At 41.9% G+C, this 144,179-nt stretch overlaps 2 protein-coding genes across 6 annotated transcripts in view; one reads left to right on the forward strand and one right to left on the reverse strand.

The window, feature by feature from the left end:
* Positions 1 to 7,181: 7,181 nt before the first annotated feature.
* On the forward strand, positions 7,182 to 75,212 carry PIK3R4 (phosphoinositide-3-kinase regulatory subunit 4). 4 transcript variants are annotated; one of them, XM_027872301.1, is made up of 21 exons: positions 7,192 to 7,239; positions 8,052 to 8,195; positions 10,346 to 11,118; positions 14,113 to 14,246; positions 15,459 to 16,041; positions 19,193 to 19,327; positions 22,411 to 22,632; positions 31,525 to 31,698; positions 34,249 to 34,394; positions 43,012 to 43,215; positions 46,574 to 46,775; positions 49,795 to 49,994; positions 51,952 to 52,162; positions 57,521 to 57,686; positions 62,204 to 62,368; positions 63,786 to 63,997; positions 68,880 to 69,011; positions 71,433 to 71,533; positions 72,271 to 72,359; positions 72,707 to 72,815; positions 74,575 to 75,212. In XM_027872301.1, the coding sequence occupies exons 3-21, from the start codon at positions 10,383 to 10,385 to the stop codon at positions 74,743 to 74,745; spliced, it is 4,092 nt and encodes a 1,363-aa protein (XP_027728102.1). In that variant the 5' UTR covers positions 7,192 to 7,239; positions 8,052 to 8,195; positions 10,346 to 10,382; the 3' UTR covers positions 74,746 to 75,212. The 4 variants fall into 4 exon arrangements, with proteins under 4 accessions (XP_027728104.1, XP_027728102.1, XP_027728103.1 ...); XM_027872302.1 differs by having other exon boundaries at positions 8,055 to 8,195; XM_027872303.1 differs by lacking the exon at positions 8,052 to 8,195 and having other exon boundaries at positions 7,182 to 7,239.
* Positions 75,213 to 77,795: 2,583 nt separating this feature from the next.
* Positions 77,796 to 144,179, reverse strand: part of COL6A6 (collagen type VI alpha 6 chain) — a 135,112-nt gene continuing 68,728 nt past the window's right edge. For both annotated transcript variants that reach the window (XM_027872426.1, XM_027872427.1), the window contains exons 19-37: positions 142,334 to 142,399; positions 141,130 to 141,183; positions 136,013 to 136,048; positions 132,354 to 132,416; positions 129,666 to 129,728; positions 122,035 to 122,097; positions 120,076 to 120,138; positions 119,121 to 119,171; positions 117,645 to 117,680; positions 116,792 to 116,854; positions 113,074 to 113,136; positions 110,799 to 110,834; positions 110,662 to 110,698; positions 108,579 to 108,590; positions 102,573 to 103,066; positions 93,150 to 93,246; positions 87,707 to 88,378; positions 82,524 to 82,620; positions 77,796 to 79,337 (exon numbers count right to left, since the gene is read on the reverse strand). In XM_027872426.1, coding sequence (XP_027728227.1) covers positions 79,169 to 79,337; positions 82,524 to 82,620; positions 87,707 to 88,378; positions 93,150 to 93,246; positions 102,573 to 103,066; positions 108,579 to 108,590; positions 110,662 to 110,698; positions 110,799 to 110,834; positions 113,074 to 113,136; positions 116,792 to 116,854; positions 117,645 to 117,680; positions 119,121 to 119,171; positions 120,076 to 120,138; positions 122,035 to 122,097; positions 129,666 to 129,728; positions 132,354 to 132,416; positions 136,013 to 136,048; positions 141,130 to 141,183; positions 142,334 to 142,399 — 2,235 coding nt within the window. In that variant the 3' untranslated portion in view covers positions 77,796 to 79,168. The remainder of the gene's footprint in view (positions 79,338 to 82,523; positions 82,621 to 87,706; positions 88,379 to 93,149; positions 93,247 to 102,572; positions 103,067 to 108,578; positions 108,591 to 110,661; positions 110,699 to 110,798; positions 110,835 to 113,073; positions 113,137 to 116,791; positions 116,855 to 117,644; positions 117,681 to 119,120; positions 119,172 to 120,075; positions 120,139 to 122,034; positions 122,098 to 129,665; positions 129,729 to 132,353; positions 132,417 to 136,012; positions 136,049 to 141,129; positions 141,184 to 142,333; positions 142,400 to 144,179) is intronic.

A 144,179-nucleotide genomic window follows, 5' to 3' on the forward strand; every position in this document is an offset into this window, starting at 1 on the left:
TTTGTTCTTTAGCCGTAAGGAAGCCCCTTTCATCTTAGACCTCTAAGTCATTGACCAGGACTAGCACTAGGATCCCTGGGAGCCACACCTTTGTGGGAAAGACTACTTGCCCTCACTCAGCAAGGGCTGAGGGTCTAAACCCCATGACTCAGAGAGAGGGAACACCTTCCTGTTCCTTTGTTCAATGAGCTGCTGACTAGGGCTAAGAGCAGGACCCTTGGGTCTGATGCCTGAGCCAAGTAGAAGGGAGCCTTTTTGACCACAACAAAGGTGGAGTGTGGCTTGTACCACCCAGTGATACATATTTACTAGCTGTGTGACCCTGGGCAAGTCACCTGACCTCTCTCTGCCTCAGTTTCCTTGTCAGTAAAATGGGTATAATAATCACTGGGCTGTTGTGAAGATCAACTCAAATGAGATAATATATGGAAAACATTTTGCCAACCTTAAAATACTACATTAAATTCTAGTCATTATTATTGTTATTTATTTATTTGCTTGTTTATTATCATATCCACATCAATGACATTACAGATTCAGCTGAATAGGCTATTATTAAGTAGTAATTTCTCCTTAGGATATTAATTATATCAGGCACATACTAAGAATTTGCTTATCATGCTAATTGTACATGGGTATTTGTAAACATTTACTGCAGACTTTTAAAAAGAAAGTTTTATTGATTTTTTTTTAATAAACACAGGTTACTCCCACTTCGTGGGACGTCTCCTGTTAATTTTCTTTTTTTGCAGTTTAATTATTTCTAATGTAATTTCTCACTATTTTCCAGAATCCAAGTGCTACATTTTACCAATGTAAGAAATAAAGTCCATAGAGGGAAAGTCAGTTGGCCAAAGCACACAGTTGGTCAGTGTAGTAAGGACTTGAACCCAGGTCCCTTAATCTCTTGACTGGTTCTTCTTCAAAGTGTCTTTAAAATTTTTTTTGTTCATTGGCATTTGCAGAAAACTCATAAATGTCTGTCTTTAATTAGTGCAGATGAACAACAATCCACTTCTATCCCTGGAAAGCCAGAAATTATCAGTGCTTTGGAAGATTTGATTTTCATAGCTCAAAAAATAGTCAATTTATAGTTTTGAGAAAGTAGATCTCAGATTCATTCTATTACCAAGATAAAAAAAAAAAAAGATGAATTGGGGAGATCTCTTGTTACAAAGTAAAATGGTTAAGAAAAACTAAAAATAAAGTAACCTCATCTGAAAGTACATGCAACATTTCACATTTTAGCCCAACCCCTACCCCTATTTTTTTAAAATAGAAATCTATTTTTCTCTTCCTCATATCCCACTGTAAATTAAAAAAAAAGGAAAGAAAAACAAACACACATAGTCAAGCAAAAGAAATTCCCTCAATGGCTATTACTCTATTTATATATCTTTCTGTACTCTCAATCTGTCATGTTTCATCCTGGATAGCATGTTGCATCAGGGGTGCTCTGGAATCATGAACGGTCATTGTTTTGACCAGAGTTCTTTTGTTGTTGTTCAGTCATTTCAGTCCATCTGACTCTTTGTGACCCCATTTGGGGTTTTCTTGGCAAAGACAGTGGAATGATTTGCCATTTCCACCTTCAGTTGATTTTACAGATGAGGAAACTGAGGCAAACAGGATTAAATGACTTGCCCAGGGTCACACAGCTGGTAAGTGTCTGAGGCTGCATGTGAACTTGGGAAGATGAGTCTTCCTGTCTCCAGGTCTAGTACTCCTGCAACACCTAGCTTTTCAAGTTGTTTTTATAGTGTTGTTGTTATGGTATAAACTGTTCTTCTGGTTATGCTCCCTTCACTCTGCATCAGTTCGTCTATATCTTTCCATGTCTTTTTTTTTTAAGTTTATAGAATTTATTGTATATTTAAACAAAAAGCAATATGAAATGAAGATTCACATTTTGATGTAGAATTTTTTCGTGTTCTATGTATAGGGATCCACGTCTTTTTGAAATCATCTACTTCCTCACTGCTTTACAGTACAGTTGTACTCCATCATATTAACACAAATGATTCAGTCACTCCTCAATTTTTGGATATCCTCTTAGTTTCCAGTTTCCCGCTACCACAAAAAGAGCTGCTATAACTGTTTTTGTATGTTAAGGGCTTTTTTCTCTTTCTTTGACCTTTTTTGGATATAGGTCTAGCAGTAATATTGCTGAGTCAAAGGGCATGTACTGTTTGTAACTTTCGTGTATAATTAAAAATTGCTTTCCAGAAGGGTACTCATTCACAGGTCCACCAATGGTGCATCAATATGCTTACTTTCACACAGGCCTTCCAACATTTTTTGTTTTCCTTTTTTTTGTCATCTTTACCACTGATGGGTGTGAAATGAAATTTCAGAATTGCTTCAATTTGCATTTCTCAAATTAGAAGAGATTTGGAGCATTTTTTTTTCACATGGCTCTAGACAACTTGGGTCTCTTCCCTTGAGAACTATCTGTTCACATCTCTAGACCATTTCTCAAATGGGAAATGCCTCTTTTTCTTATAAATCTGAATCAGCTCTTCACATATTTTCTAAATTGGACTTTTATCAGAGAAACTTGCTACAAAGATATTTTCCCAGTTGTTTTCCTTTTAATTTTAGCTTTATTAGACTTGTTTCATTTTATCTTCTATGATTCTCCCTATTTCTTATTTGGACATGAACTTTTCTCTTAACCATAGATGTGACAGGTAATATTCCCCCATGTTCTCTAATTTGTTTGTGATATGACATTTTATATCTAGGTCATGTATGGATTTGGAGCTTGTCTTTGTAGAAAGTGTGAGGTGCTGGCCTAAGTCGAATTTCTTCCACACTGCTATCCTATTTTCCCAGCAGTTTTAGTCCAATAATGAATAGTCCTTATCCCAGTAGCTGAAGTCTTTGTTGATCAAATTCTAGGATATTATTAGATGCATTTTCATGTATATGTTGTATACCTAATTGGTTCCACTGAATCTTTTTTTTAACCAGTACCAAATTGTTTTTAATAATTACTGCTTTTCACTGTAGTTTGAAATTTTGTACTGCTAAGTCCCCACTGTCCCCATTCTTTTAGTTATTTCTCTTTAGATTCTTGATCTTTTTTCCTCCATAGGAATTTTGTTATTATTTTTTCTAGTTTAGTAAAGTAGTACTGGTGTGGCATGGAATAGGTAAATTAATTTAGGTAGTATTGCCATTTTTATTATATTGGCTCTTCCTACCCATGGTGTTCAGATGTTTCAGTCATGTCTGATTCTTTGTGACCCCGTTCGAGGTTTTCTTGGCAAAGATACTGGCCATTTCCCATTTGCCATTTCCTTCTCTAGTTCATTTTATAAATGAGGAAACTGAGATAAACAGGGTTAAGGGACTTGCACAGGGTCACACAGATAGTATGTAAGTGTCTGAGGCTGGATTTGAACTCAGGTCTTCCTGACCCCAGGCCAAGCACCCTATCTACTGCACCATCTAGCTGCCCTCTTCCTACCCATGAACGATCAATATTAGGTTTTTATATATGTGTTTGTAGCTATATCTATATGGTTCTTGTGAGTCTCTTGGAAGGTAGACTTCCAAATACTTTACACATTCTATATTTCTCTTTCTTTGTTTTCTTGATGTGTTATGGTTAGGCTTAGAGAAAGGTGAAATATGGCTGGGTATGCCTGAAATAGAAGTCCAGGTGAGGCACACTCTAATCAGGACAGCAGACTGGAGGGTAGAAGTTACAGAGATTGAAGGGTTAAAACCTCTAAAGTATGGTCTCTGGTCTGGTGGCAAGGCAGCTAGTAAGAAGATATACTTACTTTCTCATTTTTATAAAAGTTCTGTGAGAATGATTTCTCTATATGAACATCAAGGCTTTTCTTCATAAAAATAAGAGAAAAAAACAGGGATGCTTCCATAATGATTCTCTATGGCATACTACATCCTTATGGCCATACAAGTGACTAGAAGGTAGACGGGACAAGATTCTGCTGTTTATTGTTTGTTGATGAAAAAAAAAAAGCTCATTTGATTTGGTAGAGCACAATACAGCCTGAATAACGGCTCTCTTCTAATAAGGAGTTTCTTATGTACGTGTTAAGACTATACAAGATTCCTTGACAAATGCACCAACTGAGATTAACTCGACCCAATGACTTTCATTATTGACTTTGGGTGAGGTATAAAATAGCAATATGTATGCTCTTCAAAGGTGTATGCCACTGTCACAGAGGGTCATTAAATGGAAGAGCCCATAGACATGATGATGTATTCTAGAAACTCTTGTTTGTAGGTACTGTTATTCGGACTATATCAAGCCCCTAGAACATTATAGGGTGTCCTCAATGAAGTTCATGTTTATGCAAAAGGCATCAGTTTTACAATCCAATGTGAAAACTAAGTGTTTGAAAAGTGACTATTGTTTAATCAATCAACAAGCATTTATTAAGCTCCTAATATGCAAAAGGTACTGAGGAAAACAACAACAAAGTAGGGCACTGGCACTTGAGGGGATCGGGAAAGGCTTCATGTAGAAGGTGGCCCAGTGAGCTGCGTCTTAAAACACTAGAGAGATGATGCGAGGTGGAGGTGAGGAGGAAATACACTCCGTGCCAGGCAAGGGGAATGGCTAGTGCAGAGGCAAGAGATGGAGGCAGATGGTGTGTGGTTTGTAAAGTGCAGAGACAGGGCTGGTTTGGCTGGATTGGCAGAGTGTGGGGGGGAAATAATGTCCAATGAGGCTAGAGAGAGGGGTTGGGACCAGGGTGTGAGGGGCTTTAAAACTTAAACAAAGGGCTTTATATTTGATCTTCGAAGCATTACAAGAGAGCCATTGGAGATCAGCGAGTAGGGAAGCGACACGGCCAGATCTGCACTTGAGCAAAAAGCATTTTGGTGGCAGTGTGGAGGACAGACTAGAATGACGATGGACTTGGGACTGCCTGAGTGCCGAGAAGTAAGGGATCTTTTGTTTTTTTTCTAGAGGCCTAGACTCAAAATATATTCTGAATGATGTTCCAAGGAAAGGCCATGGCTGGGAACATGAACCAAAGAAAGAGGTTTTGAAAGGTTTTTCTCTCCCCCACCAAGATGGAACCAGGATCCTGTAAACCCGTAGCTGGGGCTCTTGGCCATGTGTTATTCCCTCAAAATGTGAAAAAAAACCCTAGAATAAGGGTTCTAGCACACTGAGCTCAATATTCTATTGGATAGGACAAGAAGACATGGATGAGTGGTGACTTGGATATTATTCATGTATCACTGGTGGTTTGCATGTTATTAATAAACCCTGTCAAGCTAGATTTAAGGAGTATACAGCCATGTTTGTTATCACCGAGATTTAGAACTCAGAAGACCTGTGGCGTACAGGTGAAAGAGTGCTGAACTTGGAATGTTAACACCTTGGTTTGAATCTGGCTCTGCTATTTACTACCCAAGTGACCTCGGACAAGTCACTGAAATCTTTTTGGGCCTCAGTTTCCTGGGATGTAGGCATCTCAAACCCATCATGTCCAAAACAGTCATTATCTTTCCCTTTAAACCCACCCTCTTCAGAAATTCTCTATTTTTGTCAATGGCACTACCAACATTTCAAGACAAGTCAACAAGCACTTGTTAAGTACCTACTATATGTCAGGCATGGTCTTAAGTACTGGGGATTTAAAAAAAGGTAAAAAACCAGTCCCTGATCTCAAGGAGCTCACAGTATAATGGGGGATAATATGCAAACAACTACATACAAGATTAACTATGTACCAACAAGCTACATACAGGATAAACTGGAGATAATCTCAGAGACAATATATTAAGATTAAGAAGAACTGGGAAAGATGGGACTTTGGCTGAGACATGAAAGAAACCAGGAAAGCCAGTCACCCAAGTTCTAAATGTAGGTGTCATCCTCCACTCTAGACTCTCATTTATCACCTCCCCCCATCCAATCAGTTGCTAAATTTTATCTTTCTTTCTCCATAACATCTTTCCCATCTCTCTCTCTTTCTTTTTCTTTTTGCTTTTTGGCGAGGCAATTGGGGTTAAGTGACTTGCCCAGGGTCACACAGCTAGTTAAGTGTCAAAGGCCAGATTTGAACTCAGGTCCTCCTGACTCCCAGGCTGGAGCTCTATGCATCGCACCACCTAACTGCTCCTCTCTCTTTCTCTCTACTCAGACACCCACCACCCTAGTTGAGACAGCTAGGAGGTACAAGGGAAAACATGTTGGACTTGGGATCAGGTAGACCTGAATTCAAATCCTGTCTCAGACACTTACCAGCTATTGGATAAAGCACTTAACCTCTATCTGCCTCAGTTTCCTAGTCTGTAAGATGGGGATAATAACATACCTTACAGGGTTATTGTGAGGATCAAACGAGATATTTGTAGAGAGTTTGGCAAACCTTTATAAATGCTAACTATAATTATTACTAGGTCTTCATCACTCCACTAACCTGGACCATCACAATGGCCTCCTAACTGGTCTCCCTGCCTCCAGTTTCTTCCTTCTCCCATCCATCTTTCACAAAGCTGCCAAAGGGATTTTTCAAACTAAGGTTCAGGTTTGATCATGTCTTCCCCCCTTCTCAATAAACTCCAGTGGATTCCTGTTACCTCTAGGATTAAATTTAAATTCTGTTTGGCATCTCGAGCCCCCTCACAACCTGACTCTAACCTCTCTCTCTTCTTCATCACCCTACGGTCCAGGCCGATTGCTTGGCACTCCATCTGCCCCCTACCTGGACAGCCTGCCTCTCAGAAGCCCTGGCTCCCTCTGAGTACCACATTCTGAGATTTTCCTGACATCACCCCCCCCATAACCCCCCCCCAAGATCCCCCGAGGAGCTAGCGCCCTTCTCCCCAATTACTACCTTGTATCTATAGGATATCTACCTGCTTATGTAAATGTTGTCTCAAGAGGTTGGAATGTAAGCTCCTTGAGGGCAGGGATTGTTTGTCTTAGTCCCAGTAAGGCCGGCTCAGGAGGCATTTCATAAACGCGCTGCTTGGTGGATGGTCCCGAGCTCTCAGCGTCTTCCGCCTTCCTCGTCTCCTAGCAACCGAGGCACCTCGGAGCGCTTCCGCCTTTCCCTGACGTCACTTCCGCAGCGTCCCGGAAGTGAGGTCTAACCGGTCGATTTCCCCGCGGGCTGCGGGTCTTGGCGCAGCCGCTGGGGAGCCGGGGGTGGGAGGTGCCGGGGCGTCCGTGGGCCGGACCCCGCGACTGTCCGTCCGTCCGTCCCGCCGCCCGGGGCTCCGGCCGCACGCAGCGAGGTGGGCTTGGTGGAGGCCGGTCCGGGGGCGAGATGGGGCGGGTGGGCTGGGCCGGGCCCGGGGCAGGGGGGATGGTCCCTCTGTCCCCCTCCCCAACTCCCTCCTCCGGGCCCCCCCCCGGGGTAAAGACTCCCCTCGTTCTCGACAGCCCCTCACCCAGGCCTCCGCGCCTCAGGGCAGGTCCTACCCTCCCCCCCCAACTTCCAGGACAGGTTCTTACTGCTGTCCTCTTCCCCCCAAGCTAGGCTATCACCTAGCTGGTTCGTCCCCGCCCCCACTGGTTTCCTCCCTCCAGCCCCCCCGACCCGCTTCTCGCGCCACTCGCTAGGATTTTCCCCCCGGGGCTGCCCCCCCCTCCTCCTCCCCCCCCCCCCATTCTCCCCCGCCCCCACCTTTCAGGGCTCTTCCTCTTCCCCCTCAACTCTGGTCCTGGAGGATGGTCTCCCGGCAGGGATGGGGAACCTGCGGCCTCGAGGCCACCTGTGGTCCTCTGGGTCCTCAGGTGCGTCCCTTTGAATCCAAACTTCACAGAACGAATCCCCTTAATAAACGACCACAGGTGACCTCCAGGCTGCAGGTCCCCACCCCTGCCCTAGCCCTTGATACACTGGCCTCTTAATTTCCTGAGAATCTGCTCGTTTTTTTCTGCTCTTCAAAACTGGGGAGTTTAGCTCAGTTGAGAACCTGAGTCTTGTTTTGGTTTTCTTTCTCTTTTTTGGGGGGGGGGGGCAAGTCAACCACAGCAGAGTCTGGCAGCAGCTGCCATCGTGGTTTACTAGTTTCCTTTTGTTTTATTTTTGCTTTAATTTTAGCAGCTTTGGCCAAGATTCTTCTCTGCTTCCCCCTTCTCTCCCCATTGTGGAATGGAAGCCTCATGACCTTTTATAGAGGACTTTATGGTTTACAAAGCACTTTACAAAGCTTATCTCATTTGATCCTCACAACAGCCCTGTGAGGTAGGTATTGCAGCTATTATTTATCCCCATTTTATGGTCGAAGGAAATGAAACTTGGGTTAGGCTGGTCATCAGGCTTTTATCGTGCTTTCTCTGTGTCAGGGACTGTGCTAAGCACTAGGGATACGAAGAAAGGCAAAGACAGGCCCTGCTCTCCAAGAGCTTACAATCTAATGGAGGAGATAACATGCAAGCAACTATGTACAAGCTACAGGGTAAATACGTAATAATCAGTCAACAGAGGCACGGAACTAAGATTAAGGGGGATTGAGAAAGGCTTCTTGTAGAAAGTAGGATTTTATTTGGGACTCAAGGGAAGCCAGGAAGCAAAGCTGAGGAGGGAAAGCATTCCAGGCATCAGGACAGCCAGTGAAAATGCACAGACTGGAGAGATGGAGTCTTGTGTGAGGAACATTGAGGAGCCAGGGTCTTTGGATTGCAGATGGGAGGGAGCAGGGTGTGAGAAGACTGGAAACCTAGGAATGGCCAGGTTAAGGGCTTTGAATTGCAAAGGGAGGATTTTGTATTTAATACTGGAGTCATTAAGCATTTATTAAGCACCTACTATGTGCCAGGCACTGTGCTAAGCACTGGGGATACAAAAAGACAATCCATGCTCTCTCAAAGAGCTCACAGTCTGATGGGGAACCAGCATTCAAACAACAAGATGTACAAACAAGATAGATACAGGACAAATTGGAGATAATCCTGGAGGTAATGGGGGGCCTCAGAATTGATTGAATGGTAGTGTTCGGGGTGTGTGGCATGGTCAGAGCTGTACTTTAGGAAGATCAGTTTGACAGCTCAGTGGAGGGTGGACCAGAGTTGGGAGAGACTTGTGACAGAGGCCAGTGAGCAGACTATAGCTTCGGTGAGATGGTGGGGGTCTGCATCAGGTGGTCTCACCAGGGGCACATGAGAAATGTCACAAAGGTGAAATCACCAGGACCTGGTCACATAGTAGATGTAGGCAAGGAGTCAGGAGTGACGTCCAGGTTTCGAGCCAGGATGATTGAGTGGCTGGTGGTGCCCTTGACAGTAATAGGGGAGTTTGGAGGGTGGGGGAGGTTATGGGGAAGAAGAATGAGTTCACTTCTGGAGTTTAAGAAGTCTGTGTGGCATCCAGTTCCAGACATTGGCTATATCTTAGCCTCTGAGGTCCAGTTGTTGCTGATTTAGTTGGCTGCCACTGGCTGTTAAGTAACAGAACTCAGGTGTTCTGAATCCAAATCCAGCACATTCTCTTAATACACCAAGTGTTTTGATGCACATTTAAGAAGAGCTATGTGAGAATGTAATTCAAGTTCTGTAGTTAGGTCTAGCACAGGGGTGGGGAACCTATGGCCTCCAGGCCACATATGGCCCTCTAGGTCCTCAAGTTTGGCCTCTTGAGTGAATCCAAACTTCACAGAACAAATACCCTTAATAAAAGAATTTGTTATATAAAACTTGGACTAAGTCAAAAGGCTGCACCCAAGGACCTAGAAGGCCACATATGACCTCAGGTTCCCCACCCCTGGTCTAGTATAACAGATAGGATTGTAGATGTAGTGCTAGGAGAAACTTAGAGGTCTAGTTCAACCCCTTCATTTGTACAGGTGAAGAAACTGAGAGCGGAAGTGATTTACCCATGGTCATGTAGGCATTTAGTGAATTGAAACCAGATTTTGTGACTCCCAATCTTCTCACTGTGTTGGGCTAAGATGGCTAGCCTTTTTTGTCCTGCCTTTGTGGCAGTTCAGCTGACTACTTGCATAAAATGAGAAAGTGTGTTAGTGTTGTGTGTTTTTCTTTTTTTTCCTCTAGGGTAGGGTGATGCTTCTTTTTTATGCCTGGCCACAGCAATGAGCTTATGATAGATGCTAAGTAAATATTTTTTGAATTGAGTTTTTTTTAAATCAAGAAATGTAAATTCTTAATATTTTCAGCTTACTGCTTAAAATGGCTTTATTTCACTTTATTTTCCCAGATGGCTAGATCTTCGTGATGGACCATTTTCAGATAAGAGCATCTTGAACATAGAGAATAACTTGAGGTTCTGCCAATCTCAGTGAAAGCATTTAGTCCATTTATTTCTTAAAAAACAGGAGGGACACGTAAAGGAATGTAATTACCTCCTCTGCCATCTTTTTCATCTGTCTTTTTTTGTAGGTATCATCTGGACGATATTGACGGAGATTCTGTCATTATGGGAAACCAGCTGGCTGGCATCGCCCCCTCCCAGATCCTTTCTGTGGACAGCTATTTTTCAGACATTCATGATTTTGAATATGACAAAAGCCTTGGGAGTACTCGGTTTTTTAAAGTTGCTCGAGCCAAGCACAGAGAAGGTTTGGTGGTGGTGAAGGTATTTGCAATTCAGGATCCAACATTACCTTTAACTAGCTATAAACAGGAGCTGGAAGAGCTGAAAATAAGGCTTAATTCAGCCCAGAACTGTTTGCCGTTCCAGAGGGCCACAGAAAAAACATCTGAAAAAGCAGCTCTGCTCTTCAGGCAGTACGTCCGAGACAACCTCTATGATCGAATCAGTACCCGTCCATTCTTAAATAATATTGAAAAGCGGTGGATTGCTTTCCAAATCTTGACTGCTGTGGACCAAGCTCACAAATCTGGGGTCCGTCATGGGGACATCAAAACTGAAAATGTCATGGTAACCAGTTGGAATTGGGTTCTTCTAACAGACTTTGCCAGTTTTAAACCTACTTATCTTCCAGAAGACAACCCTGCTGATTTCAACTATTTTTTTGACACATCGCGGAGGAGAACTTGCTATATAGCTCCTGAGCGCTTTGTGGATGGCGGCATGTTTGCCACAGAGTTAGAATGCATGAAAGATCCTTCCACCCCCTTAGTGGACTTGACGAACAGCAACCAGAGGACAAGAGGGGAGCTGAAGCGTGCAATGGACATCTTTTCAGCAGGTATGTATTTGAGTTGCTGAAATATGCTAAGTGAACGATACTTCTCCTGTTCTCCCACCTCCCATTGCAGTGATGACTTGCATTGCTTTAATTGGTTAGATCTTGAGAAATTAATTGGCATGACAACACTCTTGCCAATAGATGCCACTGGCATTAATAGCTTGCATTTCTATGGCACTTTAAGGTTTGCCAAGAGCTTTACACGAGTTATTTCATTGGTCCTCGCAACAACCCGGGGAGGAGGTGGTATTGTCCCCATTTTATAAGTGAGGAAACTGAGACAAAGAGAAGTTAAATGACTTTGCAAGAGTCACACGACTAGTAAATATCTGATGCAGGATTTGAACTCTGGTCTTTTTGACTCCAAATCCAGCACTCGATGCACTTATATGAAGTCACTATATTTTTACCAAAAGTCCACTGTTGCAGACACACTGTAAATTGAGTATTGGTTGTTTTAGACAAAAATGCCCATATTTGTTTGTTTTTTGTTTTATTTAGGTCTTTCCATAAGTTTACATATTATATATGAGTTTAATCTATTTGAGTTCTTTTTCCTAAAGAAGTTGAAGCCAGTTTTAAACTAGTTAGGAAATTTATTAAGATTGTAGTGCATTTGTGCATCCCACAAATATATTTGTAGAGCTCATGCCCACAGCTCCTTTGGTATGGAATGATTTAAATATTGTTATTCTGGATCCTTCTTATGCTTGGTCCAGCCCACTCTTCTGTCCCTGATAGTGACACCGAAGGATATTTAGGAAGGTTATACACTATCATATTAATTTCATAAGTGTGTCTGTCTTGTGGTAACATTCTGGTTTTTCTTAATCTTCTGTGGATTTCTGACCAGTGTATTTATGTGAATTCTTTTTGAACCTGTCTCATTTCTCTCACTTCTTGGGGGAGGGGTAGCGACATAATGGCTTCCACTTGTAGAAATAATACCTTTCAAAATTCTTTCCAAAATTAATCATTTTTAATCTTCAAGAGGTCCTTCCTAAATCTAGCATTCCATTATCTTGTAGACTTCTTTTTGTAGACATTATCGATGGGGTATGGGCCCAAGCCGAGACCTTTACCCCTTACCCCTAAAAGAATTTGGGTCCCATTTGTCTAAGGGATTCTTCTTGAGTTCTCCCACTTGATCAGGGAGGTCTCTGGAGTTCTCCTGAGGCCATAATTCCATCAATTGGCCTTTCCTTGTGGCAAGCCCAATCTCCCAAGTCTGTTACCCTTAACCTAGTCTAGCCCTCCATTATTTTACCTCCCTATGGCCCCAGTCCACTTCCCACCCTTGGTCCTATCTAGGCTCCATTCTCCCTAGGCCAGGTGATCCAGGTCCCTGGAATTCTGTTACCTCATAGACTACTTGGCCACTCCTAGATCTCTCCCATAGTCTTTCTGTATATAAGGTCCATCTTGTCTCCATTAAGATGCTCTGATTCTTATAATCTAGCCACTGCTCAGATTTTTACAATCTAGCCAATAGCTCACAGGTGCTCAGATTCCTTAAGAGTCTGCCCAATATGACGGATGTTCTAATAAACCTTGTCTTTGGCTGAAAGAAATCTTGAGTTGATTTCTTTCGGGCAAGACCTGTGTGTTGTGATTTTGGGGTCCCAGCACCCCTAAACCTCTAGACCTCATCAATTATTTCATAGTCACCTCCTCTCCTAGGCTTCCATTTTCTTTCCTGCTGTATGGGCCTACATTGTTTGGCTTGTGTCATGCAGCATTCCTGCCGTCTTCGTGAAAGAGATCAGTAATTCAGATGTTTTGGATGTGGCCTCTCTAAATACTTCAGCATTTTGGAAGTTGAGTGCCGTTTTTCTAGGTCGTCAGTCCATTTTAATGGCTCCTCTCTGCCGATTTGAGGCAGATATTTGTATCCTTCAGGCTGTCATCCAAGACACATAAGTCCCAAACTTTGTGAGTGGCTGGCAATCTTGAAAGAGCATAGAGAGCACTGATGGATTCCATAAAGTGAATATAAATTCCTTCCGCAGACTTCTCCCTTTGCACACAACCACAAAACTCTCCAGTAAACCAACCCCTCAAAACCTACACTGCGTAGATGGGAACAAAGCAGTTGTGGGCTTCCGTTCTGTGAATGAAAGCCACTAAATAGAATTGGAAAGCTATTTTTAAGGCCTTCTTTAAGCCTGTTTGAGTGCATATTGTGATTCAAGGAAACATCCTTGCCTGCTTGGGAACATGGGTCACTTGGCAGTTCTTGGGTTGTTGGGTCTTGCACAAGTTTGAGGTGAGTAGCACGTGCTGCCTTATCAGCAGTGTTTCCTTGATGGAAGGTCGCCTGTGACCTTTAATTGATTAACCTCAGACAGTTTTTTTTTTTTAGTGTAATGGTAGGAAAATAGTTTTCCTAGATTCCTGTCTCCTTCCTTACAGTGGGAGAAAGGATTAATGAGACTTTGTGCGTTTGGGGTCCTAGGTTGAGGATTGTGAGATCTTAGATCATCTTAGCCACTCGCCTTATTTTATAAATGAACAAATTGCCCAATTCAGCGAATTAATATTTACACAGGGACTGGGTGTACCAGAATTGGGTTCTGAACTCAGGTTCTTTGGCTTCAAATGTAAGGTTCTTTTCACTGTACTACACTGCCTATGAACCTTTGAAAATCAGATTTCTCTCCATTTGATCAACACTGTATGGTTCGGTGTTACTTGTGGACCTTGGGACAGTTGCAGACCCTCTTGGAGCTTCAGTTTACTTATCTGTAAAATGGGGACAATAGTACCTATAGTACCTATTTGTGTCTTTTTGTGACCCTGAAATAGAATAATGGATGTAAGATGCCATCTCTGTAAACCGCAGCTCTTAATATTATCAGTAGTAATTCATTTTACTTACTTTGTATTTGAGTTCTAGGAATTTGTTGAAATGTTTACTCTGTGTGGATAAAATGTGTTGGATTTAGTTTCTGTTGTATCTCCTTCGCTGTAGAGGTTACGTCTTATGTTTCCCAGGTTGTGTGATAGCTGAGCTATTTACCGAAGGGGTCCCACTGTTCGACTTATCCCAGCTTTTGGCTTATAGAAATGGACATTTTTTCCCTGAACAAGTGCTAAACAAAATTGAAGACCGTAGCATCAGAGATTTGGTAAGTGTGGTTAGCTGGAAATTGGAAGTCTGTGATAAGTATGTTTTAGAAAGACATCTTAAAATTCTTGTTATAGTGATAGCACTTTAACCTGGTCATCAAACACCTGGTGTTGTCATTTATCTGGAACGGTCTAAATCTGGAATTGGGTACAAAAGCCTCTGAGCCACAGAGAGTTGGCGTTTACTGTGCGGAAACTGACTGAAGCCTTCTCCTTCTCATCTTAGGCCCCGAGCCTGTTTGACTGAATTTCTCACACAGTGCTCTTTTACCTGAATTTTCTTGGTGTCCTTCAGTTCCTCCCTGAGTTACAATCAGTGAGGAAAAGGAGAGAAGAAACGTAGGAAATGAGGCACAGACACAGACACCACCCCTTGTTGCTTAGTCTTAAAAGCTAGGGGAGGGGGCAGTTAGGTGGCGCAGTGGATAGAGCACCGGCCCTGGAGTCAGGAGGACCTGAGTTCAAATCCGGCCTCAGACACGTAACACTCATTAGCTGTGTGACTCTGGGCAAGTCACTTAACCCCAATTGCCTTACCAAAAAAAACAAAAACTAGGGGAGAGCAGAGGTAGGCATGAGAGGACACCAGTTAACAGAATACAGCTTCTCCTCATTCTGGGATCGTCCAGTGGGTTGAGGAGACAGAACCACTAACCATATCACAGCCTAGGGAATTTAGTCAAAAGAGAAGTCACTACTTCATTCAGCCTGAGGGAATGATAATAACAGTGTAGTGGCATGCATTTCTGTGCCACCTAACTTGTGCCAGGCGCTTTACAAATACTGGTTCATTTCATCCTCACAAGAACCTGAGAGGTAGGTGCTGTTATTATCCCCATTTTCATCTTGCTGAGTTTTTGACCTCCCAGTTATCTATGGCTGGTCCAGTGAGATCCAGGTGGCAATTTGGATGACTCATTTATCATTGATGTATATATATATTGATCAGTGTACTGTCCAGTGCAGTGACTCAAGGTCGCTGTGGTATCACTTGCACTGTTCTCTGGGCCTGTGGTATGCTCAGGCCTGTTGATGTGGGCAGGGGCACATTAACTTAGACTTCCCCTCAGCTGCTGCATTGCTCTGAGGATTCTCGGTTATGAATTTCCATCATAAAATTGCAAAGTTGCTCATGCTATTTTTATCTTAGTTTTATTAGGACTTCTAACCTCCTGTCTCCATGGCCTTTGATTCATTCATGCTCGGTGCAGGTGACCCAGATGATCCATCGTGAGCCTGATAAACGTTTAGAGGCAGAAGATTACTTAAAGCAGCAGCGCGGCAGTGCTTTCCCTGAAATATTTTACACGTTCCTCCAGCCTTACATGGCCCAGTTTGCCAAGGAGACGTTCCTCTCTGCCGATGAGCGTATTCTGGTCATAAGGAAGGATCTGGATAACATTGTCCACAATCTCTGTGGTCACGATCAAACAGAAAAAGCCGAGGGCGAGACGAAGGAGAACGGGCTGGTGATTTTGGTGTCTGTCATAACTTCCTGTCTTCAGACCCTCAAGTCCTGTGACTCCAAGCTGGCTGCTTTGGAGCTCATCCTCCACTTGGCCCCAAGGTTAAGTGTGGAAATTCTTCTGGATCGCATCACGCCGTATCTTCTGCATTTGAGCAATGACTCTGTGCCTAGGGTGAGGGCAGAAGCTGTGCGGACACTCACCAAGGTTCTGGCTCTTGTCAAAGAGGTGCCCCGCAATGATATCAATATCTATCCAGAGTACATTTTGCCAGGAATAGCCCATTTGGCTCAAGATGAAGCGACCATTGTCAGGCTTGCGTATGCTGGTAAGTTTATCCTCCGACTAATGATTTTAAAAGCATTTTTGTGAGTTCGTGACTGTGACTCTTACATAAGTCTCTTCAATTTTAGTGGGAATTTAATTTTGACATATAACATTAGTGTCACGTATATTGAAAAGGAGTTTTGAGATTACGTTATTAGGTTACAACTCTAATGACTTCTGTGTACCTTTATACTCTTAACATTTTTCAGAAGTAGCCAGTGATGATTGCATAGAACAGATTCTTAAAATTTCATAGGGATTACAAATGAAAATCTGACAACTGGATTTGAGTAACTTGAAATGAGAATTAATGGTTCCCCATTAACATGCAGTAACATTTTACTGAAATGCATCAGAATGGTATAGAGGTGAGCTGGAGTTCACTGAGGCCCTTCTCGTGGAGTGTCCATCCTAGCAGGTCCTGCCAAGCTGGAAGGCTTTGACCACGTGGACCTTTGGGTGTGGAGAGGCCTAGCGAAGTATGGAGGAGTGCATTAACAGGGTGACTGCACAGTGATGAGTTTATCAGTCGTAGCATCTCGACATAGACCATCTGCTGATTGGTAGAGGGGTTGGGATGTGGCCTAGAGGGAGCTGTAGAAGCTCCCTGTGGAACCTTTGGAGTTTTGAAGTAGAGAACCCTTGGGAACCCCCTTGTGTCTTGAAGTTCTCAGTGTCCCTACTAGAGTAACTTAGCTTGACTAAGATTGGAGCTCCTGGACATGGCTTCTTTTTTCTGTCTGTTTGATGATGAGTAAATGCACTTTATTGGTTTCCTGGCCTCAGTGGAGGCTCACTTAGCCCCACCTTGAGTTGAATGATTAACTGTTCATCTCACCCCAAAAACAGACTTACATGAATTCTGGAAACATTCATTTCAGCATGAAGGATTTCTTAGCAATACAAAACTAATCATATGTGTCTGTGTGATAATCTAGTGGATGTAAGAGAGTGTGTTTAATTCTCTGGTTAGTATGTACACAATAAGTGTGGTATTGTCATTGAAAAGGATTTGCCAATGTGAATTGTGCTGTGTTACTTGTTGCCGCTGTGTGAGATTCTGGGGCATGCTCCCCAACAAGGGCTTTTTGAGGTTTTTTCTTGCCAATGGTGAGTTGACCACCTGTGACTGCTGCCAGATAAATGGCAGTGCTGCTTTCTGTGTGTGAAGCCCAGCAGATACTGTGTTGTGGGGTGAATGGCATTAGGACCGAAATAAGAACCCACAGATATACCAACTAATCTTTATCAGTTACATATTTATATAATACAGGATTAGTTGAAGTAGATAAATAAATTAACTGATTTACTTATCAAACATAACTTATGTTATGGTAAACCAAACAACACCAAGTAGAGGGCAAAGACAAATCCCCCAAGGTCAGTGTCAAAGACATCAGGCCACACCTAGAAGACCCAAGAAACAGAACAAGTGTAATCATTCTAGTGTGCACACAGGAGCCAGCATTACTGACCATGTGGCATTGGCCCCAAAAAGTCCATTGGCCCTGCCAAGACCTACTGGCTGTGGGACGGCTTTGAAGACTTAGGATTGTACAGTTAAGACGTGTTCCACGTGTTAATTGGGCCAACAGTGCTTCATCCTGTTATGTAGCACGGTGCAATAGTTGATACTCATTACAACCCTTGGCCTTTAACACAAAAATATATACACGGTATTCAGTATTTGCTGTTTACTAAGTCATGGAAATGTATAGTACTTTTTAGTCTTATCAGGAGGCTAAAATGGAAGTGCTAAACCTCAAGTGAGCCTGGAAAATGCATCCTTCTCCAGCGATGCCAAGTCAGTGAGGTCTGTCAGGTGTTGGTTAAAGTGGGAAGCAAGTAAAGTGTAAACGGCTAATTTAGTAATACCATCTTTAATAATCTAGTGACTCTGTATTTAATCAAGATATTGTTCATCAGGTAAGCCCATGCAAAGAGGATGCTCTTAGGCAAGAAAAAGCATTACCTTTACCTAATATCATTAATTTGTTTTTTTGTTTGTTTGTTTGTTTTTTTGGCTAGGCAGTGGGGTTAAGTGACTTGCCCAGGTTCACACAGCTAGTGAGTATTATGTGTCTGAGGCCGGATTTGAATTCAGGTCCTCCTGACTCCAGGCCCAGTGTTCTATCCACTGTGCCACCTAGCTGCCCCCATTAATTTGTTTTGAGAAAACATGACTTTGGGTGAAAAGCCATGGCAAGGGGCAGCTATTCCCTGTTTGTCCCTCATAATCGAAAAGGACCATGACATCAGGGAGGTGAAGTGTAAGTGAATTGGATTTAAGTGAGGGAAGCCTGTGTAAAGTCACAGCCTCACTTTCTCCTCCAGAGCCATCTGGGTCCAGTGGCCAGATACACTAGATACATATGGCAGTGGTATCATAAATGGAAGAGACATGTCCGGGCACCTCTGTCTAGATGATGGTGCTGACATTCGTGGGGCTGGAGTGGGCGGGGCGGAGCTGGTACACTAACAGGCCTTTGGGGAGGAGAACTGCCAAGTCCTTGTGTGACCTCTGACATTTCTAATCCATGAAATGAGGTGGGGGTAGATAAGGGTCACAGAGTCCCCTGATTGCTGGGAGGAGAGATAAGCAGCTGTAGCTCTTTCCTCCCTACTTCTCTTCTTAGCTAAGATCTAACCAGAGATGGTGGTTCTCCTTGGAGAGTCTGTGAAGATACTTAACAAGCCTGCTGAGGAATAGATTGGGTACCAGGGCTGAGCTGTCCTAGTCAGAGGGACTGGTTGGTGGGCCCTGTGTGGAGCAGAGCAGATTTTAGGGTGGCACCCAGAATGATGTGTTAATGCAAGCTTTATCGATAACGTTGTTTGTGGTAGCTTTTTGGAGTATGTACATGTAGCAGTGGGGGTTAGGTTAAGAAAGGATATTGCATTCTAAGGTTCATAGTTTTGAAAATAACTAAATTGTATATTATGAGGTTGGTAATTGGAAGTTTGACTAACTCAGTTACTTTGAGAATGCATTACAAAACTTGAACATTTTTCTTAGTTATAAGACTTAGGATTTTTTGGAAGGGATGATGGGGTGGTCAGAATGAAAAGTATTCAGATGTAAGCACATGTTAATAAGGATCATTGTTTTAATAAGGATTATTGTTTTCTCATTGTTCTTCTTCATCTTATAGAAAACATAGCATTACTGGCAGAAACAGCTCTGAGATTCCTGGAGTTGGTACAGCTGAAAAATCTCAATATGGAAAATGACCCAAATAGTGAAGAATTAGATGAAGTTACACATCCCAGTGAAAATTATGACACAGGTAACATGGCTTTCACTTTCTCATTGCCGTTCCTTTTGGAGTGGTCAACCAAGTCAGGCCTGGCCAGGATGAGGAAAGTCAGAAACAAAGCTGGGAAGTGAACACACTCTCTCCTTTGCTCTCTTGCCAGTTACACTGTGACCAAACTTTGACTATGCTCGGTAATCTGACGTTCAGATTCCAATTTTTACATATTTTCAATATATGTCTGTATGTGTATATGTTCACACACACACACATTTTTCCCTCTGTGGAAATTTTAATTGTATCAACATTTCTTTTGTCTTTAAACCTGCATGATTTAATAGTAGCTGAAAAATCTTAACTTTGGTCCCCTTACTTAAGTGTATTGTGATGGTCTTAAATTGTAAATAATGAAGCCTTCCTCTTATGGCTTCTCGGGGAACTTCCTTTTCAGAATTGGTCCCTTTTCTCTGTGCAGTAACTATTGTAAGGCTCCCTGTGGTCCAGGATCCTGCTTTTTCCTCCTAGCACCCATCATAGCACTTAAGTGTCGTGGGTAGAGTAGATGCTCTCCAAATATCAAATGAATGAAAGGATTCAGAATCACCCGAAGAAGTGTAGACTTCTAGAGTGTGGAGCTCGAGAGGACTTTAGAGGTCACCTGATCGTTTTACAGATGAGGAAACTGAGGAAACTCGACTAACCCAGTCGAGGTTATATGATGTATACAAGGCCATACAGACAGTAAATAGAGCCACCAGTTAATGACCAGAAGTGATCATTGTAACTCCAGGTCCAGTGATCTTTGAACTAGATTAAGGGCTGGATGAATAAGAGAGTCCTGAATTGTATGACTGCATAAGGCTTTTTTATGAGACAGTGTGGAAATACTATTATTTTGGGAATAAATGAAAAGCTCTAGGTAGAAAATTGATGAATCAGCAAGCATCTATGAAGTGTTGATTAAGTGCCAAGCACTGTGCTGGGAACTGAGAATACAAAGAATGAGACAGTTTACCCTTCTGATAGAGCTTACATTCTATTGAGGATGACATGTACATATATAAATAGATGTGGAATGAATATATACAGAATATACTATCATAGATGTACTGTCACATACAATAGTTGGGAGAGAGTTGTAGTAGTGGAGGATGGGATCAGGAAAGGCTTTCAGTAGAAGGGAGGACTTAAGCTGCGTGTTGAAGGAAGAGAGGAATTTGGTGAAGCCAAGCTGAGAGGAGCAGACATTGCAGCCACGAGGGAAAGAAGCTTGGAGATAGAGAGGGTGAGAGTGTGAGTGTGTCTGAGTGAGTGTATGTCTTTGTGTGTGGCCAGCAGAAAAGATTGGTTGGGGCCAGGTTGTGAAGGGCTTTAGATGCTAAATGGAGGAGTTTAAATGCATTTGATTCCAGGGCCATGGGTATTTACTGGAATTGATTGAGACGGGAGTAGCACGGTCAGATCTGCACTTCAGACAAATCCCTTTGGCTGCTCGGTGGAGGACAGATTGAATTGTGGGGGGACTTGCAGCAGAGAGATTGATTAGTCTGGGCAAGAGGAATTGAAGGCCCAGACTGACGTGGTAGAGGGCTGTCCCGGGCGTAGGGATGGCGAGACTGGGCAATCGTTTTGATGGGTGGAGAGTGCTTGAGGGTCAGAGTGCTGAGGATTGAAGCTGAGATTGGTAACCTGGGTGACTGCAGCGGTTCAGAAGAGGGGTGGGTTTGGAAGAAGAGAGAATGAGTTCTGTTTTAAGCATGTTGCTTGGAGAGGTCTCTGGGATATCTGGTGTGAAAGGTCGAATAGACAGTTGATGATACAGAAGTAAAGGTCAGGGGAGATATTAGGGATGGATGTACAGGTCTGTGAATTATCTACGTAGAGATGATTATTAAATCCATGGGAGCTGATGGAGGTCATAGAGGAAGAGTATAGAGAGAGAAGAGGGCCTAGGACACAATTTTAGGGAATACCCAGAGTTACAGAGCATGAAGTGGAGGCTAAGCTGGTAATGGAAAGGTCAGACAGAACCTGAAAGCAGAGAGAGAAATTTGGAGAGCAGAAAATGTCTAGGAGAAGAAAGTGGTCATCAGTGTCAAATGCAGTACATGGGTCAAGAAGGATGAGCACTCATAGAAGACTGTTGGATTTGGCAGTGAAGAAATGATTGTTGAGTGATGAGGTCAGAATCCTGGTTGCAGAGAGTTGAGGAATGAGTGAAAGAGGAGGAGGTGGAGGCAAGCATAGGCAGCTTTTTCTAGGAATGGCTGAGAATTAAGGAGTGATGTAGGATGATAGATTGAGGAGATAGTATGGTCTAGTGAAGATTTTTTTAAGAACAGGGAAGATTTGGGCACAGTTGGGGTAGTTAGGGAGGAATTAGTTAATAGGGAGACATTGATTGTAATAGCTAAAGTTGGGAGGATTGAGGGTGTAGTTGCTGGAGAAGTCGTGAGAGAATGGGATTGATTGCACACGTAGAAGAGAAGGGTCAGCGACTGGGGGGAAAGGAGGAGGGAGTAAGAGATGATGTCAGGGGGTTAAGATGAAGAGAGTGGGAATCTTTTTTGTTTTTGTTTTGTTTTTTGGGTTTTTTTGGTGAGATAATTGGGGTTAAGTGACTTGCCCAGGGTCGCACAGCTATTAAGTGTCAGGTATCTGAGGCCAGATTTGAACTCAGGTCCTCTTGACTCCAAGGCAGGAGCTCTATCCACTGCATCACCTAGCTGCCCCAGTTTTTTTTTTTTTAATTGAACTTGAACATCAAATTATTCCCCAAATTAAGCCAATATTTCATTAATTTCCTGATTGAATTATCATATGCAAATATCCTTACCTGTATTTTCCCTTTGTTTCCTGATCCTTATAAATGGACGTTTGTCAGTTGGGATAATGATTATGTTTGCAATATTTGTTAAGTAGGATATTTTTTCATTTATCTTTTGATCACATTTCTGCCAACTCAGAGCTTGGGATTCTGAGAAACATTTATTATCAGAAATCAGTTGGGGAGCCAGCTGCTGGCAGTGTTGTAGTTTAATTTACTCTTGTGAGGTAGCAAGAAGAAGGGTTTTTATGATCCCACAAATACTGACTCCTTTTTAATCCTTTTGCAGAACTCCAGGCTTTACATGAAATGGTCCAGCAGAAAGTTGTCACCTTGCTGAGCGACCCAGAAAATATTGTGAAGCAAACCCTGATGGAAAATGGAATCACACGTCTGTGTGTGTTCTTTGGACGGCAGAAGGCTAACGACGTCTTACTGTCTCACATGATCACTTTCCTCAATGATAAGAACGATTGGCATCTCCGGGGCGCTTTTTTTGACAGCATTGTTGGTATGTTTTTGACTCTGCTTTTATAATTCATCTTTAAAATGTAATTTAATCTGTGATATTGCAGGATCAGCACTTTAGAGCTGGAAGGGACCTTAGAACCCAACCAGTCCTGTCCCCCTATTGTGCAGATGAGGAAGCTGAGGCCTGGAGAGCTTACAGAGGTTGCCCAAGGTCAGCTGGCTGCTAAGGGGCAGAGCCAGGATTTCCCAGTTCTGGCTCCCTGGCCAGCCGCAGCTTCTTGAAATGTGGTAATGCCCATCTGGAATCTTTTACCATCATACTTGAGGTCTGTGTGCTCATGTGGACATTTTCATCCATGTAATTCTTATTTTAAGTATGTGATGATAAAACATGTTAAAAACTGTTTTGAGGAGCACTGTGGTTTTAAAGAATCAGGGGGCCAGAGTCTCAGGAGACTTTCAGGAAGACTTTCAGACTTTCATTAAGTCTCAGGAGCCTCAAACCGGGGTCCTGGGACTTGATTAACTTTTCAGTATAGTTGATTTCCTTTGCAATTTCATGCACTTTATTTTGTGTTCGAAAGCTTGATTTTAAGAAGAGGTCTCCCTCGGCTTCACCAGCCTGCCAGAGGGTCCAATGACACAAAATGTGCTCAGGACTCCTGGACTAGCCCCCCTTGTGCTGGATACACTTGCAGTTCTGCTTTTGGATAGCTCTGATTACTAAGGCTTTTTCGCGTAAGTCTCCCTTGTTTCCAGCTCTGGCCTCTGGGGCTAGGCCGGAACTGTCCCTCCACTGCGTGACCTCCAGATAAGCAAAGGCCGCTGTCTTCCTGTTTTCTCCTGTACTTACGTCACTCCACCCTTAGCAGTGTGACTTAGTGAGCAGTAATTTTTCTCTTTCACAGTAGTTATGGCTTCAGTTAAGTTTCAGAAAAGCCATTTCTGAAATGGTGAGTGGCTGCCTTGGTCTTTGTGCCTAATCATTGAAAAGAGTACGTGCACTTTTTGTCTCTGAGTATTTGGGTTTGAATTAACCTGTGTCAGAATTCCAGAAGTGCACTTGCAGATTTCTCTGCAGGAGGCACATTCTTCGTTTCTCTATTTCCCAGCTGTGGTTGAGTTGATAAAGCCTCCTCTATGATTTTTTCTGCTGGATTAGGCTTCTCTGGCCTTGAGTTCCCTCTTTGCTACTTAGTATCATGTATCTGTAGCCACTAATTTTTTTGAATAATTTTTTTCCCCAATTACATATAAAACAATTTTTAACATTCATTTTTAAAAATTTTGAGTTCCAGATTCTCTCCTTTGCTTCCCTCCTTGCCTCCTCCCTGAGAAAGTAAGCAAATTGATATAGGTTTTACATGTGCAGTCATGCAAAACATATTTCCATATTAGTCATGTTGTGAAAGAAGACAGACCAAAAAAACCCCCATCAAAAAAATGAAAGATAGTATCCTTTGATCTGCATTCAGACTCCATCAGTTCTTTCTCTGGAGATGGACAGCATTTTTCATCACGAGTCCTTAAGAATTGAGTTGGATCATTGTATTGCTGAGAATAGCTAAGTCATTCACAGTTGGTCATCATACAGTATTGCTGTTACTGTGTACAATGTTCTTCTGGTTCTGTTCACTTTACTCTGTATCAGTTTGTATAAGTCTTTTCCAGGTTTTTCTGAAATCTTTCTACTCGTCATTTCATAATAGCACGATCGTGTTTCATTACCATCATGTACCACAGGTTGTTCAGCCTCCCCAGTTGATGGCCATCACTTCAATTTCCACTTCTTCACCCCTACAGAAAGAGCTGCTATAAATATTTTTGTACAATTAGGTCTTTTCCCCTTTTTTGGGATATCTCTGGAATACAGATCTAGTAGTGGTATAGCTGAATCAAAGGGTATGCACAGTTTTATAGCCCTTTGTACATAGTTCCAAATTGCTCTCCAGAAAGGTTGGATCAGTTCACAACTCTACCAACAGTGCATCAGTGTCCCAATTTTCCCACATCCCCTCCAACATTTATGACTTTCTTATTCTGTCTTATTAGCTCATCTGATAGGTATGAGGTGGTACCTCACAGTTGTTTTAATTTGCATTCCTCTAATCAGTAGTGACTTAAAGCATTTTGTTTTTTAGGCAATTGGGGTTAAGTAAGTTGCCCAGAGTCACACAGCTAGTAAGTGTCAGGTGTTTGGTCTGAGGCCAGATTTGAACTCAGGTCCTCCTGACTTCAGGGCCGATGCTCTATCCTTTGCACCACCTACCTGCCCCACTTAAAGCATTTTTATCATGTGACTATATGTAGCTTTGATTTCTTCCTCTGAAAACTGCCTATTCAAATCCTTTGACCATTTATCAATTGAGGAATGACTTGTATTCTTATAAATTTGACTCCATTCTTTATATATTTGAGAAATGAGACCTTTATCAGAGATACTTGCTGTAAAAATTTTATCCCAGCTTTCTGCTTTCCTTCTAATCTTGGTTGTATTGGTTTTGTTTGTACAAAACTTTTTAATTTAATATAGTCAAAATTATCCATTTTGCTTCTTGTAATGCTATCTTGTTTGGTCATAAATTCTTCCTTTTTCATAGATTTGACAGGTGAACTATTCCTTGCTATTCTCATTTTTTTATAGTATCACCCTTTAAGTTTAAGTCATGTACCCATTTTGACCTTATCTTGGTATATGGTGTAAGATGTTGTCTATACCTAGTTTCTCCCACATTGTTTTCCAGTTTTCTCAGCAGTTTTTGTCACGTGGTGAGTTCTTGGCCCAAAAGCTTGTGTCTTTGGATTTATCAAACTCTGGTTTGTTATGGTCATTTACTACTGTGTATTGTGTACCTGATTTATTCCATTGATTCACCACTCTATTTCTTAGCCAGTACCTAGTTGTTTTCATGAGTATACCACTTTATAGTACAGTTTGAGATCTGGTATGGCTAGGCCATGTTCCTTCACATGTTTTTTCATTAATTCCCTTGATATTCTTGACCTTTTGTTCTTCTAGATGAATTGTGTTATTTTTTCTAGTAGTTTGATTGGTATGGCACTGAATAAGTAAATTAATTTAGGTAGAATTTTCATCTTTATTATATTGGCTCAGCCTGCCCGTGAGCAACTGATATTTTTCCAGTTGTCAAAAATTCCCTGGTTGGAATTGATTTCTTTCCTTTTCGTTGCCTGGTGAGGTGTGCTAGTAATAGTAAGCAGAATGAAGTCAGTCAGGCAACCAAAGATTTATTGAGGGATTATAAGGGATGAATGATTTAAATGATTTAAAACTGGTGTTATGTGGGGGCCACTTTGAAAGCTCTGTGATTTGCCTGCAGAGCTTTATTAGAGGGTCATGGTGAATTGTCATCATTCCCTGGTTGCCAGCTTTCTTGAGACTGGCCACTCACAAGTTAGCTAGACGGTCCTCAGATGAAAGATGTGACTGGTCCTTAGCTCAGGGTCTATCCAGCTTAATTGGGTGTCTGACCTTGTGCTTCCCTGGCATAACCCTTGAGAAGCTTCAGTTTCCTCATTTGGGAAGAACAAAAAAGGGAAACTATGTGCCCTGTGATTATAATAACCAAGGCTGACTTTGGAGAAGAGTTAAGAGTGAATGGAAGAAGCCAACGGATTCCCTTCTCTTGTGTGCAGAGGCAGGGTTCTAAGAGTGTGGAATATCATGTGTGTTGTCAGGTGTGGCTTGTGTTGGTCTTAATGAACAGCCATTTTCTCTTTTGTACCCTTCAGTATTAAGGGATAACTACTGGGTACAACGGGAAGGTACCTGCAGAAATGAAGGTGAGAGAAATACAAGATACTCGTTTAAAAACTACCATGAGCAGGTTGGGCTGGGTGACCTTTCAGGTCTTTTCTAGCCCTACATCTGTGGTGCTCTGGGAACCCAAAGTCACCTCCGTGCTAGTAAAAAACATCGATGGAAAACTTTCCTGAAAGACATTGATCTTACTACAAGGGTTAACTGACTTGGCTTAAATGAGAGCTGACTTTGATTACGTGTATGTGTATGTTTATGTGTGTGTGTATATGTGTGTGTACACGCACACACATATATGAATGGCTTAGAATTGGTGACTGTAGCTAGGTGGAAGTCTAAAGTCTCAGTTTCCTTCTGCCTTTGTCCTCAGTGCTGGCTTCCTCCCTGCCCAGCACTGTGTGCTCTTGACCACGGGCTAGCCCTCTGCTTCCCTTCTGGGCCCCCTTTTTGTCCATCTCCTATTGACAGTCTGGATTGTATACAGAATTGAAGTGACATTGGCCCTTTGTGTAAGGCTTCAGTGAATGCAGTAAGAACAGGCAGATGTTCATAAAGCCTCCATCTAGGGTGGGATTTAGCCAGAGGCCCTCATGGGTAAGGTTAGAAAATGTCTCTTTTAACTTTGAACTGTTTTCTGGCTTCTTTTACTTCTCATCTGACGCCAGGAGGTGTCCCTGCATTTCTAGAGCTAAGGGTAGATATATAGATTTGTTGTCTAGTCTAAAGCCTCCTTTTTATAGATGAGGAGAATGAGGAACAGAGAGGTGCAGTGACTTGCCTTTGGTTATACAGCTGGTTAGTGTTGCTTACTGGACTGGAAGAAAATACTGCTGATGGTCATTTCGTTCTTCCTTCTGCTCCCTCTTAATGAGTGGGAAACAGTTTGGGGCCATTCTCCTGTAGTCAGAGTGCACAACAGAAGCAGCTGCTGGTGACTTAGGAGTTATTTTTCATTGTTGAAGAAGGAAGACACCCCCTCTTCCATACTTTATTTAAAACGATGGCCTCTCCCTCATTCAGGCTGCAGACTTGGAATCATCTTTGAATTTTCCCTCTTGGGTTCTCCCTGTCCAGTTGGTTATCCATATTGATTCTGTGGTTCCTTGCACCTGATCAGTGCTTGATACGTTCTTGGTGATTCATTCCCTTGAAAGTGCCTCATCTGCTGCCCCCTCTTCCAGACCCTTTTTGTGACTATTTCATGGTGGTGTTCTCTCCGTTGATATGATTGTAGTCCTTGGGTGTGTACTTTGATTTCTTGGCTCTATTTACTTCCCTTCAAATTCAGTGACATAAGTTTTTTCATGCTTCTCTGTATTGATTATATCCGTCACTTCCTGCAGCACCGTGATATTCCCTTACCGTCAAGCTTTCTCCAGGCAAAGGGTATCTGCTTTTCCAGTTCTTTGTTACTTTACAGAGTGCTGCTGGAAATATTGGGTGTATATGCGGACTACTGTGATAGACTTGTAGTGAAACCTTTGGGTTGGAGAGTAGGGACAGTTTAATCACTTTAGTTGCATTATTCCAAATTGCTTTCCAGCATGGTTGTACTGATTCATAGCTTCACCAGCAACGCGTTCTGGTACCTATCTTTGCAGCCCTGTTTCCTTCCCCCAACACTGACATTTCCATGTTTCTTTATCTTTGCCATTTTTCTGTGTGTGAGGTGAGATCTCAGGGTTGTTTTCATTTGTTTTTCTCTTATTAGTGATATGGAATATTTTTTCATGTAGTTAATAGTTTAAATTCTTTGAGAACAGTTTGTTTATATCTTTTTTTCTCCTATCTATTGGGAAATGGCTTTTGGTTTTATATGTTTGTTATGGTTGTCTAGATAACTTGGAAATTTAAACCCTTGTCTGAGAAATTTGATGCAAAGATTTTTCCCCCCGTTTAACTGCTTCCCTTATCCCGGATGCATTAGTTTTCTTTGTGCAGAAGCTTTTCAGTTTTATGTAATCAAAATGATCAGTTTTATCTTTTAAAATTCCCTCTGTCCCTTGTTTGCTTAAGAATGTATCTCCTGTCCATAGCTGTGAGAGATGTGTGATCTCATCTCTTTGAGTGTTGGTACCCCCGGTTTTAATGCTCTCATCTTTCTCAGATGGCCTTTGGTTTGATAACCCGTGCACGTGTGTTCCCTGATAGAACGTGGACTTCTCACTTTTGTGTTGGTATCCTCAGCACCTAGTGCAATGCCCCACACATAGTAGGGCCTTACTAAGCACTTGTGAAGTGGAATTCTGCTAGGCCATCGTTATTTGTCTTTTGTATAGAAGTGAAACTGAAGAATTTGCCCAATTCTATAGGACGAATCATTGTTCTCAGAGTAAAAATAAAGGAGCCGACATTTGTTGGTTCCCTGTTGACTTTCAGCTCACTTTTCATTTTCTGTTTGGATCTGATTGGCCACATGCTTTGAAATTGGAGATTCATAGATAAGTTCATGTTGGCATCACTATACTGTACTTGGAAAGAAAATGGAAGCCTTTTTTGAACTTTTCCTCGGGGGAAGGAACGGACATATGATTTCATAGTTAGGAAACATTCCCTATAAGGCGATTGGCCTCGCTCTGCGGGTGATGGTCCTGGCGAGTGCACAGGCGGGTGAGAGGTTGTCAGCAGGTGTCAGAGCTGTTTGATCTGCTCCGCCATCCATGCCGCCGGCTGTGTGTGCACAGATGGGAAACTGTAGGGTTTTGTCTGAACGAAGATTTGTGTAGTTTAGTGGCTGAGGGGCTGTGAACTCTTCCCCACAGCAGGTGGACGTTTCCTTATCCCCACTGTAAGATTTGTTGGCATTACTTTATGATTTTAAACTGCAGTGCACTGCTGTGGACTTTGATTTACTCTCCATTTTAGCGTAGTGCATAGCGTCTACATTTCAGCCGTAAAGGGAAGTGCCAGTGTCCTGGATTTTAGATGGAACAGATACACAAGTATTGGATGCTGGGGGGGGCCGGTGGGAAGGGTAGACAGCTTGGGCGCCATCGTGCAGAGTGACAGGCCTGGAATCAGGAAGATCTGAGTTCAAATGTGTCCTGACACTTGCTAGTTGTGTGATCCTGGGCAAGTCACTTGGCCTCTATTTGCCTTTGTTTCCCCATTTGTTAAATAGGTATAATAGTAGCTCCCTCCTCCCTGGGCTGTTGTTAGGATCCAGTGAGAGAATGAATGATTGTAAAGCGCTTAGCGCAGTGCCCAGCACCGAGTGAGTGCTGCGCTATGTACATGGTGGCTAGCAGCATTATTATCTTTTATTACAGTTGCCGCATCATATTAATGGCGTGTGCTTTTAAAACTGAAAAGTTTAAAAATATTTTTTATGCCGATCAGAAATCCAGCTGGACTGGATTATAAACGTTGTTGTCAGGTCATGGAAAACTGTGAAGCTTCACATTTTAGCTCCTGATAGTCTAGGAAAATAAATAATGTTAAAGTTTCTGTGAGACTTATGGTGAAGTAGACAGGAGAGAAATAATAATTGCTGACATTTACATTGCACTTTTAAATTTCTCAAAGTGAGTTATAGACATTTATTTATCTTCAGCAACTGTATGAGTGTATGAGTGAGGTAGAAATTCTGGTCATGTCCCCACTTTACAGGTAAGGAAACTGAGGCCCTACCTGGATAGAATGACAGTCCATGGGGGCAGCTAGGTGGCACAGTGGATAGAGCACCGGCCCTGAAGTCAGGAGGACCTGAGTTCAAAGCCGGGCTCAGACCAAACACTTGACACTTAACTGGCTGTGTGACCCTGGGCAAGTCACTTAATCCCAATTGCCTACAAAAAGCAAAACAAACAGACAGTCCGAGGCATAGGCAACATTTAAGCCATGATGATGTCATGAGATTACATTAGTCTGACCTTTATCCCTTAGGCATGGCTTCTAAGGTGATGTAGAACCTCCTCCCTTTCTACCCTAGCTATATCCTGTCTGATATCACACGAACCCTACTTTCCCACTCTCTTTCTCACACTGGCTCTTCATCTCCTGTCCCTGTCGCTTTGCATTGGCCATTCCCCATGCCTGGAGGGCAGGCCCTCCTCACCTCTGTGGCATTTCTCTCTTCCTTTCAGATGTAAGTTAAGTACCACCTTTCCTGACCTCCTCAGCCCCAGCCTTCCGTCTCAAACCTCATGTTGAACTCCTTTTTTTTTCATCTGAATGTATTCTTTTTGTGGTGGCAGCATGATGTAGTAGAGAGAGAGCAAGCCTCAGAGCCAAAGAGGCCTGGGTCAAGTCCTGTCTAGGACATGTTGGTCGAGTGATTCTGGGGAAACCTCCCTGGGCGACTCTTACAGACTGAAGACAATCTGAGGGATGCCCCCAGCTGGGAGTTCACCAAACCATGATGTCACAGGTCCAGTTTCTAGCTTCATTCTGATTCTGCTCATTTTCTGTATATGCTTATATACACTTATTGTCCTTGCTGTTAAAATGTGAGCTCTGTAAGAGTGGGCTTTATTGTGTTCTCTGTACTTGTATCTTCAACGCTTATCTAATACCACAGTATTAGGACCTTAATGAACACTGGTTGATTAAGATTCATCATGGGCCTGAGTTAAGAAACAAACCCTTTCAGATTGGAAAGTTGGCATTGCAGACTTCTGTTCTGACTGCTCATTAGTGATCCCTTACATTTATGTTTTGTTGAGGCTTCTTCTCACATCCAAGGCTTATTTCCTACCCATAGAATTCTTCATTTCTTATACTGCTATACTTGTTGCAATTTCCTTCTAAGTTGTCCTAATCTGAATTCTTAGGCTTTGTTTTCCTTAGGAATGGCCCTAGAGTTTCTCCAGCTATTGACTTAATCAGCCACACTAAATTCTCATGTCCCATCGACAGAATTCGTGTTTTTACAGCAAGTATTCAAGAACAATTTGAAATTTGGGCAATATATTAATGCACATTTGATATTTGAATTTTTTTGCCTCCAGCTCATGGTAATCAAGTTTTGTATTGATTTCCTTGTTGTAGGAGAAAAACATAGAATCATTTGTTAAAGTAGCTTCTTTTGTCTGGTTTCATTGGGCAATATGATTGCCGTTCTTAATTTTATTGTTGTTTTTTTTAATGGTACATAAAATGATTCCTCTCCTGAGATCTGCATTCTCATTAAACATTGGTTTTGTTTTTCAGGTGTTGCTGCCTATGTTGGGTGGCAGAGCTCTTCTATCCTAAAGCCTCTGCTACAGCAAGGCCTCAGTGATGCTGAAGAATTTGTCATTTTTAAGGCTCTCAACGCCCTTACCTGTATGTGCCAGTTAGGGCTGTTACAAAAACCTCATATCTACGAATTTGCTTGTGATATTGGTGAGTACTGACTGCTCACTGTCCTTTTGTGTGGACTTGAAGGACACCTGCTAGAGATCTGTAGAAATTCCTTGGCATTTGGAAGGATTAGCCTCACATGCAGTTTTAAATTGTCGTATGGGAGAATTCTGTTTTTCCCACCTTAGCAGAGGACTGATTTCTTTGTTCTCAACTCTTAAAGTCATCTGAGTTAGTTTCACATATGAAATCTCCTATGTTCTGAATTGTAAGCAAATCTGGCTTACTTAATATTGTTTATACACTGTAACAGGCTTTTGGGCTACCTTTTAAATTTATCGTACTTGGAAGTTAGTAAAATTGAACTTCTAGGACTTATTGTTTCAAACAATTAAATGAGTTAATTTTATGGCCCATAAACCCATTGATCCATTTATTTCCAGCCGTTAATATTAATTTAAAACATTGATAGAATTAACACTGAATCAATAAATTTTATAAATATGTTAAACATAAAAGCATCTGAACATTTTTAGTCCTATGATCAATCACTGTTTTCAGATGGCAAGCAATAGAGAAGTGCCAACTGCCTTTATACTGAGTGGAAAAAAAAGCAAATTGGAAAAATTGTCTAGTCAGTAAAACATTGAACTGCTCTTCCCTATTTCCTTAAGGAAAATTAATAGCCCAAATCAGAGGTGGGAATCTGCGCCCTCGAGGCTACACGTGGTCTTCTAGAGCCTCAAGTGTGATCCTTTGACTGAATCCAAACTTCCCAGAAGGATTCAGTCAGAGGGCCACACTTGAGGCCCTAGAGGACCACGTGTGGCCTCAAGGCTGCAGCTTCCCCACCTCTGGCCCAAACCATTAGACTTAGAGGATGAGTGTTCACCCATGGCAGTCATTGAAGAGAAGAGAGAAGGAGCTGTGGATGTCAGTTGTTTGAGAAGTTCGTAAGCAAACAGACTGTCTCAGATATGTCATATTTAAACTATTTAGGAGAACAGACTTTTGTAGAATTTTAGGATTACCTAATTTACACATATACAACTGAGATTTGGCCTCGCTGGAGCTATTAGAAGAAGCTGCCTGAGTTTTAGGATTTGGATTTCGTGTTTACAGATTTTGTGATTGTGTGAGTGTTTATGGTGTTTGCCAATTCATTATAGATTTAGCAGTCTCCATACCACCTCAACCCCACCCTGTCTCCTGTTTGTTGCTGTTGCTAAAGGAGCTCTGAGTCTGTTATTACAATAAGGTATTTGTGGATTTATCTATTCAAAGGAATCCTTAGCCCTGATTTATAAGTGATAAGGGTTTTCTATACATACTTAAGAGAATAAAATTGCATTTTTAGAAAAAAGTTTGAAGTAGTACCCCAAAGGCACTTTCTTTGTCAGCAACATTAAATATAACATCTCTTTAATATTGACAGAAGGTGAGCTTTCACTTGTGAAACTAACAGTCTGATACAGCATTGGATTTGGAATTAGAGAAGTTAGGTTTAAGTCACTTCACTACCATTTATTACTACCATAATGATAATGGACATATCACTTAATCTTTCTAGGTCTCATTTTCCTCGTCTGTAAAATGAAGGAATTGAAGGAGATGACTTCTAAGGTCCCTTCCAGCTCTAAATTAGAATCCTATGACTTCCCCTCCCCAGTTAGTCCAAATTAGTAAGGTTTACTCTGTTTTAGTTTTTATATAACTATATCTTTAGGTTAAGTTGGAAGGAAATTACGTTTTCTCTTAATTAATTCTATGCATTTTTCTTGGTTGATTCTGATATTTCACTTTTTATATGTTAATTTGTATTTATTCCCCCATTAGATTATAAACTCATTGGGAGAAAGAGATGTAGAATAAAGTATACTTTACTTCATCCGTGTCATAATTACTTGGTATGGTGCCTTGCACATAGTAGAGACTTAAGAATTATTGGGTGAATTTATTGTAAGAGTAGATTTTAAATTCCTGAAGGACAGGATTTGTTTGACGGTATCTATTAATCTGAGATTTATTGTACTATAAACTTGATATACCAAAGCCCACTAAAAAAAATGAGTCAAGTAAACAGATGGTGAAATTGTTCCTTTGATTTTAAGTGACTTAGAGAATGAGAGAATGCTTATTCTCCTACTTGCTGAATGACATAAGTGACCCTGAGCTAGTGAAGACTTACCATTGTGACATTTTGTGTGTATATCAACATATCTTATATGTAAAGTAGTTTTTTAATTTCACTATTATAAATAAATAGTTCACCAGCTAAAACTTTTGGATTGTTAAAGATTTGGCCTGTCAGCTGTAAAGTCTTATTTAACTTGTCTGTATTAGTCGAGGATTATATTTCCTCTTTTATATTATTTGAACATGTCCCTACAGAAAGAAATATAATTAGCTTCATCTTGATGGCGTGTATGCCTAAGGGTAATTTAGTATGTAGAAGGGTCTTAATGAATCAATCCATGATGTACCATTATTGTGAAGTTGGCATTGTCGTGAAAGATACTGATAAATTTTTATTTTGGGCAGATGTGTGTTGAAACTATTCCTGAAACTGCTTTCATTCTTCTTTTCTTTTAGCACCCTTTCTGTGCCATCCCAATCTTTGGATACGCTATGGGGCAGTGGGATTTATAACAGTGGTAGCTCATCATTTGAACATTGCCGATGTCTACTGCAAGCTAATGCCTTACCTCCATCCATTTATTACTCAGCCAATAATACAGGTATAATTTGTATGCCTTGGAACTCTTTCTTCATGTTTAGAGATTGTTTGTTGGAAAGAGAATTTTAAAATTAAATTGTTTCCATGGGTATTAGTATTCTTATAATTCCTTTCAAGACAGTATTACTTTTAGAGACCTGATAACTTTGATGGTAATCAAAATTAAACTGCATCTTATATGACTTTATATGTATTACATTTAGTGGAGCAGTGTTTTTCAGTCTTCATTTTCATTATGTAATACAGTAAAACATCTGTTGTTCGATGATATACGGCTTAGCAAGAAAGCATATGTTGATGAACCACATGCTAGTCTTCCGAGTGTTCATTGCAAGAAATGTAATTGATTTTGGTTGAAATCGGCATTTATGATTAGTTGGGGAAAGTTTTTTTTTTTTTTCAGAAGTTTAGTGTATAGAGGCAGAGTTAAGATGGTGGAGTGAGAAGAAGCATTTTTGCCAAACTCACGCAGTATACCTCCTTCACAGTGATCTAGAAAATGTGCCAAACTGAATTCTGATTGGGAAATCCAAGAAAAAAGTCGCAGTGAGTCTTTTTTCCAACCTAGCAAGATAGCCAGAGAGATCCTGAGGGCCCTGGGGGCCACTGAAGTTGGGGCAGTGACTGTGGTGGGGAACACTGTTATGCCCAGGGAGAGGAAGAGGAATGAGACAGAACACTAGGGCAGAAAGCCTTGGGGCAGAAGGAGAACCCAGAGGATTCTTGAATTGAGGCAGAGTACAGGACCAGGTCTGGCAGCTCTGGCCCATTGCCCCATTCCAGGTCACAGTTTCAGGGTGGGGAAGAGCATTTGTCAGGTACTGTAGGCTTACCCTAACTCTGCTCTGATCAAGGAACAAATTCCAGAAATGTAGATATGCATCTCCGAGTCCAGGTACAGAGCAGCAGGGACTTGGTTTTACCCTCTAACCCAGTGTCAGAGCCTGCAGTAGAATAACCAGGGCAGGAGTCCTTGCCCAAAGGGGAACCCACAGTTCAATCACTGACGCTGCAGACCTTCCCAGGGGGCCAACGGTGACTAAGTGCAGCAGCAGTCAACTAAAACTCAGCCATGCACAAGCCAACAGACCTAGGTCAGAAACTTGCAGAGCTCAGACGTGTAAGGCAGTAAACAGACCTCCCTCCAGATCATCCTGATTTGGGAGCACTGGAAACTTTTAGGCCTTCAGGCTGACCTGTGAAAGCAGCTAAAGGACATAAAAGGACAAAATCTTGGGACAGATATCACCTGTCTCCTCACTCCCCTAGGCCATGCAGAACTTGGGACTAACATAAAGTCCAAAGACCTGATAGTAAAGAGTTATTGTGGTGACAGGGAAGCCCAGGACACAGTCACAGAAGAGAATCATTTGAAGCACCTACAAGCAAAGCCTCAAAGAAAAGTGCAGATTGGACATAAGCCTAAAAGAATTCCTACAAGGGTTAAAGAAAGGGTTTTTTAAAAAAAATTTAAAAATAAAACAAGAGCTATAGAAGAAAGATATGAAAAGAGAGTTATACAGTTTGGTAAAAGAGGTATAAAATCTTACTGAAGAAAATAAGTCCTTGAAAATTAGAATTGGCGAAGCGAACTAATGACTTCACAAGACAATAGGAAATACTAAAAGTCAAAATGCTGAAAAAAAATAGAAGAAAATGTGGGCTATCTTATAAGAAGTTTGACTTGGAAAACAGGGGAGAGATAATTTAAGAATCATTGGACTACCTGAAAACCATGAATAAAAGAAGAGCTTAGACTTCATATTTCAAGAAGTCATAAAACTGCCCAGATCTCTTAGATCCAGAAGGCAAAGTAGAAATTGAAAGAATCCATTGGTCACCTTCTTAAAGAAATCCCAAAATGAAAACTCCCAGAAATATTGTAGCCAAATTCCAAAACTCCCAGGTCAAGTAAAACATACTGCAAGCAGCCCGAAAGAACACATTGAAATACCGTGGAATCATAGTCATCGTAACACATTTAGCAGCCACCACTTTAAAATAATGGAGAGCTTGGAATGTGATTTTCTGAAAGGCAAAAGATCTAGGATAACAACTAAGAATAACCTACCCAGCAGAACTAGTATATTTCTACAGAGAAGAAAATGGGATTTTAGTGAAAAAGGACTTTTAGGAATTGCTGATGAAAAAACCAGTGATAAGAGAAAATCTGACATACAAAGGACTCGAGGAGCATAAAAAGGTAAATATGAGGGAGACAGCGTGAGGGACTGACTGAGCAAGGTTAAAGTATTTACATTCTTATATGGGGAGATAATACATGTAACCCCTTTATCTCAATAAGGGTCATAGAGGGAATCTAATTAGAGGTCCTGAGTGTGATTCTATTATGTTTGGATGATCGCAGAAGAAGAATAGAAGGCTAGTGAAGAAGAATGCACTGGGAAAGTGGGGAAGAGAGACAAGTAATAGAGTGTGCAAGGAACAGTTTATACAGCACAGGGGACAGGGATGGCAGGGTACCACTGGAATCTCATGCTCATTTGAACTGGTTAAAGGAGGGGAGAAAGCGTGTGTGTGTACACACACAGTTGAGTACAGAAATTGTTACCAGCAGGGAAGTAGGAGGGAAAAGAGGAGGGGTGTGGAATAAAAGGACAGGTAGGTTAAGGGAGGTATTAGACTCTGAAAGAGGGGACAGGGCAAAAAAAGAGAAGGAAAAGTATAAAACAATAAGATGGAGAGAAATGCCCAGTAGTTACAGCTGTGAATGTGACTGAGGTGGATTCACCCACCAAATGGAAGAGGATAGCAGAATAGATAAGAAACTAGAATTAAACAGTATGTTATTTACAGGAAACACATTTGAAACAGAAAGACATATACAGAATTAAAATAAGGGGATGGAGTAGGGTCTATTATGCTTCTGCCAAAGTGAAAAGGGCAGGGGTAGCAGTAATGATTTTAGAAAAAGAAAAAGGAAAAATAAATGTAATTAAAAGAGATAAACAGGGAAACTACATTTTGCTAAAAGGTATCATACACAGTGAATTAATATCAGTGCTGAGCATACATGCACCAAATGGCATAGCATCTAAATTCTTAAAGGAAAAGATGAGTTACAAGAGGAAACAGTAAAACTATAATAGTGGGGGACCTCACTTTACCCTCAAACCTAGATAAATCTAACCATAAAATAAGCAAGAAAGAAGTTAAACAGATGAATGTAATTTTAGAAAAGTTAGATCTGGTACACTGGGAGAATAATGAATGAGAAGGGAATATATCTCTTCCTCAGCTGTGCATAGCCCTTTCACAAAAATTGATCCTGTAACAGGGCATAAAACTTCACAAACAAATGCAGAAAACTAGAAATATCAAATCCAGCATTTTCTGACCGTAATGAAATAAAAAAAAAGTACATTCAATAAAGAGCCTTTGAAGTATAGATTAAAAATTAATTGGAAACTAAAGAAGTTAATCCTAAGAAATGGGTGGATAAAAGAACAGATCATAGAGACTGTCAATAATTTCATTAAAGTTAATGCAACAATGAGAGAGCAAACCAAAATTTGTGGGACTCAGCCAAAGCAGTACTTGGGGAAAACATATATCTCTGAACTTTTTCATCAGTAAAAGAGAGAACAGATTAGTGAATTGGACATATAACTAAAAAACTAGAAAACCAACAAATTAAAAACTTCAAGTTAAATAACAAAATAGAAATGCTAAGAATCAAAGGAGAGAGATTAACATGATTGATAATTAATAGTTGAATTAATAAATAAAACTAGGAGGGGTTTTTTTGGGGGGGGGGGATATTGACTAATTTGATTAAAAAAAAGAAAACCAAATTACCAGTATCAAAAATGAAAAAGTTCACAACTAATGAAGAAAAAGTAAAAGCAATTTTAGGAGCTATCACCCAACTCTATGTCAATAAAACTGAGTCTAAATCAAATGGATGAATATTTACAAAAATATAAATTGCCTGGATCAACAGAACAGGAAATAAAATACTTAAATAGGTCTGTCTTAGAAAAAAAGAAATTGAATAAGCCATGAATTAACTTCCAAAGGTAAAAGCCCAGGATCAGTTAGATTTACAAGTAAATTCTACCAAACATTGGAAGAACAATTCCAATACTATAGAAACTGTTTGGTAAGATCCCTTCTTTATTTTCTCAAACTACTTCCGTGACACAAATACAGTCTTGATACACAAGCAACAGAGTAAAAACAGAAAAAGGAAACTGTAGGCCAATTTCTGTAATGAATATTGATACAAAAATTTTAAATAAAACATTAATAGGGATATTACAGCAATATATCACAGAAATTATACACTATGACCAAGTTGGATTTATACCAGGAATATAGGTCTAGTTCAATATTACGAAAACCATAAACCTAATTGACCATATCAGTAACAAAAACAATAAAAATTAAGTGGTTAGTTCATAACATGCCAAAAAAGCTTTTGACAAAATACAACACCCATTCCGGGGGAGGGGGGGAAGGGAGGGGCTGTAGAATGCTACTGGAAAGTACAGAAATAAATAGAACTTCTTTAAAATGATAAGTAGTATCTTTCCTAATTCCAAAAGGAAGTGTTGCTTGTAATGGGAATAAACTAGAAGCCTTTCTAGTACAGGAGTAGAGCACAGATTTTCATTATTGCCTTTACTGTTTACCTAGAAATTCTAGGTATAGCAAAAAGAAAAGAAAAAAGACATTGATAGAATGAGCATAAGAAAATGTGGTAATAAAACTATTAATTTCTGTAGATGATATGCTAGTTTACTTAGAGAACTGTAGACAATCAACTAAAAAACTAATTGAAGCAATTAACAACATCAGCAAAGTTGCAGGATATAAAATAAATCATTAGCATTGCTGTATATTATCAGCAAAATGCTTTAGGAAGAAATAGAAAAGTTCCATTTAAAATAACTATGAACAGTATAAAACATTTGGGTGTCTACTTGCCAAGTCACAAATAGGAACCATATGAGCAAAATTACAAAGCATTCTTAAATAATGACAGATTTAAGTAATTGGAGAAATATTAATTGCTCTTGGGTAGGCCAAGCAATTGTAATAAAAATAACACTACTACCTCAATTAGTTTATTCAATGCCATACCAATCAAACTACTAAAGAATTACTTTAGAGAACAAGAAAAAATAATAACAAAATTCATCTGACCAAAAAGTCAGGAATATCAAAGGAATGAGGAAAAAATGAGAAAGAGGCCTAATAACACCAGATCTCAAACTGTACTTCAAACTGTAATCATCATACTGGGTAAGAAATAGAGAGGTTAATTGGTGGAACAGATTAGGTACATGATATATGGAAGCAGGGGGCACAGTAACCTAGAATTTGATAAATCCAAAGATGGCAGCTATTGAACTAGGTACTCACTATTTAACAAAAACTATTGGGAAAATTCTAATATAGTGTGGCAGAAACTAAATATAGATCAACCTCTCACACAGTATACCAAGATAAACTCAAACTGGGTACATGATTTAGACATAAAGAATGATATCGTAAGCAAATTAGTGGAACATGGAAGAAATTGCCTCTTAGATTGGGGAAGAGTTTATGAGCAAATGAGATAGAGTTTTAGGAAGTAATTTTGTTTACACAACATTACAAACAAAACCAGTGTAGCTAAAATTAGAAGAAAAGCAAGAAACTGGGGAAAAAAATCTTTGCATCAGGTTTCTCTATTGATACGTCTCATTTCTAAGACATATAGAGAACTGAGTCAAATTTACAAGGAAAAGAGACATGCCCTGATTGATAAATTGTCACAGGATATGAATGGACATTTTTCAGAAGAAGAAATCCAAGCCATCAGTGGTCATATTAAAAAAATGCTCTAATCACTAATAGAGAAATGAAAATTGAAATAACTGAGGGGCCACTTCACACTCATCAGATTGGCTGACAAAAAAGGAAAACAACAGATGCTGGAGGGGCTGTGGGAAAATAGGTACACAAATGCACTATTGGTGGAGCTGTGAACCAGTCCAGCTGGTCTGAAAAACAACTTGGAACTATGCCCCCAAAGCTAATAAATTGTGCATGACCCAGCAATTCCATTACTAGGTCTGTACCCCATAGAGAGCAAGAAAGAAGGAAAAGAGATCCATATGTACAAAATTATTTATAGCTGCTCTTTTTTTGTGTTAGCAAAGAATTGGCTCAGCTTAGAAAAGGCTAAACAAGTTACGGTATAAAAATATAACGGAATATTATTGTGCTGCAAGAAATAATATAGGGGATGGTTTCAGAAAAACTGAGGAAGACTTAGTGAACTGATGCAAAGTGAAGTAAGCTGCTGAACCAGGAAAACAATTTATACAGTAACAGCAATATTGTAAAGAAAGCTCTGAAAGACTTAGGAACTCTGATCATCACAATGACCAACCACAATACCAGAGGACTCATGGTGAAATGTACTATCGACCTCCATATAGAGGTGATTGGATAGTCAAGACATCACCTTCCTGGTGTTTGTCTTCAGGAATGAAGGACAAACAAGAGAGTTGATAGGGTCAGATTGCACATTAAAACATATTTTCTTCCCTTTTTTCTTCTTTATTTTTTTGGATGTGGTTAAACTGGAAATATATTTTGCCCGACTATATATTTGTAATGGGTTTTGTTCTCCTTGCCTTTTTAGTTGGCAGGGTAGTTGTGGGGAAGGAGAGAGAATTCAGAAAATAAAATTATATTTAAAGTAAAATCACCAAAAAGTTTAGTGTATTGGAATATTAGCTATGATTACATTGTTTCTTGATCAAATGAGGCACCTAGAATTTTAGCACTTGATGAATTTTAGGTCTTTGTTTCATATATGCAGAAACCATTCACCCAGCCTGTGAGAGTTTAGACTCATCATCCACATAAACAGTCACTTCTCCAAACCTATTTCTAAGAGGAATGGAATGTTGCAGGCTGCTTCAGGCAGTCATGGGGTACTGCTAAAGTGATCTTGAAATGTCCTATTTTTGCCATTTAAAACCATGTTCTCCATTTGGAAATTCACATGTCCTTGTGGATTTCCTCCCTTGCTTTTTCTCTGCCAACCCAGCTTTCTTTTTGTTGGAATAAAACCACCTCTGGAACAGGTATCTTTTGGAGACTGAGAGTCTTTGGCTGTTCCTTCAACCATCAGTTTGTCCCAGTAGATTTGTCCATTCCTAGGAAACATCGTGTTCTTTAGAATTGTTGATTCTCTACCCTGTGAGCACTTTCTACAATGATATTTTTACATGGAAGAATATGGACACAGTAAATGGGAGCAAAGAAATCCTTTTTAAAGAAAAAAAAAGAAAAACTTTTATTGATATCTTTTGTTTTTATGTTGCCTAAATTTCTCCCTATATTCTTCTTTTTCTCCTCTGAGAGCCATCCCATATAACAGAGTGTTTTTTTTAAAGAAAGAAAAAGAGGAAGAAGAGAAAAACCTCAGCAACATCAATCGATACATTGAGAAAAATATGAAAACACAGGCTGTCCCCGAAGTCTTAAACTTTGATAGCTTAAAACTACACTAAGACTAAGAACTAAAGTTATGTGCTTGTGGACCTCTTGCCTGTAAGAGGGCTTTCTCAAAGTGGATTTGAGCTGTCTTAGAAATGGGACCTAATGTTATCTGAACTTAAACTTTGACAGCCATGAAATTATTGCTCTCACAATTGCTCTGCTTTGCTTGGGTCTTTTCCTCTTGTTCACTGAACGCTTGCAGTGCATCAAATTACCCAATGTCATCATAGTCACGGGGATAGTGTTAGGAAATTAAGGACCAGCTGCCAATGCATTTGTAATGATTTTCAGTGAAAGTTTAGTGTGGGATAAGTGGGGACATATATGTGAGTTGTTAGAAGTCAACACCTGCAACTCACTTTCTCTTCCAAGAAAAGCTCACTTTTTTGCTTTTATTTTCATCTGTTTATGGTTTGCTCTTAGTAACATTTAAGTGTATAAAAGGAATTTGAGAAGTCAGTGTGACTGCAGTGAGGAAGGTTCAGTTCCACATATGCGTAGTTTAACTTAATAGATTAAATAATTTGGCCAAACCCAAGGATTTCCCTCCATTTTGGAAAGCGTTGACTTTGAGGGTAGCCTAGGGCATAATTTACATTCTGGCAGATGCAGTCAGCAAGGAAGACCTGCCTTCAGTGGTTGACCATCATAGCTGCAGGCATAGTTGGGTGGCACTATGAATGCTTATACTACAATGTTTGGGAATCCTAGGTCTTTTTAAGTCCTGGAGGTCATGTGCTATTTATATGTAGTCTGCATAAAGACAGACCAGTGGCTTATGAGAGTGTCTAGATAAAGACATTTATTAACTGCCTTTTAGCTTTCATCCTTTATGTGTGTATTAGTGATGTCATTTTCTTGGGAAGAGTAATTGGCTGCTAATGAAGAAGCCAGGAACTCTTACTCAGTTATTGAGAACTAGCATTCATTTCTCTTCTGAACATTAAACATTGAACAATGGGGATACCTTAGACTTTCTTTAGGAAGAAAATAACTGCTTTTCCTTAGAGAATTTGTTTTCTTGAAGTCAGGCTTGGCTTGCTTTTTGCTCTGTCGTAGTCTAGGTTGATAATTTTTCCTTTTTTCCAATGCAGATTGATAAGGAAATTGTTCTCCTCAGTGTTCTCCAAGAGCCTGTGAGCCGCTCCATCTTTGATTATGCCTTGAGGTCCAAAGATATCGCTAGCCTTTTCAGACATCTGCAGATGCGGCAGAAGAAACGGAATGGCTCTCTCCCCGACTGCCCCCCACCCGAGGATCCGGCTATAGCACAGCTTCTGAAGAAATTGCTCTCACAGGTATTATCACCTTTTGAAAATTACCTTTTATGAGCATAGGTTTAACCATATCATGTGCCTTGTTTAAAAGTTTCCTTCATGGCTTATTTTTACACTGTAGTTGTTAATTGCTATTTACCCACATCTTCATTGAGCCCTCCCTTGTAACAAAGAAAAACCGTCAAGCCTGTCGGATTGATGGAACCATTGCCAGTCCTCCCTTTTACCCTAGAGCAGAGGGAAATGTCTCATTAGGTCTATTGATTAGGTTAGAGTGGAAGCAGATTGAGTTAGGGACAAACTCAATATCTTTCTCTATTTTTCTTTTTGCTTTTCCATTGTGTATTTCTACATTTATTCCATTTTCTTTGGTACACATGAATCCTGGGTACACTGATCTTCAGGGTACATGGACTTCATATTATAGGGCACTCACCAAAAAATTGTCCAGCCTTAATTAGTATCACTCAGGTGTTATTGTTGAAATTCCCATTTAGAAGGACATAAAATAATGTATTTTCTTTTAATCAACTGCCTGTTCATTTTGTCATGTCAGGCTGCAAAGAAAAGGGGCAAGAGGCAGGCAGGCTGGTCTAGACTAGCCAGTCATTTCCATTGGCTTCAGAAGTAGATACAATCCTAATTGAGGAGGCAAGAAGAGAACCAGAGAAGAGACAGTTATACCTGCAGGTGGAAGGGGAGGGGTAAAGGTGTGTTGTTGGCCCCTGCCTGAAACCCAGACCGAGCTCCTTTTCTTTTTGCACTTATCCTGGTCTCTTCCTTCCTCCTTTGGATTATGCATCTGTGCAGGGCACTCAGACAGGTGCTAGGTCTGGGAACCATCCATTACCTCTCCCTTTCCCCCTTGTACAGTATATCAGCAGCCCTTCACTCCACCAGAAGTTCTCTGCTCCAGTAGCGTCTTAGGTTTAAGTGGGCTCTTAGGGGGCTGGCCTTGGAACCTTTAATAATTCATTCCAAATGACCAGTGCAACCTTTTTAAAAGTTGGAGACTGTCGGTGCTCCAGCTGTTTAGCAAGGGCTTACTGTCTGAAGTGCTCTTTTGGACAGAACTCGGCGCTCTTGGCGTTAGGTGGAACCTTCCTGCTCGTGCTGTGTCAAGTGTAAAGAAATACTTTGGCCCTCACTCTGGCTCACTCCTCTTTTTAAAGGGCAAGTCTTTAGATTTAACATCTCTAGCTTTTTTAACAAATTCTTTGTTCTTAAGAAAAGTTCCAAAGTCCTTTACCCAGCATGACTTTGGCATTTTTATTTCATAGTTTTCCCCCGATTAGTCCTTTCTAGCCCTTTGACCACGTGGACTCAGCCCCACACACTCCTCCATTGCATGTTGGGTTTTGATTTGATTCCGCCAGACAAATTACACACACGCTCAGAATATCAAGCTGAGAACATGCCTTAACAGAAGAGAGAAAAAGGTAGAAGTTGGTTCAGGTTTTTCTGAAGAAATTGGCCCATTGGGATTTTTTGCTGAATTGTTTTGATGAGATGAGTATTTAGTTATAGATAAAGGCAAATCGGCTTGTGATTCTATTTGAGCATTTGTTACTAGGCCCAAACAGATAGAGATGGTTTACTTAAAAAAGTGTGTGCCCTCTGGAGTCCTGTTGGCAGTGTCCTTGCCTTCTTAAAGAGGACCCCCAAGCTGCTTCTCTGTTGGTCTGAAATAGCAGTAGTAGATCACTTGGAATAGCCTCATTTAACTGGGGGGTTGGGTCACGGATTGAATATTACAGGCTTAAGCGCAGGACCGGAATAGCTGACTGCAAAACAACTGGATTTTTGCTTAGCATGTTTGGGACTCTCCATCCAGGGCTTGTGTAGGCTTGTGCTGCATCTCAGGCACTGACACTTGTGTGTTATAATTGGTAGCCGAGATGTTGCTCCGCCCTATTTCTTTTTTTTATATATATATATATATCATTATTATTCACCTCTCACAAAGCACAAGAGGAAGACTGTCCTGAAGCTTAGAGAGAGGCATTTGGAATCAGACTGGAGACCTGCGTTTTGCTCTTCAGTCTCTCCTTACCAAGGTTGTTTGAGCCTCTGGGCCCTTATTTTTCTCCTTTATCTTTATAGATAAGGAAATGCATATTTTCCCCGCACATCTGAGGGAGTTTGGTTGTTTTGTGCTCCATTTTCTGTGAGTTCCTTGGAGAAAGGTGCAATAAAAAGAAATGAAAGAAGTGGGTGGAGGTGTTTCTGTTTTTGAGAGATGGCCAGTAACACGGTTCCATTTTATCATCTAAATGTGGAATGTGAAGAAAGAACGGGATTTATTGTCCACCTTAAACACGGGATCGATATTGTTTTAGTAGGAAAAGAAGCCAGAGGCATATTGTCATTTGTATAAAACAAGTGTCTCAGGTTAACATTAGGCAATCATTCATTCCAGGGTTCCTCTGGGTTTATTCTGTGACCTCTGTGGCCATTTGATTCACATTAGTAGTTTTAAAACTGTTTAATCTTTGCTATCATTGACCGTTTGAGAGGCATTAACTTTGTGATTTTTATTTTTCATGACAATTATAAAATAGAGATTATATCATAAAAATTACTGTATTTATATCATAAAAATTACTGTATTTATACTATAAAATCATAAGATTATAAACATTATAAAATTACAAATTTCATGAGAATTAAACAATTATGTAGGGAGACCAAGATATTTTAGCTCCTTTAAGTAAAGGAATGGGGCCCCATTTTGGCAAATTAAAAACTGCAGATCAGTGGTTTTGAGAGTGAATGAAATCAGAGCTGTAAGGAGGAAAGGGTGTGGCCCCATGCTCATTCCCCAGAGTACAGAAGCATTGATTGATTCTGTTCAGCTTTGTGATTTACTGTTGCACGTTGAGATCAGAGGTCTACTAAATAGAGACTGTATGTAGGGAGTGGGGAAGGTTCCTCTTGACTCCAGATATTGATCACTTCCTCTGTTTATCTTCTAGGCCCTATCACTGTGTCTTACATATACCAAGCACTTAAAGTTCATTGAATTCAATTTGACTCGGCCTAGTTTATTACTCATTTGGCAAACACGTGGACGTTGTTTATAGACTGACTGGAATCTAAGTTGTTTGACCACTGGTTTTCTCAAGAAAATGAAGCAGAACCGGGAACTAATTTGCTCCTGTCCTCAGCTTGCTCTTGCTCTTTTTCCTCAGAACAATTCAGACAAAAGTCTCAACTGGTCACTTTCTTTAGAAAAACTGAGCTGACTTATACCTTTTTTGGCATCTTATGTTCTCAGCTTGCTGAGATTTGTCCCTTAGTTGGGGTGGGGGAGGGGGGAGGTCCCTCTATGTATGTTGGTTCTTGCGAAAACAACTTCAAAGTTCGCTTGTCATTGTAGGGAATGACTGAGGAAGAAGAAGACAAGCTTTTAGCGCTGAAGGACTTCATGATGAAATCCAATAAGGCTAAGGCCAATCTAGTGGACCAGAGTCACCTGCATGACAGCGGCCAGAAAGGAGTCATTGACCTGGCTGCTCTTGGCATAACTGGGAGGCACGTGGATCTTGTTAAAACCAAACAGGAGCCGGAGGACAAGCGAGGTTGGTGTCATCTCTGGTTTTTTGCCCAGTACGTTTTTATCATCGGCAGTTTAACGGAACTGGTTTCAACAAATCAATACTAATATAAAAAAGCCATGTGTGAATTCTTCCAAAATTTAATGCCCACAGAAAGTGAAATAGTTTGATTATTTGGTTGTTCACTTCATCTGAAAGGTAATTCATTTAATCCTGCTTCAGGCTGGTACTTTTGTATGGATCTGTGATTTTATCAGATTTTATCAGTTATCTGCTGATACCAATCATAGCCCATCCACACCTTCTCATCCTTTGGGATTCGTGTTCAGATTCTTACATCACTGTTTTCCAAGCGACTTAGCCACCATGTGGGATATGTGGCTTTGTGTCTTTTAAGGCTTCACGGGCACTCAGGAATGCATTTCTCCATTGCTTTTGGTTTGCCAACAGTTTTGACATTTCAGAAACTGTGGTGTTCTATAATTTGTCACTCTGTAACATTACTGAGGAAATAATGTATTTTTTTAAAAGATGGATTAGTGGGAACGTCTAGGTGGCACAGTGGATAGAGCACTGGCCCTGGAGTCAGGAGGACCTGAGTTCAAATCTGGCCCCAGACATATAACACTTCCTAGCTGTGTGACCCTGGGCAAGTCACTTAACCCTGATTGCCATACACACACACACACACACACACAAATTGGTATTGTCAGGGAACAGTTTCTTCATATGTAAATACCATGAAGAACACTAAAGGTAAATAGTATGAAAGGAGGCAAAAGTTTTAGCTTCTAGTAGGTGCCGAGGAGACAGACAAAAATGGGATGGTACTTTTTCTAAAGGAGTTTTTATTCTACAAGGGCCTCTGTGATCTATATATCTGTATCTATCTCTCTAAAATGTATGTGTGTATCTGTCTCTTTGTATCTTTCTACCTAAAATCTGTCTATGTATGTAGATATCTATGATCTATCCATCTATCTTTTGGTCTGTTGATGAATTTAAAAAGAAAGAAAGAAAAAAAACAAGATGATATGAGTGGAGAGAAAGCAGATCCCTAGCCCCTTGAGAGATTAGAGAAGGTTATGCATAGGAAGGTGGACTGCAATGCACCCTCGAGGGAAGCTAAGAGTTTTACGAGGCCAAGATGAGGGAGAGCTCTGTCCAGGCATGGGGAGAGAGCCTTGGTGCAGATGGAAGGTGGAACACAAGGATGCAGAACATTTAGGAGACCAACTTCTTTGGAATTCAGTGAGTGAGAAGTTGAGTAACGTGAAATAAGACAGAAGGTTTTAAATGCATTAGTGTAAGATCTTCTTTTGCTTGAGATGAGCACCTTCCCAGAGCACTTCCCAGTTGACAAAGGGCTTTCACTTTCACCCACATTATTGATTGTTCCCCACCACAACTATCCATGATTACGATATCCATCCCTTACCAGTGTGGGATTGGACCCTGAGATTCAGCGACCTTGCTTGGTGGCTCTGCAGTTAGCCAGCAAATAGAGCTTTGGGTGTCCTTCCTATACTATTGTTGTCTGGCTCTAGAAATAGAAGAAAAAGGCAGAAGAGCAAAGGAATTCTCTCTTCCTTTAACATTATCGAGCAGACAGAAGCCCTTGTGTTGTAGAAGCTAGTCCTGTGTGATGAGGTCAGATGCTGAGGACCTGGTGTTTTTGTTCTTGACTCTTTTTGCAAATGTTGCATTAAGTGCCAGAGGATGCCTTCTACTTTAATCCAAGAAGCAGATTTTGAAGGTGTATAATAACAGTAGAGAGCCAGCTGCACAGATCATGTTAGTTTGTTGTGTTTTAGGTTAATACGTGGCCGTAGGGATCCCTTTCTATTTGAGTTTGACACCTTGTCAAGTCCAGCCCTCCCATCTTATACAAGAGACTATTGCCAGAGTGACATAGCAGTCTTGATTGGAGCCCAGGATTTCTGAGTCCAAATCCAACCCCACTTTTTTTTCTTCTTTTCATGGGAAATACCCGATGGAGTGGAAGGAACATCACGCTCGGAGTCAGGAAGACCTGAGTTATAACCCTGCCTCTGCTGCCTTCTTCTGAGTGTGTCACCCCAGTGTCTGATATTGGGTGGGGAGTGCCCACCCTGATGGGGTCATAGCTCCTGAGGGCATAGATGCAGGAGCTGCCATTCATTGAGTGCTGTAAAATCGGCAAAGCACTTTTCCTCACAACACTCTTTTGAGGCAAGGGCTACAAGAATCACGGCCTCCATTTTATAGAGAATTACATAGATGTTTAACCCCTTGACTTCTGACTTCCCTGAAGCAAGATTCGACCTTGGTCTCCCAATTCCCAGTTTAGTACTTTTCCCACTACACAATACTGGTCATTATTTAAAAAGACCTTGCTTTCCCTTCACTGTTATAAGACATCCCTGTGAGGATAGATTTCACCCCTCTTGCTAGTTTGCTTTCCTGATAAGGAGTGCTAGGACCTTGATCCAATTATTTAGAATTGGGACATTTAGAAATAATATGTTTCTCTGAAAAGGCAACTGCTGTCTACTCTGATAAGGTAGTTAGTTTCTTGAGGCTCAGCTAGCTTTGGGAGGGATGAGGAGAGAGAGGGAAGGAAGAAGCCAGCATGGCTTATAGACTAGACCAGAGCTTCTTAAACTTTTTTCACTTGCAGCCCCTTCAACGCTTCTTAAACCGTGAAGCGCTGGACCAGATGAGCATCCTGTCTTCCTCATCCAAGGGCTGACTTCAGCTCTGCCCCTGGTAGGCGTTGTTAGCTCTGGGAATTCACCATGGCCACTGCTCACAACTGTTCCATCTGTCTTGGTCTCCTTGGGGATCAGCTGAGAGATAATGAGTCAATTTCTAAGTAATTTTGAGATTCCAGAGAAGACACGAAACAGTATTATTGTCAAATAACTTGTGTGATTAGAATGTAGAAGCTGTTATCAGCCTTTCACTAAGCAAGGTGGATCGCCACTTGAATGATTTCAGAGCATAAGTGCTTTTAAAAATCTACATTTATACTTTGTAACAGTTCTTGGGTATATTTCCACAGCCAGGAAACATGTAAAACAGGATTCAAATGTAAATGAAGAATGGAAGAGCATGTTTGGGTCCCTGGAACCAGCTCACATCCCCCAGGCCCTTCCGAAAGGACATGGGCCATCAAGTGATCAGGAAGCCACTCCGGCAGGCAAACCTCTCCGTCCCGAGTCTTCGGCTGGCCTTGGGATAACCCTGTCGTCCTCTCCTCAGGTACTGTGAGAGCAGTCGTGTTAGCTTTCTTCTGTTTTCTGTCTAATAAGTCAAAGTTAGGCTATACTGGAACTTCACTGGGTGTCATGACCCTGGCTATGTGTTGGCAGAGAGGACCCAGATTAAGGAGTTTGTAGGCAATTGGGAACCAGGGAATGTTTTTGAGCAGTACTGGAAAATAAAGAGATCTCCCCCCTCAAAAGATTCTCTTTTCGGCTTTGTGGAGGCTGATTTGAAGAGGGGAGATGGTGGGATCAGACGGACTGGTGAGGCTGCCATTAAGCGGTGCAGAGGTGATGATGAGCCATATTAGGGTCGTGGCTCTGTGAGCAGAAAGAAGATAGACACGAGAAAGGCTAGAGATTGTTTGGATATGGTGAGGCAGAGGAAGACGTCACTGATAATGCTGAGATTGTGAACGGGGGGGACTGGTTCATATGGTGAGAGGCAGTCAGGAAGACCTTAGTTCAAATACTGCCTTAGACATGTCCTTACTGGGTGACCCTGGGCAAGTTACTTAACCTCTCTTCGCCCCACTATCCTCACCTGTAAAATGGGGATAATAGTACCTGTTTCACAGGGTTATTGTGAGTTCAAATGAGATAGTCTTTGTAAAGTGCTCCGCATGGTGCTTGGCATGTAGTAGGTGCCTTATCGGTACTTGTTCCATTGACTTCTCATTGGGAGAATACAGCAGTACCCTCAGTCGAAACAGGCATGTCGGGAGGGATAAGGGCGGGTTTAGAGGAGGGGGAGGGGGTCGATGACTTGTGTTTTGAGCATGTTGAGTTTTCCGTGCTGATGGCACACCCAGAGAGAGATATCTTACAGGCAATTAACTGGGAATGATGAAAATCTTCATATGATCTGATGGAAAGGGAAGGGAGCAGAACCAGGAAACCACTAGCCACAGTCACAGCACTGTCAATGGGAAGAACAGCGGCCACAGAGATTAAAACCAGATGTTTGAAAATGATAAGCACAAGCTTGGTCTCAAAGAAGAGATAAGGGAAGACAGAGGTTGAGATCCGGGCATGTGGAGCATCGCATATAATATGGGATTTTGCTCCATGTGTTGCTCAGTTTTGCTGGATTTTTCCCCCTTTTTCTTTACCTTAAAAAAACAAACAAACTTTTGTTTTAAGGGATGACTATTTGGGAGGGGTTAGAGAGAGGAATTCTGGGGAAAAGTGAGGTGATAATTAGAACAGAATAAAAATGAATTTAAAAAAACAACAACAATGTATGACTGGAGTTTAGGCAAGAGATAGGGGGGAGAGATAGACTGGGGCATCATCTGTATAGAGATAATTCTTGAATTCATGGCAGCAGAAAAATTCTTTAAGAAAGAGTGTACAGATAGAAGGGAAGAGAACCCAGGGGAGTGCCCTAGGGAATAGGCCCTGATTTCTAAGGGGACAGAAGATGGATAATGATTTATTTTAATGAGAAAGTTCAAGAAGACCTGAATTGAAATCCTAACCTTGATCCATCCTGGCTCTGTGACCCCAGGCAAGTCACTTAACCTCTCAAAAATTCATTGATAGATTTTCTTAATTGAGAATTCCTTATACTAATGAAATCACAGGTCTTTACCTTCCAAATTAATATGTACAAAGAACTGGTTTCATTTGTTGTCCATCACTTAGGGATTCCTTGTCTGATCTGTTGTTTGCTGACCAGAATACATTTGTGCCAATTTGTGATTTTGTGATAATGTTGACTTGGTTGTTTGTTCCAAAGGCTCAGGTTGTAAACCTTCCTGTCCAATCCTGCCCGTGCTGTGCAGCCTTTTTCCCATAAATATGCTGGGCGTGGGGAGGACCCGCCTTGCTTTCTCCTGACATTGTGTCGTTTCTAAACCATGAATAATTTGTTTATAGAAACTTCCATGTGAAGGTTTCTAGAATTTTTCAGTGTCTCTATCTTGACACAAGTGTTTGTGTATGATTCACAGGCTCCTGAAATGTCGGCTGTCCAGATTAGGAAACCTGCAGGACAGGTGTTAAGCAGCACTGTTTTACCTTCCACCTACCAAATACGCGTCACGACCTGTAAGACGGAGCTTCAGCAGCTGGTCCAGCAGAAGCGAGAGCAATGTCACGCAGAAAGGATAGCCAAGCAGATGATGGAGAATGCCGAGTGGGAGAGCAAACCGCCACCACCAGGTAACGGTCTGATTGCCATTATTGTCTGCCCCAGGGTCTCCTCAGCTTGGTGAAGATGTCCTTTAGTCTTTAAAGGGGAAGTATTTTTTTTTAAGAATTGTCAAACATACTGATATCATATGAGTGAGTTCTGAATTTTAACTTGGGAAATTTGTATTTTGAGCTCTGCATTTATGATCAGGTATTGTTTTTCGATTTTTAGCAGTGTGTTTTTAACCTGAAAACCCCCTGAGAATAGACAGCATAAATCTGTACATACCTGGACACACAGGGGGATGTGCACATTTGTGGGTCCTTGAATATGCCACTGGGAAAGAGTTGGAGCTTCAGACGTCTGGTGAGCTGTACTCCTGATTCTGAAATTGCCGACTGGTGCACCTGGTCATTCAGGGGTGGTAATCGTCTCCCTGCATTTAGGCTGATGTTTGTGGGGTGTCAGTTTTGTGGTGCCACCCCTCCCTTAGAATCAGAAATAGTTCATTCTGAACTTGTAGCCAATTTGTTATTTAATGGTCTCTCTTTATGAGTGTCCTCTTGTATTTAACCAGACCTATGGATTTTATTCATCCATCAAATGAAAGCGATCCAGTTTTGTGGTTCAAGAAGTGTGCCACCACAGTTTGCTTTTAAAATTTCTTTCTGGACACTTCCATGGGCATATTAAGGCCTGTTTTTTTTCTAGAGGGGTATGTTCAGCCTACACTGGCAGATTGTCTTGATGTGGTGGCAGAGCATTCTGATTGCCTTTAAACCCAGCACATCCTGTGTACAGAACAAAGCCTCCTCCTCTTTTTCAAATTATGGGCAAGAACTCTTGGGAGGTAGATGATTTATTCTTGACTTGCATATAGCCTTGCTCCTCACAGTTAGCCACTGCTGGCAGAAATTCTTATTCTTTCTTGTTTAAAAAAAAATGTGCCCCCAAAATGTCATATTTATCACGTGAGTAGCCAAAAAAGTTGGCTCCCACTGCACTCAGATCCTCATCATGATTCTATTTTTGAAGCTTGTTTCATACAGATTCCTTAATGCCATTTCTACCTCACTGTTGAGGAAGGAAGTTGGCAAGTTTCCATAAAGAAGCCTGAACCTGTTTCCATTCTGCTAGACAGCAGGCAAAATTGTTAGGGAGAGGGAGGCCATTGCCGCTTCTTTTCTGTTGCCCTGAAAAAGGGCACAAATTTCACTGCACTCTTTGGGTTTCTTGGAAAGCACATGACTCACTTCTAGAGTATCCTGACTTTTCATTCCATAAAACATCATCCCATTTCTACGGTGCCTACTGCATGCAAAGGCATGCTGGGCTGGGCTCCGGGCATACAAAGGTAGGAGATTTTGCTCAGTTGTTTTTGAGTTGTCTCTTAACTTTTTGTGACCCCATTTTGGGTTTCTTGGCAGAGATACTGGAGTAGTTTGCCATTTCCTTCTCCAGCTCATTTTACAGATGAGGAAACTGACACAAAGAGGGTTAAGTGACTTGCCCAGGGTCATAGAGCTAGTAAGTGTCTGAGGCTGGATTTGAACTCAGGAAGAGGAGTTTTCCTGACTTCAGGCCCAGCACTCTCTGCACTATGGTGCCACCTAGAAGCCTGACCTCACAGGCTTGTCAGTAGAAAGACTGTATGTCAGTAGATAGACTCTCGTTTCATAGACCGTGAAGGACTTAAAAGAAAGTCCTTGTCGTGTTATGTCTTGTACCTGTGGTAGCTTCTAGAAGCACTGTGTCCACTGTGCTATTTGGCTGCCCCTACATGAGCCTTCTTGATAGTCATTTGTTCTGTGATCACAGGTATCCATTGAATGGCATACTGGCATCTAGTCTGGTCCTGGTGGCCATTATCCATGGCCCTCTGGGACATTATCCTTCTTTTCTCAGGGAGTCTTCCTCAACAGCCCAGCTCTTACTCTTATATTGTACTTTACTATATGTTAATGATCTCTCCACTAGCCCAATTTCGCAGTTAGGGAAGCTCAATTCCTATAGTAACCACAACAACAGTAATAGTGAATGGCTAAGTAGATAAATAAAGAGAATGATGATGATGATGATGATGATAATAGATAAAAACGGTATTGATGATAATCAACAAATGATCACGATAATGGCATTAGCTTCCAATGTCAACTCCTTTACTCAGCTTCAGCTGCACACAAGGAATGGTCATACCTTTGATCTTTCCATCAACCACAAGTATTCCACTTCCACATTAAAAAACTCTAAAATTCTCCTATCTTTTATCATTCTACCTGTCCCTGTTCCTAACTACTCCTAAACCTTCTCTTCATCCGCTTTGGGATCTCTAATCCCACTTCTCCTCTATACTTTCTCAGGCTAGCACCCTGCTCTGACTATTTTCTGCTCCTTTCTAAGGCTCAGCCCCTTGGTGAAGTAGCTCTACTCTACACTGCCCTCTACTCTAATGTCCCTTGTTTCCTTGTCCTGTTACTGCATATGCCTTGCCAAACCCTAAACTGAGAGTACTCCTACTACCTACTTTCTTTGCTCATGCTCATATGGGGCAAATGGGGCTGCAAGAAATAATGAAACTGTTGCCTAGGTCCACATACATTTGATAATCTAATTTTAACTGAGCCCTCATTGCAACAAGAGAATCCTGCTTCTCCTTAATTGATTCTGTCCCACTCCCCAAAGCAGCTGTTCCAAACCATTTCTTTTCTCCTTAAGCCCATCATGACATCCTTTCTCTTGGACCTCTCAGCTGAGGACTTTATCTTGTATTTACCCCCAAAATATCAAGTATGTCTGCTGGAAGCTTTCTCTTTTTCTTTGTCTCACATCCTCCTGATAGACTCTGCCGCTTTCTCCTCCTTTATACCCATCTCTGATGAAGAGGTGGTCCTTCTCCTTGGCAAGACCGACTTCTTTACCTGTACCCTCGGTCCCATCTCCTGTTTTCTGTAGCATCTTGCTCCCTCTCCCGCTCTCATCCCATCTCTCTTATTGAACTTCAGGCTCTCCATGTCTATTAATTCCTTCCCTGTTGCCTATAATCATGTCCAAGTCCCTTCAGTCCTTTTAAAAAAAAACACTAGATCCTACCATCCCCAGTGCCTTTGTCCTAGATCTCCCTTATTTTTTCAAACACCTTGAAAAGCCTGTCCATAGTCAGTTCTTCCACTTGCCCTTCCTCACTGCTGGTTCTTCTGAACTATCTGCAATCTGACTTCCAGCCTTATCTCTCAGCTGGACTTACTCCTTCCAAAGACACCGGTGAATTATTGTCAGATCTAATGCCCTTTTCCCAATTCTTCTCCTTGACCTTTCTGCAGTATTGATGCTGTTGATCACCTTCTCCTTTCTGGATTTTGGTGGCACTGTTCTCTCTTGGTTTTCTTCTTACCCCTCTAACCATTCCTTAGTTTCCTTTGTCACACTCACTAACTGTTGGTGTACCCCAAGGCTCTGTTTCGGGCCCTTGTGATTTTGATCTGTCCTCTCCCTTGGTGATTTCATCAACTCCCATGGACAGCATTGATATAATTTCTGTTTAGGCGACTCCCAGATCAACATACCTGGCCTGAATCTCAGGAGCTCCAGGCCTGTATCGTAGATGTTTCATAGTTGATGTTCTGTGCACATCCTGAATGAGTGAATGAATGAATGAATATTAAGTGCCAGCAAAGCAGCCGGCTGAGTGCTGGTAATACGAATAGAAAAGCAAGACTGTCTTTACTCTCAAGGAACTTGCATTCAAGTATTGGGAGACATTTCAGCTGCAAGCCATATGGAAAGGCCCAGTGGTCCTTAGGGGACAGTGACAAAGCAGATGTTAATGTATTTTAATGACATTTTCATTGGTAAAACTGTATCTGTTTCTAATGTTGAACCATTTGTCAGTTCCCAGGGCTTTTGTGACTGGAACTTTCTTTTTTGGGACTTCATTGGTTTTGTCTGTTGAAGGAGTAGGCTGTAGCACCTGCAGAGGCCGTGGCCAGATTGTGTCTCCCCAAAGGAAACTCAGCAAGTCCAAGACAGAATTCATTTCTCTACCTGGGTATCATCCTCAGCTCTTGACTGCATTCATCCCACATGTCTAATCAGCTCCCAAATCCTGTTATTTCTGTTTTCATTACCATCTCCCATATGTGTCCCTTTCTCTTTCCTTAAGTGACCACAACCCTGGTTCAGGCCTCTGTAGACTGGCCTGGACTGTGGCAGCAGCCTTTTCATCGGCCCCCTGCCTCAGGTCTTTTCCTACCACAGTATATTTTCCACAGGAAAGGTGCTGAAGTGCAGGTCTAACCTTGTTACCTCCTCCTTCCTCTGGTTAGCATTTAAAGTTCTTTAAAAAAAATTTTTTTTAAGTATGTAAGCATTTGTTTTCCTTCTCCTGCCCCTCCTTTCCCCCAAATTTGGAGAAAAGGAAAGAAAAACCCATCAAAACCCATCTAATAAATATGCATAGTTAAACAGAACAAGTTCCTGCATTGAGCCGTGTCTAACAATGCATGCCTCATTCTGCATCCTGAGTCTGTCCCCGCTCCGTTAGGCAGCGAGGGGCCAGTTTCATCATTAGTGTTCTGGAGTCAGGGTTGGTCATCACATTGATCCCAGTTCTTAAGCCTTTCAGAGTTGCCTTTACCGGGCCGTTGTTCTGTGAATTATTCTGGTTATTGTCCCTCCTCTGCATCAGTTCATGCAGGTCTTCCTGGTTTTCTCTGAAACCATCACTTTTACAATTTCTTATGACACAGTAACTTTCTATTCATTTATATCTTGCAGTTTGCTTAGCCATTCCCCGATCCATGGGCACTGCCTTAGTTTCCATTTGAAGTTCTTAAGTGGTCCCCTTCCTGTGTTGCCCATTTTCTTGCACATCACTCACCTCTGTGCCTTCCACCGTACAGCCGCACGGATCTGCTTGCTGTTCCGTAGGTGGAAGGGTACCTCTCCTGGTCTACTGTGCCTTTGTATTGGCTGTCCCTCAGGCCTGGCTGGGCTCTTCATTTCTCATAGAAAGCCTGATTTTTTTCAAGACAACTTCTAAGCTCCATCTTCTAAAGGTGGCATTTCTTGGTCCCCTTAGGTGATAAAGCTTTCTTTAAGATTACATTTTATCTATTTTGATCTATCCATTTATATACATATTGTCTCCCCTTTTGAAAGGGAAACTCCTTGAGGGCAGGAACAGTTTTTGCTTTTCCTTTGTGTCCCCCGGACAGCTCAGTGCCTGACACTGAGAAACCACTTAATAAAATCTTGTTGGTTGATTGATTTGATCAATGATAATGAGTATATTAAATCTAATAAAGACAGACGAGGGGGGCAGCGTCAGAGAATTGTCTCTCTAAAGTCACAGTTACGGTACACATAAAATCTCGTATCCATTTCTTTAGGATGGCGGCCCAAAGGCCTGCTGGTTGCTCATCTTCACGAGCACAAGTCTGCAGTGAACCGCATTAGAGTCTCTGATGAGCATTCCCTCTTTGCAACATGTTCAAATGATGGCACAGTGAAAATCTGGAACAGTCAGAAAATGGAAGGGAAAACTACGACCACTAGGTAAGAAACAGAAGGAAGTTCTCAAGAGGGGGCACCTTTTGTAGGAAAACTGCAGAGCCTCCCAAACATGAAACAGGTACTGCCCTTGGTAATGTCCAGATTCCATAATTATTTAAAAATAAATTTAAAAAAACTTTCCCTCTATGTTTGTGCTAGAAACTGCCTTGGTTTCCTCCTATGTTAAGTATGAGAGGTGATCTCTAAAGTTCCTTCCCTTTCTGAAATTCTGTGGTGGCTCAGATCTGCCCAATTCATTCTGTTTAGTGACGCCTCCGTTTCTTGTCCTACCTTAAACAGTATGTCATGATTAATGGTTGAGAGGGGCAGCGACCTTTGCCAATGAAGTATTTATGTGTGTGTACGTGCCCGCATCCCTTCCCCCATCCCCACACACCATCTTATTCAATATTTAAATGTGTACAGAAAAATCTTTGTCCAATTTGTCCCTTAGGAGGCAATTTTGTAACCTACTATTGTTATTTTTTCCTGACTTGAGCTTAGTGTTTTCTGTTTTCTTAGTCTTTCCCTACTTCAGCTTGAATATTTCCACATTCACATTGCCTCCATACACTTTTACTTACTTAATAACAACATTTTGGAAAGCTGTTTTTTGTACTGTAACTCATTTTCTACCTTCTTCTAGTTAGTTTTTTTTTTTTTAAACTTTTCTTTAGTTGAATCAAATTTGTAAGAATCATTCTGGTATTCAGTTCATACTCTTCAGATACTCCACAAGCTTGTATGACTAAGCAAGTCATTGAATCTCTGGGAGCCTCAGTTTTTTTTCATCTGTAAAATGGGGATGATAATAATAGTTTCTCCCACACAGGTTTGTTGTGAAGGTCAAATGAAGTCATGTATGTAGAGTACTTGAAAAACCTTAAATTGCTACGTAAATTTGAGCTTTTATTTTTAACATTGCTTTTATTTCTGCACATTTCTCTAATGTAGATCTGTTATTTTATATCTGATCTTGTTGACATTTCCACAGCTATACTTGTATAGAAAGCATTATTTTCCCAAATAAATAGAATTATGTTTCTATGTGGAGAAATTGGGATTTCTCCTGTTAGCTACTCAAAAGTTAGTGTTTGCTGAGTGTGGCGTTCTTGTGACGGATCCATCTTTGAGGAGCTGGGAAGCCTCGACTGCTTAGCACATCAAAGGATAAGAAGAATAGGATGAATGCTCAGGGCTCTGAAGCTGCCCATGTTTTGGATGTGAGGGACTTAAAGGAATGACTTGTTAGGTTGCAGAAAAGAAGTGATCCCAACTTAAGGAAGACCATTAGACAACATTACACTGGGAGCAGAGGAAAGAATGTTTGGTAAATGTGACTGAGAAAAGTAAAGGAGTCCTGATGGATCCAATCAGGTGCCTGCTTTGTGCCAGGCCCTGTGCTCAGTGAGAGGGATACTGAGAAAGGCAGAGGGGCTCCTGCCCTCAAGGAGCTTCACATTGAGTAGGGGAGACGTTCTGCAGGTAATTATGGGCAAGCAGGATTTACCCAGGGCAGGTGGGAGGTGATCTTAGAGCCTGGGGAAAGGTGTCAGGAGCATCAGAAAGAAAGGTTACATGTGAAAGAACATTCAAAGCACAGAATCAGAAGTCTGAAAGGATGTTCTCCATCAAAGTGGGGAAGCCACTGAGAAGCTCTGAAAGAGTATATCTCCTGGTCATTGTCCAGTTACAGGGTCTGGGGCAAAAACAACGATGCTGCTTCTTCAGATGCAAAGCCTGAGCGTCTCTGGGTCACCCGGTCCACATGAGCAGGAGCTGCTCCCACAACAAGTGGTATCCAGCCTTTCCTGGGCACTTCTTGATTCACTTGGCTTGTTATAATTCATTAAAATGAACCTATCTCCCAGTACTCTGTGATGATCGGTCGGTTACAGAGAAATGCAAGGCATAGTCTCTTACCTTTAGACATTTTAATTCTAATTAAATATCAGCACAAGACTGGTACGTCATTTTGTTTTTTTTTTACTAACTGAATAAATCAGACTAATTGTAGAGTCAAGAGGAGTCAGAGATCATTGCAGCCATTAGGTGCACGGGAAGGCTGGATGTGAGGTTCAGAGGGAGGGGGGAGTAGTCAGGGATCAAAGAATGGCATGAGTGGAGACACGGAAGCACAGCAGAAACGGAGAGTTGACCAGTGTGGCCAGAACAGGAGATTCCTGTTGGGAATGAGGGAGATGAAGGTTGGAAAAGTTGGTTTCTTCTAGATTGTGAAAGTCGTGGAATGCCAGATTAAGGATTTTGGATTTCTGTCTTCTAGTCAGTGGAGATTCTTTTATTTTTTGAGCATGTTAGTGACCGATGGAAGAAAGAGTAATCTATAATTAGTGGCCAGATGTTTGGGGACAGTAGGGACTAGAAGCAGGAGACTCAGTCCAGGCATGACTGGGTTAGGGCCTGGGCCTGGCTATTAGCAGGGAGTTGGGAAAGAAAGGAATGGAGGCGAACGTTTTGAGGACAAATCAGCAGGAATTCATGGCTGATGGTGTTGCCAGGGTGTAAGGGACGGGGAAGAAGGACGAAACAAAGCTAGGGAAATTGAAAGGACGAGCCAGATCTGAGAGAAGGATGTCGTGTTTGGTTTTAGGTATATAGAGTTTGAAGCCTCGAAGGTCATCTAAGTGGAAATGATACTCTTGGAAAAGCTTTGGACACAAGTCATGGGCTGAGATGTAAGTTGTGGTGTCAGATACATACAGCGTGAGAGCCCTCGGGTCTGTGTGCTAATGTGCGCAGGCCCAGGAAGGGCCACGAAAGACGTTGGCACTGGCTGTAGAGGCCAACAAGCCTCCATAATAGACCTCAACTCCTGGGAAGTGGCTTGAGTTTGGCCCAAGTGTTACTACACGTTGCAGCTTAGATTCCTAATCTTTGGCATATCCCCTTGTCTGTGAATGCCTCACCTGCTTGTCTCAAGACTTTGTTTGCTTTTTAAGCTCAAGTCTCACCTCCACCTTCAGCGAGGATCTGTATCGTCCACCTCCTCCCTCCCTCCTTTCCCTAACTACTGGTGTGCATGTCCCTTTTTGCCTTCGGCGGCACCATAACAGATTGACTGAAGATGTAGGACAGATTAGTTCTCTGAGAAAGACCAGTGTGGAGAGGCAGGATTAAAGGGTGAAAGCCTGAGCCTTTGGAACCATTTAGGGTATGGAGGAAGAATGGGAGGCCGGAAGAGAAGGAGGTCAAAGAGAAATGTTCCTTCTGGCTCTGAATCTGTGACTGTGTAAGTGTGATGAGATGTGAAGTTGGGAAACAACCTCTCTCCCCATCTCATCACATGAAGACAGAGTGAAGGAGCCAGTGGAGGGAAAGAAATGAAAGGCTCTAGGCAGAGAGAACGACTGAAGGAGTGACGCATGAGAGGGGCTCCTTTTCTGCTGATGGCGCAAAGATTCGAGCAGAGCTGGTTCGAACACTTCACACAGCAGCAGTGAGCATTTCATCCAGCGTCCCAGTATGTAGTAAAGTGACTTAAGTGGCCAGAACCACTTCTGTATTCTAATGGTATGCTCTTATATCCTCGTCTGCTCTGTGGATTAGGGGGCAGCTAGGTGGTTGCAGTGTATAGTGCTCTGGGTCTGGAGTCAGGAAGAAACCAAGTTCAAATCCAACCTCAGTCACTTACTAGCTGGGTGACCCTGAGCAAGTCACATAACCTCTGTTTGCCTCAGTTTCCTCATCTACAATATGTGGATAATGACAGCAACTATCTTCCAGGGTTGTGCAAGGATCCAATGAGATGGTAATTCTAAAATGCTTAACATGGTGCCTGGCACACAGTAAGTGCTTTCTAAATATTAGTGATTATTATTATTGTGTAAAAGCAAATTTTTAAGCCCCACGAGAACTGGGTATGTGCCTCAGTTATTTTTGTTAGCATTCCCAGAATTAAACCCTGTGCTTTGCAGTGAAGAAATAAATGATTGTTGACTAAAGGAATGGATAGAGAATGAATAGAAAAGTGGAAGAAGTGTTTAGAAATTGTTTACTCTGTGCCCAGCATCGTGCTCAGTTTTGGGGACACACAAAAGTAAAGGAGATCCTGGCCACAGGAAGCTTCTAACAGTATGAGACAAGGAGCAGTACCCCTGGGTGGGGGGCTTGTTTTGGTTTGGAAATTGATAGGCATGGTGAGTGGGTGAGCAGGCCCAGGGCAGATGACCTACCCTTTCCAGCAGCACTGGCAGTATTGATTTTATTATGGTTCAAGAGCTGGAAAACCAAGGAAAGGGCACACATTCAGCGGCAAGGTGACAGGTGAGATGATACGAGTACCTAAAGGTGGCAGGATGGGGAAAAGATGGAGAAGCTCCTGGTGCATGGTGTCTTATGTCTGATGTAAGTAAGAAGAGCTTAGTAAAAGTAAGGCTGAGGGAAATTTATAACCTTATTTTTAATAAAATAGAATATTTATTTCCAAGATATGCCTTTGAGCTGAGGTTCTTAACCAGAGCTCCATGACTTTGTAATTATAATAATAATTGTCATTATAGATCAATTCTAACGTACACGCGTATTGGAGGACGTGTGAAGACCCTCACGTTTTGCCAAGGATCCCACTACCTGGCCATTGCCTCTGATAATGGTGCTGTGCAGCTCCTTGGGATTGAAGCTTCTAAGTTACCCAAATCTCCCAAAATACATCCCCTTCAAAGCAGGTATCCTTTTTTTCTTCTCAATTTCTGTTTTATTTTAAGAATGGTTATACGGTAATTCTGGTGTTACACTCCTTCCACCTCCTTTGGCTTATATTAGATGAAGAGGCTTTTGTCCTTAAACAAAAGTTATTTATCAGCTGGTATTCAGTCTGAACATCGATGCTGTCATTGGTATGGTCATCACAAAATTTCACAAGTCAGAAGGACCCTTACAGGAAGGGACATTTCATACAAATTCTACCTGTCCAGGAATAACCTTTGCCACATTCACCAGGGACAGGAGATGGGGAAAGGTAGGGGGCCTTCCTACCGCTATTCTGAATATCCCTTCTCCTGGAGACAGATGTAATTGTGGGCAAGTTTTTCCTGAAATTGAACTGAAATCTTTTCTTTGTAACTTTCACCCATGACCCTTTCTGCCCTTTGGGAATAATCTGGGCTCAAGTAAGTGTCCTGTCTCTTGTACTTGACGGCCCTTTTCACCCTTGAACAAGGCCATCATGTCCCTTCAGTCTTTTTTTCCCCCAGGCTAACCATCTCTACTTGTTTTAGCCAGAACCACTTGGCAAGGTCTCTTATTTCCCCATTGTCCTGATTCTCCTTTGGATGTGCTCTGATTTGTTCATTTCCTTCCTAAAATGTGCCACCCTCCCAAAGCTTAAAGTTCAGATGTCTGAAGAGGGATATTGGATGGAGAAGAACTGTCAAGGTTCAGGGTACCGTCTGAGGCCCTACGGACACAGAAGACGGAACAGACAGTCTTAAAATTTAGTAGTGGAGTTAAGACATAAAACACAAATGCAACTTATAATAATGCCAATGCCTAGGAGAGATCTAAATAGAATGATACAAGAGGTATTAAGGGAGGGAGCTGGGGGTAAAGCGGTGCCTCATGGAGGAAATGGTGTCTGAGTCACTGCTGCCATTTCAGCAGACTGAGACCTAAGAGAAAACTTTCTAGGCTTGGGGGGCAGTGAATCAGAGACTCAGAGTTAGTCCAGTGTTCAGATCACTTCCTTATCTTAGTGAAGTAAAAGGGATTGTTCTTTATCAGTGAAAACCCCCCAAAATGTTGTCAGCTTTCTAGCTCTTGATATAAAACCAGAATGGATGATGGGATGATTTTTTAATGGTTGCTATAGAATTTTTCTGTTTGAGATTTATACTCCGCCCTTTTATGAAAGATCTCGAAGCAATTTATAGAGTAAATACTGTAAGGTAAGCAAGGGGGAATGGCTGGTTTTAGGCAACAGAGTTAAATAAATGAGACTTGGCCAGTAGGATCCACGTTGCATGACATCACTTTCATCTTCTGACAGACAGCAGAAAGCATCCTCCTTCATCTGCAAATGGAAACTGATGGTAGAAACTCACAAAGAAGCGAGAAAAGTCACCCCCTGTTATTTTGTTTCACTAGGTTTTTAGACCAGAAGGAGGATGGATGTGTTGTAGATATGCATCACTTCAACTCAGGGGCCCAGTTAGTTCTGGCCTATGCCACAGTGAATGGCTCCTTGGTTGGTTGGGACCTCAGGTCTTCGAGCAATGCCTGGACATTGAAGCATGATTTGAAGTCGGGTCTCATTACCTCATTTGCTGTGGACATCCACCAGTGCTGGCTGTGTATCGGTAAGCTGAATTTCAGCTTTCTGTTTTATTTTCATTGGAGTAGTAAAGTAAATAAATATTTATTCATTGCCTCCTGTAGCCTTTGACTTACTTATCTTTGGTACTAGAAGTAGGCAGTTACATGAATAATTAATACTTGGAATTAATCTCCAAACTTAATTTAATCCATTACTTTCAACCTTGCTTCACTTGCTAGATCTTTTTATTAGTTCTTTTGAAAGTCATGTTATTAACAAATTAGTTTCTCTCTGTTTTTTAGCTTTTTAACTAATAGTATTGCTAATAAAAAGAGGAAAGGTCAGAAATTAGGCGGTGGGTAGAAAGAGCAGCAGTAGTTGGGGTCCAGTGTATTCCACATCTTAGAAAATCGGCCATTAGGGGCAGCAGGGTGGCGCAGTGGATAGAGCTCTGGCCTTGGAGTCAGGAGGACCTGAGTTCAAATCTGGCCTCAGACACTTGACACTTACTATCCGTGTGACCCTGGGCAAGTCTCTTAACCCTGATTGCCTCACCAAAAAGCCAAAAAAAAAAAAATCAGCCATTAGACAATTACCAAAAGATTTTAGTTAGATTTAAATTGGATTACTTTTATAGAACTTCTTTTTGAAAAATTTGAATTTATTTTTATAATTAATGAATTTGGGCCATAAAATTATTTTACTGTTTAACTAGATAAATTCCTCAAGTAATGTTGTTAATGAGAGGGAGCATATTCAAGTGGAAAGATGACTGTATCTGAAATTAGACGACTGGGGTAGAGGTCTTAGGGAATATAGGACCTCAAGATTTAAGGTGTTATGTAAAAAGATAGTTGTTATTAACATTCATGATGACTTATCAGACTTCAAGGAAGGTCCAGGGCAGTGGGGAGACCTTTCGTGGAGGATTTACAGCAGCCAATGGGCAGGAATTGCACAGGATGTCAGGATTTGGATGAGCTGGGACCTAGCCTGGGGGAGGGGGAATATCCACGTTGGTGAACATTAATAGCAACAGTACTAGGGATCATCTGCATCGCTTCTCTCTCTAAGGAGTTTGATTGTCTTACAGATTTCTTGATTTTGGTTTGAGATCTGACCCTTTTTCCCTCTTTATGAGGTAAATTGGAAGGGGACAAACAGACTTATCCTGCACTAAGATCAGAAAGTTAGTGGGGAGCAAAGACAAGGATCTTACATCTGTAGGATGTTAGCGCTGTGCAACAAAGTTCAGACATTCAGCTCGTTTCACTTCCACAGCCGTTAAGCGTTGGTCCTATTGCACTGTGCTAAGTACAGGGGATATGTCCTCTCGGGCCCTGTGTCTTACTGGGGAGCGAGCACATGCATAGAGCTGTGAAAGCACATGTGGTATTCTCAGGAGATCTCCAGCTACTGGGGAGATTGAGGAAGATGTAAATGTAAGACACGGCATCTGAGGCGAGCCTCTAAGGGAGAGAAGCTGGCTTCTGAGAGGCTGAGGGGAGACGTTGTGTGCATGGGCAGCGTTGGGGTGTCATTGGGTGGAATACCAAGGAATACTGGCCAGTGCTAGGGAGTGAGTCTGCAGAGGCAAGGAGGACTCAGGTGGTGCCTGACTGAGGAGCTTGTATTTTATTCTGGAAGTACTGGGAGACACTGAAGGTCAGACCTAGGGCTTAAGAGACGATTATGGCGGCTTTGTAGAGGAGGATTAGGGAGGGCAAAGAATGGAAGTAAGAAGATGAAACGGGAAGGTAGTCCACGTGGGGTGTTGTGGTGGCTGTAGGAGCAAGCTGGGGATGTAAAACTGATGAGGCCGATTTGCTGTGGGGATAAAGGAGAGGGATAGTGGTGCCATAACTAGAAATAAGGAGCTTTGGAGGAAGGCTGGGTCTAGAGGAAAAGATGGTAAATCCCATTTTGTTTCTGTGAAATCGCCTATGGAACATCTAGATGAAGATGTCCAGCCTGCGGATAATGCACGACCAAAATTTGGGAGGCAGGTGGGGGTGGATGTATGTGTGCATTTTGGAGACTTCTGATTAAAGATAATAACTGAACCCAAGGGAGCAGATCAGATCAACAGGGGAGAGATCATAGAGCAGGTGAAAGGGTCTAGGAGGGAGCTGAGGGGGCATCCATAGTGTGGGGGGGGCAGGGGAGACTGAGGAGTGCTCAGGCGACTTTGATGAAAGCCGGGAGGGAACCAGAGGAGGCAGGGAGTAGTTGGCAGGGTCAGAGAAGACTGAGAAAAATCCTTCAATGCGAAGCAGCAAAATCTTTGTTAGCTTTGGAGAGAGTAGTTTCAGTAAAATAGTGGGGACCCAAAGTCAGGTTGGAGGGGGCTGAGAAATGAGTGAGAGGTGAGTCAAGGGAGGGTATGATTGCATGTGGTTTCTTCTAGGTGTTTGCTTGTGGATCGGAGAAGATTCATGGGCTGATAGCTTGAGATGACGGTTATAGGAAGGTTTTTAAGATGAGTGAGGTTATTGACCTGGCTTTGTAGGCCCCACAAAGGAACCATTAGATAATGAACAGGCTCTCTGAAGAGACCTGAGGTATTTGGAACAAGTAGAGAAATTCACCTTACGAGGAGAAAGGCCCTTCATTAGGGACCAGAGCAAAGGAGAGTCCTCTGTTGGGGGTTTTGAAATGAGAGGGAGAGAAGAGGGAGCTCACAACAGCAAGCCTCAGTTTATTTAGTAAAGTGGGAGGTAAAGTCCACTCATTCATTTTACAGATGAGGAAGTTACATTTTTCAGGTTACCTGAGAAACCCAGGCTGTAATCAGGAGTAGAATCAAGGCTTCCTAAGAAGGCCCTTTCTTGTTAGCAGTGCGCAGTTAGCAGGGCAGCTGTGGCCCCGCCGGGAGCCCTTTGGAGGGAAGCTACCAGCATCTGGGGGGAGGCAGCCTTTGTTTTCAGTGGATTCTTCCCATTTGTCCATTCTGTGGCCCTCCTTCATCTTCTTTTCTTCCACTCCTGTTTGGTGCTTGCATCTGAAAAGTACCTTCTCAGGGTGGCCCCTGCATGCCATGGAGCCCACCTGTGAGAGGGAAACTTGTCCTTTTAATTTTTTTTAAATAATTTATTTATTTTTGGTTTACTTCCATAAGATTTTGAGTTTTAAATTTTTTCCCCCGTCCCAAGATGGTGTGCAATCTGATGTAGGCTCTACTTATACATTCATATTAAACATTTTCACATTAGTCGTGATGTAAAGAAGAATTAGAACTAATGGGAGGAGCCACAAGAAAGAAGAAACGAAACAACAAAAGACAAAGAGAGCAGGTAGTGCGCTTCCATCTGCGTTCTGCCTTTCTTTTACAGAGCAGAAAACCAAGGCTCAGAAAGATTGAATGGTGGGGTCAGGGTGGTTGAGCCAGAAGTAGCAGCCAAACCTTGTGCATGCAAGTGGTCTGCGCTCTCGGCGCTGAGTGTTCTTTCTCCTAACACCAGCATTGTATCAGCTGGATTTGCCATTTTGTAGAAGGGAATTTTTCCAAAATGTTTAATCTTGGTAGCTGGTTTTTCCCCCCCTTTTGTATAGCCATTGTGCATCACATTTTATCTTTTCATTAAAAACAAATTTGAAAATTTGTGAAATCTGAGTGTTCCCAAGCATGAATCTGTTTTCCACGTCCTGTTCCTCCTCGTTCTTTAGTGAACTTGTTTCCTTTATAATCGTCATGGTGATGATTTTTGCTGGCATTCTCAGGCTGCATTTTGGTGGCCTCCATTTCCTTCCATGTACCCTGATCTTGTGTGGCTCTTTGCCCGTTTCTAGATCCTCGCCCCCCCCCCCCCCCCCCGGGCTTTGAAGAGTATTCTTGAGACTGTGCCACAGAATCTGTCCTTTCTTATTCTTTTCCCTCTTCTTTAGAAGCATTGTGACTTGCAGTACTTCTGCTGTGTTTCTGGATTTCCTGACTTGCTTTTGTGAAGTCTCATAATTAACTTACCTTTTCCTTATTGCCTTCTGGACAGGTTGTTTTTATTCATCTGGGATAGAAGAATCAGAAGTTTAGATTACATTGTCCTTAAGGAATGTGCGTGCATGTGTTTTCCTATTCTTGTTGCATGGATAAGCCAGGGCCTGGTGTTTGAATACTTAATGGTATTGATGCTTTGTCTCGTCACATAAAAATATACAGTGGCACTTGTCAGAACATCATGCAGGCCCTGAGACATCTCCCTCCTTCCCTTGCTGGTGGTAACAGAAGAAAAGAACTAACCCTTCCTTCAACATTCCCATCCTTCTTTCCCTTGGCCCACTGGAAATTGTGCTCCCCTGGATGACTGCCAGACCTGTAGGGTTTATTTACAAGGCGTTAGGCCTGGACCTGTGCTGCACAGACCAGCATCAGTGCCCTCCCCTTTCCTCCCCTTCCCGCAACAACTGCCTGTCATGGGTTCTCGAGGGATGGCATTCCTCCTCGCCCCCCAAAACCACTGATTTGAGTCCTTAATGCAGTCCCAGGCTGGCCCCGGCTCAGCTCAGACACAAAGGCACTTTTCTCTTGACTCTGTTCAGTAGTTTCTACCCCTCCATCTCCCTGCTAGTATATCAGAGAGAGGCCCAAGTTAACTGTGAGTAACTCATAATCCAGTTGATTGAGAATGGATGGTAGGTGCAAGGCTGAATGAATGTTGCCAGTTTTGAACTTCAGCAGTAATCACTGACTAATGAATAAAATTCCACTTCCTTCATTTTGTAGTTCCTTTGTAACTTTTGTAATGTGTGGACTAGAGGAGCTTTTAGACAGTGGAGAGGTTAGGGAAGGAATAGTTTAAGGACAGCAGCTAAGAGGCCTTTTTATTGTAGTAGTTGAAAGCCAAAACTTCACCTGTTGAATAAAATTTTCCCCAGCTGCACTGTGGCCATTAGACGATGATCATTTTACTCTTTCCTCATGTTGAAAGGTACAAGCAATGGGACTATGGCTTGTTGGGACATGAGATTCCAGTTGCCAATTTCTAGTCATTGTCATCCTTCGCGGGCCCGAATCAGACGCCTCTTAATGCATCCTTTGTACCAGTCATGGGTAATTGCAGGTAAGATACAGGCTTGTTTTCCAAGTTTTTGAAGCTGAGAGATTTCTTTAAATTTATCCTATTTGTCAGACTTCAGCTTTTGTTTTTGTTTTTTCTTTTCTATCTTATACATGGATCAGATCCTTGCTTTTAGCATAGATTCCATTTCTGTGTGTTAGGTGACATATCGGCTGGCCTAAGAATAGCATTCCATAAGGCCCACTAAGTTCATCCTTCTTTCTCTCCTGGGAAATGCTGTACAATTAGTTAAAAATGTGGAGGGAACTCCATTTCATTCTAATCCCTATGCTTTAGTACATTCTCACACTCAGGGATCTTATCCTGATTTTCAGTTACATGAAGAGGGTAGCGAGTCTTCAAACTGAAAGCCAGTGAAATTAAGTTCAGTTGCTAGCAAAAGTCATTATTAAAGGGATGGTATTTGAACATTTAGAACAGGAACATTCACACAGCTACATCAAGAACAGGTCCTGCCAGACTAGTGTTATTTCCCTTTTTAATAGTGTTACCAGACTAGTAGATCGGTGAATTGGATTTTACCAAAGCATTAACAGAACCTCTTACACTATGTGAGTGGGGTTAGGTGACCTTGGAACTGGTTGCTTGAGTGAACTAAAACACGTGATCATTAATGGAGAGATGTTAGTTAAATCCTCAGCTCCCCAAGGGTTAACCCCTCTTTTTACCTCCCACATGGCTTGCACAGTTGGGAGCACCCTTTTCTGACTCCCCTCAAAAAATGTTGAAATGAATTGGGCAGAAGTTCCTGTGGTCATGGTTCTCTTGCTTTTGAGTCCAAGGCTCTTCTGACAAGTGATAACTGAAAGAATTCAGCACACCTCAGAGATATTCTCATAGATAAGAATACTGTAGTCATGACAGCAGGTTTTTTGGATTTGTTTCCATAAAAAGCTTATCACCAATTTGGGTCCATTAAAATTCTTCATGTAGCAAATACGCAGAGTGGGCTTGAGACAGATGCTAATCTCAGATCTGAATGGGTTTAGAATAATGAAGAGGGAAGTGGTGTGCATGTAACTTCCCTGGCCCATTTTGACTAAAGATAAGGAAAAAATAGTCAAAGATTTAAGTGATGAGCTTTTAGAAATAGCCAGTGGGTTAATGGTGTGGTAGGTAGTCTTGGTCGTAGTGAAACTGTAGAGGGAAAAATAGAAAAGGGTGTGTGATTGCATTTCCTGTACATTTCCAAAAGGCTTCCATTTTAGGGTGCCAGGGCATTCATTTTCCAGTGATGCATAGTGATGGAATAGAATGCCGCCATAGGTGCTAGGGATTCCAGAAAAAGCTGACCCATTTGACACAGAATACATCTAAGCTTAGCCTGGATTTAAAAGGAGAAGGGGGGAGGAGAGGGACTCTTGTTTTCATAAAATTAACTCCAAGGGAAGAGATACATAATAAGTGCTTAATTAAAAATGTTTGTTGACTTGCCATGTGTTTTTTCCCCTAACAGTACCAGGCCCAAAGGGTTGCCATGTTTAGAGTTGGCCTCGAACACTGTGCTGACTTTTATGGAGCATTCTTATTTGAGTTTTATAGATTAACTGGTAGTTGGGATTTCTAATAATTTTAGAGGATTGGAATAGAATTCAGAATAGCCTGTTGGAGAGAAATCATGTTCTTGGCATCTGTGGTCCTAACACACACAAAGATGCTGCTGGATGGGGAAAGAGGATGACTAGTATGGGCTAGATAGAAAAGGACTGTATTTCATGTTAGGTTAAAATCTGAATGAGACTTCAGTAATATTAATAATAGTAACAATAAATTTAGCTGACAGTTACTGCGTACTAGGCAGTGTCCTACGCACTTTACAGTTATTATCTCATTTGATCCTTACAACAACCCTTGGAGGTAGGTGCTATTATCTTCATTTTACAGATGAAGAAACTGAGGCAAACAGAGGTTAAGTCCTTTGCCCAGGGTCAGCTAGGAAGTGTCTAAAGTGGGATTTGAACCTCCGATCTTCCTCACCTCAGGCCCAGTGCTCTATCTACCATGCCACCAACTGTAGTATGAGGCCCTTATTTTAATGGTGTACAAGGTCTGGATATTATAGTAACATAGTCATGAGGGCCCATGCCTACACATCCTCTCCCTCTCTCTTCCTCCTTTTAGCCTGCCTCTAACAGACCCCAGGAACCTTCATATTTTCTATGTAAGTCATCTGGGTTCCATTTTAAGCCTCTTTCCTCTGTCCTCAGTGGCAGCTGCCAACATTCTCCCTCCATCTCCTCTGTAGAATAGATCAGCTTAAGTTTTACTTCTAAGAACACTGCTTGAGGCCAGTGCTCCATGGAGGTCTTGGGGAAAGAGGCCGCTAGGGCAGCACTGACTGGACCAGCTGGCCAAGCCGTGAAAGCAGGGAGAGTAATTTTGTTGGCCTTGTGTCTCCCTTAGCTGTTCAAGGCAACAATGAGGTGTCCATGTGGGACATGGAAACTGGTGATAGACGCTTCACTCTCTGGGCCAGCAGCGCACCACCTCTTTCCGAATTACAGGTTTGGCTTCACTTTTTACTGTAAGGACCAACATTTTTTCCTACTCTAAGCACTATTCTGGCATTCTGCTGAATCTGGTTTCTATCATGCCTGTGGCTCTGTTTTTCATTTGGAAGTTTCATAAGGCAAAACACTTTGTGACCATGTTTCTTTTCTCCCCTTTTTGTCTAATATTATTTAGGGTATGTAGTCTCTTTTAAAGTTGGGGACATCTCCACAAGAACTCTGTTGTCTCATTTAATTCTGATTTTCTTTCAACCAATAAAGAGTTTCTTTTGCGCTTAGTTCTTACTAGTGTTGCTTAGTAGAAACTGAAGTCCTGTTCTGACATCCTTAAAGAATAATACATTTTCTTTCACTGTTCATTTTTTGTCAGGTAGATTCAAAGTCTCTTTTGGTTGTGGTGATACTCAAAACTGACATTGAAAATGAAATATAAAAAATGCCAGAGAAGTTAAGTAGTCCATTCACCTGGTTAGAATTTTAGAAAGACAAGAAGTTCTTGAGACCCTGGAGTGGGAAAGGGGTCAGAGAGCTAGATCTCTGTGCCAGACACACACACCTTAAGGTGTCTGCTACAAGAAAGGGATCGAGTGATCATAAACAAGTCTTCCAAGACAGCAGAATTGTTTTCAAAAGCCACATATCTTATTTGATGTAAACTAGTGATTTCACTGAAATTTTGTAAAGGAAAGATACATGGACATTCATCTGGGCCCACTTTTGTTCCTTCCCAGCCTTCCTCACACAGCGTTCATGGCATCTATTGCAGTCCTGCAGATGGAAACCCTATCCTTTTAACAGCGGGCTCTGACATGAAGATAAGGTACTCAGAGAGATGTGACAGGATTTTGCGGTGGGGATTTGGTTTGGGGGAGGAAGCTCTCTTCACTTTTGGCTACCGAAAGATTGTTTTTTGTTTGTTTGTTTTTTTTAAATTAGAAACGTTGGCTTTATATTTGTCCTTAAGATCGTTTATGCTTTGCCAGGAAAACTGTTAATGCTTTGTTTTATAACTAATTTTAGGCTATCGTTTCTAGGAAATGTCATGAAATCTGAATTCTCTTAAAAAGAAGGAAAGTTACCATTTTCTACTGAGAAGGTTAAAGCAGGATCGGTGTTACTGTCTTGGGCCTTCAGAAGTTAGTCACTGTTTGAATTTTCTTCCCACAGATTTTGGGATCTGGCTTACCCAGAGAGGTCCTATATTGTTGCTGGAGGTAGTAGCTCGCCATCTGTTTCCTACTATAGGAAAATCATTGAAGGCACAGAAGTTGTCCAGGTACGGCAGGCTTGCGCACGGTTATTTTGTTTCTCCAACTTTTGTTACTGTGAGATGGCACGGTCCTTAAATTTCTAGAGCACAGGTAATGGTTAGAGCCACAGCAGAGTCTGGACAGTATCTGGTACAGCCCTTTCTGCCCGTTGGACAGGACCTGGGGCACTGAGGCTCCGATTACCAGAGGTCACAAAGCTTGTGGCACCGTTGGCCTAGAGCCCAAAGCCTCTCGACTTTCTATCCAGGGCTTTCTGCATCTTCCCTCGTGGCCTTTCATGGCAGTTTTTTAAGTATCAGCAATTAATTTCTATGAGGCTTTTCTTTTTTTAAAGCAAGCTCAGCTGTATGCTGCAAATAAATGTTTTTCCATCATTCCTTAGAGAGAAATTCACTCATTCAGTGATTGTCTGTTTTGAATGGCAGTTAGAAATTGCCTTGGTTGAAAATAATCATTATATAAGCTATGTCACCATAGAGTAATTAGATCAATTCCACAAACTGCATAGGGATATTATGTCTCATTTTTCATAACACTTTATTTTAAAGTTAGACTTCCCTCATAGCTTGGAGCACTTTAGAAGGAAGAATACAAATGAGCTATTGGGTTTAAGGGAAGGAACCAGTTGTAACAAGCCAGAAAGCTGTTAGCTCTGTTACCTGTGCAAGGCCAGTTCACTGCTGCCTGACACTCATGGTTTCAGTCCTAATTAGACCAGTATGGGATTGGTAGATTGTGTGTGTGTGTTAGGCAGGGGAAGAGCACTTTGAGCCAACCCAAAGTTGATGCAGGTCATCCTTTCAACCTTGTGTGCAGTCTTGGGGAGCATTTACATGAAGGGTGCAGGCAACCCCAGCTAGCCAGGTGCATCAGCCAAGCTAACCCTCATCCAATGGATTGCAGCCTTATGCCATTCATACATGGGATGACGTTAGGCCTATCTAGGCAGTTTGACTGAATCAAGAGGATTCCATTAGCCCCAAAGAGTCACAAAGGAAAAGAATATATTTACTTTCAGTAGTTGTTGTTGATTTAGGCAAGTACCATTTTCACATGATAAGAAACATTATGCCTGATTAATGCTTGTTTTTGTGATGTTGTGGACCCTTGGGAGTGGATGCTGCCTTAATGTTTATGGATGACTTGTTTATTTTGAATCTCAGCTATGTCTGTCCTGTAACTTTCCCTCTTGAGGACAGATAATGTATGTGAAATGTGTTCTTTCTCAAGTACCTAGTCCTCAGCAGGTTCTGAATTATTACTTCATTGTAGGATCAAGCTGGATCCTGAAGGGATTGTAGTTTCAAACAGCAACCTTTACTGATAGAACCTAGAGTTGAGGGGATAAGTCAGTCAGTAGACATCTATTAAGTGAGTACGATGTGCCCCAAACTGTGCCGTGCTTTCGGGATACAAAGAATGGCAGAAACAGGTCCCTGCTTTCAAAGTGCTCACAGCCTCATGGGGGAAGACAACCATGTACAAACATGCCATATGTATAGAACAAATAGGAAATGATAATGGAAAAGAACAGTTTTGTTCTGTCATAAGAGATTTTAAAGTTGCTTATCCCTAGGATAGGCTCCACCTTGAATGTAATGGTGGTGTGCAGCCTCACCTGCTATCCTGTCTGTTTTCCCCGAGTTTTATAGAGATGTGTAAGAAGCTTATCCCCAAAGCAAGAATCCTCACCCAGCCCAACTCTTAGAGCCTCCTTGTGATTTTCTGGCCTTGTCTTTTCCCTCCTGTTGGACCTCTGATTAGGAAATTCAAAACAAACAGAAGATTGGACCTACAGATGACACCCCTCGGAGGGGCCCAGAATCTCTCCCTGTTGGCCATCATGACATCATTACGGATATCGCGACTTTCCAGACTACACAAGGCTTTATAGTAACTGCGTCGAGAGATGGCATTGTGAAAGTGTGGAAATAGAAACTGCACTGATTTGTATAATTTGTAATAAGGAAATAAATAATATACTACAGTTTTCTATATAAAACAGTATTTTTAGAAAACAGAATTATGGAAGAGGGAGGTGAAAAGTCTTATCATTGGTGTTGTTGTCTTGTGTTTAACCCAGCTTTCGGAATCATTGTGTTCTGTTCAGTATTGTGGCTGAGTGAGCTGAGAAAACCATACCCGAGGTGGTCAGGAAGTGATCGATGGCATGGGATCTGATACATTCCACCTTCTTTGAGGAAACACTAGGAGAGTCACGTCAGATTGTGGAGATGATGAATTTGAAGTGCCAGTATAGAGCAGCATATTCATCAGCTGGTTTTTACTTTCAGTCAGTTCAGCAAATGTTTATTCCTTGAAAAAGACATCGTGAAACGTTGCCCTCCGCATCCCATCTGCTCCGTTCAGCATGCTTGAAAATAAATGCCACTTGACATGTTCAAGTTGTATTTTTTTAAACACGCAAACTTTGGAAGGGAGAAAACAAAGCTCCCAGTAGTTTTAGCTCTCTGGGCAGGCGCGGCGTATAGTGCGTTCTTAGATACTGACGAGATCAGCCATTGGGCTTGGCTGTCTTTTTAAACTAAATCTTTAACTGGAATTTGATGAGGGAAAAGCATCATGGCAGTGTTAGATATGCCTGAAAATCTCTTTGGTTATTCAGTGGCATTTGGAAAATGTCATGCAATAAAGACACTTCATGTGCTAGAAATGTTGGAGCTAGCCAATTTGTTGACTGGCACACAGGTCTAACTGCAGGAAACTGTTTCAAAAACAGTGACCCCACTGTGTAATCACTATCAGGGCCCTGTCCTGGCAGAGCTGAGACTTCAGACACAGCCCCTTTAACCTGTATCTGAACAGGAGCTCCCTCTTCAGGGCCCTCTAGCAAAAGGCTAACCACGCACCTATATCGTCAGGTCCACGCCCAGTCCATTTTTGTATAGCTGTAATCGCCGGGAAGTTTTCTGAATCTTACTTTAGAAAAACAAAAACTTGTATTACTCACTTTTTCAGACTAATTTGAGTTTGACTTACAGGGCTTCCCTGGCACCATGATGGTTTCTAGGTTTGCAGGCCCATTCTCAAACAGACCCATTTTGACATAGAAGTCATCAGTCAATACTTTAGAAGATCCACAAATTCATTGCTGTAGGGTTCCTCCTTCCGTTGATAGAGATCACAACTCTTCCATGCCTCAGTGTGGTCAAAAAGACTATTTATAATGTTGCCCTTCCCAACTGACAGCCTGACCTTGTGCTCTGTGGTCAGCAAAACCTTTGAGAATATGGGACTACTTTCAGGGCAGAAAGAGAGGGTAGGCAGATTGTACTAAGTCTGTCATTTCCACAAAGTAGCAATTTAAAAACAACTTTCACTGGAGTCAGTACATGAATACCTTGACCTAACTCTCTCACGGGAGCTCGTCCCTAGGCTTCAAGATTCAGGAAGTAGGAAGACTTCAGTTCTGGGCCCATGCGTATTTGCTCCCTCCTTCTTCATCAGAGGTATGATGAAACATGTTCATTTGTGGTCACTGGCTAGCTACATTTCCCAGCCTGTTTTGATTTTTTATTAATATTTCTGCATTAATGTAGAATCTAAGACTTGGTTCAACACCATTTGTGTTAGACACCAACTAGTCTCAATAGTCTGCAGTGCACTCTTAGAGAGAGATGGCAGTATTAAAGTGTTTTTACTATTAAAACATTAAAAAATTAAAATTAAAAAAAGACATTCATTTTCTCTCTGTAGTGAGGAATGTTATTTCTCAGCAAGAAAATTCCTTTTTCATCATGAATTCAGTTACAAAAGTTTTGAGCTTAGAAGACCAGAAAACTGAAAATGGATCACCTGGTGAAGAAATGTTCTAAAAAAAAAAAAAACCTGTCTCCCAATTAGTTTTCCTTAATTATAAGTATGAGGTTCCAGTCCTGCTTCTGACATATCTTGGCTGTGTGACTGTGGCTGAGTCACCTCTTTGTCCCTGTCAGCTGCCTTGGTGTGGGAGTGTGAATAAAATGACATGCAACCCCTAGTTCCTTCCCAACAATGACAACAGACTAAGTAAAACATACCCCCCTTTCACTGAGCCCTTTTACTGCAGCCCACCGTAGCGTTCCCAGGTTCAGGGTTTCATGCTGGTTAGCAGTTAGCTCCGTAAATGACCACGCCCCACCGTAAAGGGCTATCTTTGGTTTATCCTAAAGGCCAGAATGATCAAATGGACATATGTAAACGTATGTGTGCCCAGGAGCTCAGTGACTTGGCCTAATTGGGAAACAAACACAGTGTTGGCCTCTTCAGTATTTTATCCACAATCTCCTTAAAAGTCCTGTTAACCATATTTATAATTAAAAGAACACAGAGATGGGGGGGTTGGGGATGTGTATTGGGAATAAATTCTACATACACTACAACAGTGAACATTTTTCAGAATTCTTTTTCCCTGGATCTATGGAAGAAAGACTCTTGTGCTTGACCTCTTCAGTTTCCTTGGAAAGCTGCCACTTTTAAACTTTTCACCGGTCATTGCTGCTCAGTGCCATCAGATGCATGGCATCCTACCAACAAACAGAACAGATTCTTGTAGAAAGAATTGGGAGAGAATTTCACGATGCTGATTAATATCATACACGTGTCCACATATATATTTAGCTTTTAGATGTGGAGAGGAGAAAGGAAGGAGGTTGCGTCTATGGGGTCATTGAGCCTGTTTCCACAGGCTATTGGCTCAAGCCTCTTTTGAATTTCATGTAAATATTGCTTAATCCAAAAAGTCCGACTCATTGCCCTACTGTATAAGAATCATGGGAGCCATAGATTTGGACTAATTATGAATTCATTTGTTTCAGAGTGAGTGTTTCACCCTCATGACAGATCAGACCTGCCTGTTTACTTGGCGCCTGGTCACTAAATTAAACTCGTCACTAGAGCCTTCAATTAACTGGGCTTTTCCCCCTAGTGTTTCACTTTCAGGCAAGAAAGGCGAGTCTTTAAAAAATGAAAACCAAACAACTGCGTTGACAGATGGGATTTATTTATTTTAAATTAGCTTCCACCCTAGGCCCTGGAGCTTGTGCATGCCGAGGCGAATCTCATGTCGTGTACACCTACAGTCTAATACGATAAGAATTTATATTCAGAATGACAGGTATTAGAAGGAACCTCAATCGCCTAAAGCAGATCATCTTACTTAACAAAGGAGAAATAGACTAATATAGTTCCAACATGTTTTCAACAACCAGAACTGAACCAAAAAACCCCAAACAACCTTTTCTGCTTAAATTAGCAAAAAAGTCAATTAACCAGAACTAATCTTAAAAAAAAAAAAAATGCAGTGAAGTTTTTTTTTTTCTTGACAGTCTGAACTGTAATGTTCCCCACCTATATTGGGGAAAAAAAAAAAACAACTGAATAAACCACAAAAACCACAGATATGCTTTCCTCTGCATTAAGTTGTCATTTCCCCTTTGACACCTGAGTATGAATATTATGTAAAACTCCTTGGAGCTCTTGGTCCCCTGAAGTCTGTGGAAGCCGGCTCTGTAGTTTTGCCCGAGTGAGATGGGCAGAACTCGGGGTGTGGTGGGCGAGATAAAGAGAGGTATGGAAAAGAAATCTGGCTCATGTATTAAAGACTGACCCACACCTATCTGGGCTGAGGAATGGGAATGAAATGAAGGACAAAGTGCTGCTGCATCCTGATCTTGGGGGTCAGTAAATGACAACCTGGCTGACCCAGTCTTTCCTTCCGAAAGGAAATGGTGGCCCAGGGCCCAAGGGCACAGAGTGCTTGAGGGAAAAGGCAGAGGGTTAGGAGGACCAAGCAGCATCTGAAAATAACCGAGAGCTAAACCACCACCATGACTGCATTTTTGAGCATTAAACAGTTGTAAGTGGAGAAGGCAAGCTGGGTGTGTATAAATCAGACTGGAGTATAATTTGCAAAACCCAACATCGTTGCCATGAGCACACGTCCACACAATCTATACATTGCCCACAGCTCACATATGTGATCTGTAAGCATCAGACTTTTCAATATGCTTAATACGACTGGAAAAACAGCACCTTGATTCTTTGATTCTTCCACTTCCCATTTATCATAGTACTCTGAAACTTCAGTTTTAAATTGTTGGAATGGTCTGAGTGTCTAGTCACATAAACACTAAGACAAGGTGTACATGTGACAGGACCAACAGTATGCCAGTGTCACTCAGAAACATTCATCAAATTCAGTCACAGCTCCAAGTTGCTAAATTCAGGAAATTTATCCCCATTTAAATGTGATTTGCTGATTGTTGGTTCAGTACTTAAGCTGCTCAGGCTAGTCCTGGAAATACAATGACTTGGGCACCGCTACCCAACACAGACCGACGTTGCACTCGGCAGCTTCTTAAAGATGAGGCCTGGGAACAATGCTTGGCATTTTGTTTGCAGTTTTAAGGAGACGGGATGTATTCCTGGTATAAGCATTAGTGTTCCAAACAGCATTACCCCATGCTACTCGAGAGAGAGGTTTTTTGGACAGAAACTTTGCTCCGAATGGTCCAGCACGGGCAAGGCTACATAAGAGAAAGATGGAAAACACATCAGAGGGTAAAGAAAGCCAATTTTGTCCAATTATGAATAAAAATGTAATGGTTACTCTACCTTCTGAAATTACTTTTGTGCCCATTTTCATTTTACCTCAGGATCCTAGAGCTAGAAGAAACCTTAGAAGCTTATCTAATCACTTCATTTTACAAATGAAAAAACCAGTTCAGAGAAGCTGTGACTTCCCCATTTTTCATTTTCACCCACATATTTTTTAAAGTTGTACATGTGACCAGTTCCTATGCTGTAAGCCTTATGTTCCTTGTTCCTGGTGCTTGGTCTCCACAATTCACTGCTTTTTCATTTACTCCACCAATAAATGAACAATGGAAAGAAACAGACAGAAAACTCCCAAGAGTCGATTTTGCAAATTATAAGAAGCTCTGGCAAAATGTTTGGTAGAGAAAAGAAAGATTAAAAAGACACATTAAAAATAGCTTTTGTTGTTGTATCAAAAGGAAACTAAAGGGGTGCCTAGTTATTCAGAAATGGCTAAAGTAATTATTTGTATGTGGACTGTTGTGCCCAAAGAAATGATGAAACGGACAGACTGAGGGGAACCCAGAAGATCTGTATAATGAATGCAGAGAGAAGGAGGCAGAACTAGAATAGTGTATCTAATAAACATTATTACAGAGAAAAACAACTTTGGCATTGGAACTTTAGTCAACACGATAATAAACCAGGAGCCCCAAAGAATGAAGAGACACGTCAGCCCTGTCCTGCCAGAGAGGTATTGGATTCAGAATGCACGACATATTGGACAAGTCAATGAGGAAATTTGCTTCATTGACAATGTGTATTCATTATAAGGCTTTCCTTTATTTTCATGTTGTTAAATTGGAGGGAGGAGAGTGGAAGGGAGAAAATAAATGTTCACTGGAAAAAATAAAATACTAAAGAAAGTTTGTTAGGAAACAAATATTAAAAATGCCAGTTCAAATTAGGTCAGGAAGGAGTGAGGCAGGTTAGGAGAAGGGGAAGAACTGTATTGAATTGTGGATGTCAATGTCCATGTAGCCTGGACATATTAATGAATAAACTATAAACTAAAGAGCTTTTGCCTATTACCAGAATTACCTTTGAGATACACACACACACACACACACACACACACACACACACAACTACATATAATATGCATATAGATAGATATAGATATGTATGTCTGTAGAGAGATTTTGTTTATTATCAGAGTTACCTTTCATACATATGATATACATATACATACTTGTATGTGTGTTCGTATATATATATATATACACATATGTGTGTGTGTGTGTGTGTGTATAATGATCCCCCTTCATTCAGAAGATAGACATTTTTTAAGTAGCTTTTTGACAGGTATAATTTTCATACCATAGTTGGTTGAACTGTCTTGGTCTCAGTGCCCCACTCACTTTAAGGGCCAGGCAGAAGCAATTTCCTAACTGGGTACCATAATGAACAGGTGACTGCCTGCCTGCCTTTTATTGTGTCTAGGCTGACAGGGCTCTTACCACAGGTCTTCCCTGGACAGTCAACCCTGGCTGGCCATCTGTCTCCTTGGTTGTTCGTGGTCTGACATGCTTCCTTTTTTCCCTCTCTAATCTGACAAGCACCATTTATCTTCCACCTATATCTCAAGAAGCCCAGGGGGGGATGAGCCAATTCTCACTCAAGCTGTCCTGAGGAACTGCAAAGTCATCTTTGTTGCTTCTCACGCTCCCCATACACAGCTGGTACTTTTATCTCAGACAGTCTCTGGTGTTCAGTCCAATCTGCTGGCTTTCCACTCACATTTCCTGTGCACAGTACAATTAAGGGTTGCCAGGGGAAGTTGTGTGGGCTTATCTTCTGTTGCATTTATTGGATACTGAGAGACAAATCTGACAAGGTTCAGCCAACATAAACTGTGAGAAAGCTCACAAATAATGCCATTGACTTCCTGTCTGAATCCCTTATTGCCCTCTCAGTTTGTCAGCAATGCCGTCATTTGTGAGACATACAGGAGCTGCCCTTGGCATACCTAGAGTTATTTGGAAAAGGGGAAACCAATAAACAAAAAAACCTACCTTCCAAAACTTATTAGAGCTTGTCATTCAGGCTCTTAAAATGGAGAATACAGTGTTTTGAATACAATTTTAACTGTATAGATTGTCTCAAGGGATGTCTTCATAGTCCCTAAGGTGCCCAGAAAACCAGGATGAGTTCACCACCTACTGAGGTTGTCACATGACTACGAACAAGCTACCTTATTGTAACAGCTACCCTGAGTCCCTAACCCCTGGGCCTGTCAAATGATACTCGTTTCACTTCATTCTAGAAAGGGAGGATCAACAGACACCTTCAGTTTAGAAGAGTCGTTAGGCTAGCTTTACTTCCGGAGGCATTTGCTGCTGGACAGTTCCCTGGTTGATTACTCAGTACTAGGGGAGCCCATTCTCATCCCGGCAGTTGAAAGTTCTCTCTGGGCTTCAAATCAGGCTGAAAAACCCGTAAAAATAAGACACAAACACGATTGATTTGATGGGAACATTTCTTGTCCCAATCTTCATCAGAGGTCAGGGATATGAACATAATTCCTAATGCAACTACCTATCAAGAGTGGTCCTGGCATGTAATTTCTGGCATATGCAGAGGCAGCATGACTTATTAGAAAGAACTAGGGACTGGTAGGCAGAAGACAGCTGGGTTCAAGCTTCACCTTGGCCACTTACTAGCTGTGTGACCTTGGGCAAATAACTTAAACTCTCTGAGCTTCTGTTTCCTCATATACAAAATGGGGATAATAATATCTATATTCCTTACTGAACAAGACTTAATGAGATAATGTATGTACAACACTGTAAGTTTTAGGACCATACCTCAGGACCTAGAAGGGACCCAAGAGGCCATCTAGTTCCACCCTTTCGTTTTATAGATGTGGAAAATAAAGTCTTGGAGTACAATATGATTTTTATTAGCTGGCTTTCATTTCTAGGAAGGAGAGATGTATATATGTAAAAAACTTACAGAAGCATGCTAGTGTCTCTCTCCTACAAACTCAGACTGAATTTGTTTTCTAAAGCACATCACACAGAAACAAGTGCAGAAGGGAGAACTGGAAATACTTCTGATAACAATGAAATCCATGTGTCTGGTCTACCAGACACATGATAGATGCTCCAACTTACAGGTGGCTTTGTTGTTTCAAAGGCTGCTTTGGTTCTGGAAGGCTGACTTTACTGCATTTTGCTTTGAAGTTTATTGGTGGATACCTGTTGAGTGCACCTAGGGAGAGAGCAGGTTGTTATTAGGGTTACAGTAGTTTCCTGTCAACATGATTGTAAATCTACATGCTATTCAGTGTAGGACTTTCCACTTCTCATTACCTACTTCAGAAACAGACAGTGACTGAAGTGGTAAAATATGTTACACATTAAATTTCTCAGCAAACTCATTTGTGTATACAGAAAATCCATCTATGTTAAGTGTTGTTGCTGCCACAAATGCTAAGTGACGCCACTGTCAAAGGATTCTGGGTAAGAAGAATTACTACTTGGCTAGAAGATGCAGGACCACAAAACATGGTATGATCCAACCACACCTGCCCAGCCTTAAGACCTCAAGGGTCCAAATTCCTTCACTGTCTAAATCCCCTCACTACTGAGCCCTGCTATGTCCCAAGAGCTCCAGCAATTGCTAATGGAAGGACCTCAGTATCAGAGGCTGGGGGAGTCAATCCACACAGCAGATTGACAGATGCTTCTCATTGAGAACTAAAGAGCCCAGGCTGGGGGACTCATCCTGAGGATGGAGCAGCTATATCTTTTTTTTTTCCCCCTTTGGTGAGGCAGTCAAGGTTAAGTGATTTGCCCAGGGTCACACAGCTACTAAGTGTCAAGTGTCTGAAGCTGCATTTGAACTCAGGTCCTGACTCCAAAGCCAGAGCTCTATCCACTGTGCTACCTAGCTGCCCCTGGAGCAGCTGTGTTGACTTCTGTATCAACTCCCAGAATCCTTCTCCCCTAATTTGTGAACACATCATTTGCCTCAGAACACAGATAACTAATAAACATGCTCCGGAGTTTGATTTTGCAGGAGGTTTGCCTTAGGAACCTATTTTTAAAATATTTAATACTTTATACATTTTATAAGTATTATATATAATTTTACATGTTTAATTTTTCTACCCACTGGGAATTGCCATCCTTAATGCTTTATCTAGACATCTAAATATTATTCTCTACCCTGGCACACTAATAATAATAATGATGCTAACATTTTTTAGCCCTCTTTTGTAGGGGAGGAAACAGGCTCAGAGAAATTAAGTCACTTACCCATGTTCACATACTTAGTAAATACTGGAGGTGGGACCCAAGGCAAGGGATTCCCGAGTCCAAGGCCAGCACTTTATCCACTTGCTACACTGCTTCTAGCATTAGACCCCAATGAAATCTCAATAACTTTCACTTGGATGCTAATCCCACCAAGAAGCCAAACAAAAAATGTAAATGAAAGGAAAATCTAATAAAGCAAGGATCTGACCTCTAAATGGACTAATCTGGGTGATATTTTGCATTTTCCCCCTGTTCTGCAAGGTTACAAGGTTTTTGGAATGAACAGCTATGGCTTAACTGCCAAATCGAATGACCTTTTCTCAATCCTTATCCTTCTTGAGCTCTCTGCATCATTCCAAACAGTTAATACCTTCTCCTCCTGGATACTTCTCCCCACCCAGGCTTTTGTGACTTTGTTCTCTCCTGGGTCTCCTTGTATCTATTGGTCCACTTCTCAGTCTCCCTTGCTGGCTCTTCATCCACATCACACCACTAACTGCAGGTGCCCCCTTCCCTTTTCATACAATACTACCTCTCTTGGTGATCTCATCAGCTCCTGTGGCTTCAGTTATTGTCTCCGTGCAGATGATTTCCAGATTCATATATCTAGATATAGATATACGGAGATGGATAGATGGATACGGCCTCAATCTTTCTTAGTTCCAATTACACATCTTTGACTGCCTCTTGAATATCTTTACTTAAATTGAGGTCAAATTCAACAGGTCTATTACAGAACTCATTACCATTCCCTCATCCCCAACTCTCCCATCTTCCCAACTGACCCATTACTGTCAAGGGCACTACTATGCTCCTAGTCACCCAGGTCAAAACCCCAGAATCATTCTCAACTCCCCACTCTTATCCCAGATATCTAAACCAATGCCAAACCTCAGTATCACTCATATATGTCCCCTTCTCTCTGTTCATTAAGGCATGAGCCTAGTTCAGGGCCCTCATCACCTCTCACCTGGACCACTACAACCGTTAAAGCCTTAAGTCTCTCCCCACTCCAATCCACCCTCCTCTCAATTGCTAAGGCAACTTTTCTAAAGCCTCTATCTGGCTCACATCATTCTCATGGTCAAGGAGCTCCATGGACTCCCTACTATTTCCAGGATAAAATAGAAAATGATCTGACATTTAAGGTTCTCTCTAACCTGGCCCCTTCCTAACTTTTCAGGCTTCTTATACCTTACCCCACTCCACACACTTGATGATCCAGCTCACATTAGTCTACTTGCACTTCTCTTGGACAGGACACTCATTTCCTACCTCTCTGCCTTTGCATCTGCTCTCTTCTGTGCTTGGAAAGCTCATCCCCCTCACCTCCAATTCCTCGTGTTCCTGGCTTCCTTCAAAACTCAGCTCTAATAGAAGACTTGGACACAACTGAACGACAACCACCAAAATCTGCCTACCTCAATGCCTTCCCTTGCAGACTATCGTCACTTCGTCTGCATAAACCTTGTGTGTACCCAGTTACTTGGGCGCCATCTCCTCCACTATCATTATCATAACTAACATTTATACATCACTTACTATGTGCCAGGCATTGTCCTAAGCACTTTACAATTAGAATCTCATTTGATCCTCACAACAACCCTGGGAGGTAGATGCCATTATTGTCCCATTTTCATTTGAGGAAACTGAGGCAAACAGGTTAAGTGACTTGCCCAGGGTCACGTAGCTAGAAAGGGTCTGAGGCCGACTTGAACTCTGGTCTTCTTGACTCCAGGCCCAGAGCTCTATCCACTGTACTTTTTGAGGACTGGAACTGGTTCTCTCTTTCTTGACATCCCAGCCCTTAGCTCACAGTGCGTAGAGCACAGTAAAAACTTAATACTTTCTTTTGACTGACTCTTAGAATGATGTGTTAAGAATAAGTAAGGCTCAGCCCAGTGTATGGGAGTTTTCATATTACTTCTGAGGCTTTCCTCCCTTCCAGACTCGCAGCTCATGTTCCAGAGGGTGGAAGGTGCCAGATGTCTGACCTCCAGATGGGTGGTGACGTGGCTGCTATGCTTTTCTCTCCAAAGAGAAGCAAATCGCTTTCACATATATCTTACTTATGTTAAATAATTTGGGTTCTTTTTTTTTTTTTTAAGCAGGGATGGATCATTGAGCTCAACATTTATGCTACTACTGTTGTGACCGTTAACCATAGCACTCTCCCAGACCCTGCTGCTGCATGCATAATAGCGTGTGCAGCTGCTGTGATGACTCCTTCTTCATAGGAGCCTGAGGTTGGACATGAAAAGTTCTGGAGCCTGGGATTCCCATCACACTTTATCACCTCTAGTTTTCTGACCATGAGGTAGGGATGTCTTCAGGTCTTATCCTGTAACTTATTAAATGAGTCTGTTTTCAACATGTGGCTGATGCTGGCCATATATAGGCACCAACATGTCCAATAAAATCTCAGATCCTTCTTTAGCTCAAGCATATATCTCTACTGCCTGTGAAGTTCCCATTTCCTGATATCGATCCCAAGGGTTGCATGCTGTAAATGTTTTCTTGGAACCATTGAACACAGAGCAAAGAGCCTCAGGTCTAAATCGGGCTTTCTTTCTTCCTGCATAATTGGGGAGCTAAATGTGATTTCACTGATACAGCGAACTTCTAGGTAACGAAACTCCCTTTGATGATGCAGGCAGACACCTTCTCTGCCACTTACAGCCTAAGGAATTTGCCCAAATCACTGACAAGTTGAGTTACCTGCCCAGAGTCACACTGCTGGTATGTATGTCTCAGAGACAGGACTTGAACTCATGTCTCCCTGGCTTGGAGGCCAGCCTGCCATTCACTACACCCATCTCTCTATTTCTCTGATAAACCATTATTCCTCTCTGGCTCTCAGTTTCCTCTTTGATAAAATGGGGGGGGGAGAGATCAGAGAAAGCTCAGGGAGACATGATGTGTGCTTGGTGGTCTGTCAGGTGGGAGAGGGATGATATTAGACTTGCTCAGGGGACAAAACAAGGATCAGTGGGTAGAATTGTAGAAAGAAGGAGCTTCTCAACATTTAAGGATGTCTGGAGGAGAAATGGGCCGCCTCGCAGAATAGCAGAGTTAGACACCTCCTCAGAGGGCCTCTTGTCAGGGATTCTCTAGAGGGGACCATAAGGCTAGGTGGTGTTTGAGGTTCCCTTCCAACTTGGACATTCCATGTCTAAACCAACCCCAGAGCTCAGCCTTAATTGCTCTGATTCTGAGTTCTAGTTTATTGAGCCAGCCACTCTCTGCAGGTGCTTTACTCTCCAGTCATTAACCTAGGGTCCATAAATCCCCAAGGGCCTCCTGCACCCCTAGGACTCCCCAAGGAGTCTGTGGGTAGATTTCACAGGGTCTGTGTACTTAGTCTTTTCTTCAATTATTCAAAAACATGATTCTGAGAAGGGACCTGACCAGACTGCACACAAAAAAAGTTAAGTTACATTTAAATAAATATCGAGGCCGTGCTTCTGAGGCAGAATCAGTGAAGAAAGATGGTCCGTGTTTCTTTTTATGAGTCCAAGTTGCAGTAATTACCAGCACCCCAAGAAATCCAAGGCCTTTTCATAAGGCAACGCTTCATTCTGATGGACAGAATGATGCCTCTGAAGACTGCAAACGCTGCCTTAGGATCTTAAATAAACACGGAACCAAGTCTCGCTTATTTATTTCTTCTTGGCTCTTACTTTTGGTGTTCACGGATAAAAACATAATTTTCCATGGAAGAGCGCTATGCTAATGTTATGTGGCAGAAGTTTCCAGTCCCTAACTCAACTGCACCCTGTAACCTCCCAGTCTCCCAGACCCTGCTGTTCCATGCACCACAATGTGTGTGCAGCTGCTGGGATGACTCCTTCTTCTCAGGAACCCAAGAGCAGACATGAGACATTCTGGAGCCTGGGATTCCTGTCACACTTTATCACTCCTAGCTTTCCTTCTGACCATGCCATTTGTTCCCTTGGAGGATGCCAGGGAGACGCCCGAGTGCATGGCTGCCTCTTGGCCCATTTTATGAACACCAAAGGGAGAAGAGAACTACTCACGTCGGATGGAGTTTATAAAGGATTTCACAAACTTCACCCCGTATCTGTGGTCTGGTTTGTGAATCCGGCCAAGTTGGACCAAGTGTTGATCGAGGGGCTGGCTGGCTAATTCTTCGAGCTCCTCGTCATTGTGCAAGAGGCCAAAAGAGAACACAAATACGGCGTAACCTTGACATTTGGCCCGCAGAGATTCCTTCTTCAAGACTTTCCTGTCCAAATAACTTGTTTCTCCAGCAGACACCACAAAAATGACTTTGTTTTTTCTCAGGTTGGGTGTGCCCAAGAAGATATTATCGATTGTCCATTGCAGGGCATGACCCAAGAAAGCTTCGCCGTTCAGCTGCTGAACTGATTCTTCAACATGTCTCTTCATCAGGCGCTTATTGTTGTACGTGGTTAAATTGAACTCCGTCCTGACTGGGCTTGACTGAGTATTGGGTACAAAGCCTGGAGGAGCATGGCTCAGTAATGCAACCCGATCCCCAACAGCAGAGGTCTTGGGTTCAAAGGCAACATCAAAGTTATCCAATACTGCTTTCAGGAAAGCTTTCACATCCTCAAACTCAGCACTTCCCACATCTCGGGAGCCTTGGAAAAGGAAGGCTGCATCGATGTAAGCTGGGACTGCTGGAGGCTTAGCCTCCTCACAAGAAGCTTCTGGCTTGCATCGGTCTGCAAAGAAACAATGATTATTGTTGTTACTAAAATGGAAAATGGATGGCAAAAGGGGAAATCAGAGTGTCTAGCCTTTGACTTCTGGAAACTGCATAGATATGTCCCAAAAATCCCAACTGTATAATTTAATGGACTTCTAAATAAATAACCTAAGCAATTACAAAATGCTGGTTCATTTGTCTGAGCGCTCCATTGTACTAAACAGAAGTGTTCACAGAAGGCCTAAAGGGATGAAAAGGATGAAAGGCATCCTGTTTTCTTTACTGCATGACTCCTGCCAGGATCTTTGGCTGTCCACTTGACTTCTTCTGAATTTCAAATCTTATCTGTACCCTGGGGCCCCTATGACTAGTGGAGATAACTGTAACAAATGTTCCCACAATGAGGCCAAATTTGAACTCAGACCTTACTGACTCTGGGCCTGGAGTTAGGAAGACCCATCTTTCCAAATTCAAATCTGGCCTCAGACACTTACTAGCTGTGTGACCCTGGGCAAGTCACTTAACCCTGTTTACCTGTTTCCTCATCTGTAAAATGAGCTGCAGAAGGAAATGGCAAACCACTCCAGTATCTTTGCCAAAAAAAAACCCCAAATGGGGTCATGGAGAGTCAGACATGACTGAAAAAAAATGACTGAACAACATCCTTTAATCATGGTACCAATGCTCCAATAAGAAAATATTTGTAACACTTAACACAGTGTCTAGTACATAATAGGTTTTCAATAAATGCTTGTTCCTTTTCTCTTCCTGTCTTTCCCCCTACCCAGCAGGTACTTTTTCTCACCTACTTCCCTTTTTAAGTAGAAAAATCTTTGAACAATTAAACTTTCATCTCAATTTATACAAGATTAGCATTTATGTTGCAAAACTGGAGCACAGCATACAATACATGTTTGTGGACTTTCATAAGGGACAGAGTCATTCTTCTTAACACGGACATCTCTAATTGCAAATAAATGTTGGAAAAAGAAAAAAGCACTGAGTTGCTTTTCTTTAATTTGACTAACCATTATGGCTATTCAAACTTTCATTATATTTGAAGTTGGAGCTCCAGAAGGGGACTCATGACAGTGACACAGCCCAGAGCAAATGCTCTGTGAGCTCATCAGAGTGAGATAATTCTTCTGTGAGTTCTCCTTCCAGTTAATCAACCAATTAACAACTATTTCTTAAGCTCTCTTTACGTGCTCAGCACCTGCTAGATGCTAGTGATACAAGTAAAAAGAATGAAACTATCCCTCTGAAGTATTGAGTTGACGTTCTAATCGGGAAGCTAGCCCACATAAAAATACGTGCAGCATCAATTGCTGCTGTTGTTCATCCTTCCTTCTCAAAGGGGACCAATGACATCAGGAGGGTGATGTCTTACCTTGCCCATGAATTGGATTTTAGTGAGGCAGGGCTGTGCAAAGTCATCAGCCTTACTCTGTCCTCCAGAGTCATCTGGGTCCAGTGGTGAGACACACATAGGTCAAGACACTGGATGCAGTAGGAAACCTTGGCCTTTCTAAGCTAAGGCCTTTCCCAGGTCTCAGTTTGTCTGAGGCAACACCCATTCAGTGCTCCAGTGATTAAGGGTAGGTAAGGCAAAAGAAGGCCTGGTTTGTCTTCATAAAAGAATCAATCTGGGAGGGGCAGACCTTCAGAGTTTCTGGCCAGAACAGAAACAACTGCTATTTACACTCCTTTTGACCCATCAAAACCCGATAAAGTTAATAAATACACATACAAATGTATGAGGGGGTTTGGGAGGGAGGGACAGGATCAAGAAGGGTTTCAGGCTGAAGTTGTAGCTTCATCTTAAAGGAAAGGAGCCATTCCTGGAAAGGAGGGACTCTAAAGGCAGAGGACTTGGGGATTAAATGCTCCCTACCCTTTACTTTCTTCTTGTGTCATTGACTAAGTCATTAATCCTAGGGAGTCTCCCGAGGCACGGAGAAGGATTACACAGCTAAGAAGCATCAGAGTGAGGAACTCATAATCATACTAGCTAACATTTATATGGCACTTATGTGTCAGGCAACGTGCTAAGCACTTAACAATGATTCTCTCATTTGATCCTCACGACAACCCTGCCAGGTAGGTGATGTTTTATCCCCATTTTACAACTGAGAAAACTGAGGCAAACAGGGGTTAAGTGACTTGCTCAGGGTCACACAGCTAGGAAGTGTGTGAGACTGGATTTGAACCCAGGTCTTCCTGGCTTCAGGTCTGGCACTGTGTGCACCATGATGCCATCTAGCTACCTGACACTAAGCCCAGCACCATATCTGTCCACATTGTACAGCTTCTATGTTGTACATAGTAGGTAGTTAATAAATGTGTGGTGGATGAAAACATGATGTTGTTGTTGATGACCATACTGGCCATTTACCTGCTGTCCACCTCACATATTGTATATTCTGGACATTGTCATCTACTCTTCTACTATACCCTCCCAGGGGACTTAGCCCTTTCACATCTGGAGCACTCAACTTGGGGTCCATGCTGGCCTGACTGGCGAAAGTGTTACAGGGATGACTCTGGACCCATAATCAAATCAGCACCATCACTGTCATGGAAAGGGCATGCCAATCAGCTCCCCTCTGGCTCTTGTTGAGATGGCTAGGTGGCACAGTAGCTAGAATGCTGGACTTGAGAGTCAGGAAGCCCTGAGTTCAAATCCTGCCTCAGGATTTACTTACTAGCTGTGAACCCGGGGCAAGGCATGTGACTTATCCTAGCCTCAGTTTCCTCATCTGTAAAATAGGGATAATAATAGCATCAATAAGATTTTTGTGAGGTTTAAATGTGGTAACATACATTGGTACTTTGTCAACTTTAAAGAGCTATATTGATGCCAGTTCTTCTGATTATTATGGCTTTTCTTATCATTCCTGTGATTTCCTAACTGAAAATCCCTCTCCCAACCCCCATAACTCCCCTATACATTCTGACTTGCCCTTATTGAAGGGCCAGGGCTATCTTGCTTTAGTGTTCAGCACCCAGCAAGAATGTCATGAATGCTTTCGATTCATTCATTCATCAAGTGAAAAGCATGGGAAACGATATGAAACCCACTCAATGGCTGTGATGCCGTTGCTATGATGGAATGCAATGGAGAGTTATGCCCGTGAAAGATTAGTTAATGTGGGGAATCTGAGCATGCAACAGGAAATGCCATGTGTTAGTACTGGTGCTGGAACAATTAGAGATATGGCTATGGACAAATTATCTTTCTCTTGCTGAAATCTAGTGAAGTTTTATGACCGTGTATAATGGTCTGATTAAAAACAAAAAAAAGAAGAGTCCTCTCTCTGTGCACAGGCAGGATGCTGTCTCTGTGATTCCGAGACAGCAGGGTGTCCATTTGTTCAGTAGTGGTTATTTTAATTGCTGAGAACTACAGCCAAAATATCTTTCATCCTGTGCCTAAGAGACCAAGAAAAAAAAAGGTCTGAGCCAAGGAAACTGCAGCAGAAGCCCTCCCTAGACAGAGGCATAACGATTCCTCACTGTGCCACGGACCAACTCAGGGCTGGCTGTACCTGAGGTGTTCATACCTCACGGTGGAGTCTGCCTGTCCTGCCTTTCACTGGGACTCCCATTTCTTCCGGTCACCTCCGAAACAGAGCAACATAACAGGGAGAAGAGATTAAGAGATGGAAGGAAGGGCTGGAGGGAGGGGCAGGAGGAAGAGAGAATCCAAATGGAGAAAGCCACCTTGCCTTCGCTATGTAATCTCATTTACCTGACAAGCATTCAATTCAATTCTACAAGTATTTCTGGTCCTGTCTGTTGAATTGGATTTGAAGGAAGCATTGACACGTTTATGTTAGAGGTGGGAGAGGTGTAGACAGTTTGCTTATAGTGACACACTAAATCCCCAGAAGGTGGGATATGACCTCTTGGCTCAGCCTCCTACACGAGACCAAGCCATTGAGATGCTGGGTGATCTCCTTTCTTTACACTGGAATTAGGGGTACAAGTCTACTTCATGGTCTGTCAAACAAGGATTTGACTTGACTTGCTCAGCTGTAGTGGAAAGAGCCAGGAGAAGTGGGTGGAAAATGCAGAGAATGAGATTTTGATGTAAGGGGGGGAAAACCAACCCTAACAATCAGTCATCAAAACTGCAATGGTCTGCCTGGGGAAAGTGTGGGTTCCCTCTCACTAGAGTAGAGGGCTTCGAGTTCTTATTGGGAATTCCCGTTCTGCTATGGCAATTCTGAGGTCCCTTCCAGTTGTGAGATTCTGGTTTTCAATTTTTCTTTAAAGGTCATATTTGGGGAATTGGGATATTTCACATTCCATGTAACAAAGGGCAATAGGTTCTGCAAGTTGCTTCTGTCCCTACCAACCCATGCAATGAAATAAAAATTCCTGAGCACAAATGTAGGGGATGAATATCTGAAAAGCAGATTTGGGAGAATCCAGAGGTTTAAGGTTATAAAAATGTACACAGTACATATTTACAGCTCCCTAGTGAAAAAACCTGGAAATCATAAATGACAGATTTTCTAAAAACCATAAACATTTCCAAGTAATATCACACGGTCCAGCTGGCCTCTGCTCCAGTGGAGTTATAAGGAAGGAGAACCTGGCCCGGGGAAGCATGGGATCCAGGCCAGCCAAACAGAGCAAGGCCATGCCTGCAATGTGGTCAGGGCTCCAGGGAAGGTCTCCTCAAGTTACACACATCTCCCCTGCCATGTTCCAGTTCCCCTCGCCAGACAGTGACTCAGTGTCCATGGAAATCCAACTCGTGCTCTGCTGGTGGCTCTTACCATAGCAGAATGTACATTGCTGGAGCCTCTTCAGCATTGGCCTGAAGTCAGCCCCCGGGGGAATAGTTATCACCTGAAAAGCGCCGGTGTCATCAATCTACAGGGAGCGAAAACAAGAGAGATCCTGCTTAGTCTGATGCATGGACTTCCATGGAAAAGTCACTGGGGCAGAGACCCAGAATTTCGAGTATGCATCTCTGGGAGTAGCTGCTCTGAGAGGTTGGCCCCTAGGGGGTGCCATAGTACACACAGGACTGGACCCAGAGTCAGAACGACTGTAGTTCTAATCTGCCCTTGGACACTTGCTAGTTGTGTGATCCTGGGCAAATCACATAATCTCTTGTCTACCTCTGTTTCCTCATCGGTGAAATGGAGGGTTTAATTTTTGTTGTTCAGTTTTCAGTCATGTCCGACTCTGCGACCCCATTTGGGGTTTTCTTGGCAAAGATTCTGGAGTGGCTTGACCATTTCCTTCTCCAGTTCATTTTATAGATGAAGAAACTGAGGCAAGCAGGGTGCAGTGACTTGCCCAGGGTCACAAACTTAGTAACTGTCTGAGGCCGGATTTGAACTCAGGAAGATGAGTCTTCCTAACTCCAGGTGGGGAGTTCTGTGTACCGTGGCACCACCTAGCTGCTCCCCACCCAGGTATAGATACAGAGGCCCAAAGGGATTAAACATTTGTCTGTGAGCACACAGCCAGTAAAACACGGAGACGGAATCTGCACTTAGATCTTCCGGCCTTCAAGCCCAGCATTCTATCCCCCAGACAGACTCTGCTCAGCCTCCGTGGTACCACTCACTGGGCCTGGGTCTCCTCCCCATAAAGGTAGGGAACTGGACTCTGGGTCCAAGGTCCCTTCTGACTCTAAATTCTATGATTCTATGGATGGAGGACAGAAAAAAATCCCAATTATTTGATTGCTTTGGTTAGTTCTGTTCCAGTTGATCCAAGTTTTACTGGATTTGCAAAGTTCTTTAAATCCCAAGAACTAAATTTCATAGGAAACAAAAGGTACAATGGTTGAATTATATCACCTGATAATAAAGATACTTAAATACCATTCACAAAGTGCTGCAAATGACTGTTTCAGTCAAGGAATCTTAACCTGCTTTCTATGTCCCTTTGGGCAGTGTCTAGAGGAGCTTGTGGACCCCTCCTCAAAGGATTTTAAATGCACAAAATAAAATACAGATGATAAAGAAAACCAATTATATTGAAATGCAGTTATCAAAATACATTTTTAAAAACCGCATTCTTGGGTCCCAGGTGATGAACCCCAGCTTGGTGCTGGGTGAAAACGTCCCAGGTATTGTCTGCTGTACCTATCTCATCACTGGTGGAGGAATATTTTGAGACCCACAGGATCTACGCACACACATTCACAGGGCGCTCTGAAAGTGCACCTAATTGAAGTTACTTTCCCTCTTTGGTTTAGCCTCTTGTATAGAAAGATGCCAGACCTTAGAAAGTTTGAGTCTGTTCCACTTCAGGGACCTAAGGACGGTCTCAATTTTCTATTTCTATCTCTGGCACTTCACATAGTGCTTGGCACCAAGTCAGTACTTAATAAATGCTTTCCCCTTCCAATTCAGGTTTTTAAAATGCATCTTTTGTAATTCCTTTGGATGGGCTCCTTTAGAGTCAGAAGTTCTGGGTTTTACTCTCTACTCTGGCAGTTAATGTATCTGTTTAATTTTGAGAAAGTCACCCCATTTCTCTAAGCCTCAGTTTCTTTAATCTGCAAAAAGAGGGTACTATCTGTACTGCCTAAGACAGCTGTCATGAGAATCAAGAGTAGAGGCCACATAAATCCAAGTAGGAGTCATTGTTATTAAATCATCAGACCTCAGTATTTTATTTAAAAAATGGCACCATTCTGGTAAACAGGAGTGGAAAGGGCAGGTGGTCCACACATCTCTTGCCTCAGCCCATGTCTAAGAAGCACTGCTGCTATAGAAGACATTTCCTCTTTTCTCCTCAGTGTGACTCAGTGCACAAGCACTTACTAATTAAGTGATTGCTCTATGCCAGTCACTGGGCTATACACAGGGTGGCAGCTGAGATGAGCAGATTGCCAAGCAATCCTCTAACCCTTGTCTGTGGGGTTACGGCATGGCAGTCATTTCATTAACTGAGCAAGACTGAATAAACAGTGTGTTGCCCTCAGGAGTTACTATTTTTAAATCTACATCAATGCTGTTGTGATTAATACAATGCAAATTCACTTAAAATTATTAATGAATTCATAGGAGCACGTCTCCATGCGTTTTCCCAATCAATGGAGACTAATAGTATAGTTACAGGAGGAAGGAACACTGACTGGTGTCAGAGGAACCCTGGTCCTTCCCACCCACATGACGATGGGAAAAGGACTTGACTTCCTTAGGCCTCCGTTTCCTCATCTGTAAAATAAGGGGACTGGATTAGATGGTTTCTGAGGTCCCTTTTGGCTCTAGGTCCGTGATCCTGTGAGACTGTGGAGGTCTATGAAATATTCTAATGTTAAAATGGGGCCCTTATCTGCAAATCAACAAGCAATTATTAAGCACTTACTATGTTCCAGACATTGTATTAAGCCCTGGGGATGCAAAGAAAGGCAAAACAAAAAACTGTGCTTCCTCGAGGAGGGAGGCAACATATAAATAATTAGAAGACGTACATGGAAGTAGATGAAGGTCTTCTCAAAGGGGAGATTGGGAAAGGTGAGTGGAGAAATGGATAGAGTGCCGGGCCTGGAGTCAGGAAGTCCTGAGTTCAAATCTGACCTCAGACACTTAATAGCTATGTGACCCTGGGCAAGTCACTTAACCCTGTTTACCTCAGTTTCCTCATCTGTAAAATGAACTGGAGAAGGAAAAGGTGAACCACTCTAGTATCTTAGCCAAAAAAATCCCAAATGGGGTCACGGAGAGTCTGACACAACTGAAAGGATTGAATAACAACTCTTGCAGAAGGTGAGATTTGACCTGAGCTTTGAAGGAAGCCAGAGCAACTAAGAGGCAGGGGTGGGGCCGGGGCAGTGAGGAAGCAGAGCATTGTTTGTAGGCATGGGTGTGGGGGGCAAGGACAGTCAGTGTGAAGGCAGAAAGAAGGGGGATGGAATGGTGTTTGTGAGGAAGCCGCTATGGTGGCGGGAGAGGAGGAAGGGAAGAAGCCGCCATTCCATTCTGATTATTCACTTAACCTTTGTAAGAACAGCAAAGCCACCACTAGGACCCCCCGAGGGCCAGGGCTGGCTTACCTTCTCCAAGTATTGTGGGGATCCAGTGGTTGGTAAATTCAAGCAAAGTTAAAAACAGGCATGGTGGAGAATTATTTTGCTATTGACAGCTTTGTAATAACAACAGAAGCCAAGGAAATCTCTGTAAAAACCTCAAACTGAGCTTTGAAAGCCCTGAAAACTTCCCAGCATGCACAAGAGAGACCTGCGCCATTTTGGCTTTTGCTCCCACGATCAGAGAGAATCTTTTAACTGGAAACATTTTCTAAGGCCCGGATTAGCCAAACAGTAACAAAATAAAAATAAGTATCAAGGTATGTAAAGCACAAACACATTTCTGAGCCAGAACATTCACAAAAATAGAGAGGCCCGCCCTGTATCAGAATTCTAAACATGTAGCAAGCAAAATCCTCCAAAAAGAAGGAGCTGTCTCCGGACACGTATGACAGAAACATCTGGGGCTCAAGTCAATCTATGAAGAAAGGTTTTCCCTTTCCACAAACGCCTCCCCATTTTGGAAATAAATAATAGCCCCATCACTCAGTCTGATAACAGCGTTGGCCATTTCTAAGAAGCTGCCTATAGGCCATTTCACTGGGGGATGGAGAGGATGCTGCTGACCTGTGCAGAGAAGGGTAGTGTGGTGTGACAGAAAGGATGTTGCACTTGGGAGGGAGGAGAGACTTGGGTTTGAATCCTACTTCAGACACTTGCTGTGTGAGGGAGGTAAGTCACTTGATCTTTCCAAGCCTCAGTTTCCTCATCTATAAAATGGATCTCCGATGATGCCTGCAGTATTTGCCTTATAGGATTGTGAGGCTCAAATAAAATAGTACACGTAAAACATTTTATACTATTAATGCTTAGAACTACACTAGGACTTTTGGACCACCCACCGTGCCACAATGGCTTCTCCATAGATGGGGAATGGGGTGACACTGTTCCATACTATTAGAAAACTATTGATGGTGGCCAGAAATAATCTCATGGAGAGTCTTATTCTGGGTCATGTAACTTTGGTTAACCAGCATCTTGGAAAAGCCATTTTCATTGTGTAATGTGCTGGACCTTTAGAAATGTGATCCAGAACACAAGCTTCCCATGGATCAACCTTATGACATGCTTTTAATTTAGAAAAAAAAAGTTACAAGAGTTTTAAGTAGTCCAGATGCCCAGTTAAAGAGGTAATGGATTTAGGAAGAAGTGGAGAAGAAATGCAATGTCCCACTTGGATCCCAAATCTAATAAATTGCAAATTGTGCTTCTTATTCTGCCCCTCAAACCTACTGCTCCTTCTGGCTTCACTCACCCTACACCAGTAGAACATAAACTCTTTAAGGATGAGGTCGATTGGGGAGATATTTACATTTTTGTAAATCTCCATCGGGTAGCGCTCTTTACACACCCATTGCAGATTTTTGGGCAGGTACCAGACTGGTGATATCCTTAGTGCTAAGTATAGAACTCCCAGTATGGAAACTCCCAATGCAGATCAATAACTGCTCTGCAACTCATGGTCTTGGAGCAGAGGTTCTTAACCTGGGGCCCATAAACTTGTTTCTTTAAAAAAAAAATTACATCAGTAATTCAATATAATTGGTTTCATTTCTAATCCTCTGAATTTTATTTTAGTGCATTTAAAGAGACTATTTTAAGAAGGGGTCCAGTGACTTTACTAGACTGCCAGAGGAGTCCATGACACACAAAAGGTAAAGAATACAGTTTTATAGAGTTGCTTGAGGCCAAATACACACTAGGTGTGTATGCTGCTAATGTTTGCTGAAATGACTTGTCAGTGGCACTGCCATTCATCCATGGCCAAAACCTTGATGGAATCTTTTGACTCTTCCCTTGTCACTCTTCTAGTTATGATGTCCTGCCCATTTTCTCTCTTACATCCATCTTCCTCTATTTTCACTGCTCCCATCCCAGGATAGAACTTAATTATCACCCATCTGGACTATTATAAGAGCTTCCTAACAGAGTTATTGGCCTCACTTCCCACCAAGCCCCCCCCACCTCCAATCCACTCCACATCTGTCTGCCACGTTAATCTCTCTCGTGCGCAGACATCGTCATGATCACAAGCCCCTGATGACTTTATCGCCCACCAAATAAAATTCAAACTCCTGTGCCTGGTATCTAAGGCAGCTCACAATCCGACTTGCTTCCCCCCAGCTTTCCAGTCTAATTTCCCACTACTCCCCTCTGGGTCCCCTATGCTCCAGCCAAGCTGAAGGAGTTGCCAAGCCCTGCCAGCCACGTCCAAGACACTTACTCACGCCTTTCCTGCTCTCCCAGCTCCACTCCCGCTTCTCCACCATTCCCCTTCTCATCCTGGAAGGTTCCTCTGCCCTTGACACACCCTTCTCCTACTAGTGACCTCCTCCCAGAACCTCTAGGCCAGCCCTGCCAGCTCCTTTACTTCTCCCATTTCTGTCTTATTCCTCCAGGCTCCCCACTTTTAAGCTTCTTTTTATGTATTGTACCCTGCCCCCCAGGCTCCTGGAAGACAGGGATTTTATTTTTGCTTGTATTTATTTCCTCAGAACTTAATAAATGCTTGTTGATGTGACTGAACATGCCCTGTTACATAGCTGAGGGGCACCCCATCTCGAAGTAATGAACCCTATAGGTATTATTCTTGTGGATGGCTCTAGGTTAGATTAGACTCCAGTTTTCTGCCTGATTCTGGCACATGCTGTGAGGAGGACTCTGGAGAAGCTGAACCCTTAATCCTAGACCAGCAAAAACACTTGTGAAGACCCACAGATGACCACAATGACAGCATCAGAGGAGGAGGAAAGAGGCAGACACTCTGAATAACGCAGCTCTTTTGCTTCTCCTTGCCTCCAGAGGCCTCTCCTGGTCTTACATGGCCCCTTAAGTCTACTTGTAGGCTATTCTGACCCAAGCTTCCCTGGTTCCTTTCCTAACCTCTGGCTTTCTGAAAAATTCCAGTGGAATTACCAATGTAATCAGCTGCCAATAGATTCTATTATTCTCCTTAGCCCTGGTGCTGGAGGAGTATACGGGGCTATCTTCCCCTTTCAGGACTCCATTTTCATGTCTTTGTTCTGCTTTCCCACCTCCTTGCCTTTGCTCACATAGTTCTCCATAAGTGAGATGCCCTCCCCTTTCTCTCTACCTGCTGAAATCCTTTCCTGCTCATTCTTTAAGGACCATATCAAATGCTACTTTCTTAAGAAGTTTCTCCTGTTCCTCCTTCCTTCCCCACCTCCCATAACATAGTATACCTCTCTTACCCACTTACCATTTCTATCTCCCTCTAGGGTCACAAAGATCTTTACCTCCATGAGTTTGCTTGAGCCTCATGACAGCTCAGTGAGGTGGATGCCACTATCGCCTCCATCACACAGATGTGGAAACTAAGGTACATGTGTTATTTTCCTATAAAAGTGTGACTCTATTTCTTTTCTAAATTGTATATGACCCCTAGCTCCCAGAACCATATGTTTGCGGAACTTGCTGAAGAAAATGACAAGACTTCAAAAATCAAATCACGCTTTGGTGGGATCCTCTCCTCTAGAGCGATTTCCTTCCAAATGACTCTGTGCTATAAGCAGAAAGACTTTTTAGATGTGCTTCTGATTTGATTCCTTCCTAGATACTACTTAGCTATTTTAGGGACTTAAGGACTAACTCCCATCCCCCTGAGAATCTCTCCCTTCTCCATGTCTCTTCCTGAGGAGGAACAGATGGGAGTTGTCCTGATGAAGATGTGGGATGGACCCGATGGTCTAATATGGATCTCTCAGCCTTAATCAGAGCTCACTCAAAAATCATGTTCTGAAGATTCTAGGGAGTTCAAGGCTAATTCAGAAATAAACTTCGACTTAATGTAATTACTTGTTACACTAAAAAATAAGCATTTTGAGATTGACATGTGATAGACATGTTTTTGGTGAAAAAAATACAGTAGTTTAAGATCAATACCAAATGTCTTTGCTACAAGAGCAAATTAAGTACTGGCTTCAAGATACTTTCTTTTCTCTGGGTTTGGGACTAAACATAGCCAAGAGAAGCTGAGAGTAGGTGTCAGGTGGAGACATCCTGGCAATCCAGCTGTCTGAGGATCCAAGTTTACTTGTAGGATTCACTCCTTATCACAGTTCACTGGCATATCATGTGTAGTTGGCCCCAGTGGGTATTTTCCAGTTCATGTGCTGATCCTGTCCTGATGTGGACATCTCAGTCAGCTCATTAAGATACAAGAGAGACTGGCTGCTGATGCTAAAAGGTATTTTTGACTTCCCTACAAATCTAAGGTCCAACATCATGGAATGGTTTCTAGTCACTAAGTACTGGAATTCATTTCAATACTATTCAGGTCATGGCTGATTTCCATTTCACCATCTTTAGAGAGAATTATGGAGCTGGAAAGGCCCTTGTGAATGTTAGAAAGATGCCTAGGAGATTTCCTGCCTTCTTATGCTAAACAAAATACCTCTCAACTATTTTAGTCTTTCATAGTATCATGGACTTAGACCTTGGTTAGCTGTAATCCCGCTCCACCTCTCTCTTCTCCTACCTGCTCATTTTACAGAAGAAACTGAAGCCTACACAGGCCTAATGACTTGTGCGAGATCACACAGGTGGAAAGTACCAAAGTCAGAATTTGAATTCAGGTCCTCTGATTCAAAATCCAGAACATTTGTCACTGAATAATATAGCCGGAAGGGACCCTAGAACGAATCTAGTTTCATCATGAGCTTACATCCCACAAGGACCTTTAAGAAAAAAAAAAAAAGCCAAAACCTTTGTCTCTTTTTTTCTAGTTCATTTCTCAGATTGCTTTTCCCCAGATTTAAAAAAACAAACAAAACCAAAACCAAACAAACAAACAACAACAACAATAACAACAAAAAAAAAAACAAGAAAGAAAAAGGGAGGGATAGACATGGTTCTAAAGACCTGGATTGGAGTCTCCATTCAAAAACCACTTTATGTTTGTGTGACCGTGAGCAAGTCACTGTCAAATGAGCTGGTGAGACTGGACAGCCTCTTAGCTATAACCCCATTATTTCTCCAAGCTCTGGCATTTACCAGCTGTGTAATTTCAGGCAATGCACTTACCCTAAGCCTCTATTTCCTCATCTTTAAAAAGAGGATAATACAATTTGTACTATCGTACTATACTATTGTGCTTCCTCCCCCCCCTTTTTAGATTGTGAGCCCCTTGAGGGCAGGGGCTGCCTTTTGCCTTTCTTTATATCCCTAGCACCTGGTACAGGGCCTGGCACACAGCAGGAGCTTAATTAATGTTTATTGACTAACACACGGTTATTGTAAGAAAAACATTTACTAAATTGTGAAGCACATTTAAAATGTGGGCTGAATTTGTAAAATATTACAAATAATCAGTGTTATAATGAAAATAATAATAATAACTAAGTTTAAAAAAACAGACAGTGAAACGTAGGGGAAAGAGATAGGATGTGGAGTCTGAGGGGTTGAACCCCAGCTCTGCCTTCACCTCGAAGCGTTACTTTGAAGCACAAATGAATACATGAAAATGCACTTATTAAATATCTACTATGTCAGGCACTGTGCTATGTGATACAAATACAGAAGCGAGCTAGCTCCTGCCTTCAAGGAGCTTACGGTCTAACAACACACAGAGGGAGGAGCAGTGGCCATGGAAGGTAATTTTGGTCTGACACATGTTATTTCTCCTTTGTGACCTTGCAGTTCATCTGTGAAATCAGAGACTTAGGTTACATGATCTGGAAGGTCTCTTTCAGCTCTAAATCCTTATGACTCACGACTCATTCATTTTACAAGTGGAGAAACCAAGGCATTGAGAGGGGGGAATGGTTTGCTTAAGCTGCCTGGGAACTAATGAAAACATTGCCTTAGCTCATGACTTGCCTAGAATAGTCAGAGGTTAAGTAGCTAGCCAAGAGTCACAGAGGCAGAATGTGTCAGAGGTGGAATCTGAACTCAGGTCTTCCCGACTCTGAGGACAGCTCTCTATCTCCTATGACGCACTACTTCTCAATGACAAGACTTTTTAAAAGGTGTGGTGGGGTTGTTACACCAGTGACATCTATTGTTCATAAGGAAACCTTTCCCCTTGGTACCCATGGTGCTAAGCAAGAATAAAACACCGACTCTGGAGGCAGGAAGGTTTCTTATTGCATATAGGAAACCACAGGGAAAAAGAAGCCCCCCTTACCGCGAAGGCACGCTTGATGGCGGGCACGCTGTTAAAAGCAATCACGACCGGAATGACATCCAGAGCGTTGAATTCCATGGTGGCAGTAACGATGGACGAAGCATCGACGGATTTGTCGTTACTGAAAATTGTGGCGATCCGCCTGGTGTTGACCCCGGGGAGGGTTCTCTTGAAGACATTCCTGGCCACAAACCTCATCGTCTTGCCAATCTCCCGGTCCCCTGAGGTGGTCTCAAAACGGAGAGCTTTGATCTCTCTGAGCAGCTGGCTCTTGTTGTAGGAGTCGGACAGGCGGAGGAGATGCCGGGTGTTGGAGTTATAGGAGACAACGGCCACCCTCGCTCCCACTGGGCAGTTGCCTTCCCTGATTTTGAGGTCATTCACAATTGCCATGGTCATCTCCTTCATTCGTTCAAACGCCTCCTCCGTGACTTCTCGGGACAAATCCAGAGCAAATACTAACTCGGTAGGATGAACAGGACACTCTGGCTTACCTAAAAGATAAGGGGAAAAAAAAATGTGTCCATAACCTAACAGATCTTTTTATTTTGTTGATAGAGTCGCAGAATGTGCAGGCCTTAGAATTTGGAGCTAGGACAGACCTTGGAGATCATTTAGTTCTACCTTTCATTTTATAGTTGGTGAAAACGAAGATGGGGAGGAGGGAAATGACTTGCCCAGAGAAATATAGGGAGTACCAAAAAGAGTCTAGATTTGAAGCCATACCCCATGGCTCAAAAATCCAGTGATCTTTCCACTTCCCAACACTTCCTTTATGCTTTAAGGTATATAAAATTTCCGTACAAGGACCTGTGAAATGGTAGTATGTTACAGAGGAGGAGACTAAGGCTCAGAAAGAAGGAAAAATGACTTTTCTTATATCACACAGGACCCAGGACCTGAACCTGGGTCTTCTAATCACAGTTTTAATGCCCTGGGGGCAGGGAGAGACAAAACATATTGGACAAAGCTCTAGATGTGGAAAGAGGAAAAGACTGGTTCAAATTTCATCTCTGATATGTGAAACCTGCTGGCTATGGCACTATAGGCAAGTTGTTACATTACCTGAGCCTTAGTTTCTTAATGTAAAATGGGGATAATGATCACTCTAATATCTTCTTCACAGGAAGAGATGCCAATGAGATAACGTGTGTAATCTGTAAACCTTTAAGGGTTATGTAACTATAGGTTGTTATTATTAGGGTCTGGGAAGAGAAGGTAGGAAGCAGAAAGGGTCTTAGAGATCCTCTAATCCAATTCTCTCATTTTTTTACAGAGGAGGAAACTGAGGCCCAGAAAAAAAAACTGAGGCCCTTGCTTTCTCCAAGGTCATAAAGAAATTTTAGTGTCAATGAACTTTGTGTTCACACTAATCAGTGTCAGTACAACTTTGCTGTGCTAAATTGGAAGAGAAAAGGATATATAAAACTAAACTCTCACAAAGACCTCCCCTGATGATGGCTCATGGGTGGTGCGGGTGACTACCACTGCGTTCTTAGAGGATATCCCAATAATGGAGAATAACCTCTGGCCAAGCCACAAGGGCTTCAAATGTACACTACGTCTGGCTGTCCTTTACTTGAAGATCTCCCACATGAAGAGAGGAGAGGTCATCACTAGACAGTTGTCCACGAGTAGCTGAACTTCTTCTGGTCTCAAAAGTCAAGAAGGCATTTGGGGAGGGCATGGAGGGGCTGTGATCTGCATCAGGGAAGGGTATATCCCCTGGCCAAACCATGGACATATAAATTAAACAATTCTTCTTAAAAATCCATAAATGAATGACCAAAAACTTTTAATTAATTTATAAAAATTGATGAAATCATCCTGTTTTGCTTTCAGTGGTTGATACAATGACATGATGTTGCATAACCACAATCTCTGAAACCTCAATTAAATAAACTGCAGTTTCAGATCATTTAACTTTTTGGGGAAAAATAATGAAACAACAGCAAGGGGTAACAGATGGAAAGTCTATGTCTCACGTGGATAACCAGGCAAAGGCAAGTGAGCTAGAGGAAGGCATCCAACACTATGTATGGATCCCCCCCTCTGAAGGACTATGGAGGCTGTGGACAAGAGTCATGTGGGATGAGAAGGCAGGAACAGGTCATGATCTTCATCACTGGAAGGAGTATCTGAGAAAGTCTGATTCTGGATTCATCCATCAGCCCTCATAGAGACCTGGCTCCCCTTTCATTCTGCTGCCCCCCTCGTTGTACCCTCTCTTGTTCCCACTCCCCCCATCACACAGATCCTGGGGCGGGGTGTGTGTGTCAGAATACTCCTTACTTTCTATTGTCACTTTCAGACTCTCCCTTTACCTGCTTTACTTAGTTCTTTCCTCTCTTGAATTTCACTCAAATACAATTTCTCCACTCCATCAAAATTGTGGCCCCTGTAGTTTGCCAAAAGGACCCCCCCCAATTTCATCCACCTTTCTCAGAGTTCAGCGCCTGGCTTATCTTCCCCCTCTCCTCCCCAATTCTTCTCTATACCAGGGGACTTAGATATTCATTTTGACGGTCCCTCAAGCTCCCTAGCCTCCCATTTCCTCAGTGTCCTTAAATCCCACAACCTACCCCTTCAGTCACAAACGGTATGATCACCCACCAGATCATGCCACTATCCACAAGTGTGCCACTTCACTAATTAGGGACTGACATTCCTCTGACCACCACCTCCTGTCCTTCTATCTCTCTCTATCCTTCACCTGTCCTATATCTGTTCTTTGCCCTCGAGACCTCCATTCCCTCCATTCCCTCCATTACCTGCTATTTTCTCAGGTTAACTCTCCTTTTCAGACTTCAGCCTCTTCCATCTCGACCCAAAAGTTAGCACTTTCAACTCTACACTGTCCTCTGCTCACACTGAATGTCTTGTCCCCTTATTCCATCACTGCTCTTCCTGTGCCAAACCTCAGCCCTGGAGGACTTCCATCCTCTACCTCTTACTCATAAACACCTGAATGAAATCCTGAGATGATGCAGACTGGGTACAAATATATGTTATCCAAACTCAAATGGATCCTCAATGTAGAAAGGCAGTCCTTTTATTCCTTCCTAATTGGTTCCCCATCTCATTTCCCACAAAGGTTATTCAAACCTTCTCTTCCCTACTCAAGTCTCCCCACCTTCTGCTCTCCCTTATCTCTCAGCTGAGGACCTAGCCTCTTTGTTGGAAACATCTGAAGTTGTTCATGTGAACTTCCTTTTCTCCTATTCTCCTCTTCTCAAAACTCCTTGACCTCATCTCTTACACCGTCCTCCTTTCTCCCTGTCTCTGATCCTGAGGTGACCCTTCTTCTTGACAAGACCCATTCTTCAACATGTGTTGTTCAGTCATTTCCAACTCTTTGTGATCCCATGGGCCATATCATGATAATAACGTCCACAGGGTTTTCTTGGCAAGGATACTGGAGTGGTTTGCCATTTCCTTCTCCAGAGGCAAACGGAGGATAAGTGACTTGCCCGGGGTCCCACAGCTAGTAGTTGTCTGAGGCCACATTTGAACTCACGTCTTCCTGACTCCAGGCCCAGCTCTCCATCCACCGAGCCATCTAGCTACCTCTTCAACATGTGTACTCAAACCTATCTTATCCAGCAGATTGTATCCTCAATAATCCTACCTCTTGCCTTTATAGTCTTTAACCTATCCCTATCAACTAACCCCTATCACGCCAGCTTCAAAGATGCAGAAAGTCTCCCACCCTTAAAAAGTCTTTACTAGATCCTACCATCCACTCAAGTTATCGTCCTCTCTCCCTCCCTCCTTATTTCTCAAATAGATTCCTAGAAACAGCTGCCAACACTCTTGACTTTTCTTTCTCTTTCCACTCTGTCCTTAATCCTTTTTGATCTGGCTTCTGACCTCATCATTCAACTGAAACTTAACTCTCCAAAGCTGCCAACGATTTCTTCATTAATAAATCTGATAGTCCTTCCCCAATCCTCATCCTTCTGGACCTCTACACTGTTGACCACCCTCCTCTTCTGGATATTCTCTACTCTCTGGGTTTCTGGGACACTCCTGTCTCCTGCTTCTCTTCCTCCCTGTCTGACCCTCTTCTTCTCAGTCTCTGTTGCTGGCTCATCATCCATATTATACCTCCTGAGGGCACTCCTGGCCCCTCTTCTTCCTTTATATTGTCTCTTGGTAACCTATTTGATCCCATGGGTTTAACTTTCTCTCTTATGCAAATGATTCCAAGATCTATATCTGTGTCTCTTCCACAAGTACCAGATCCACATCACCATTTGCCATTTCAAATGAACATTTCAAACTAGATGTCCTGGAGACATTTTAAATGTAACGCATCCTGCATTGAATTCTGTCTTTCCCCTTAAACACTCCCCTCTTCCAGACTTCCTTATATCTGCCAAAGGCACCACCATCCTTCCATTGACTTAGGTTCAGAATCTCAACGTGATTGTGGACTCTTCACTCATCCCTCATCCCACATATGCAACCAGTTGCCACATCTTGAAGTTTCCACATGCATAACATCTCTTAGATCTTATCCCTTCCCTCTAATCAAACAGCTACCCTCTTAGCATTTACACCTACCAATTGGATTACTGCAACATCCTCTGAAGTAGTCTTCCTGCCTCAAGTGTCTTGTCAATCCACTATATCCTACACATTGCTGGCAAAGTTATCTGTCTTAAGCTCACGTCTCATTGTGATTCACCTATCTGACTAGACCCAATGGCTCCCTATATCTTCCAGGATAAAATATAAGCCTCTCTGTTTAGCTTTTAAAGTCCTTTACAACCTGGTTTCAACTTATCATCTTTCCAATGTGACTAAAAGATTATTCCCAGTTGAGCACTCCATGATCCAACCAAACTGGCTTGTCTTAGTTTCACATACTTTCAGTCTCTTTCTTCCAGAAGCCTCCACAAAACAATCCCATAGCATCAGTGACGGTACATTCTGGGAAGCCTCTCTTATTTCTATAGTAATGCTGAACAGGCTTCAGCCAGCAGCAAGATATTCCTGTTTGATCAAGCTTTTAGTCAGCCATAGACTGAAATGAGGATAAAATTGGTGTGGGTTAACAGTCCAGAGAAATAAGTTGGTTATATCCTCAGATACTTACTAGCTGTGTGACCCTGGGCAAGTCACTTAACCCTGTTTGCCTCAGTTTCCGGAGAAGGAAATGGCAAAACCACTCCAGTATCTTTGCCAAGAAAACCCCAAATGAGTCACAAAGAGTTGGACACAACCAAAACAACTGAATGACACCAATCCTCCAATCATGGATAGTCTTAGGATTTTATGTGACGATAGGATTTTAGAACTATAATGGACTTTAGAATCAATCTGTTCAGACCCCTCACCTTATTGATGAGAAGAATGAGGCTCAGAGAAAGAGACTGAAAGGGAAGTAAGCAGAGTAGGGAGTTCAGAGTTTGTCTGCATGGTACCATGTGGACCTTTTCCAGAGCTGAGCACTTAGCTGACTTTTGGATTTGAACTCATTCGATCATCTCTACAAATTGTTACAATTTGTTACAGTTACAATTGTGGCTGCTGCAATGTTTAACAATGTAGTTGGTATGGAGTTGAGAAAGATTTGTAGGTAGCAAGGATTGTGTTGAATGAACCAGGTTTGGTGAGATTCCCCTCTGACATAACAATGGCACAGGGAGGACCAGAGAATTACAAATCGAGAAGCTTGGCTAAGTGCTTGACTTTGAAAATGGCACCAAAAACAGAAGACTGAACTCTAAACTCCAGCCCCGGCTTGCTCTTTTTCCAATCCTGTTCACCCAGAAGTCTTCAGAGAACCACCCCAGAAACCCAAGTCCCACAACCGTAGTGCTTTTGCATCCTGGGTAAGCATATCTTGTCTCTGCAGCAATGCTGGCTCAGGCAGGGTTACACATTGCTGCTCTTGGAAACCGATGCAACGTCAGCCAATCATGCTAAATCATCCTCCGGATGTTTGACACTATTTAAATATTTTCTGCTAATTACAACGAATAGTAATGGAGTACTCACCCTTCCAGCCAGCTAGAGGAAAAAAAACAACAAGTGTGACATTATTATTTGGGAGAAGAAAAGAAGATTAAACCATGTAACATAGTTGTGGCAGCTGAGATTAAATCCTGTGAGCTTTTCCAGGTGAATTCTACAGAATTTGGCAGATAGGCCACGTCTTGGCACCCAGGTTTGAAAATGAGTTGACTGAACCTGGTATCCTGCTAACTGTAGAATTCCAAGGGGGATGACAGAGGAAGTCAAGGGTTTGTATAGGCAAGCTAGCCTGAAACTCATAGAGTCTTTAAATGAGGAGGGGGGAAGGAAATGTATCAGAGTGGGCATTTATCTGGACAGCAAAATGGTCTCATGAAGACTACAGAATGCCCCACCTACTTTCAATTAATCAGAATAATAGCAATACTCAATAGGGAGCAAGCATTTATACTGCACTTTAAGGTTTCCAAAAGGCTTTACAAACATCATCTCATTTTATCCTCAAAACAACCCTGGGAGGTAAGGCTGTTGTTATCTCCATTTAACAACTGACGAAACTGAGGCAGACAGAGGTTAAGTGACTTGCCAATGGTCACACAGCTAATGTCTGAGGCCAGATTGGAACCCAGGTCTTTCTGACTCTAGTCTTAGCATCCTTTCCATGGTGCCACCTAGGTGCCTCTTAATTCAATTAAATCAGCCCTCTTAGGTGCTACTTCCTAAAAGAGTCCTTTCTCAGTTGTTAATGTTGCCCTCTCCTCCCCCTACCATCTTGAAATTACTTCATATTTACTCAGTATCTAATTTTATATAAATATAAAATACATATATATGTATATGTAATATATACATATATTTACATATTTATTTATTTGTCTATGTATATGTTGCTTTCCTCCAGGAGAAGGTAAACTTCTTGAGGGCAGGAATAGTCTCATTTAATTCTTGTCTTTTTATCCCTAGCACCTAGCATCTGGCCCGGCTCAGGAAATGCTTATACACTGGAATTGAAGAGCAGAAGTGTTTTGCACCTCTGGATTTCACTGAGTGTCTTCCCTTTCCTTCCTAATATGTAAAGATTATGCCCTTCAAGCCCACTCTTTCTCATTTCCTAGTCTTCTCCCAGTTTAGGAAAGAGAAAGTCCCTTTATCATAGCCACCACACACTCTCTATAGAGACAAACAACACAGCCAGCCCAGCTGCATTGTCCTGCAGGAATGAGAATTCTAACTCCATTTTGCATTCAGAACTAAATGTCTGTCTTGAGAGCAATTCAATCTGTTGCAATAAGATCTACTTTTGTCTATTTCTGCCTCCCTGAGAGAACTTGAAAGTCCATCTTTTTCTCGAGGTTGTGTTGGTTTATTCAGAACGTACTGTCAGATAAAGTGGATAAACATTCAACTCTTGAGGGTCTGTTTCTATCGAAACCCCTGACATTACATAGACACACATTCTGAAGGCAGGAGGGGAAAAGAGGATGCCATTCAAAAAGACATTTTTCCTTAATCTTCCAGTTAAAATGCTGTTACTGTTTTCAAACTTTGGGAGGAGAAGAAAACAGCTGACCTAAATATGATTACTGGAAGACGTCTGAACATTTCTGCAAACCAATTTCTAACTAAATATAAACAGATCACTTTGCAAAAGTAGCCTCGCCTCAGAACAACAAATCAAGAGCCAACGTATCCATTCAACTGCATTTTCGGTTCATCCATCTTCTAGCCTGTCATCAACGATCACGGCCAGCTCTTTTATTTTTTAATTGTGAATATTATTCACCATTGATTGACTTAACTGTAGTTTTGAGAGTTGCTGGGAAGATTCTGAGCCCATGCCTTAAGGTTCTTTGGATAGAAGGCACCATGGTTCTTAGCACTTGGGGTCATCACAGTCAATAAGCTGCTGTCCAGCAATAATTGCTCCCCAGCTCCAGGAAAGCTCAATGGTACCTTCTCAACTCGAATTAAACTAGCCAGTAAGGTGGATGCAGAATGTGCTCCAGGCTAGCCCAATGACACCTTCTCAACTTGAATTAAACCAGCTGGTGAGGTAGATGCAGAATGTACTGGCAATCTGACAGATCATTTAAAATAGGGTACTCACGGCTATGGTCCCGTATAAACTGAATGACGTCACAGGTCTACATTTCAAAAACAGGAGAGGAAAAATTAACAAACAGACCACAAGGTGCAGAAGTTTGTGATTCTCAAAGGACTTCATTGGATGCTAGAAGTACGTACTGAAAAAGAAGTCCATCCCTTTGCTCCCTTTGGGCCCTGGGAAAATAAATATTTCAATAAATAAAATGTGCATCATCATCAAAAAGAAAGTCCAAATCGTTACAAAAAAATCACAGAATCATAAGATTCTAGATGGGTTCATCAGACCTACGGGCTCCATTCTTTTGAGCTTTGTGGATTGTAAATCTCTTATCAAGGGACTTACAATACTTCCCCTGCAATACGATAGGGTGGGTAATACTGTACCACACTGTGGTACTGCTTTGCATTCAAAATATCGCCATCCTAGCTTGATCTTAGACCTTTGGGCAATATCCAAAGCCGGAGGTTGCGGCTGGAAATGGAGAACTCTCATTGTTCATTGATTCACTGATGCCATCTGAAAACTAACTAAAAGAATGAGGAAAGGGGCAGCTAGATGGAGCAGTGGATAGAGCACTAGTCCCAGATTCAGGAAGATCTGAGTTCAAGCCTGGCCTTAGACACCTGATACTTACTAACTGTGTGACCCTGGGCAAGTCACTTTATCTCCCAGAGCAGATCAGTAACTTCTCTACATCTTTATCCTATTGCCTCGGGGAAAAAAAAAAAAAGAGGAAAGCTGAGCCCTAAGGAGGTGCCTTGGGAAGACTTAGTGTGAACGCGATAGCTGCCTTCAGGGATTTGGGAAAGGGCTGCATGGCCCCAGCACCAGGAGCAAAGAGGGGAAGTCACATATTTCAGCTCTAAGCAAAAACTGCTCGATGGTTGGACCATCCAAAGACAGGTTGGGCTGCCTTAGGAGATGGCAGGTCCCCTGTCACTGAAGTTCTTCAAAAGAAGCTGGCTGGCCCCTTCTCAGGGACACGATAAGTGGGATGTCAAGCTCAAGTGCGGCTAAATAATCCTTGAGGTCCCATACAACTCTTGAGACTCTAAATCTGCGCATGACCCTGATCTTGGGAAAAGGAACAATTATTCACTTGGAGCTTAGGAGTTCCTGATCCCCAAGACTTTGGGAAGATTTCCTCATAGTGTGTGACTTTAGTTTTGGAGTCAGAGGACCTGGGTTCAAATCTTGCCTCTGTTGTTTACTACTTTAGTGTGAATCACTTAATCTTCCTGGGCCTCAGTTTACTCATCTGTAAAATAAAGGGGTTGGTCTAGACGGCCCTGGAGGTCCCTTTCATCTTTAAATCCATGATCTTTTTGTGGCCTTTCAAATAAAGTAAAATGTAAAAATCTTGAAAAATTAAGCTCTCCTTTCCTTAAATGAGAATAATGTTCTCACACATTAACTCTAATATAAGGTGCCCCAGGGGACGGCATGACCTAAATACTACTTGGAGTATGCATCGCTCTTTGGCATGCAGAAGAGTCAGGACCTGGATTCCACACCTAGTGTGTCCACTGGCTAATCCAGCCCTGGGACAAGAGGAGAGGTAGAATTGCCAACAAGTCCCAAGCGGGAGCCACGGCCAGGTCGCCAGGTCACGGGTCCTGACTCAGAGGCTGGAGAAGGATGAAGCCATAATCAGCACCTGCTCCCAAGCAAAGTTTGGATGTGCTAACCCCTCAGCAGCAGCTGCATCTACAATTGGGCCTTTATCTCTTGCCATCATCAGACTGATAATGATGATGAGATGATGACGACAGCGATTAGCTTAACTAAACAAAGGAATCAGATCCAAAATGTGAACATCTGAAAAGGTAATTAAAAGTGGCTGGCAAAGATAAGTGCACATCTGTCAGGGTAAGGGGGAAGAGGAAAAAAGGGAAAGTCATTCTGACTTGCTCTGTTAGAGCCTTAGATCACTGAAATCAGTTTGACTAGGTCACATGAATGAAAACAAAATATAATGGATTGCCCAAATTCCTGGAAGAAAAAAATTAATAAATTCCTCATATATTCAAATTTCACTTGTTATTCATCCACTCAATATTCATTAGTTGAGTGCCTATGATTCTGGCGGAAGACTGGACAAGAACAGAAGAGATATTTATGAAATGTAAATACAATCCAAAAACTTTCACTTCGTCTTGACTCCGTCCCCCAAGATGATCATAGTCAGCTTCCAAAAGGCAGTAAAAATGGAATAACGTGAGCTTTTCCTCCTTACTTTGCCAACACACAGGGGTGGGGGAATCTGGGAGCACTATTATGGCTGGCCAGCAAGAGACAGAGAACAGAAGCGCATGGCTGGGCTCATTTACAAAGGGAACAAGGAGGAGGTTGTAGTTTTAGCTTTAAACCGATAAAAACAATTATGTAAGATATCTGTCAATGTCACCTTACCTTCTGTCCTGGAGGTCCTTGGGATCCGGGAGATCCCTGTTCCCCGGGGGGTCCTGAAGGGCCCTAGAAGCATCAAATGAAATAAACAACCACATCAAACTCATCCCTCCTTCCCTTGGCATTCAGGTGCAACGTACTTTTGTTCTACACAACATGGTGGAAAGAACATGGGAGAGACAGAGACTTAAATCGTCAGCTCTACTACTAATTGGTTTTATCTTTTTGAGGACTTGAGAGGGAAAATACCTGCCCTATTTTCTAAGGATCAGGTCAGATGATAGCCATGAAAACGTTCTTGGCAGGGGGAGGGGCATCTTTTGAACCAGACTCATGAGCTCATTGGTGTAAGGAAATACCTTCTCCCAGCATAGATCAGTAACTTCTCTACATCTTAGAGTCTTGGACAATTGGCCAGGGCTCTGAGGGTCAATGGATCATCCAGAGCTGCCTTGTCAATATACATCAGAGACAAGGCTTAAAGCCAGGTCTTCCTGACTCTGAGGGTGGCCCTCTCTCTATCCGCTGGGCTATGCTCCCTCTTATCTATGGATTTTAACCTATGGATGAAGGAACTTGTGAATTTTTAGTTTTTGTTTTTTACAGTTTAACTCAATGCTCCCAATAAAACATGCTCACATTTAAATTCTGAAGGTTTCCTCTTGCAACTAATAAGCTATGTTAAAAATCTGTCTATAGGAAAAGGTGAAGGAAAGATTAAAAATAAGAAAATCTGTACTACAGCCTGCTCCAGAAACAAAAAATCTACTTAGAACAAAGAAGGTGTGGTATTCAGCATGGGTTTCACTAAAGTTCACGACAAATAACATTATAGAAAATTTAAAGTTGAGAGAGGAATGTAGGGTGGCAGAATGTCATTACATAAACCAGAAATATGGCCAAAACAAATGATAATCATAACAGTTAGCACTTACATAGCACTTTGAGGTCTACAAAGCACTTTACACATGCTATTTCACTGGGTTTGCCCAACCCTGTGAGGTAGATAACAGTAACGATAATAATAAATACAACAATTATAATAGCAACATGCATAAAGTAAGTGCCTTAAGGTTTGTGAAGCACTTTTACATATATCATCTAATTTGATCCTCACAACAACTCTGGGAGGTAGGCACTACTATTATCCCCATTTTACAGCTAGAGAAACTGAGACCAAGAGAGATTAAGTGACTTGTTCAGGGTCACAAAGTCAAGGAAGCGTCTAACGCAGGATTTGAACCTGATTTCACGCATCCACTGTACCACATAAGCAACGTGAGCTTCACATCCCACATGCCCCCTCCATCTTAATTTCAAGAATAACAGGATTTAAAATAAAACTTTGAGATGGATGTCAGTAAGATTGTAATCAGATAACTGAGGTAAAAATGCTTTGAAAAGTTCACTAGCGAAAGATGAAGACAAATACTGGATTCCTTTTGAAACTGGTTGCCTTGATATCTCCCTACCCGGCTCAAAGAGCTTCATGGACATCAAAACTTGTATTCCTATGGTCAAATACAGCCGTGATCTTGAAATGCTTAAAACTTTCATTTTTTAGAAAAGCATGGGACATTATCAGGACTAATGTTCTACATGCTACACGGATATCTATTCACACTTATGGAGCACTGAAGGAAAGGAAATAGCCACATCAATTGCATTTCTGTCTCAAAAAAAGGAAGAAGAAAGAAAAAAGACAAAGAAAGAGAAAATAAGGAAGGAAGGGAGGGAGGGAAGGAGGGAGGAAGGAAGGAAAGAAGAAAGGAAGGAGGAAAGGAAGGAAGAAAGGAAGGAAGAAAGGTAAGAGTCTGAGGAGAATAATGTTAGAACTTAGTATGGTAGCAACAAGAGGATGAAAGGATTTCTCAAACATGAAGTGGCTTCACTAGAATCTTCCAGTGGGAACTGATGGTCTCCCCGCTGGAGACCTTGTATTCCCCATGCCTGAAGCACAATGTCTAAATTCTTCCCAGAAAGTAGAAGGAGGGGCCTGGCAGGAGGAATGAGAAGATTACAAGGAAAGAAATGCCTCCCAAATGAAAACTACAAACCCGTAACTTAAAACTTCCATTACTCTCTAAAGTCAGAAGGAGAAGAACTTGCTCACTTTCCCCAACTTATTTTGGGCAAAAGAAATAAACTAATTATCATCCAAAAACGACTAATGAGGCATTTAGCAAAAGCATCTGGTTTTTATCCCACATTTCAATTTTCAAGGCAAAACTCCTTCATTAGCAAATCCAGGGCAGTGATCCCATGGTGGATTGCTGTGAATGACATCTGGGCAGATTTGAAAATCTTTCTTAATTAGTTCTCCAATCCCAGAGCTTTTCCTGTTTTCCTGTGGACACTTTGTCAATGGAGAACTATCCAAAAAGTTGTTTAAAAAAGAGAAAAAAAGAATTATTGCTGGTAAGCAATTATCACTGAAGGCGACTCTTGCACATGGGTCCAACACAGAACAAAAAAAAAAAACTCCCCCAAAACCTGATCTCTACTTTGTAGGAAATATTGAAGAATTTGGCTCAACTTATTAGAGCTGTGTCTACTTGCTCAGTGGTAAATTTGAAGCAATGTTCCAACTGCAAATTTTTGTCAATTGACCCAGTTTGACTAATATTTCCCATCAAGTTTCACTGCCATGAGAAGAAAGGACAAAAAAATCTTCTGAACAAAAGTTAACACCAGAATGTTCTTTAACCTCCTTTGTTAATTGTTGTCAATCCATAGTGGTCATTTATATGCAGCCTGAATCCAGAAATTCACCAGCATGCAGGAGGTCTCCACCAATGGCGGTCTTAGGAGAGCCAAGGTGGCCCATGCGATGTCTGACATGAAGAAGACCTACTTTTCATTTGGGCAGACAAGGTAATGAGCTCTGTCAAGGCACAATGAGGATTTATCTGAGACACCTAATTCAGAGAAGCTTTCTATGGCAATGGCCGGAAAACTATCCCCTCTCCCTGCAGCTATTTAACAGAAATGACCTTTCAGAGTTGCCGTTATGGAAGATATTTTTGGCAGAGCCTCAGCAGTGAATTCAAGGGGCTAAAGGGTGAAGAACTGTACTGTGTAAGAAGTCTGTGCCTGCCAATGAGAAGGGAGAAAATTAATCCCATCATGGCAGCAAGTATTTATTGCATTAAGTCACCTCCTCTAGTGACAGGCTATGTCCCAGAAGACAGGAAGTCCTGGATTCAAATTCTGCCCTGGACTGAATGTGTGACCCTAGGGCAAGTCATTTAACCTCTTGTCCATGCTCTAGCATAACTCTCAAAACAATAAATTGCAGAGAAGGTGCCAATCTGAGCTGGTAGAGGAAGCATCTCATCTAACCCTTCGACAATAAAGTCACGGGTCCAGGTCCCATCCCTCTCCAATTCCAGGACCTTAAATTGTACTCTAGTAACAAGGACAAATTATGTTTATGTATTATTAATTTAATATTGTTTAATATTAATATTTAATAATAATTTAACAGTATGCATTCTTCAGCCCTAAGCAATTCATCCCCTTCTCACTCATACAAAGCAGGTTAATATATGCAGGAGATATATTTGCTTCCTGGAAGTTACTTCATTGACTCACATATAAATTCCATAAATCCTTGAGAAAAAATGACAGTCGGAGGGATCCATAGAGTCTACAACAACCGCTTTCCAACATGGCTGAGACTGAAAACAAGAAGATCTAGAATTTGGAAATGAGAGCTTACCGTTCTTCCATTATACCCCTTTGGCCCAATGTCTCCTGGACTGCCAGGATCGCCAACTTCCCCCTAAAATTGCATAAGAAGCAAACTGTTAAAAATGGTCATTATGTCCAAACAGAAGGCCTACAAAGCTAAGAGACGAACCATACCACCTTGATTTGAAGGAAGATGGGCAGGACCCTGAATCTTAGCATCACCCCACCCCTCACCAGGGTTCCTGCAAGTCCATCCTTAGAGATACTATCTTTGAGAGCCCCCTATAAAATGCAGAAATATTTGGGAGTGGGCATACTCTGAGCTCACAAGGCTGATCTTTGTAATAATCCATTTTACTTGAATGGACAACGCAAAGCATTTATTTTGGCTGATTACAGTATTTCAGGAATATTTTGCATGTTTCTAGTTACAAAAAGCCCATTTCGATGAAGGCCAAAAGCTTAATGTGAAGAATATAAAGTTGATCTCTGAAAAGACCCAGCTGCTATCAGACTCTAAAGGGTTGACACATCAGGGGCAAAGGGGCTTTTGAAGCATTTGAAATTCTTCAAGATTCCTCAAATTAATAGATTTATTTTTAAACCAAGAAAAGGGGCATATGGAATAAGACAGAATTTCTATATCTGAGCATGAGAGTCATAAGAATCCTCTTTGCTAATGGGGATGTGTTTGTATATTCTAATTAATGATGTAATTTTTTTGACCAATCAATTCTCATCTGTAACTGCTACACTAGTAGCAAAAATAAATGAAGACTCATCTCTTTACTTCCCTGGCACATATTTTTCCCCCAGTTGAAGGCTAGCTGGCCGCCGCATATTCCCTTGGCTGAGCTCAAGTCATTATAAATTGCACATACCTTTGGTCCACTATCTCCTGGGAATCCTTCTTGTCCCTATAATTAGCAGTGCAGAAGATTAATACGCTCACCTACAACACAGCGAGGGTTATCTTGACTTAATTCATCATCTTGTTTCGCCATTAATATTTTTGACTTTGGTCTCTTGGACCATGTCATGGAAGCACCATATGTAAGACACTCAGAAACAATACTCTACAGGCTTCTTTCATAAACAAGCAGCAATTTCTAAATTAAAAAAAATATTCTCTGGCTTCATCAAAAAATGAGGAGGAACCAATAACTAAGGTGATATTTAACCCTTTACAGACATTTGCCTGTGACGGATGTATTCTTACATCCTCTTGTTACAACCTTTGAACATGTGGTAGCTGCTGTTTCTGTAATATTAAGGTGGCAATATTTGGTTTATGCTTCTGAAATAAAATATTTTGAAGGTAAGAGTGAATTCCCTATAGTTATTAACTCATTCTCCTATTATAGCAGTCAGAAAATAGTAACTGGCTAACCGAATGGGATCAATTGAACCCCTTGGGGTGCAGTTTCTCATTCTGTTATCACCACATAGCAGTAGGAGGAAGTAACTTTTTGACTACATTTTCAGAATTTTCCAGTTCCTGTCTGGAGAGATCTGGGGATGCTGTTCACTCATTTTAAGCATATTTGGCTGCAGGTTTCCTCTTCTGCTTACTCTTCTCAAATATCCTACATTGCGTCACACATCATGTCACGTCAATAGCATATGTCAATGTCTGTCACAAATATCGTGATGGATATAACATCATATCACACCAAATCATGCAATTACAGCTGGAAGAGGCCTAAGGAACCAGCTAGTCCTTCATTTTGTAGATGAGAAAACCAAGACCATCCAGGCAGTGAATGTCAGAGGCAGGATTTGAATCCAGGTCCTCTGACTTCATGGATCAGTCTTCTTTCCACCATCGTACACAGAAGCCCAGGAGAACCTACGCTCAATGAGGGCATCGTTTCAGTGCAAAGTTGTAAAGAAATAAAATTAAAACATTCATCTCCACCCTCTAGACTGGAAGTTGCTACTTACTAGGATGTCCTTAGGAGGACCCTGTGAACCTCTCACTAACGGCCAAAGCAAACAAAATAAGATAAAGCCAGATAGTTTTGGAAGGCGTCCAAGGTTACACTGAGAACACAAATCCAAAAACCAGTTCTGTTTATAGTTTGGAGTCACGCCATAGCAACAAACCTCACTGAAAAAGACGGACTTGAGCATTAGATTTCAAATACTGATGCCTGCCGTTCTCCTACTTGAACCGTTAAACTCTCCCCCTCCCCTCCCTACATTATTCTCCACTCCACATCAACATACAAAGCCTTGAGTTTTGAACTGTCCAGATCCAGCTTTTTTCTTAAGCCGTCTCCTGCTTCCGGTGATGCCAAAAAGGAATAAGAAAGAAGCTGAATGCTCCTCCCAGCTGCAGATGAACATTGCCTTACCTTTTCTCCTTTTCTTCCATTTCGGCCGTATCCTGCACTTCCATCATCTCCCTGGAACCAGAGGATAAAAGAATCACTCGGAGTATCCCTCACTGTGATTGAGGGTCAACCTTATGGAAGGGTAAAATAGGCAGATACCCTACGCTGGGTCATCTGAGGGACACTGGGGAAGATCATCTCGCCTGAAAAATCTCTCTTTCCATGCCTGTCCATGGCAGTCACCAGTCAGTCAGTCAACAAGCATTTTTAAAGCACCTGCTATGTGCCAGGTACTGTGCTAAGCACTGGGGACACAAAAAAGGGGGGAAAAGATCAGTCTTTGCTCTCAAGAATCTCAGGGTCTACTGGAGTTTGCTCATGAAAACAACAATGTGCAAACCAGATCCATACAGGATAAATTGGACACAATGTCCAAGAGAAGGCACTAGGATTAAGGAGGACACTATTGGCCTTCCACATTAATCCTCTGGGCTACATCATTGAAGGGAATTGCTAATTCTGATGTGATTGAAGGTCCTTGGAGTCAGGGACTGTTCGACCTTTGGCTTTCAACCTCCAGCACTTAGCAGACCCTTAATAAATGCCTGGTGCTTAATATGGATATGGGTTTGATATTGCTAGTGGTTATATAAGGACATTAGATGCATAGAAAAAAAGGAGGAGGGGAGTGGGGGGGGCGGGGAAACAGGCAAATTTTTCCTTTTTCAGAATTTTTCCCAGGAACAGCCCTGATTATTCTTGTGGTACAGTAGGCCCTAGCAAGATGACTACCTCAGAAAGACCACAATAATCCAGGCTCAAACCCCACCCAATTCCTGGAAACCCAAAAAGCCTGGATTCTCCCAGTCTTCCTTCTATTCTTCCACTGTGGAAATCCTGATAAATCTATTGTCACACTGGTGAATAACAAAAGGGTGGCTCAGAGTAAGAACCAGGGCAGTAACAGAACTCTGACCGGCAGTCCACGGTAACCAGATAATCCAGCTGCTCCCTTCTCCCCTGGAGACCCCGGCTCTCCCTGTTAAACATAACAATAAAATACATAAATCCATTGCCTTGATTTTATGGCACATCCATGTTTCAAAACTTCAAGGAAACATGATTTCTTAGTGTGGGTTTTTTTTTTTGCCCTGATACAGCTCTTGACTTTTCCATGTCTTATGGTTTCATGAGTTATTGCGGCTGCCCCCTCCCAATCTTTGTCTGCCTCCCCCGCCCCAATATCATCTCCTGATGGCCAACGTTTTAATGAAGAACATCCCTAAACTTAGTAAGATCGGTCCTTAGACAATACTCCATCACCTCACCTAGACTGTATCTGAAGACTTTCCAGCTTGGCAGACCCTATTAGATCTTGCATTCTGCCTTTGAAAATCCAAAGTCCCCTCAACACCTCCATGAGGCTCAGGGCAGGAGACTAGTGGAGACTCATTTATGCAAACTGGAAGTAACATACAGTTGGACACCATCGAACTACACAGCAATGGTGAGTTGGAAGGGAGGATAGATGTCGTCTCGTTTGAACAAAGGAAAGTCACTGCCAACCAGGTTTTCCTTTCGTTATCAACTGAGCCTCCAGAAAAAATTCATACTGCTTAGAGAAAACTTCCCCTTGAGCTAACACCTGACGTGCACTAGGGTACACTCTTGGCAATGGGTTCAATCTAATGCCAAAGAGCACCTCTGCATTGTTTTTTCTTTTCCTTTATAAGAAAGAAAAGAGCCAAATGGTGTTCAGCTTAGGCTTTAACTACAAACCAACCAGCTCCTGCAACAAGGCAGAGCTAATACTGTAGACCTTAGAGGCTTAGTTCATTTCATGGGTCTCCAGGGAAGGTAACATCAGAGGCAGTAGCTCTGGACTGCTGATGACTACACAATCTCCTGAGTGCCATAGCACAACTTTATCAGACATGTCAGGGTTACGCATGAAGCCTAACCCTTTATTAACAACGAAGCACGCGTTGTGTCCCCATTGGACGCAATGGCTGTGTAAACCCTACATGGACAAAGGTCAATGAAGAATGGGCTCTGGAGATGAAATAGCAGATAGCTGGAATGGGCCTTATGAGATCATCTAACCTACTCCCCTATTTTATAGGTAACAAGAATGAGGCTTCAAAGTTGTTTAGTGATCTCCCATCTATCAATAGCTATTTAGCGGTGTTTTTTTGTTGGGTCATTTTCAGCCATGTCTGACTCTTTGTGATCCCACTTGGTGTTTTCTTAGCTGAGGCAAACAGGGTTAAATGACTTGCCCAGGGTCACACAGCTAGTAAGCATCTGAGGCCAGATTTGAACTCAGGAAGACTTGTCTTCCAAGCCCAGTGCACCACACCTAGCTGCTTAATTGTTAGTGCAGTTAAGCTAATCCCAGGTTCAATGGCTTGTTTCCAGATAAGACCTGAATATATGGGTAAAGGCTGAGGCTGGTCTACAAAGATCTAGTCCTAAGCCTATTACAGTCAAAGAGGAACCCTGGAAGGCCAGCTCTACTTGGGCCTTCCTACAAGGTTTATATCTAACCTGGGGGTAAATTCAGAAACCTTATGAAGGAAATAGTCTCCTGGGCCTGTCTCACAACAGACAATCACCTGAAGGTACTTCAAACACAAATAAGACGTTGCTAAGTCTGAATCTTTTATGATCATTCTCAGAGGAAATTTTTCACCTCATAGTGGTCCTCATGCCCAGAAGGCTACCAACTGTCCTGAGGTCAGCCCAGTCTAGAGAGTTGATAAGTTCTTTGTGCTGATGGGATCCCAACTAACAAATTCCTTCAGTGTTACTGACTGTAACAGATATCCTGCCACTGAGTAGGACCTTTCCACAGTCATTTTTAGGGGTCTTTTTAGTCTAAATAACCAGACAAAGAATTCTGAAGCTCCTAAGTATATGAAGAAATGTGACCTACTTTATTTCCTCTGCTCCCCAAGCTGCCAGGACTCCCTTTAACACCATCTGGGCCTGGAGAACCCTGAAAGAAGCCAAATATGAAAATATTATATCGGGATCCAAGGGACCTTCCTCCAAATGGTTGGTTTTGTATGAACTCCTGGATGAAAATGAATTGCAGATGGGTAAAAGCATTGTGGCTGTGTCCATCCTTATTCTGGAAAAGATATTGCAGCTGCCACATAAAGGCTAGTAAGTTAAAGAAAGTTAATAAGGTAATTTGAGTCCTGTCACAAAAATCATTCAATGTCTTTGTGGTTTTCCTTTTCCAAAGAAACTTACTGCTGCCATAGCCATATCCTAAGCACACGATATAAATAAAAGTAGATAAAATAAAACTCAAATTCTAAAGGAAATACTCCAGATGACATTTGTCTTGAATTGATTCTTGTCTGTCCTATGCTTCTGTTGGAGAATATGGTTTATCTTAACAGACTAAAAGCTCATTAACACACACATGTGCACATGCACGCATGCACATGCATGCACACACTTCAAAGCCAGGACAATTGTATTCCTCTGTTCTTAGGAACTGAAATAATAATTTTTTTCCTTTGAGATCTTCAGATGCATGAAAGAAGAATTCTCTTTTGACTGAAATGTTTATAGATAATCTTTAAAAGCAATCCTAACACCAGTGTATTGGATTCCTTTTCAAGACGGATTATCTTTGTACTGCAAATGATGTACCCTAGAAGTAGAAAAATCATCCTTTCTGGGACAAACATGACCCCAAATAGTATTGGTTTCACTCAGGAGAAAAAATACATTTTTGCATTTTAACTTTTCCACTTTTTTTTTAAAGAGAGAACTAAAGAGGAAAGTTAGCTAAAAAGAAGTATTTTCTAAGTGAAAGATTGGCAAACACTTGAACCAGTTCTTTAGGGAGATAATGGAATTTCCTGATTTCAAGGTCTCTAAAGCAAAGTAACTTCTTATGCCTGGACTGATGGGTGTGGTTCTGCATGAGGTTGAAGAGATGCATTAAAGGATCTCACAGAGCTTCCTTTAGCCTAAAGATTCTATGAAGAGTACACGCGGCTTTTCCAAGATTCTAGGTGCTGGGGAGACATTGGGGCTGCCATGTCATTCAGCTCCTACAGGGGACTGAGTATCATAAAATCTGGGAGGTAGATGAGATTGCAGCATCATTTAATCCAACACATGTCAGCTCAAGAGTCTCACAGAGAACATCCCAACAAGTGGTCATCTAGCCTCTCCTTGAAGACTTCTAACAAGCAGGCACCCACTCCCTTTTGAGGTGGCCCATGCTACTTTCAGATGGCCCTATTTCTACCCAATGCTCCTAGTTCCACCCTTTGGGAACCAAGCAGTACAAGATTGGTCCCTCTCGCCCTTGACAACCCCCAAACACCTGAAGTATTCCCCCCTGCCCCCGCCACACACACATAAGAGTTCTTCAGGATGAACATTCCCAGTTCTTTGGGAATTGATGGCACCAACTCCTTAACCACCCTGGTGGGCCCTCCTGGATATGCTCCAGCTTGTCTATATCTTTTCTAAAATATGGTGCCCAAGTTGGAAGTGGTGGCTCACTCCTGTCATCTCTGCTTCTTGGGAGGGCCGAGTCTGGTGGATTGCTAGAGCTCTGGAGTTCAAGCTTCAGTAGAGTTGAAGTCAATCAGTTGTCTGCACTAAGTCTAGTACCAATATGGTGAGCCTCCTGGAGTTGGGGCCACCACGCTGGCCAAGGAGGGGTGAAGTGACTAAGATTAGAAATGGAACAGGTCAAAACTACCATTCCAATCCATACAAGAAGAGGGTCTCGAGTGGCTGCTGAACTTCTAGTCTACACAAGATAGGGAGATTCAGTCTCAAAAAAAATATGGTGTCCAGAAATATAATCCAGATGTGGCCTGTGCCAGGGGCCAGATATAACCCAACTATGATCTCTCTCTTTTTGGACAATATGCCACTCCGAATGCAGACGGAGACTGAATTCACTTTTTTGGCTACCATGTCACACTGCCGACTGAAACTTGAAGTCCATGAATATGCCACATCTTTTTTAGGCGAACCATTGTCCAATCATGTCTTCTCTTTCTTATAACTGCAAATATGAGGCTTTGTTTTTTTTTAAACCAAGTGTAGGACTTTACATGTACGGGATCTGTAATATCAGTGCTTCGGGTATTCCAATGATGCAGATTTTGGCTCACTCATGCCTGCTTGTTGTGTATAACTCTTACCCATGTCCTTCCAAACTCTTCCATGGGAGTCTTCCCAAAGAACAAGGGACCTTCCTTTAACTCTCAAGATTAATTATCTTAATGCACTAGAGATACCTCTAGTGATAGTAGATATCACTAGAGGACACAGGTTGGTTATTCGTTATTCCCTGCTCTTGCCACATAACAGTCCACAACTAACATTCATACTGCATTGTGATTTATGTATGATCTCATTTGGTCCTCAAAACAACCCTTTCAAGTAGGTGCTCTTATTATCCCCATTTTGCAGATGAGGAAACTGAAACCAAGAGTGATTAAGTCATTCGACTTAAGAGTCATGTAGCTAGTGAGTGTCTACGGAAGGATTTGAATTCAGGTCTTCCTGACCTCAGGACCAGATCTCAATCTACTATATAATGTGTCTGCAATTTAATGACTTACAATCAAATAGCCAGAATGGAAGAATTTTCTTTTTTTGGACTAAGACTGTGATTTCATTGATGTAGGCAATTTCCAGGGCCGAAACTCTCTCTACAAAGGTAGAATGGTGCCTGTGCTGCAATTTATAGTCTCAGTGATTTGCTATAGATCATACAGCTAGTATGTGCCAGAGGCAGGATTCGAACCTTGGTCTTCCTGACTTCCTGGGGACAGTCAGGTGGTGCAGTGGATAAAATGCCACACTTAGAGTCAGGAAGACTCATCATCCTGAGTTCAAATACAGCCTCAGACGCTTACTAGCTGGGTGACCTTGGGCAAGTCGCTTAACTCTGTTTGCCTCAGTTTCCACATCTGTAAAATGAACTGGGGGCAGCTACATTATGCAGCTGATAGAGTGCCAGGCCTGGAGTGGAGCAGTGGATAGAGAGCCCGGCCTGAAGTCAGGAAGACTCATCTTCCCGAGTTCAAATCTTGCCTCTGACACTCATTGGCTGTGTGACCCTGGGCAAGTCCTTTAAGCTCTCAGTGGTGAGAAAACTCCCTAAAACTAAAATTTTCAGAACAAGGACCGATCTTCATTGGTAGAAAGTTTGGTTTCCTCATTGGAAGTTCCTTCTACTGTATGGGAAATGGGGTAGAAAGCATAGAGACTGGATTCCAGGATACTTTAGGAAGCTATTGCAATAGTCCAGGCAAGAAGTGATTAGGGCCTGAGTAGCTATGGCATAAGCAGAGGGAAGGGGAGAAATGTCAAAGTAGAATCAATGAGACTTGACATAAGGGGTAAGACTGAAGAACTGAAGATGATTCCTATGTGAAATGGGATCAATGGAAAAATGGTGATACCTTCAATAGAAATAGAGCAGTTAGAAGGACAGGTGTTTTTAGAGGGAAATACGTTAGGCTCTGTTTTGGACACGTTGAGTCTGAGATACCTTTGGAACTTCCAAGTGTAGAAGTCAAACAGAAAATCAGAGATGCAAAATTGGAGCATTGGAATGCAACTTCCTTGAGGGCAGGGGTTGTCTTATTTTCCTATTTGCATCCGCAGAACTTAAGCTATGCACTTGGTAAATGCTTAATAAATGCTGGTTCATTCATTAATTCATGTTGATTTAACTTAGATGGTTTTATTGAGCTCTTCAAAGATTTTCTAACTTCCTTATCCTCTGCAACAGATGTTGGAGCTCATACAGCTGCCATCACTTTCATAATGGTGTTTCATAAAATCCTTAACTATGAGCAGTGCAAATCAAGATTACTGAATGTCCCATGAAATGATGTTTCTTGTTGTCTTTGGATATATAATAAAACCAACTCTATTATTTGGCTCTCCACAGAAAGCCTGATTCCAAGCCCAATGCCCTATCTACTACACCATCTAGTTGCCCCATATTGTAGTAACGTCCTTTATCACTGTAATATCATATTTCTATACCAGGTCTGTTATTTTCTTCTAAACTACTTACCTGACTCTGTCTTCTGTCTAGGTTGTCTATATAGTATACACTTAGAAAAATATTGCTTCTTTGTCTACTTCTGTTACTCCTCACCCAAACGCTCTCCACCATGTTTCTCTCTTTAGATTTCTCCATCTCTATGTGTGCGTGTGCTCTCTCTCTCTTTTCCTCCCCCCTTAACAACAGTTTCCTGGTTTTCCCAAGGATGCTGGTCAGAAGCTCATTGTTAGGGTGTGAACCCTAGCAAACTAGGTATTTTTAAGAGCAACATATCTTTGCAAATAATTGTTAAAAATGCTTAGGCTTATATAAATTTCACTTGGGTCCCCAGATTAGCACTGGGCATCCCAACTCCTTCCAGCTGTCCCTACTTTCCAGTATTTTACACTAGGCTACCAAGAAAAAATAATCATAGCAAATAGACTCTTCCCCCAAAAACAAAAAACAAAGAAAAGGGAAAAAAAAGAAAAGGCAGAACTATACTTGATTTTCTGGGGTGTCACTGCCTAATTTTTATTTGGACCTTCATTTAATTTCTCTTTAGGATCTAAGCACATACCTGTGTTCATCATTATCAGCAGCAGCAGCACATAGTGCTTAAGGTTTGCAAATGCTTTATATATGTTAAACTCATTTAATTCTCCCTTGAATTCTTTGCAGGTGAGTCATCTAGTTATAACTAAACACTGTATTGAATGCTTCTCAGAACCCTACCAAGAATAATCTTTTTTTTTTTTTGCTTTTTGGTGAGGCAATTGGGGGTAAGTGACTTGCCCAGGGTCACGCAGCTAGTAAGTGTCAAGTGTCTAAGGCCAGATTTGAACTCTGGTCCTCCTGTCTCCAAGGCCAGAGCTCTATCCACTGTGCCACCTAGCTACCTCCAGAATCTAATTTTTTTAAACCTCCTAACACCAAATTTGAGAACTCTCATGTTATACCATTCCAATGAATGAACAGATGTGGTTGTTCAATAATAATTATGATAGCTGACAGTTGCATAGTACTTTAAGATTTGCACACAACCTTACAAGTATTATTTATTACATGAGGAGCCTCACAACAAACCTGAGAGGCAGGTAACACAGGTATTCATAGCCCTACTTTGCAGATTTGGAGACTCAGAGAATTGGTGACTTGTCTCTGGACAGCTGGTAAGCCTCAGTCAAAGGCAGGGTTTAAACTTTCTGACTTCAAAGTCATTGTTCTATCTGCTATGCCACAGTGCCCCCCAAATCCACAGGAAGAAGTTAACGTGACTGAAAAACCTCTTGTTGGGGTAATTTGGCTTTGCCAGTTTCCTTTAGTTTTTCTTGTTAAATTGAAAACAACATTTTGAAAACAAGCATTCATCATTCTTTTGACTGTGGCAAATTCCCCCAAGTTTGGAATTGCATTTTCCAAGTGTTGACAAGGGCATTTTAAGAAAGAAAGAAAAAAAACAGCAAAGAACTCTTCTACTTTCCATCCAGATAAACAGAAGGTCTGGACAGCTGAGGAGAAAAGATGCCTTTTTACTGACTCTGAGGATGCCAAGAGACTGAATGATTTATAGCCATGACCAATAACCAGAGAGACATAAAAGAGAACTCATTCTTCAAGATGCCCTGTAGGGCAAATGGAATCACTTACTCTCATAACAGCATCTTGGATTACAGTTAGAGAGAGTAGAGCAAGGGAGATACCAAGTATGCTGAGTTTCACCCCATCCACACTTGAGCTTTATGGATAAGTAGATGAAATACACAACATGCTTTTTTCTAAACCCTTAACATTTCCCCCTAAAATCTCACCATATGGGTCTGCGCTACTTTTACAAGATCCAGGTAGACAAAATGCAAAACAGACTCCTTCCATTTTATTTTTTGGTTCCTACCTGAATAGAACTGGATAATAATAGCAATAATGATAAATAATAGAGCTGGAAAGCTTTTAGGAGTAATTTGTTCATCAGAACAGATAAATGATGTCAATTGAGGAGAATAGAGATAAGAGATAAAATATATACAAGTAGATGCTTTATAAATATTTGGAGGCTGGGAATGTTGAGCCATTTCTCATTCCTACAAAGGAAAGTAAGGTAATGCAGTACCAGCTCAGAACATAGTTTCCAGGTGTGTCTACCCAATATAGCACTCATTCCTCATATTATAAAATATAATGAGCTTGAAACCCCTATGATGTTGGGAGAATGTTAGATAACTATAGAATCTGATCCTCCAAATCTCTCTAAAGGAGAACATAAGGTCATGTAGAGTAGTTTGAAGAAGTGTCTCCCCAACTTATTCATTGGCAGAGGGGTTCTATATATCCCCCAGGACCACACCTCCAATTGTGGGAACAAAAGAATATAAAGGGGGATGGAATTATCAAGTGTGTTCATATGTTAATCCAAGAAGACATCTCTAGCTCCAATATGGTCTCCTAGTCAATGGGAGTTTGGACATAAACAAGATTTTTTTCCTCAGCTATCACAAAGTCTTGGTGACAGTTGAGTGATTCTCCTGAGGGGCCATCTCCAACACTCCAGGAAAGAGCATTTCTTTCCTCCTGGAAGCCCAGGGGGTGCAGTGTTACAGCCTTGGGAAAGTTTACATCTAGAAGGAAGAACTTATCCCATAATATACAAAGATGAATTGGGATATAAGGGTGATAAACCAGAACGTGTGGCTCTGTTGTTCTAATAGAGTGCTAGGTAAAGAGAACAGGTGAATGACCCAAAAGAGGGTGTGTGGGTAAAGGAGAAGAGGACGATTGCAAAGGAATGGTTCTCATGGGAGTTTACTGAGCATGGAAGTAACATGGCTAGGCTTGTGGTTTCGGCATTCATGCAGGCTCCGCCAGGGTGGTCACTCTTGTGGGACTAAGACCGAGAGATTTCTGCTACTACCTAAAGTTTTAAGGGATCTCTGACCTTACTGAGCCCTTGTGGACAGCTTGAGCGGGTTGGACTGGGACCAGGGATGTGCACACCAACCAAGACCATTAAACCAGAGAAGAACCTCTAAAGCTTCTGCTCAGATTCAGCCAGTACCATCTTCCTGTGGAGAAGATAGCCCAAAGTCACTCCAGATCAGCGGTTCTCAACCTTTTCTAGACGAGGACCCCTTCTTAACATAAAAGAGTTCTCAGTCCACACCTCCGTTGTAGTCGTAGTACTATTAGAATGTGTCATTGAGAAAATAATGACCAAAAAGCTCCTGTGAATTCTATGGCATTTCAACTTCAATTGTACTTTATTAATCATGACAGTGACTACACACATTAAAAAAAGAGTAATAGATACACAGGTGAGACCTATTATTTATTCAGTCTGCAGAAAATACATTTGTTAAGTAGATGGAAATGGCAATATTTGGGGCATGTATGGATTCATATACTTTTTGGAGTAATTCTACACATTCCTTCCCTCCTTTTCTTAGAGGACCATAGTCCACAGGCTGAAAATCACAATTCTATATCCAAAAAATGATATAGTTGCTTTGTCTGCTGATACTTACCGGGGGTCCTTTACTTCCTAGACTCCCTCGTGCTCCTTTCATGCCAGGATCCCCTCTTGGGCCCTAGATAAACAGAAATGGAGAATTACTCCCCTCAGAAGAGAAAACTTCATTAACTTGACTTTCAAAATAGAAAGGCTTTGTCTAAAACACAGACAGAACGAAGATAAGTCCAATTAACACCTCTTTTTTTCCCCCTCTTTTCCTCAGCATGAGAGAGATAACTCATCCATACTCTGACACATTGGCACAATATGGAAACCAATCTGTATGCTAGAGTGTCAGTGATTTGCAGGAAAAAATAATGAAGTCAAACTCAACAAAAATTTTCCTGACCTATTCCACCTATCCCCCGTTATATCAAATATCTTCATACTCCAAACATGGTAGAGTTGTTTGTTTTTTAAAGAGTTACACATGCTTTTTTTAAAAAATCTGATGGAAAACACAAAAATTTTAAACATTTAAAAGTAGTCAATTATAAAAAAAAATCCTCAATGGGATATTACAAAGTGATATTACCTGTCATAAAATAAGGCAAAAATTCTTACTATTACCTTCAGTACTTGTTCCATTAAATAATAACTGCTGATTCATGTAATACCATGCACTGAGTTGTCCCTCAGGCTTGGAGTGAATTTCTCCTTTAATTCAGCTTCTTAGAATCCTTTTAAGTCCCTTTGAGATTCAGTTGAAGTACCACCTTCAACATGAAACCTTTTCTCATCTCGCCAGATGCTAGTGCTCTCCCCGTTTCCCATCATTTTGTACCTATTCCATATATACTTCCATACAGGCATGCTGACCCCTCCAAAAGGCGTCAACTCCTTAAAGGCACTTTGGTCTTTGTATCACAAATGCCCAGAATCAGTGCCTTTCACCTAATAAGTGTTTGAGAATGCCTGTTGATCAACATTGTCTTGTTATTATTTTTGTGTTATTGGAGAAATGTTTTAATTTAAAAGTATATTAAAATTGGGATGGTGGAGATCTCAAATACTGATAGGACCCATCAAGAGTAGAACAAAGCCAAGGACTCCACTGAGACATTTCGTTGCCAACCAGTTTCATTTGAATTCAATTCAATTTGGTTCAACAAACCTTCAATGAACACCTACTATGTGTTAAGCACTGTTTTAGGAAGAAAAATAGACTTAATAGCAAACAGTCCTTGTCCAAAGGGACCTTAAGAAGCACTTCCTTCATTAGGTAAATCATCGTGAAGAAAAAAATTCAGAAAAAAAGTCAATTTATTTGAAATACTTGGGTCCAAGAGAAAAAAGCTTTTTACTGCTGTGGGATCCTTTGAGAAAACACAAGTCAGAGATATTTTGTCCAACTCAAAAGAGCAAATCTGCTGGTAGAAAATAATTGTATGAGTTAAATCTTTGGGGGAAAAAAACTTTCCCCAACAGGACAACTTTTCTTCACGCTTTCAAAGCTAAGGGTGGATTTTATGGAAAAAACATGTTGCGGTTTCTTGCATTTTGGCCCCATTTTTTTCATGTTCTCATTAAATCCAAATCTTTGTTTTTTTTTAACTTGCCTCATATTCTAATGTTTCAGGCAAATTTTGCCCTTTGGCACATTCTTAGTTCCCCCTCATTTGACTGGTGTTAACTCATGCACGCCCTCTTCCCTTGCAGGGAAAAAACTGCTCCGCTTCCAAGATGATCACACCATAGAGAACAGAACCAAAGTTGCTGCTGACATCATTTTGACACGTCTTGTTCTCACACTATACGTGAAACAGTTCTTTCCTACACTAATGGCCAATTCTTCTACTTTGCTCCCTTTTGGGTCTCTGACATTGAACCCCTGCTGTGCAAAGGTGTATTGTTACTGGGAGCTCTGACTTGAGAGTTTTCTTGGCCTCCCTGAAATACCTGCTCAGGTATGGCTAAAAAAGGGGGGGGGCTCTCTATTTCCTGTCGTCTCCTGGAAAAACTTGAGCAGCTAGTTAGTGCAGTGGTGAGTGCCAGATCTAGAGTCAGGACAAGTGGAGTTCAGATTCTGCCACAGACTCTGTGATTCTGGGTAACAAGTCACTTAAACCTCAGTTTTCCCATCTATAAAGTAGGGATAATAATAGTGCAGTACTATTCCTCACAGTACTATTTCAAGGATCAAATGAAATATCCAAAAAGTGCTTTACAAACCTTAAAGTGCTACATAAAGGTTGACAAATAACAATAAAAATAAAAATAAAAACGTAAGCGATTTGAGGTGACTAACATAGGATCAGAAACCAAGAGCTGAAAGGGAGCGTAGTAGACATGGTCTAGAGCCAGCCCCCTCATTTTACCAGAGGAAGAAATTGAGACCTAAAGCAATTAAGTGACTTAACCAAAGTCATGGAGCCAGTAAATGGAGGAAATAGGATTTGAACCCAGATCCTCTGACTCTTTGCTTCTTTCCTGCCTCTATATTTGGTCTCCAATCAGAACTAAGTCCCAATAGTTTATATTCATTAGGCCAAGACTCAGAGGATTTCAAAAGCCTTCTAAATCCATAAAAGGAATCAGTAGCCACAACAGTTCTTCTACAACTGCAGGTGCATCCATCCCAAATCCACTTTGCTAGTTCTCTTCATCTAAAATATTAACAGAGTTTCTACCCTGGCTGTGAATTTTCATTTCTAAACTGGAATATATCTACTTAAAGGTACTAATCAGTGTCAATATTCACCTGGGGTCCTTTTAATCCCAATGGTCCTTCATGGCCATCCAGACCAGAAACTCCATTTATTCCCTAAAACAAAAAGAAATACCTGGTGAGATTCCTGGCAAGACCAAATTTTGACTCGCATATGAGAACAGTGCAGTGTGTGGTTTTGTTTCTAAAATCTGCGTAGCAAATCATTCATAACAGGGCAGTGCAAATAAATGAATTTCCTAAGCATGTTCAAACTGCAATCTTTTTCAGGCTTCATCCTTCTTAGTCAAATACTTTGAGCAGAGATGCACAGAAAAGTAGCAGGAGCAACCGAGTTGAATGATCCCTGTCCATTTTCTGACAGTGCTGCTCTAGAGCCACAAAAGAACCACAAGTTGGACAAGAAGAAGGAGAAGAAAATGTTCTATACCATCTGCCAACTGGAGACATGGTCTCTTAAGTAATGAGGTGTTAGGAATAGCTGAAGAGCAAGATTATGGTGCAAGGGCACTGTTAAATGGTTCAACACCAGAAACAGACTTGGTTTTATCAATGGAAGTGATAGTAAAGAAGATGCATTAACAGTTGTTTTGCTGCTGAACCCTAATGACCATTAGGTCTCTCCATCTGACTCTCAGCTGAAAGATCCTATTAAAATGTGAGCTCCTGGGGTGGTGGGTTTTGTTTTGGGGGGGGCAGAGACTGTCTTGCTTTTCTCAGTGTATCTCTAACACTTAGCAAGATCTTTTTCACACAAGCAGCCCTCTCTGTCTTCCTTCCAAGCTGAAGACCATCACGCTTATCATAGCTTATCTAATTTCTCCAAATCTTTAAATATATTTTAAAGGAGTGACACTTCTCGATCTTTGTGGAAATACCTGAAAGCCATGGAATTATACTAATTGGTAGAATAGAGGAACACCATTTAACACCAACAAAAAATCTTGGCACAGAGGACAGGCTTATTTTGCATGGCCCGTCACTGGCACACATGTGGAGGATTTCAGAGGCCCTGATGAGAGGGGCTGAATGTAAGGAGAACAGCTTGTGGGTCTCTGTGGATGCCACTCTGGCCTCCAACGTTAGGTGAATCCCGTCATGAGCGACTGATTCCTTCACTTTTGACTTCTTTGACTCAGTTTCTGTTTCTACTTTCAATCTCTCTCCCTGATTGATTTCAATCTCCTGGGCTGTCTACCCTGACCCAGGCCCCTTCGTTCCTGTTGCAAATATCTCCCCATCTCTATAGGAATTTTCATCTTAAACATGCTCCTTTAATGGATGCTTGGGCAACACACAAGCCAATTCTCATCCTGAATAGATTTCCAGGTACAATGTTGTAGGAAGACTACTTCCTGCTTATCTGGCCACCAACCTGGAGCTGTCCCATGCCAATGTAAACACAGCTCTTCTCATACCAGGCTGCAACGTATGAAGCTTATTATAAACCTTTAATTTTGGACCAAGATAATGAAAACCTTACAGTTTATAATTCACAAAGAGATGGACTGTGAATCATTGCCATATATAGAGGTAATATAATTTGGCCCACCGTTTAAATGAATGTGTAAATGGCACCTATGACATTTACAACAGAATTTTATTCCATTCTTTTTAAAAATCTTGTTTTGTTTTATACTTGCCCTGAGAAATTTTATTTAGGTATTCAGAGGCATTAGGAAAAACAAAAACAAACCTTTGAATAAACTGAGATCAGTCTTCCAACTGAAATCAAACTAGACTCAAATTTAACTAAAGATGATTAAAATTTGCCTAGTTTTCCTAGTTCAAAAAATTTTACGATTTTAATGTTTTCCCCCCAGTAAATTTGGCCTGGTCTTCCTTTGACATCTGAAGTCAGATAAATTTTTCCAAATTTTATTTTCAGATTTTTCAAAATTTCTATTCTGTTGCCAAGATACTTTAGCATCTTAATATCATATCTGGAAACAAGAGTCAGATATTTCTTAGCCATTATATTATTCTATCAAGAGTTTTACATTACCCTAGAAGCCGGTGTTTCTAGACTGGGTAGCAGTAAGGCACACCATATTGCTAAATGGCGATGATGAAACAGATGCTTTCAAGCCATCCTCCTATTCCACCAACCACTCCTTATGTGAGTTCCCATCGTAACTTCCCACTGCCACCTCTGATGGCTTCAAAAGGCATATTCAGAGAGCAGGAATGGGGAAGGGCAGAAAGAGTAAGCATCTCTCTCTGCTCTCTAAGAGTCTGGAGAATTGGGCTTTTTTTCTTCCCCCATCTAGTCCCTGGGTCTATACCTTCAGAAGCAGACTGAAAACAATCTCCCTGAATCCTGACCCAGTTATCACTTGGACTTAGCCTTCCTTCAGTTCTAGATGCACAACCGCTCTCTAGGCTTCATCTTTCTGATCCCCAATCTTTGTTTGGGCTCCACCCTAGCTCCTCCTGGGTTACAGTCATTTTCTGGGGGTTGATTTTATAAGGTTTTTCAGAGCTTAGGACTTGGGAGCTACAAAGACTGGGGTGCAAATCCAGTTTTACAAATTCACCAGCCATGTGGCCCTAGGCAAGTCTCAGCCTCTCTGGGCCTCAATTTCCTCCTCTGTAAAATGAAAATGGAACAAACATTTATCAAATGCCTGCTGTGTTCCAGGCACATAGTGCTAAGCACCCTACAAATACAACTTCATTGGATCCTCGCGACGATCCTGGATGGGTAATATTATTATTCTCATTTTACAGTGGAGAAAACTGAGGCAGGCAGAGGTTAAGGGGCTTGCCCAGGGTCGCACAATCATGAGCGTCTGAAGATGGATTTAAACTCAGGTCCTTCCCAACTATAGTCCCAGGGCTCTACCCACTGTGTTACCTGATAACCTCTAGGGTTCCTTCCGGCTCAAAATCCACGATTCTATGACCTGTCTGTACATCCTCATTTCTAAAAACAGTCATTCAACCAAGCTTTGCCCAGAGAAGGGCTGAAAACACGCATGTCTCTGCCCTGTTTGCAGGGCTGGAGCACCCAAGTGGGGAAGACTGCGCACCCTGTCAGACATGATTTAAGGGCTGACTGGTTCCACGGAGCTCCTCTTCCCACTCTTCACTTAAAATCTCTGTTATGGGAGACGAGGGTGATAGCACAAGGCATCATAACAATCATTCAGGAAAACTTTGCCTGCCTAGTGTAGAGGACTGAACTAGGCATTTCAGGGGAGTCTAAAAAAGTGACTCTTCAACTACCCTGCTGGCCTCACATCAACCACCCTTCTGTACCGCTCCGAGCACTTCCATGTGCAAAAACTTTCCATTCACTTCCCCTGTCCTGCTTTTGTTTGGTCTTTTTCCCCCTTGTGTGGCTAGTATTTTTTTTTTTTTTTGGTTAGGCAATGGGGTTAAGGGACTTGCCCAGGGTCACACAGCTAGTAAGTGTTATGTGTCTGAGGCCGGATTTGAACTCAGGTCCTCCTGAATCCAGGGCCGGTGCTCTATCCACTGCGCCATCTAGCTGCCCCGTGGTTAGTATTTTAAACCCAACGCATTTTATCTTTTTGGCCTTGCTGGTCTGAGGTCACCCATCAACCCATGGAGGGGGAAGGGAATCATTCTCCACATTCACATTGTCTTTTTGTCATGATGTCGGCTGTGTGAACAAATGCCCCTTTGGGAGTCTTCGCTGTGGGAAGGTGAGGAAGGAATGACGTTACCTGTGGGCCTGCGGGTCCTCTTCGGCCATGCCTTGGCTAAAATGGGAAGAAACAAAGCACAGAACCCCCCAAAGGGATACCATAAATAAACGTGCACATAGAATATGTATATATGCACATATATATCATGCAGACATATGTACATACAACCATAAACGCGTACATACACCCACACACAAGTATACCTCCATAAACATGCATATGCCCCCCTACACAATGCACAAGTGTATACTTCATATATACACGTATATACACATTTATGTATATATACACATACATATATATATATATGTATATGTATACACACACACACACAGAGTTTTAACCTGTATTTCTAATCTGGACCAATTAAGCCAGTTTACTCCCCCTTCAGGAGACTGTCACTAAAGGTGGACACTGACTGGCTCAGCCTACCGCAGTTCAGAACTCTCAGGCTGTCCAAGGATCCATCACATCAACCTCACTCTTCCCTAGAGCTGGGATCACAAGGGTGCCCAGCCCTACTCAGCTTCCATATTTCTTACAGTGCATTTAAAACAGCAACAGGTGCTCTGGGGAACTGTTTCTGGCTAGAACCTGATCATTCAGGGGTGTCCTGTGAAGGCACAGGCCCATCCTACAGAATCCTGGAATCATCGACTTAGAACTGGGGGAACTTTAAAGAACTGCTTTATTTTACAGCTGAGCTAAATGAGACATGAGGGATAAAGTGACTGACCCAAAGTCATACAGGCATGAATGGCAGAGCTGGGATCCAAATTCAGGTTCTCTCTCTCCAAAGCCCCCATTTTCCACTCCTAAAATTAGCAGCATCACCGACCAACTTTCTACAAATTAATTAGGCCGAGGAGTGTTTTTGTGCTTAAATCATATTGGGAAAACTTGTAAAAGCTAGTTTCAGGAGTGTATGGGTATGGAATTCCCCTTGGATAAAAGGGTTTGGGGACAATTTTAAAAGCTGAAATAAAGGAAACAACTCTTTTTCACATTTAAAAATGCTACACAAAATGAGTATTTGTTGCTACATGTACAATTTCCTTTTTGGTGTTTTAGAGAGGGAAATTATCTATAGCAGCAAAATGTTCTCAGAGAACGCTATTCCCATCATGAGGGACACCATCCACAATTCTTTTAAAAATCCGTATTAACCAATAGTCCCTCCGTACTCCACTTTTACTAGAGCTGTTCACGACTTGCAAAATTGACCGAGGCAGATTTCATCCCTTTTTATTTCACCAGGCCAACCACCAAATAAACTCAATTATCGGTGCCGTGTCCAAAAGGCAGCAAGCCAGAGAAAAACAGATGATGAGCCAAGGGCTGGGAGCAACAGGCCAGGCAGATAATCAGTCCCTGAACAACTGAGCTTTGGCTACTTTTGCTCGCTGTGGATTGGCAGGTGGGAGGTGGTGGTGATTGGGGTGGGAGGAAGGTGGCCAAACCTATTCCATTTTATCCAAAGCAATATAACCTGGAAACACTGGAAAAACAAAACAAAACCAACCAAACTAAGACACGAGCCAATGAAGGCAACCAGTGGGCTTTTAAAAAATGATGTCTCGTCATATGGATTTTTTCCCCCCTCTAAGGAGCTACAGAGGGTTTCCTACCAATACCCTCATTCTGGCTTCAGGATCAAGTTGAGGTTCTTAGTAGGAATAACTAATAGCTAATGTTTCTAGAGCACTTTATACATGCATCATCTCATCCAAATCTCACTACCGCACAAGGAAGCAAACACTTCAGGTATTAGCCTAGAGGCCCAGAAAGGTATCTTAGACACTGGCTTTACTGGTCTTAATTCAACTGACAGATTCCAAAAAAATATATCAACAGTTAAAAAAGATCCATGAATGAAATAATGTGTCACATCTGCATAGCACCAGGGCTGGCCTTAAGAGCGGGTAGCCACCTAAATGGTCTGATAGAAGGGTTTCTGGGAAGGACTTTTAGGCCCCAAATATCCTCCCTTCTCAGATTACAGTACTTGAAACTCCATCATTAGAAATTCATACCTCCAAAGTCTTTTTGTACTGAAGAGTCTCTTATTAAAATAAAAAATATCTCTGAGATGTGTGATGCCTTTAGCTTAAGTTACAACTGGCAAGAGGGCTCAGAGGGAATGGGTCATGGGATAGGCAATTCAAGAGATGCATGGAAAGGGAGCACATATCAGGAGGACGAAGAAGGGCTTCGGAGAAAGAAGACAGAGTGCCAGAGATCGAGGGACCAGGAATAGCGCTCCAGCACTCGCTAGCTCTGTGACCTCGGGCCAGTCTCTCTGGACTTCAGCTTGCTCACTCCATGAGGTCCTTTCCAGCTCCATATCCCACTCACAATTTTGCTCAACCTAGATCCTTATAGTCCCTTTAATAGTTTTTAATAAAAAAGCTCTCAATAAACTCCAGTGCTTCCCTATCACCTCCAGGACCAAACGCCAAATCCTTTACTTAGCATTCAAAGCCCTTCACGATCCAGCTCCCTCCCACCTTTCCAGTCTTCTCACACCTTACTCCCCAGCACGTCCTCTTTGATCCAATGATGCCCCGGCCTCCTGGCTGTTCCATGAACAAGGCACTTCCATCTCAAGCTCAGGGCATTTTCTGTTTGCCCTCATGCCTGGAATGCTCTCCTTTCTCCATTTCCACCTCCTGCCTTCCCTGGTTTCCTTCAAGTCCCAAATAAAATCTTCTACATGAAGCCTTTTCCAACCCTTCTTCATTCTAGCACTTTCTCACTCTTAATTATTTCCTATTTATCCTATATAACTTGTTTGTACATATTTGTCTGCTTGATGTCCCCCCCCTTAGACTGTGAGCTCTTCGAGGGCAGGGGCTAATTTTTTACTTTTTTTGTATCCCCAACACTTAGCACAGTGCCTGGCATTGGTGCTTAATAAATGTTTATTGACCATTCTTGGCAGAACAAAGACTCCTAGACTCCCAGCCCTGTGCTTCTTCCAAGACCAGACCAGAAAAGGAACCAAACAGGTAGTCCTAGCTTCCTACCAAGAAGAAAAGTGCAAGAGATTAAGTGCCTGAGAACATAGATGGGAGCCCTAAAAGGAATACTTCAGTTTTTTGGTGCCAAGTGACTCAGAATCTTTAGGATTCATGCTGATCTACCAGCGTCCAAGTATGACTGCATTAAGTCCTGGAACATCTGCAGAGATTTGGGACTCCAGATCATGAGAAAAAGCAATCATTTCTTTAGATAGAAAATGTCAACTCTAATCACAATCTGTCTAAGGAGCAAGTCCATTCATACTCCTGCTTTGTTCTCCTCAGCCGAGCTAGATGAAAAGGTCAATACATGATGAACGGTCCTTTCTACCCCAGTTAGAAGTCAAACCTGCCCTTTGGCTATGGACCACAAATGCTCTTCCCATCTGTCATGATATTCAGTGCTACCTCTTAACAGCAGTCTGGTTGATGAGAAGCCTCCCCCATCCTTCCCAGGCACTGTTGCATGGTAACCAGGACTGCTCCTTTTCCTTGGTGGCTTTCCAGGTCGCCATTGCAATGCCTTCTTGCTGGAGGCCTCCGTTTCAGTAACTCAGTAAAAACACCACTTCTATTGGCTCTTGCCAACTATGGTTCATCAGTAACTTGTGGAACTCTGTGCACCATCTTTCTCCATAAATAGCCAACACAAATGGAGTCCCATTTTAGAATCCTGACTCAGTCTTGCTCTTGAATATCAAATATGATATGCGAATGACATTGATCATGACTGCCAACTGTGATGCCCAAAGAGGGCATAGGATAAGCAGTCAACAATGATGCTGCTTAGCCTCTTGAGGAGGCTTCTACAAGATCGGTTTTTCCTCTTCCCATACACTATGGGATACTGCCTTATGGGCAATATTCTTTAAGACGAAAATGTTTTCCAAGGGTATGTAAGAGAGTCACACCCTTTAGGATGTGAGATGATTAGCTAACACATTATTTTATCCATAGCTGCATTAAAGTAGCATTAATGAAATGTATTTTTCCAGAGACCAATAAATTCTGAACATTTCAGACTTTTCCTTTCTCCCTCCCTCTTGGAATCCATTTTCTTTGCCATGCAAAGAGGACTGAATCCTCAGAGTATATGAGGATGTTTTTCTCTTGAGGTCATGAGACCAGTCCCACTATTATCTTCTGACTAAGGAAGGAATCATAAGCTAAGCCCATTAGACTTAAACTAATCAAAACTCAGGCCCAATTTTCTAATGTTGTTGCTAGGCTCTGAGGGGAAAAACTATAATTATCTAGGAAAGGGCTCTGAAACATACTAAAAAGTGCTAGAAAATATATTAACATGAGAAAGAATGAATTTAATTTAGAATCTAGTATGAAAGAGAAGAATTTATATGCACCTCATATTTTCTCCTATCACAAAATAGCTTTCCTCGGCCCGTTTGCAGTCTCTGTGCTTTACCAGGTAGTCAAGACCAGGCCTTATTTCAGTTTATTCCATGTACTAAGGCCCAAGCATTAATGCAGAACAACAACAACAAAAAAAAAAAAAACCAAATTTGGCTTCCACACAAACATCTACATCTGGGGATGTGTTTTGAGGGATGCAGAGCGGTACAGGATAGAGAATGCTGGATTTGGGGTCAGAAGACCCAATTTCAAATTCCTGTTCTGCTACTCATTACCTGTGTGACCTTGAGCAAATCATTTATCTTCTCTGAGGCCTCAGTTTCCTCATCTGTAAAATGTAAGGATGGGACCAAATGGCTTTCTTACTTCCCTTTCTGGTTCTAAGCCTATCCTTTCACTCTGAGAGAGTCCAGAGTCACCAAGGTATATCCGAAAGTCTAATTAGAACCTAGAATGTGGCATGACTTCTGCAATGATGTAATCTAGCCTGCTGAGAAGATAACGCCTCCCGTGATCCACTCTCCCCTTGTTGGTGATTCCTGTCGTCCCCAGGGCAGGAGGATGCCCCTGAAGATCTAATGCCAATGTTGCTTTCAGAGCCTCCCTTGTCATCAGTTCAGACTGACCAAGCCAGTAAGTCATAATGGAAACACCTAAGTCCCCTCCCTCAGAGGAGGGTCAACCACTGCGGTCACAACCAAGGCCAGAAGGAGGTTTGGCCTCTGGGTCTAGGTGGATTCTTACTGTGTCGCCTCGGGAGCCTGGAGACCCTGGTATTCCCGGCTGTCCTCTTCTACCCTGTCAAGGAAACAAGCAGTTTCATGTGAAGACAAGTTCAAACATTGTCACCTCCCCCATCTTTTAATTAATTTGTAGGAAGCCAGAGGAGCCAACGGGGTCAAATGGGAGAGGCAGAGATAGGTTTTCTCCTTTTGCATCGCATTCCAATGGCCATTAATCACATCTTTCTTTGGGAATATGAGGAAGAGCGGCAATAAAAAATACCAACTAGATGACTCCATCTGTTCACATCTTTCCAATTCACTTTCTGGCATATATTATATCATATTTAAATCAAATCTATCCATTAAATCTTACATGCATTTCATTGCCATTTATTGCTAATGAAATACGTTGTGTATCAGTCATTAATGGGATCATTGTTTTTGGCCTCCTACATATGGGTTATCCATCGGTCATCCAGGATTCAGTCCTTTGGCTAAGTCACTGGGGTGACTAACGCACCACTGATTAACATCTCAAAACACTGTTCTTCCAAAATCTAAATGGAGGGAGGCAAAGTGGCTTATCAGTCTATTTGACCATTCGTGACTCTAGGAAGAGACACGAAAATAACTCTTCAGTAAAGACGAGTGAGGGGCAGAAACTAGTCCAAGAAGTCCTTTTAAAAAAAAAAAATCCTTACGTAAGGATAAAATTCTTAAACTCAAAAACTTGGTGTGAATCTGTCACCGTTAAGTTTGTCAGAGATTTATCTTGAACATCTGAGGAGTCAAGATCACCCAGTTCACGCTATTCATATCATGTAACAACAAGAATATTTTGTTCTTTTACAATGTGTTTCCCCGATGTGTGTGGAGGCAAGAAAACTCTCCTGCTGGCATGAGTTTTATCAAATATCCCTGTATTTTAAATTGGGGAAGAGACATTCCTATTTATTAGACAAATATGCTAAAGTGAAGGTTTATCAAGACATTTACTCCCAGTTCAAAGAAACAACTTAAAATAGAGACCTGAACTGCTGGATGCCAGTAGTCCAAGTGAAAGAGTGACCTTTCAGCTATCACAGAGTTAGCCTTTTTGTATGTTAAACAAACCAGCCTCAGATCATGGTATCTCAAGTTTTATGTCCCATCCCTTATGCTTAGGCTTCACAGTTGGCTTGTGGCTATTTTGCAAAAACAATTTCAAATTTCCACATAGTTACTTGTCTTCCCCTTTCTCCTTTCGGGCCCATGGGTCCGTCTCTGTTATTGTCTGATCCAGGGTTTCCCTAGGAAAAAAAGAATAATAAAAGACAAAATTGTCAGCAGCTTTTGCTAAAAGAAACAAGCAATTTTTACATCATGTCTCCTTGGGTATTTCACAAGACACTGGGCCAAAAAGAGAAAGAAATTGGCAATAGAAATCCCGCTCATTTAAGAGCACAGGAACAGTAAAATAAACAAGTTGTTTGAATGTTCTCCCTTGCCTATGGGTAGCTAGCCTCCTGGCCTTCTATGGTCACTCGGTCCCTTCAGGGAGAGAATAAAGCTCAACAATCAGGCTACTGATGTTGGCCATTAGAACAGTATTACTCTTGAGGGGTCGATCAGCCACAGATGAAGCTGTCCTTGACAGGGTGGATGCATGCCCCTGACCCTCTCTGCCTCTACTATTACTTACTGCTTTCTCTAAGTCACTTCATGTCTAGTCTGTCTGATATCTGGAAAAGGAACAGAAGGTGTTCTCACTAGACTAAGTGGGAGAAGAAGGAAGGTCCCTGTTGGCAAAGCATTATCCCAGGTGCAGGAATACCAAGTCCCAGGTGTGCCCGCACACCCTTCCCTTCTCTCTTCCATACCTCTCACTGCCAAATCTTTGTCAAATTCCCCTTTAAAGTCATGCTGAGAGAGGTAACCAAAAGAAGAATGAGACATTTTTTAAAGAAGAAATCAACCCTTTAGCATTGATACATTTTTTTCTTCTAGAAACTAACCAAATTTTCTAATATCTTTCCATGTCTGCTTTAATGATAGCTAATTCTCATTGACTCCAACAGAACTATGAGTGACTAAGGGCAGAACCTGTGAGGAAACCATGTCTATGTGATGCCAAGACAGCCAATTGGTCTGATCAGTTCCATCCAAGCCCAGCCATCATTTCGCTGGAAAAAACGAAGTCAAACCAGTCGTTTGGCTCAATCGTCCAGTTGTTTGAGGGAGTTTGGTGGCCAATTTGGCCCATCTGGTAAACCCAAGTAAACATCGCATTAGTCAGTCAACAAATATTTGCTGAGTATACACTGGGACATAATCACCCTTCTAAATAACAGATGCGGCTTTAAAATGCTGGGTGAAAAAAAAATCAGTCAATCTTTAAAAAAAATAAACTTCAAAAATGTGCTAGAGTACATTATTGAAAGAAATTCTGAAGGGAACCGTTTAGTCAATCCAATAATTACCTTCAAATTTGTCTTTATTTTCCCTGAGTTTGAATTTTGGTCTATCAAGTTTTCTTAAAATAAGTTAATTTCTATTTTGAGAGAGAAGGTTGGGAAGGGACAAGGCCGGGAATTTAATTTCATTTGCCAGTGAGGAAATTCCTTCTACCAATGCAGACTGGCACCTGCTTTGCCACTCAACAGTCTAAAAGAGATTCCTGGTGCTCACTAAGAGGTAACTTGAACAGGGTCACACAGCCGATATCTGTTGGCCACTTGAACCTGGGTCTTCCTGACTCTGTAGCCAGCCTTCCATTCACTATCCCAGTGGTTCTCAAAGTGTGGTCCAAGGATCCCTAAGGGTCTCAGGTCTCTTTGAGGGGTTTATGAGGTCAAAATTATTTTTATAATGACACAAAGATGCTTTAATTTCTAATAGGATAAATTTTGATAGATAGCAGCTCACATATACAAAAATTTGTATGGGGGTTCCTAAATAATTTTTAAGAATGCTAAAGGTGTCCACAGACCAAAAAGGTTGAGGACTAGTACTCTATACCATGCTGCCTTTAATTACAAAGTATAAACGTGTGTGTGTGTTTGTGTGTGTGTGTGTGTGTGTGTGTAGAGT

Source organism: Vombatus ursinus, unplaced genomic scaffold (genome assembly GCF_900497805.2).
Source record: "Vombatus ursinus unplaced genomic scaffold, bare-nosed wombat genome assembly UNPS02014799.1, whole genome shotgun sequence".
Lineage (NCBI taxonomy): Eukaryota > Metazoa > Chordata > Mammalia > Diprotodontia > Vombatidae > Vombatus > Vombatus ursinus.

What these genes read in the sequence shown, in the direction of transcription:
- PIK3R4 (XM_027872303.1), top strand. Translation starts at nt 10,383, where the DNA reads ATGGGAAACCAGCTGGCTGGCATCGCCCCCTCCCAGATCCTTTCTGTG. An exon ending in CCCTGTCGTCCTCTCCTCAG is followed by an intron (nt 49,995 to 51,951) that starts GTACTGTGAGAG and finishes TATGATTCACAG; the next exon opens with GCTCCTGAAATGTCGGCTGT. An exon ending in GGGAAAACTACGACCACTAG is followed by an intron (nt 57,687 to 62,203) that starts GTAAGAAACAGA and finishes TTGTCATTATAG; the next exon opens with ATCAATTCTAACGTACACGC.